Source organism: Puma concolor, chromosome E1 (assembly GCF_028749965.1).
Source record: "Puma concolor isolate L17-30 chromosome E1, mPumCon1.1.hap2, whole genome shotgun sequence".
NCBI lineage: Eukaryota > Metazoa > Chordata > Mammalia > Carnivora > Felidae > Puma > Puma concolor.
This window is the reverse complement of record NC_141680.1, coordinates 2,412,373-2,513,987: the sequence shown is the minus strand read 5'-3', so window position 1 is coordinate 2,513,987 and position 101,615 is coordinate 2,412,373. Positions and strand designations below refer to the sequence as shown.

The following is a 101,615-nucleotide window of genomic DNA, read 5'->3' as shown; positions in this document are numbered from 1 at the left end:
CTGCACCAGCTGGCATTCCCGCAAACATTTCTAATTTATGTAAATAGCATCTTGTTATATATTTCATTCCGATCCTACTTACTGACCAGAAGCACTATGTTTTTTTTTTAGTTTATTTATTTTGAGAGAGAGAGAGAGAGAGAGAGAGAGAGTGTGTGTCTGTGTGTGTGTGTGTGAGAGAGAGAGAGAGAGAGAGAGAGAGAGAGAGAGAGAGAGAGAGAGAATCCCAAGCAGGCTCCCTGCGGTCAGTGCAGAGCCCCACTTGGGACTCGATGACCTGAGCCAAAATGACAAGTCCCATGCTTAACCGACTGAGCCCCCCAGGTGCCCTTGTAAGCACCATGGTTTCCATCCTCCTTCATGCTCTGTCTGATGCGTGGGGCTCCACGGTGTCACTCACGCCACGTGTAGTTGCTCGAGGTCCCGCTGATGAACACCCGTGTCACCTGCGGTTCCCAAACGCAACAAAAGAATGTGTCAATGCACATTTCCTACCCGGCTTGTTACCGCTTCCTGTGAGAACTTCTCTGGGAGAGACATCGCTGCCTATCCGTATGTCTATTATTAATTATATCTGTCTACACAAGTGGAATTTCTGAGTCATAGGGCATACTTACACCTACTTTGACCAAGTACTACCAGCTTGCTCTGAAGACTGACTGTCCCGGGCTCCGCGTCCATCAGCAGTGCGAGAGTGCGAGAGGCTTCTGTTACCGCCCCAGCCTCTCAGCAAACGGCTAGATGCAGCGCAGTTAGGAGTATGGACCCCGGGGAGCGCCTGGGGGGCTCAGTTGGTTGAGCGCCTGACCTCGGCTCAGGTCTTGATCTCACGGTCTGTGAGTTCGAGCCCCGCATCGGGCTCTGTGCCGACAGCTCAGGGCCTGGAGCCTGCTTCGGATCCTGTGTCCCCCTTTCTCTCTGCCCCTCCCGGGCTCATGCTCTGTCTCTCTCTCAAAAACAAATAAACATGAAAAAAAAAAAAAAGTATGGACTCTGGGCTCACACTCCCTGAGTTTGAGTGTCCTTACCAACTTGCTAACTTTGCCCTTGGGAAAGTTACCTAAGCTCTTTGTGTCTTATATACCTCATCTGTAAAACGAGAAGGGAGATAATAATAGCATCTACATCTTAGGGTTTTAATGAAGGGGAACAATGGAACACTCATATGGTGCTTACAGTGGATCGAACCCAGTTATGTTTTTGTTTTGTTTTGTTTTGTTTTAACGGCTTTATTGAGGTATAATTCACAAACAATAAACTGCACATATTTCAAATGTACAATTTGGTAAGTTTTGACCGATGTCCACACCCATGAAACCATCCCCGTCATCAAGATAGTGGACATATCCATCATCCCCCGGGGTTTCCTTTACCTCTTTGTAATCCGTCCCTACAGCCCTTTCCACCCACCCCTGTAGGCAGCCAGTGCCAGTCTTTCTGGAACACTTTGCATTTTCTGGAATTTTATGCAAACGGAGACATACAGGATGTATGGGGGGGGGGTCTGGCTTCTTTCACTACGTAATTATTTTGAGATTCATCCATGCTGTTGTGTATCTCAAGAGTTCATTCCTTTTTGGGGCGCCTGGGTGGCTCAGTCGGCTAAGTGTCCGATTCTTGGTTTCGGCTCAGGTCATCAGTTCCCCGTTTGAGAGTTTGAGCTCTGAATCAGACTCTGTGCTGACAGTGAGGAGCCTGCTTGGGATTCTTGCTATCTTCCTCGCTGTCTGCCCCTCCTCCGTTCACGCTCACGCGCTCTCTGAATATTTTTTTAATTGGATTTTACTGGTAATATATACAATTATTTATTCTGGAGACAACTGATGTCTTTATAATGTGAAGTCACCGCATTTATAAGCGCAGGGGCTGTTTCTCTATTCTTCCAAGTTATCTATGTGCTTTATTTGAATTAAACTGTTTTTTCCTCCCACTGAGGTCTTGTCAATACTTGGTTAATTCCTAGGCGCTTTATAATTTTGATGCAAATCGAATGTTATTTTACATTGTATTTTCCAGTTGGTTATTACTGGTGTAGTAAAATGCTAGCAATTTGTTTTGTTTTGTTTTGTTTTTTGTAGCTGCATCTCGCATACAGCAACCTTGCTGAAACTAATTACTAATAGTGTCTCTCGATTCTATTCCCTTTTTTTTTTTTTTAAGGGAGAGAGATAAGGAGCAGGGAGGAGGGGAGGAGAGAGAGGGAGACAGAATCCCAAGCAGAACGTGCTGTCAGCGCAGAACCTGACGCGGGGGCTCGAACCCACAGACCGTGAGGTCACGACCTGAGCGGAAATCAAGAGTTGCATGCTCAACCAGCCGAGCCCCCCGGGCGCCCCTCCATTCGCTTTTCTAAGGATACAGTTATAACATCTGCAAATCAGTTTCATTTTGTCCCTTTAATCATTGCACGACCTCCTTCTTTTATTTCTTTGTAGTAGCAATCAAGACCTCCAGAACTTGGTCCAAACAAAAGCGGTAACAGTGACTTTCTTTATCCTTTTCCCGAAAATAAAAGAGGTGAGCCTGACACTTTTTCACGAGGTATAAGAATGTCCTTTCTAATCTTTGTTTGCTAGAAGTTCTTGTCATCAGTAGGTGTTGAACCTTATCTTTCTCTTCCGGCGGTCCCAGGCCCCTCCCAGTCGGCCAGCTCATTTTCCCAGGTATCTCGCTCCCTTCTCTTCGTGGGGAGAGACCTCCACACCATCCACCCCCCGGTTTTCCACTAACGCCCAAGCCTTTTGCGTTTACTCTTCTTAGGACCCAAGTTACATCCGGGCTCGAACACCTGAAGCGCTCTCGTGCAAACACCTCAAACTCCTTCGTCTCCTTAGCAAAATCCCAACCGTGGTCAAGTGCAATCATCCGTCTACTCCCTCCTTGTACCCAACTGTTTACTGGAGGCTACCGGAGCAAAGCAGCCACAGTGATGCTGCCTGGCCACGCTTTAAATCGGTGGCTCTTCGCCGGGACCCATTTTGCCCCTCTCGTCACCCCGACATCCGGCAACGTCTGGAGCCATTTTGGATTGTCACCTTGGGGCTCAGCGGAGGGCTCTCCTGGCATCTAATCAATAGAAGTCAAAGATGTTATGCTAAATATCCTATAATGAACGGGACAGTCACCTGCAACAAAGAGTTATCTGGCCCCAAATGTCAATGGTGCTGAGGTTGAGAGCTCCTGCTTTAAAATTAGTACCATAGGAGCACGTGGGTGGCTCAGTTGGTTAAGTGCCTGATTTGGGCTCAGGTCACGATCTCACGGTTTGTGGGGTCGAGCCCCACGTCGGGCTCTGGGCCGACAGCTCAGAGCCTTCATCCTGTTTTGGATTCTCTGTCTCCCTCTCTCTCCGCCCAACTCCGTCTTTCCGAAAAATAATTAAACGTTAAAGACAATTAAAAAAAAAGAAATGAATACTACAAAATCGCAAAGGGGCAACCCACACAGGGTCGCTCGGCCCTTTCCACTTTCTTCACCCAACATGGTTTTCTCTTGGCTGGTTCCTTGCTAGTCACTTCCTAGAAAGGTCTCCCTCCGGTGGACCCAACCTCATCACATTGCCCTGTTTTATTGCCTTGAAAACATGTGGCATCTTGTTTATGCCTTTACTGTCTGCTTCCTCCCTCTAGCATCCGAGTGACCCGAGGAGGGCAGTGTCCTCATCTGGGTCGTTCCAGCTGTACGTCCGGAGCAACGTCTGGAGCCATTTATACCGGCCCTCGGGAAACATTTGTTGAACCAGTGGATGAAAACATCGTTAATTTGTAGTTTATTTTTTCATTCATTCATCAAATATTTATTGGTGATAAACCCGGAGGCATCGACAGGGGAAGACTGACACTGAGTAAATAGGCACACGAGTAAATAGTTTCTGTGATAAGAAGTCGTGCAGTTAAAGCACCAAGTAGCGGTGAGTGAGCACATCCACCGAGGGATATGACTCAGTCTCGGGCGGGGTGGTCAGGTGGGGCTTCCCAGGAGAAGCGAGGCTCCAGCTGATTGCTGAAGGATGAGTCGGATGCGTCGGTCAGCAGGGTAGAGGAAGGAGGGGAGGGGACAGGGACAAGAGCATCCAGGCGTAGAGAACAGAGTGTGTGAAGGAAAGTAGTAAAAGAGATACACATCGGGAGCAGAGAGAGGGCTCGTGTGGCCGAGGCGCAGTCCGGCGAGCCACACGCGGCATTTATTTTGCCAAGCCCAGTGTAGCAACACTGGAGCGAGGAGAGACTTTGGAGGCTTTTAAGGATTTTGTTTCATTTTTATTTTTTTAAGTGTATTTATTGAGAGAGAGAGAGCGAGAGACAGAGAGAGCGCGCGTGCGCGCACATGCACGGGCGCCCGGGAACGAATAGGGGAGGGGCCGAGAGAGACAGGATCAGGCTCCGCGCCGTCAGCTCAGAGCCCGACACGGGGCTCGAGCTCACGAACCGTGAGATCAGGCCCTGAGCCAAAATCAGACACTTAACCAACTGAGCCACCCAGGTGCCCCCTGCTTTAAGGATTTTAAACAGAAAGTAACGGGACCCAAGTCTGAAACAAACAAACCAGTTCACTTCCGGAGAATAGATTTCAAAAGGACAAGCGGGGAAACGGGGCTGTCGGTTTGGAGGCAGCTGGGGTGGGCAGGCAAGAGGCAGACGTGGCGGGTCGGACTGAGGTGTGGCAGTGAGCTTGCACACAAGCTGGATATACTTCCGTAATGAGAAACATAACATTTTGGAGCTGGAAAGCACCTTAAAAAAAAAAAACAAACAAAAAAAACCAACTCGGGGCACCTGGGTGGCTCAGTTGTTTGGGCTTCTGACTCCTGATTTTGGCTTAAGTCACGATCTCACTCTTGTGGGTTCGGGCCACATCGGGCTCTGGGCTGACAGTGTGGAGCCTGCTTGGGATTCTCTCTCTCTCTCTCTCTCTCTCTCTCTCTCTCTCTCAAAATAAATTATAAGAAAAAAAGATAGGTTAAAAAAAAAAAAAACACCTCACCATGAATCAAAAAAGGAGAGCCTTACAGAGAAATGTTTGAGAGGAGGAAGAAAAATGGGAAATGTGGGAGAGTGGAGGGAAAAAATAGACATGGAGAGGGGGCTGGAAACATGTGGGTCTGGGAGCGGAGAGATGGGTGGGGAGGACTCCGGGCAAGGAGGCAGCAGAGTGGCGCCGCGGTGCGCGGGGGCAGGGAAGGGGCTGGGAGGTAGACTCCTGAGGGAGGAAGCCCTGCATGACGCGGAGAGGGTGCACAGAGTCAGGTCCAGGCTCAGAAAGAAGGAAAGGGAAATGTGTGTAAGACGGGAGGGAAGGAGAAAGTGGAGACCAGGTTTGGAAAGTCTCCAAGGGAAGGGAGCGACAGGTGTGGCCAAGAATGTCACCTAGGCCTGACCCCGCTCCCCACCCTCTGCTGACTTCTGGCCTCAGTGCTTTCTTCCTTTTGCTAGGAAGGACCCTCGTCGCAGGTGGGGGATAGTGACCCCCTAGAGGTGGGGTGCCAAGGGTCCAGGCAGGTCAGGGATAGGGATTGGAATGGACAGCCAAGAAGACGGGGCTGTGGAGGCCGGGGCCTGGGAGCCAGGTGTCAGCTGGAGGGCGGGACAGGAGGGTGGCGGCCAGGGGGCACGGGGCGTCGGGGTGCTGCTGGGCCGGTGGTTCTGGGAATGCAGACTCCAAGGAGGCTGCTGAAGGGGGGCAGTTCTGAGGGACTGGAGCTAGGGTTCCCCAAGGTGGGGACGCTTAGGAGAGCCGACTGAAGAAAAGGAAGAGCAGAGGGGTGGGGACGAAAGTAGGGCAGGACAAAGAGCGCCTAGAGTAGAAACCAAGAGTCCCAGCGGAGGGGAGGGGGGGGAGGAACCGAGGGGCCCAGGGCGTCCCCCCCGCTCCGGGGCGGCAGTATCCCAGGCGCACCTGCCGGGGAGAGGAGACGGGGCATCCCGCTGCCCAGGGAAGTCCAGTCTGGAGGGGCTGACTCCAAGCTGGGAACTCCGGAGAAGCCGCCGCCTCCTCCCTACCCGCAATCCAAGCCCGGCAGGAGAAGGGGCGTGACCCTGGGGCTCAGGTTTCTTCCTCTTCACCTGGGCAAGGAGGGGTGGGGGCCAGGACTTCCGGCTCAGGTGAGTGTCCCTTCGGTGACGTCAGGTCACCCTCGGCCGCCCTCCGGTCCCGCCTCCCCCCCCCCCCCCCCGCGCTCCCGGTGCCCGCGGGGGCGCGCCCCTGACGCCCTACATATACTCAGGTGCGCCGCACCTGTCCGCCCGCACCTGCCCGCTCACCGCCGAGCCACCGGGCACTGCAGCCTCAGGCCGACAGCCCAGGGCACTTTGGGGGCTTCCAGTACCCAGGACCGCGCGCACACCGCCCCTCCGCCTTTCGTCTGGGTAGGGTCGCGGAGAACGCCGGAGGGGACCGCCTGGCCTTCGCGGGATCGCTTTTTCGACCACCAGTCCCCGGGAGTGGCCTGATCCTTCCGTGAGACCCTTGCCCCGCCTGAAGGATCGATTTGTGTGTGTGTGTGGTTTTTTTGTTTTTTGGTGTTTTTCTCGAGTGACAAAAAGATCTGCAGTCACTTGACCCCAAGCTTCTCTTCGGGTGACTCGTCTCTTTCTGTGGGGCTGCCCCCCCCCCCGCCCCGAGGTGGGTTTGCTTTACCGCAGGGTCGCCCGCCCGGCGTCCCCAGGCTCTTCCGAGGGCGAAGATGGCCAATTCGGGCCTGCAGCTGCTGGGCTTTGCCTTGGCCCTGCTGGGCTGGGTGGGCCTGGTGGCGGCCACCGCCATCCCGCAGTGGCAGATGAGCTCGTACGCGGGCGACAACATCATCACGGCCCAGGCCATGTACAAGGGGCTGTGGATGGACTGCGTCACGCAGAGCACCGGCATGATGAGCTGCAAGATGTACGACTCGGTGCTCGCCCTGCCGGGTAAGGCCGCGGGGCCGACGGGGCGGACGCGCCCGGGGAACGAGGGCGCCGGGCGGGGTGCGGGGCAAGGGCGCGAGGCCCGACGCCCGGGGTTGCCGGGGAGTAGGACGCGGAAGCGGCCGGACCGGGCCGGGGGCGGGGTGGTGGGGGCTGCACGTCGGCTGCGCGCCCCACCTCCCCCCCCCCCCCCCCACACAGCCGAGCCTCCCCGGGTCTCGGCGCCCGGCGGCCCAGCCCCCTCTAGGCCTCTCCTACCCCCGCCGCCCTGCGTGGCTGGCGGCCTCCGTCTCCCGCCCTTTTGTCTCGGACAAAAGGCGGCGCGGGGCGGAGGGCGCTGCGTCCGCGGAGGAGCCTTGCGCGCCGTCAGACGAGGGCCGCCGCCTGCGGCCTGTAATCTTATCGGCCGATTAGCCGAAGCCACAGAGCCGGTGGCCGCGATAGTGGGGGTCAGGGCTGGGCCGCGGGCCGAGATCTGCGGCCCGTGCGGGGGCTCCGGCCGCCGCCGTCGCCGCCCCTCTCCGCGGGCCCCTTCCTCCCTGCCCCCCCTCTCCCCAGCCGGGGCGGTTTCGCCGAAACCCTCGCGCCCCGGGCGGGTCCTAGGGCAGAAGGAGGGCGGGGCGGAGCGGCAAGGCCGCGGAGCCGGGAGAGGGCGGGATCCACCCGGCGCTGCTCGGGGCTTGGACGCCCAAGGGGCCCCAGCCCAGCGACCCGCGTTTCCAGGAATGAGGGCGTCCTTCCCCCTTCCCCGCAGCGGCCATACAGGCCACCCGAGCCCTCATGGTGGTGTCCCTGGTGCTGGGCTTCCTGGCCATGTTCGTGGCCACGATGGGCATGAAGTGTACAAGCTGCGGGGGAGACGACAAAGTGAAGAAGGCCCGGATAGCCATGACCGGAGGCATCGTTTTCATCGTGGCAGGTGAGCAGCAGGCCCAAGGAGGGCCCAGCGCCTCTCTTCTCCGGTCGCAGCGTGGAGGCGTGCAAGGTGCCGGCCCGGGGCCTCCTGACATGCCGCTCTCTCTCCCCCCCAGGTCTTGCTGCCTTGGTAGCTTGTTCCTGGTATGGCCACCAGATTGTCACAGACTTTTATAACCCATTGGTCCCCATGAATCTGAAGTAAGTATGGGAGCCCGGCCTCCTAAAGGGGCGACAGTTCCGGATCCCCCTCCAGGAAAGGCAGCGTTTCTGACCCGAACCCCCTCTCTCCATAGGTACGAGTTCGGTCCTGCCATCTTCATTGGCTGGGCGGGGTCGGCTCTGGTCATCCTGGGAGGCGCCCTGCTCTCTTGCTCCTGTCCCGGGAGTGACAGCAAAGCTGGGTACCGTGCACCCCGCTCCTACCCCAAGCCCAACTCTGCCAAGGAGTATGTGTGAGCCGGGGGCCCCCTGGCCCGGCCTGGCAGCCTATGGTGTGCCCGGGGGGCCTGAACCGGCCTGGGGCAGAGCTCGGCCTGTGGGCGGGGTGCGGAGACAGACAAGCCCCGCCACCCCGCTCGCGCACCTTGGACAGTTCCCCCGAGGGGGTTGGGTGAGGGACGCAAAAAGAGGAGGGTGTGCTTTTTGTACAGGAATAAAACCGTATGTTTTGGAAAGGAGGCTTTTTTTCCCTCCCCCTTCAGGGTCTCTGCTTTCTTTCAACCCAGATCCTTGCAGGGAACCCGGAACCTTTAAGTGTGTCTGCTTCAGTTTAAAACAACACACCCTGAGCGCTATCGGTGTGCAAGGCCCTCCCTGTGGCACCGTTGTCACTTGGGCCCCAATGCTAGTGACTCTCCAAGACTCAGGTGCCTGGCTTCCCTGCCTCTTCCCACGCAGTCCCTCCCACTGCCAACTCCCGCTTACACAGCTAGCAAAGTTTCTTTTTTCGTAAAAAAAGAGATTTTATTAGGCTGGGAAGGGAGGCGTCTCTGTTCCCTCACCTTCCCCTCTGCCCCTTCCCATGTCTTGTCCCGCCTGGAAGCTACTCCCTGACTCGGGGGTCACGAGGCAGGACCTCCGCACACAGGGAACACAGGTGGGGCAGGGTAAGGCCGCCGCAAACAACGAAAGGATGGTTACACGTCCAAGGTCTCTCTCCCCCCTCCCCAGTACAGGCTAGTCAAGGCTCCCCGTCAAACATCCAGGTCACCATCTGGGTCTTCTGGGTCCAGGTCATCGAACGCGTCTGGCTCATAGAAGATGCGGCTGGTAGCAGGGCCGGGCCCAGGGCGCAGCAGAGCCTGCTGTCTGGGGAGAGGAGGGGGGAGCGGGTGCTGGTGAGGGTGGGTAACGGGGTCCTGTCTGGACACGCTTCCTGGTGACTGACTCCCTCCTCTTTCTCGTTGGCTTTCGTGTTTTCTGGGTTCAAGTCCCTTTCTCTGACCTCCTCGTTTAGTCAGCGTGGGAGCCGCATCCGGCACCGGGATAGACTGATGCCGCTCTCCTAACGATCCCCTACGTTCTTGGCAGCTCGAGGGCACGGATCCTGCCACGGTGTGGCTTCGCCCGCCCACACACTGAGCACAGAACGACAGGCATACAGAGGCCATTATGAACCTGTCTCTACCACACCCAACCGGCTTCCCGTCCGTCCTCCCTGCCTAGAGAGGGGCAGGGCCACTTCCCCAGGGTCTGGTCCGGCTCAGCCCAGACCCGATTGCTCTGTGACCTAAGGCTCTAATGGCGAGAAAGGAGACATAGAGGCCCTTTAGCCTCGTTGGGGCAGGAGCGGGTAGAGAACCACTCCCCAGACTTGTCTTTGGAGGTGGACTTCAGCCCCTGTAAAGTCTGAGGTTAATCAATAACCTGCCATCACCCCACCTCTCAGGCCCGGACGCGGGGCTCTACTCAGGAACCCAGGCGCCTGGCCCCCAACCTTACTTTTCGGAGCTGAACTGGAAAGGCAGTGTCAGGCTATCCTTGGCTTCTCGCTCTCTCTTGGACAGGTGGAGGTTAAAGGTCAAGTGGGAGGCAGGGTCCACCTGCAGGCACGAGGGATACTGCCACTGCCTCATGGCTGCACCCCTGACCCCACCCCCACCCCCTGCAGTTTCCAGTCTCTCCTTTCACCAGACCCACAAGCTCTGTTCCCTCGTTTCCGCCCCTGGCCTGCGAGATACCTGCGGTGTGTGAGGATCTGGGTGGGGCTGGGACTCTAGCGGGGGTCCCCCTTGGAGATCCAGGCTCAAGTCAGGCAGGACGGAGAACCACAGAGTCTGGGGGAGAAGAGCGAGCATGAACAGAAAGGTTGTTTCCACCTGACGGAACAAACCAGAGAGAAGAACTTGGACCCCCCCCCCCCCCCGCCGGCCCTGCCCCTGCCCGCCCCCGCCCGCCCCACCATCAGCGTAACAGCTTCCAGCCCCTGCTCTCCCCCTCGCCCTCCTTCAAAGCTCTCCGAAGGGACTCGCTCCTTCTCCCCCAACAAGCGCTCCCAGTCTTTTCTCCTTTGCCGTTTCTTGGAGGTCAAGATCTCCTCTTGGTTAAGCCCACGGGATCCGAATCAGGCAATCCTGCGTTCAAATCCTGGCTCTACCACTCACTGTCTGTGACTTGGGTGAGGGGACAACAAAACAAGCCACCTCCCAGGGCCGTGGTGAGGATCGGGAGGGAAATGACAAAACAAGGAGACGGAGGGAAGCGCTCGGCCACACCGGCTTTCTTACTCTTCTTTCCGCCAAGACTCCCCTTCCGTCTGACCCTGACCTTAGTGCTTCCCCGGGGTTCTCCTGACCTCGAGGGTTGGGCGCTGTCGGGGCCTCCGACAGAGGATGTGGGCCGAGGCCTGGCCTGCTGTACCACTCAGGGTCACCTCGGTCTGGGCAAGGCTGCTCAATGCTCCCATGGGGCCCGGGCCGTGGAGCTCTCGGTGCAGCAGGCCTAGCACGCACAGCTGCCCCGCTGCGGGGCCGCCACCTGGAAGGACAACAAGAGTGGGGCGCAAAGGGCGGTGGGGAACACTCAGAGCGGAGGCCAGGGATGGGACAGTAAAGGAGGAGGAAGGAGGGGGTGCCCCGCGTTCCGTTGCTGCTCCGCCACAATCCTGACTTCCCTTGGTGAGGCTGGGACTGCGGAGCTGCAGCCCTCACCTCCTCAGAGTGAATGTGAGCCAGGCCTACTCTGACTTGGTCCTCGGTCTCCTCGGAGCTCCTCCCTCAGGGCCTTTGGGACGGAGTTAACCCCTTCCTCTTCCAGTCTGCTTACTTTCCAGCCTCATCTCTTACACGATGAACTACTTGAGGCTTTTGGAACTTGACCCCATCCCAGTCAGTGCCTTTGACTCCCTCCCGTTGTCTCTCTCTTTTGCGGAGCGTGTGCACACACACGCTTAAAGAGCATCAGCACTGTGCTAGAAGATGCCTTTGTGTTTTGACGCTTACAAACGTCGGCATGTTTGGGCTGGAGCATATGACGTCGCTATCACTTGACCTAACAGCAATTCTAAATGGTTCCTCCTAGGCGCGCCTGGGGGGCTCAGTTGATTAAGTGTCTAACTTCAGCTCAGGTCACGATCTCACGGTCTGTAAGTTCGAGCCCCGCGTCGGGCTCTGTGCTGACAGCTCAGAGCCTGGAGCCTGCTTCGGATTCTGTGTCTCCCTCTCTGCCTCTACCCCACTTACACTCTCTCTCAAAAATAAACATTAAAAAAAATTAAATAGTTCATGCTAATACTGTAATTTCACCCCTTCCCCCCACTCTTACAGAGTAAACTGAAACACTGAGAGACTCAAGCACCTTAACACAAAGTTGGGTAGCTGACTGCATGGTCAGTTCTAGAATCCACGGTATACTTCAGGGCTACTCCCAGGGCCCCTGGTCTGGCCAAATTTGCCTGGCTAACCCCTTCCTCTTCGAGACAGTTCTTTCCTTAGGACACCCTGTGTATGTTCCTTTATCATCACGGCTGCTATCAGACTGTCTTGTAACTGCTAACTTGTCTGTATCCTTTTTGGCACTTTGAGCTCCTGGAACACAAGAACCTGAGCACAGTTAGTCTTTACTCTCCTGGTATCTAGATTTGTGCCTGACACATAGCACGTAATTTGTACTCATTGAGTGAACGAATGAAACAAATGAGTAAAAATGAACCCGGAAGAGGAACAAAAGCCTGGTTACGAAGAAGTCCAGAACTAGAATAAACGTGAAAGAGATGGAATAAGGCCCGACTGGCAATCCCTAATCATGTTCTTGCTCAGAATGGAAGAGGGCTTACTCCTTGGCAGGGGAAGGTACATGACGAGTAGTAATGAAGGGGGTCTCACCACGGCAGGCGTGCTGACGGCTCATGGCACAGAGGGCCTGGCAGAGGGCGGCACAGGGAAGACGCAGCAGCAGCCAGCTCAGTGAATCGAGAGCCACAGTGACAGGACCAGGGTCCGTCCTCTCGCACATGGCCTGCAAGGCTCCCAGGGGTCCCCCCGGAAGGGCTTCCCCAGTCTGTGCCCAGTTGAGCGGGTCTCTGAAGAGGTCATAATAAACCAGCCTGCAAAGGGAAAACAGGAGACAACTTATTAACCCTGCCCCTTCCCCTCAATCTTTAACTTCACCCTGTGATCTCTGTGGCTCTCTGTGACTTAGAGCTAAAACTGAGACAGAGACTACCATGTGGGCAGCACAGGCTTTGGTGTCAGAAAGCCCTGAGCTCTAAGCGTGGCTTTACTACTTACCCAAGGTCACCTAACTGATAAACTACTTATCCTAAAACTGTTTCTTCATTTGTAGAACAAATGCACAGATACCAACTGTTTGATCTTTAGAACGATCCTTAACACGTATTAAATGCTTGACAAACGTTAGTTATCATCACCATCAAACATTTCCCGAGCGGAGCCTAACTCGTGTCATTCCCTGGAGGAACAGGGAGAGGACAGGATGTGAGACATGGTTCCTGCCTGTAGGACAGTTTAGAGAAGATCAAGAATTAGATCCTGTCTTACTAACTATAGATAAAATAGCACCACAGAAAAAAGGAGTCTGACGTGGGTTAGAAATCCTGGGATCGGATTCACGGTGGCCCAACTTGTTCCTGGACACCACCGTCCTATCTGTTGCTTCTCTTGTTAAGTGCCACCTTAACATGAAACATCACTTCCATCACATGGTTGAAAAACCAGAGCTGAACACAGATGTAAGCTACTGAGCTGTCTAGACCGGGAAGTAATCTTTTTTATCCAGGCACACAGGTGGGTTCAGGAGTCTCCTAAGGTCTATTCCACATCAGTCTATAACTCCTGGAAATTCTACCTGTTAGAGTCCTTTGACTTTCCTCTTAAACTCTCTATGCTTACTTACTGCTACTGTCTTAAGCCAGATCTGTCATCCCCTATCATCTTTCCCTAAGATGCATTAGAGACCACACCCGTCTCATTCACCACGCCTACCACAGCGCCCGGTTCGTAACTGGTGCTCAGTACACATACACCCCTGAGCGAACCTGGACTACCACAGCAGCCTTCCCTCCCGGTCTGTCTGAGGCTGCCCCCTTCTAATCCATTCTCCACACTGGTCACTGGAGTAGTCTACCAGTATGAGATTATCACTCGCCTCTTACACGTTGAAAGGGCCGTCACTGCCTTTGGGATAACAACTGAACTCATTTTCACGCTGAGACCTTTTGCTATCGGTCTGGTCTCAGGAAGCTCTTCCACCTCCCATGAACAGCTATGCCTTCCCATACGTCCCTAATTTTGCACAGTCTGTTACTTTCGCCTCTAGAACAAATCGCTCAGTAGCTGGCAGCTAGTGTTGGTGCAAATCTGGAATCCACGTCTGGAATAACCATCCCCGGATTCTGAATACCTCAAAAGACAGAATATGTTCATTTTTATCCACCAGTACAGCTTCTGGTGCGAAACTACAGCGTCGGCCTCTTATTACGCTCCCTTTCCGTCTGCGCTTCTATGGCCCATGCTCTGGGTTCTCCATTAACTCGCCACTCCTCATTTCTCTTACGAATCTTGGCCTCCCGAAAGACACATATCCATTCCTTCAATGAATATGCCGTAGAGCAATTTCCTTACAGGGATCCCACACCCAACAAACTCTCTCCCAATCTGTGCTTACCGGCTGTTGATACTGGAGTCAAAACCTGCACGAAACTCTTCCTCGCTCACTTCACAGCCCAGGATGTGGACCTGCTCCCCACTAAGGCAGAGATGAAGGAGAGTGTCACAGAGCTGGGCCCAGCCTTCCTTCGCGGGGACTTTGGGGGGAAGGCTGCGGGATACTCACCCCAGCGCAGCTTTCTTGATAAGCGCCTTCAAGAGACTGCGCCCCTCCCACTCCACGGAGTCTGGGGAGAGCGAGGGACGGATAACCAGCGTGAGAACGCTGACGTTTCCGTCCTCACCGACCCCGGGGGACCACCCCTCGCCGGTGACACGCGGCTCTTCCTCTCCGCTGCCGCCCCTCGAGCCCAGCTCGCAACCCCCGGCGCCTCTGGCCCTCACCCCGCAGCAGCACCAGGCCGCGCAGAGCCAGCACCGACTCCATCTCCAACCGGCGGCCCGTCCCTCCTCGGGCGCCCTCTGATGGCGTCACGGCCCGCCGCCCCGCCCCCTCCAGGGAAAAGGGGCGGGGCACCCATGAGTCCTCCCACAACCGAGACCCGGCCCGGTCCGGAATGAGAGGTGATTATGTCCAATATCCCAGGGGGCGCTCACGCGGAGGGGCCCCTCCCGAGCTCCGGCGCACAGACGCAGGACATTTTTACCACGACTGGGGCCGGAAGAGCCGTTGGGGGCAGTTGTCGGCGGGAGGGGTAGGAGGCCGCACGAGCCCGTCCGACGGCCCGACACCCGGGGACGAGAGACGTCACCCGCCCCGCCCACGCCGCTCCAGGCGGGGCCCGCCTCGCCCCCGGGGTCCGCCCCGCTGCCACCTTCCGCGCTTGCGCGATACTGCGGCCTTGTTGGGAGCGCTCTCGGCTTTCCTCTACCCGCCCCCATAGACCGAGGAGGGGGAACTTTAGTCCCGGTGAAGCGAATACACGTCACCACCGGAAGCAGTGTCAGAGGGGAAGAGGAGGGGGGAAGAAGGGAGGAGGGAGCCCTTAGGGCGGTAAAATGGCGCCTGTCAGAGTGGGAAATCCAGCTGCAGAGGCTGCAGAGGCTGCAGCCCCGCTCCCCAGCGGCTAAGGCACCCCCGACTTCGGGGAGGGGGAGGCCGCTCCGGTCTAGCCATCCGCGCCCTTCGGCTCCCCCTCCCCCTCCTTCCCCGTTCCTTCGCCCAGCCGGCCCGTCCGCCGCCGCCGCCGCCGCCGCGGCCCTTCGCGCGCCGCGGCCCCCGCCCGCCCTTTCCCGCGGGCAGCCCCCTAACGCGCCTGCGCAGCGGGCCACCCTCCGCTTCCCCCTTCCCCTCCCCCTCCCTTCTCCCTCCCTCCCTTCTCCCTGGCCCCCTCCCCCACTGCCCCCTCCCCCAATTCTCCATCCCCTTCCCTCCCGGTCTCTGAGGACCCCGTCCTAGCCCGACCCGTCTCGGCCCGCAACCTCCGCGAAGCCGTCGGTGCCACTCCCCGCCCATGTGGGCCCCCGCGGGCTGCCCACGCCTGTCCCCCAGCTCCCGGTTCCGCTGGGCTTTCCCCTCGCCGGGGGTGGCTTTCTGAGCCGCCCGCTCCGTGCCCCTCTCTGCAGCCTTTCCTGCCACTCGGGGCCCCCGTTCCCCCTCCCGGAGGCGGGGGGCTGCCCCCGGGGGGCTGGCGGAGCTGGGCCGCGGGGGCCCCGGGGCCGGCGGTGCCGGGGTCATCGGGATGATGCGGACGCAGTGTCTGCTGGGGCTGCGCACGTTCGTGGCCTTCGCCGCCAAGCTCTGGAGCTTCTTCATTTACCTTTTGCGGAGGCAGATCCGCACGGTGAGCCTGGGTGGGCGCTGGTGGTGGTGGGAACCCGTGTCAGCGGTGCTCACGGGTTTTCGGAAAGTGTCGGGCCTCTGTTTGGGCTTCGGAACGGAGTCCTGGCGGCGGCTTTTCCCGTTCGAGGGTTGGGGCACCCTTGGCTGGGCATGGGGTGGCATGGGGAGGGGGGAGACCCCCGTAGGACAACGGAGATCGGGGCGGGGGGGGGGCAAGACGGAGACTGGATGTGGCAACTCTTGGGGGCCAGGGTGGTGGGTGGGGCGCCGTTTAGGAAAGCTGGAGTTGTTGTTAGAGACCAAGAGGAGGAGAACACCTGTTTGATGGCACCGGCTCTGTCGGCTGTGGGCTTGTGACAGACCCTTCCGTTACTAGGAGCCTCCCTGTGTGTTAGGGCTCAGAACAAGGGACAGACGGGCTTATGTGGCAAGGGTAGGGGTGTGGGTGGGAGACCATACGTGACAAACAGGGGAACAGCCTTGGGTGTGAAGGAGAAACCCCGGCCGTTGGCTTTACGGGGACTCGTCCAATAAGGGCCCCGGAAACCTATTTCCTGGTGTGGGCATCTGGGGTCACCTAGTCCCTGGGACTAAGGAGGATGGTTTTTATGTTGGGCTTTAGGGAAAGGAGCACATTGGTGTTGGGGTGTCTCTCTGGGAAGACAGTGCTTGGCAGTTGTAGGCTTGAGCCTGCGGGCAGGCTTGCCTCTCCAGGAGACCCCAGCTTTGAGAGGGGTCCTGTGGGCAGCAAAGACTGCACGTCCCCAAGTATCTGTGGGTTCCCTCCCCCAGAGAGCTTCTCTCCAAGGTCAGTGCTCCCGCAGGCTAACATCCTTTAGCGAATGTGCTGTGTTCTTACTGCTGGGGAGAATTCAGTAAGCCGACATGCAGAAGTTCCCTGGCCCGTGCTCTTCGGTGTACCTCAGTAATACCTGGAAGGTCCGAGAGTCTCCAGAGAGCCCTGGGTGGTGGTGGTCGTTGTTGACCGACTTGGGGGAGTGGGCCTGCTTCAGATTCAGTGTCTCCTTTACCAGTCTATGCCTTCCGCTTCCTGATTTAGGGTGAGGGTTGTTTCTGGGTGATCACGGTGGTAGGCAAGGCTATTTCCCCGAAACACATGTGAGGAGCCCGGAAGAATTTGGGGTCAGAGATGCTGAGGTGTGTGTGGGGCTGGCTCCTGGGGTTTTCTCCACATGTCAGCTGCTGTTCTATCTGCCTGGCTTTGCTCCGAGCACGCCCCGTGTGCCCCTGAAATTTCTGTCCTGGAGGCAGGGAGTAGAGCTCCAGCCCCTCTAGAGGCTAGCTTTTGGCAAAACTGCACCGCTCCGGGCAAGCGCTGACCCCACGGCCTTTTGTCTTCCCTTCCTTCCCTTCCAATCTGGTTTCTCCCCCCACCCCCTTGCTGGCAGATGCTTGGAGCATTCCCTACATGCCCAGCATGTGCAACCCGAGATAGCAGGCCAGGACACCCGAGCTGTTGCGGCCTTCATCCTGCTGCAGGGAGAAAAGGGCAGGTGCCTTGGCATTCGGAGGAGAGGGCCCTGTGGCTTGCAAGGGGCGAGACTGGTTCTGGCGAGGCTGGGGCCTAGGGATGGGGCCTAGGGATGGACAGAAGCCTAGAAGAAGAGAGCAGAGGAAGGGACTGCCAGGCTCGCGGGGAAGAGAACTGAGTGCTAGAAACAGGAGCTTCTAGAGAAGACTCGGAGGAGCTGGAAGGTTGACGTCCTTGTCCCCTGTTGACGTCCCTCACAGCCCTTCATTCACCCTGGCCTTCTCGCCACCCTATCAGTCAGCCTGGTGGGTGGGGCTTCCCAGTGTGCCTTGTCCTGGGTACCGGAATAAGGAGGCAGCACGGAGGGCTGAGGTTCTCTGCCACTTGTGACTTGGCTGGTAGAGACAGAAATGGACAGGTGGCTGGTTAAAATAGGCCTGGCGGCCACCAGCCAGGGGAACTTAGCTGACCTGAGAACCCCTGGATTCCCTCCTTGCCCTTCATTCCCCTTAGGTACCCAAGGACCTCCTGTCCTGACTCTGCTCAGTCCCCCGAGTGACGAGAGTTGTCACGAAGGATCCATGGGGCGGAAATGTGGGGAGCCGTGCGTGTCTCTGTTCCTTGCAGAGCACAGGGAAGAGGGCAGGTTTTGGGTCGGCCTGCCTTAGGGCGGTCCTGGCGCCACCACTGCATCCGCTCTGATATTAACCACCCACCCTGTGACAGTGTCCCGGGAACGCAGCTGGGACCGGGTGCTCTCGCCAGGTTTTCATTCTAACTAGGGGGACAAATGACCAAATAAGATAATTCCTAGCAGTGTGGTCTTACACAAGGCATCTAACCTGGCTAAGCCTCGGTCTCTCCGTTGTTAAAATAGACACGATGATGTTGCCGTCATTGTCGTTATTATAGCGTCGTTACCGCGTTCTTGAGGATTAAATGAGGTGATCGTCAGTCACTGCCACGATGCCCCGTATATAGTAAACGTTCCTTTGTCAAGATCTCCCGCTCAAGGGGTCTAATCCTCTCTCTTGCTGTTTTTAGATAATTCAGTACCAAACTGTTCGCTATGATATCCTTCCCTTATCTCCCGTGTCCCGGAATCGGCTAGGTGAGTGTGCTGGCTGGGAAGGCTCCTGTAAGGTGAGGTGGGGCTCAAGGTGTGGGCTGGAGGTTGGTGGGTATCATTCCTGGCTGTTGTGGTCCAGGCCAGGTGAAGAGGAAGATCCTGGTGCTGGATCTGGATGAGACACTTATCCACTCCCATCACGATGGGGTCCTGAGGCCTACCGTCCGGCCTGGAACGCCTCCCGACTTCATCCTTAAGGTGTGTTGGGGTGGGAAGTGATGGGATGGTCATGCCTGTGATTCTGCTCACAACTAGACTTCCTTTCCCAGTCCCAGAGCATATCGTCCTTGTCCCCATCCTCTGGCACCAGCGGCAGCCAGGAGGGAAGCAGGCAGTGGGGGGGTGGGGGGGGTGGGTGGGGGGTGGCAGGGAGGGGTGTGTGTCCTTCAGGCCTGTGCTCAGGACCCCCCCCCCAGCTCTTCCCTGTTCCTCTACAGGTGGTAATAGACAAACATCCCGTCCGGTTTTTTGTACATAAGAGGCCCCATGTGGATTTCTTCTTAGAAGTGGTGAGTTTGGGGGCACCTGGGGGGCTCAGTCGGTCGAGTATCTGACTTCGGCTCAGGTCATGATGATCTCGTGGTTCGTGGGTCCGAGCCCCATGTCGGGCTCTGTGCTCACAGCTCAGAGCCTGGAGCCTGCTTTGGATTCTGTGTCTCCGTCTCTCTCTCTGCCCCTCCCCGGCTCACACACTCACTCTTTCTCAAAAAAAAAAAAAAAAAAAAAAAAGGGTGAATTTGTAGAAGCTGTGGGGAGCCCTGTGATGAAGGAATGGCGTTAAGGCTCTGGGAATTCAGAGCGGTTGGAGGAAGTACAGGGTGAGGAGAAAAGAGGTATGGGCAGTTTTGGACGAGGGCAGTTGTGGGCCGGTCAGAGGGCGGCTGTCCGTAGCTTGGGTTCATTTGTGGTGCTGATGCAATTCTGTTCTTCCACAGGCTTCCTGATCTTCTGTTCTTGCACCTCTGAATCTTTAAGGGTGTACGGGGCCTAAGACTCTTGAGTTTGGGGGCCTTCAGAATTTTGTGCTCTCAGAGACATCTGATGCTCTTGAAAGGCCTGAAGGACCGGGCTGGAGTCTAGTGAAGGAGAGTTGTGGGTTCAGAGGAAGGATCGCTTCTTCTGACCCCACCCTCCCCCTGATCAATTTCAGGTGAGCCAGTGGTACGAGCTGGTGGTGTTCACAGCAAGCATGGAGATTTACGGCTCTGCTGTGGCAGATAAACTGGACAATAGCAGAAGCATTCTCAAGAGGAGATACTACAGACAGGTAAGAGGAGGCTCGGGAGGCAGGCTGGCAGGGAGGGGTCTGGGTTTGAGCAGTTTCCCCAGAAAGGGACCTTCTGGGGGGTGAGCGGAGGGGTACTGCATGACCCCCTCTGTGGGAGGTGGCTGCCCGTGGGCATTGTTGGGACTGGGCAGCCGTCACAGGGGCCGAGTCTCCTTTTGATGCCCAGCGTGGCCCTACCCTCCAGCACTGCACTTTGGAACTGGGCAGCTACATCAAGGACCTCTCCGTGGTCCACAGCGACCTCTCCAGCATCGTGATCCTGGATAACTCCCCAGGGGCCTACCGGAGCCACCCAGGTACGGGGGGGTGGGGGTGAGTCTGGCAGGACCAGGAAGTGGTTCTGAGAAGGTTATTTTGAATGCCTGGAGCTGGGGTTCCTGGCTTACTGTGGGGCAGGATGCCAGGTGTTTCTGGGAGACACTCTCCTTTCCCCACTTGTCCACTTCATAGGTCACGTTGCTCGTATCAGTTTGCTTCAGGTGAGACACAGTAGCAATAAATTTCATTAGAAGCCTCACGTTAATGTGAGATACGGTGATTATAGGTTAATTTTACCTTGGGGGAGGGGCCTGGGTGGCTCAGTCATTTGAGCGTCTGACTCTGATGTAGGCTCAGGTCACGATCCCAGGGTCATGGGATCGAGCCCCGTGTCGGGCTTTGCACTGAGCGTGGAGCCTGCGTGCGAGTCTCTCCCTCTGCTCCTTTCTCCCACTCACGCATCCACCCCCATCTCTCAAATAGACATGAATATGAATGCCTCTTTTAAAAAGTTTGTTTTGGAGAATAAAATAGGAAGGTTTACCTAGGTGGTTAGGTTTGGGTGGGTCAGGGAGAGGGTACGGATTTTAAAGTAATGATCCCCATTTTCCCAAAGGAAAGAAAAACCGGCCTGAGTCTTGAATTGTGTGGTTTTTTTCACGTGCACTTATTTTCACCCACCCTAGACAACGCCATCCCCATCAAATCGTGGTTCAGTGACCCCAGCGACACCGCCCTCCTCAACCTGCTTCCCATGCTGGACGCCCTCAGGTAACGGAAGCCAGACACATTGCTGAGGAAAGGAGGTGGGGGATCCCGAGAGGGAATAAAAACGCGTCCTGTTTGACTTAACTCTTTTCCTTTAAGAACTTAGCCTTTGAACCCAGGTGTTCTTACAGTAAAGCTCATCACCTGTAGCCAGTGGGTTTTGGGCAAACTGGACCTCAGTGTCATGTGAGAATGGTGATTATTTCCTCCCCCCCCCCATCTCCAACGAGGCTTCATCTTGTCATCCCAGGTTCACCGCCGACGTTCGTTCTGTGCTGAGCCGAAACCTTCACCAACACAGGCTCTGGTGACGGCTGCTCCCCCTCCACCTGCGCTGGGGTGGGGGGGAGAGGGAGGGTGAGCTCTCGGGATGCCGTCTGATGCCCTGTCCGATGGTGAGGACTGCCTGGGCAGGACCTGCCCCTCCCGCCCCTCTCTGCCCTGGGAGCCCTGCGCTCCGTGTGGAGTCTGGACAGACACACGGGCCACACTCGCAAGCAGCCTCACTCTGACTTCGAGTTCGCGCTCCCTGGAAACCCCAGACTGGGACAGAAGCGGAGGCCTGGGAGAGCCCGAACTGTTTGGTGGAGAGACCAGACCGGCCAGAATGAGAGACAGACATTCGGTAATCCGGGAGGCTCAAAGAAAAGCCAAGCCAGCTTTGTTGTGATTTGATTTTTTAAAAACTCTTATACAAAACTGATCTAATTCTTCACTCCAAGGGCTGGGCTGTGGGTGGGAAACTGGGATTTTGGGCCACTGGATTTTCCCCAAACTTGTCCTGCCCTCCCCCCTTTCTTTTCCTTCTATTTTCCCTTCTTCCTAGACTCCCTCAGACCTGTAACCAGCTTTCTTTTTTTTTTTTTTTTTTTTCTCCTTTCTCTCTTTTAAACCATGCATTATAACTTTGAAACCAAAGCTGCCCCAGGTCCTTCTCTGGGGGTTGGGAGATGAAGGGAGGCGTCTTTGTTCACGTCCCCCGTCGGGGCGAGGTGCTGTTGGCTTTGGGGGAGCAGTGGGGAGCCTCGACATCAGGTGCTCTGGCGGAAAGGGTCTTGGAGACGGGATGGGCGCCCCGGTGGGGACCGGGAGGGCGGCCGTGTGTCCTGAAGGAACCTGGCCTGCGGGCTTGGACGACGCGGCAGTGTGGCGGCAGGAGATACTGGACCAGAAGCCAGACAGGCGGGACCTCGCCGGGGGCCGACGCGGACACGCCCGACGGCGGGGGGCCTAGCGCCAGGCCCGGCCCCGCTCCGGCCGCCCCGGCCCCGCCCCCCAGCGCCCCTCCCCCCACCTCCCCGCGGCCGGCTCTACTTCCCGCGGCCGCCACGTGACGCTCCGCCCTTCTCTGAGATCACATGATTTTCTCTCGCGACCGCCGAGTGTGTTCCTCCGCGATGACGTAGTCCCTACCTTTCGGACCTCCTCTCAGGTCCCTATTGGTCCACTCTTCCCTGGAACCTAGGCGTCCGGTGCGTTTCCCCGAACGTGTGTTTCGTTTCTGTCCCCCTTCATTTCCGGAGACCAGCTCCCCGACTTGGGTACTACTTTGTTTTGGTGTCAGCTGCCGCCGTCGGCGTACCAACGCGTTTCGTGAATAGCTATCCTTGTAATTATCTCTGCCTTTTTTTTTTTTCGCCTCTTTACGTTATTCCTGAAAAGAACTTTCGGAGAACCGAGTCTCAAATTACAGTTACGGACTCGCAGCCCTTTTCATCCCCAGCCTCGTGGGGGAAGGTCAGAATGTGGGTTTTCGGTTATTTTCGACCATAGCACAAGCCAACCACCTTTGCTACGTCGTCTGCGTAGCCCACAAGTTGATTCCAAAGCGATTACGCAGACGGCGTGAGGGGGGGCGGTCAGGGGGTGGTGCTACGCTGGCGGCGTTATGGCCGCTGCGCTGGTGGCGTAACGTAGCAGGCGGGGCGGCCCCGGATCGTCGTGGGTGGGGTTGGTGAATAGGGAAGTGGCGCAAGTCCCGGGATCGCTCCGCTGAATCCGCCCGCGCGTCGCCGCCGTCGCCGCCGCCCCCCGTCCCGGCCCCCCCCGGGTTCCCTCAGCCCAGCCCGGTCCAGCCCGGTTCCCGGGAGGATGAAGTTCGTGTATAAAGAGGAGCATCCGTTCGAGAAGCGCCGCTCTGAGGGCGAGAAGATCCGAAAGAAATACCCGGACCGGGTTCCGGTGAGGACGGTAGTCAGGGCCGAGGGCGCGGGGCGCTGGCTCTGACGCCACAGCCTGGGCTTGGGTCCGGCCAGGCGGCGCGGGCACTGGGCTGCCGGCTGTGGCGGGCGCGACCCTGCTGTCCCCGGGCTCGGAGGTTGAAAGCGGGGTGGCGGGAGAGCTGGGGGTGGGGGGACACGGATGGGAGAGGGAGACCTGGGGATTGGTGTGCGAGGCTGCAGGGAGTTTGACAGCCTGAGCTGCTCATGGTCTTTACCCCGAGCTAGCCAGGTTTCTGAGCCTGAAGCTCTAGGCGGCCCACTCGAGTCGTCCGTGCTCTATTAGGATAGTTGTTTATTATGACGCCCTACTGAGGGATCCTGAATGTTTGGGTGAGTTCAGCACAGAGGGGTCAGGATCTCTGCTCAAGGCTGCGCCGCGTGTTCAGAGACAAAGAAAACGGAGTCGGACAGATTTGGGTGCTGGGAATTGTGTTACTCGAGTTCTTGGCAGGGGTAACTCTGGGACCGTACACCTAATATTTCCTAATTTTCATCTACCCTTCATCAGGTGATTGTAGAAAAGGCTCCCAAAGCTCGGATAGGAGACCTGGACAAGAAGAAATATCTGGTGCCTTCTGATCTCACAGGTGGGGACCTGACCCAGGCCCCGGGTTAGCTTCCTATGGGTGGCCGGGCATTCTTGTGGGAGAAGGTTCCACATTGTAACTGCTCTCTCTCTCGGGGGCACTTGTGATCTCTGGCTTCATCCTGCCTTGTCTTTTTGGCAGTTGGTCAGTTCTACTTCTTGATTCGGAAGCGAATTCATCTCCGAGCTGAGGATGCCTTGTTTTTCTTTGTCAACAATGTCATTCCACCCACCAGTGCCACAATGGGTCAGCTGTACCAGGTATGTCCCTGGGGAAGCCGGGAGGCTTCGGAGAGGTGTGGGGAGAGCTTGAGGGGAAGAAAGTGCTAAGTCAGCAGTTCCTGGACCAGCTGCCTTGCTCCGCTCTCCACTTTATCTTCGGCCTCAGAATTTCAGCATAGTCCTGGGTTGGAGGTTTGGACGAGGCCGTGGGAATGGCCAGAAGGGAGAGAAAGGTGAGGTGGACCGCAGTCCCCATCCTTCACCTGCCCCAGCGTCCTCACCGTTCCAAGGCAGAGAACAGTCAGAGGGAGAGCTTTTTGCCCAGGACTGCTGCTAGGGGTGATGCTGCCTGGCTGCTACGGTCTGAAGTGAGGGAGTGAGTCAGGACGCTAGTTTTTTTTTGGGGGGGGGGGTTCTGCCTCGAGAACGGGTCTTTGGAGAAGGGGGGGGGGCAGTGGGTGGTTCAAGTGACTATAGCCCGGGTGCGTGAGTACCGGTGTTCTCTGCTTCTGCCCCAGGAACATCACGAAGAAGACTTCTTTCTATACATCGCCTACAGTGATGAAAGCGTCTACGGTCTGTGAAGCTGCTGCCCCTGAGGTGGGGGGTCCCAGCCTACAAAGAGAGAGGTGGCCCCCCTTCCTTGACCTAGTCCTCCTTCAGGCTCGACCACCACCTCCCTCCCTCAGGACCTGCACTTCCTAACGTTCGAGGCTCTCCTCCAGCCCCTCTTAGCAGGAGGGCTCATGGGGGAGGTGGCTTCTAGGACCTCTCCTTTGTCCCCTTTCTCTTTCCACCTTCCCCACTGTGCTTTAGACTTCTCGATTGTCAATCTCTGTCACATCTAGGATTGTTTTGGTTCCTGTTCCCTTTCTAACTGCCCAAGGGGCTCAGAACCCCGACATTCCCTTCCTTTCACTACCTTCTTTTTGGGGGGTAGAGGGGAGGGACTGTAATTGTGGGGGGAAGGTAGGAGGCACATCAATAAAGAGGAAACCACCGAGACGAACTGGATCTTGCTTTGTGTTGCTTCCCTCCTTCTTTTCTTTTTAGTTGTCCCGAGGTGGGGATAGTTATCCGGAGGTGGGCAAAGTGGCGGTTGGAGGGACAGTAGTATATTTTGGTTTCCTCTGTTCGTGTTGGTTTTTTTCCTTGGGGGGGGGGGGGAGGGAGGGGCAGTGTTTTTGCTGTGATGAAAGGAATACGGAGTATCGTTTCATGAAACTTCTGTTTTATATACCTGTCTTTTGGGTCTTGATCTAAAGAATCGTTTTTGTTTTTTACACCGTGGGTTCCGGTGGACAAAGTTGGAAAGTACCTGCTTTAAATAAATACCTCCCAAGTTTGTTACGGCCTTTGGGTTAGGGAAGAGCTGGTCGCGTGTGGGAGCTGGTGAATGGACTCCGTCCTCGCTTGGCATCTCGCTTGGCCAGACTAATGCCGGTGTGTGGAATTCAAGGGAGGCAGAAGACGGGGAGGAGGGAGCCATTATCATCAGGAGGACTTCATCCCCCAGCAACCCTTTCTCTCTCTGGCCGGAAGTGGGGCGGTCCCACGGGGGAGAAAGAAGCCGCAGAAAGAGGCAGTATGGTGGCCGAGAGTTCTAATCCCTTCTTTTCCTTCTTTCTTAGTCCCGCCCAGCCTACATTTCCCAGGATCCTGCGCGCGCTCTTCCGCCCTACCCTCTGCTCCCAATCTCCCCGCCACTCCCCGGGGGAGGGGAGCGGACTAATGCGCCTGCGCCCATCCTTGGCTTGCTGGGAACTGAAGTTCCAGAGGCCTATGGGGTCCCCTTTCCGCTGCCCCCAGACGGACTACAGGCCCCTTGATGCATTGCGCGTCGGCGCCCGCGGAGGGAGGAGGGAGAGAGGAGGAGGGAGGGAGGAGGGAGGGAGGAGAGAGGAGGAGGAGGGAGCAGGCGGCCGGCGGCGCGGGGGGAGGGGGCCCGGTCCGGGAGTGCGGGAGGCAGGGGTAGAGGGAGGTGGCGGCAGCGGCTAGCGGACTCGAGTCATTACCAGGCCGAGGCAGACACCTCTGTGGAGCGAGGCAGTAGGAGCACCGAGCACCGGAGGCGGCACCGGGATCCCCGGCTCAGGGGAGGGGGGCGCCGGACCGGGAGGAGGGGAGGGGGCGATGCTGGAAGCCATGGCGGAGCCCAGTCCCGAAGGTGAGCTCTCGACCGGCACGGAGCGCTGAGCCGGTGGGGGGCGGGCGAGGAATCAATTGGCAAACTTGGAGGTCGAGCCCGGAGCCCGGCGGGGGAGCGCGGGGAGGGGGTCGGGGGCCTGCCCCTGGAGGTAGGAGAGCGGCGAGTTGGGAGACCTTGGTGAAAGAGGAGTGGGAGCTCGGGCTGGGGGTAGCTGGAGATCAGACACCGCGAATGTGTGTGTGTAGGGGTGGGGGGTGGGGAGCGGGAGCTTGAACCCCGGAGCTCCGGGGGTTAGGGGCCGAGAGGGCCTCCAGCACGTTGGGGCCCTGAGGCCGGGAGGCTGGGGGAATCTGGGGGCCGGAGAGTTGTTGAGGAGGGAGGATGTGGAAGGGGACTGAGTGAGGAGCCCGGTAGTTGGCCGAGGTGGGGGACTTTGTGGCGGTGGTGCCGGAGCTCCGGGTAGTTGCCGCCGGAGAGAGCCCGGGGATCGTTGGAGGGGTGGGCAGATAGTTGTGGGGAGAAGAGGGGGTCTGGGTATTGTCTGCGGTAGAGGGACCTGTACAGGGCGGGTAGTTGTGGGGAGAGAGCGCCGGGAAGCGAGGAGAGCCGGGTAGTTGTAGGGGCGGTGGGGCGGGGTGTGTGGGGGGGTTGAGACCGGCGAGTTGCGGGGGGGGGGGTGCTGTTGGTCGGCGAGGGCTAGAGCCCGGGAGTTGCGGAGGGCGAGCGGGGCAGCGGCGGCAGCAGCGGGGGTCGCTGTAGAGGGAGAGTAGCTGGCGGGGGGGGGGGGGGGCTAGAGTTTAGGGGTCCGCAGCCTAGTCACTTGGCGGTGAGTACGGGGGCGGAGGGGGGGCGGCGGCCGGAGGGCTCGGAACTGGGCCCGGGGGCCCGGCGGGGAGCCCGAGGAGCTCGAGACGGGGAGGGGCCAAAGCCCCGGATGGGGGCGGAGGGACGGCGAAATTGTGGGGAGCGCGGTATGGGGGGGCAGGTGGGGCCGCGTCCGGGTTAGTGCTCGCTCGTCTGTCCCGGCCGCGAAGTGGCGTTGGATGTGTGAGCCTGTGTGTGTTTAGGGTGGGGGTGAGGGGCGCGCCGGGCCTCGTGCTCGAGTAGAAGGGGCCCGGAGGGCGGGGAGCGGTTCGGCGTGGTCATCCTGGACCCTGGGGGCGGGCGGGTTGCGTGTGCGGTCGCGGAGGGCCCCGGGCGGCAGATCGCGACCGGGTAGGAACTCGGGGCTCTGGGCGCGTGTGAAGGACAGGGGCAGGCGGCCGCCCGGGCTCGGTCCGGGGAGCGGTATGGCGGGGTGGGGCGCCGAGTGATCGAGTAGACTGGAGTCTAGAGAAACCGTGAGTTGGGGGGGCGGGGCGCCAGGCCTCCGGTGGGGGGAAGGGGAGCGCTATAGCGAGGCCTGAGAGGGCGCCGCGCCCTGGCTCCGCCCCTCGCAGGGCGGAAGGGGGAGCAGGGGCGGGTCCAGCACAGCTGGGGACCTGCCGGCCTGGCCGGGGGAACCGGAGAGAAGAGGGGGTCTGCCTGGATCCTCCGAGATTTAGAGGTGGGGTTTCATGCGGACTCTTCGCTAGTGCCTTGACTCAGCTTTTATTGCTTCCACAGATCCACCTCCGACCCTTAAGCCAGAAACTCAGGTGAGGTTTCTCTTCCTTTTGCTGCCGGGGGCCCTCCCCCTCCTCTCTCTCTCTCTCTCTCTCTCCCCTCCCTTCTCCCTCTCCCCCTTCCTCCTGCCTCTTCTAGATCCCTTGCTCCGGGGTTTCTGCCTTTGGGAATGCCCCTCTTAAATTCCTTGTGATACCTGTTTCCTTCAGCCACCAGAGAAACGTCGGAGAACAATTGAGGACTTCAACAAATTCTGCAGTTTCGTGTTGGCCTATGCCGGTTACATTCCCTCTAGCAAAGAGGTAGGGACTGGAGGGCCAGTAGCCTGAGGGTGGGTGTCCTAGGACTGGAGAGGGCAGTCTGTGTCACTGTGTAAGGGAAACCTCTACCCGATGATGGGACCCAGAAGACCAGGGAAATGGGAAACGTGGGAAAACCAGTACCTGGGGGCAGTTGGGTGACTCAGAGACTCGGCGGGGCCGAGCAGCAGTGAATGGTCGGTCTTGGGGTATTAATGGGAGGGCGCTGCTGGATAAGTATTAGGAAGCTGAAAATGGTAACAAACGTGGCTATACGGAAACAGGTAAAAGAAATCGCGCTCTGGTCTGCGGGTGACAATGCCGCAAGGCTGTGGGGACTGCAGAGGTGACCTGCAGGTGTTCAAGGGGAGATGCTGAGGGGAATTGGGGAGGGGACAAAGTTTCTGAGTACAGTGGTTTTGTTTTTTGTTTTAGTGGTTTGGGCCAGGGTATCTCGGGGTAGATCTTGTCCTTGGTTTTTAGGCTGGGTTTGTACAGGGGCCGAGGTGCCCCTGGGCCCCTGCTGACCCTGGTCTCTTCCCCCCATTTAAGGAAAGCGATTGGCCAGCCTCAGGCTCCAGCTCTCCTTTGCGAGGTGAGAGTGCGGCAGACAGTGATGGCTGGGACTCGGCCCCCTCAGATCTCCGAACCATCCAGACCTTTGTTAAGAAAGCAAAGTCATCCAAGAGAAGGGCGGCTCAAGCAGGCCCCACTCAACCAGGACCCCCAAGGTCCACTTTTTCTCGTCTGCAGGCCCCTGACAGCGCGACCCTGCTTGAGAAGATGAAGCTCAAGGACTCGCTCTTTGATCTAGATGGGCCCAAAATGGCGTCTCCACTGTCCCCCACATCCCTGACACATGCCTCCCGGCCCCCTGCTGCTCTCACCCCGGTACCCCTTTCCCAGGGGGACCTCTCCCAACCTCCTCGAAAGAAGGACCGAAAGAACCGAAAGTTGGGGCCGGGAGGGGGGGCTGGCTTTGGGGTGCTCCGGAGGCCTCGGCCGGCTCCCGGGGATGGGGAAAAGAGGTCTCGAATTAAGAAGAGCAAGAAACGGAAGTTGAAAAAGGCAGAGCGGGGGGATAGACTCCCACCTCCTGGGCCTCCCCGGGCACCCCCCAGTGACACAGACTCTGAAGAGGAGGAGGAAGAAGAGGAAGAGGAGGAGGAAGAAGAGATGGCGGCAATGGTGGGGGGTGAAGCCCCCGCCCCCGTGCTGCCGACACCCCCAGAGGCTCCTAGGCCTGCTGCCACGGTGCACCCCGAAGGAGCCCCTCCCACTGACAGCGAAAGCAAGGACGTGGGGAGCACGGAAACCAGCCAAGACGGAGACGCCAGCTCCAGCGAAGGCGAGATGCGCGTCATGGACGAGGACATCATGGTGGAATCAGGTGCGAGGTTTGGGGCTGGCCCGGGTTAGCTAGGAGGACGGGCTCGGGGCTGCTGGGGACCCAAGAGCTCGGGCAGAGCACCAAACAAACCTTCTTTCCCCAGGTGATGACTCATGGGACCTGATCACGTGTTACTGCCGAAAGCCCTTTGCAGGACGGCCCATGATCGAGTGCAGCCTGTGTGGGACATGGATCCACCTGTCCTGTGCGAAGATTAAGAAGACCAATGTCCCCGACTTCTTTTACTGCCAGAAATGCAAGGAACTGCGGCCAGAGGCCCGGCGGTTAGCGGGGCCTCCCAAATCGGGAGAGCCGTGACGTCGCCATCTCTAGGCTGGGACTTCCAAATGACAACAGGACTTGGGAACTGAGCCTCGGGGTCCTCAGGATGTCCCCTGGAGCTTGGATATTGTCCCACTTCAAAGGCAGGAATACCCGAGGGAGGCTGGTTTGGAAATGAGTGTCTCGGCTCCAACCTTACCTTTCCTTCCCACCTTGTGGACTTGAACGTGGACCCATTACCGTTGGGGGTGGGAGGCCGTCTGGGTCCCTCGACACTTCATTTCTGCCCCTTAGACCTGCCACCCCTCACCTTGTGGGCCAGCGTTGGAATTGGGGTGGAATGGGACAGTTGTCTGTAAAACTCGAGTGTAAATACAGCACCCCCCTCCCCTTCCTCGTCTTTTCTCTCACTCCCCGTTTATTCTACACCGGTTGTAGTTTTAATTTCGGCCTTCCCCTTTCGGGCAGGGCAGCTCGGAGGTGGAGGGCCAACCAGAGCCTGGCCGAGGGGAGGAAGGAAAACAGAAAGGTGACGGGACTCACTCACCTCTTTTGTTTTTAATACCGTCGGCCAGCTGTTTGTACAGACAGCCTGCGTGTTGTAAATAAAGCGGAGTGGGCTCTTTTGTGTTTATAGCCCTCACTGACTGTCCTGCTTGGGAGGGAGGCTTGGGAAAAGCTGACCGAAGACTGGCTGGGAGTGGGGCCGAAACCCACCTCGACGACCTGGCGACGCGCCTTCCCCCCTCCCCCCAGTCCGGGACCCCCACACCCCCCAACCGCTCCCCCGACACGCACGCTCCAGGGGATCAGACTTGCTCTGAGCACCCCGCCTGAGCGGAGCAGAGCAGGGTGGGTGCTGGGGGGGGCGGGGGGGGGGGACACATTCGGGGGCGGGGCCGTTGAGGGTTGGGAGACCGTTGCTGAAAGCAACGATCACGTGTCGGGGGCCCTGGGAGGAGCCGGGAGGTCACGTGACCGGGAGGGGGTCACGTGGCGGAGGGCGGGCCGACGCGGACCACGTGACATGGGGAGAGGTGGGCGGGGTGCTGAAGGGCGCCCGCGACGTCGGCGGCGGTGGCGCGCGGCGGCGGAGGAGGAGGAGGCGGCGGCGGCGTCTACGGCCTCGGGTCGAGCCCTACGGCCCGTCCCCCCTTCCCTCGGCCGCCACCCCGCTGCCCCCCGCCCTCCGCCCCGCTGCCCCTCTTCGGCGCCGGGCCGGTCCTGGTCGCCTCGCGCGTCGGGTGGCGGGTGTGCGCAGGCGCGGCGGGGGCGCTTCGCCCCTTTGGGTGGGCGGCGGAGCCCGGGAGCGCGCGGGCGAGACCATGGCGGGCAGCGGCGCGGGGGGCGGTGGTGTCGGGGAGACGAAGGTGATTTACCACCTGGATGAAGAAGAGACCCCGTACCTGGTGAAGATTCCCGTCCCCGCGGAGCGCATCACCCTGGGCGATTTCAAGAGCGTCCTGCAGCGGCCCGCGGGCGCTAAGTACTTTTTCAAGTCAATGGATCAGGATTTCGGGTGAGCGCGAGGCCTAGATTGCAGCCGATGGGGGGCCGTGCTGGCGTGGATTGGGCAATATCGAGGGGCACAGGTCTGCTCTGGGCCGTACTGGGTTTTCTGGGTTCTAGTGGAGCAGATTGTGTTATGCTGGGGTTAGATTGCCTATCCCAGGACGGGCAAGGTTATGCTTGGACAGATTGGGGCGCTCGGCGCTGTAGGACGACAGACTGGGCTGTGCTAAACCAGATTAGGGGAGATTAGGCTATCCTGGAATAGAGTGGGACACAGTGCTTTATTTGGGGAGGTGCTGAATTCACCCGTCCTGTATTCCGAGCAGTCCTGTAGCACACAGGCTATGAGGGATGTCGTGGAATCTTCGGGTATAGATTGATTTGTGTTGGGGCAATTTGGGACATCCTGGACTGCATTAGAGCAGACAGGATTGTTTGGGGACGTTCTGGTATGTACTAATGCAAAGAATGCTGTATTGGGATGTTCTAGGCTGCCAAGGGGTAGATGAGACTGCCTGGGAAAAACTTGGGCCACCCTGGTCTCTACTGGGTTGTATTGGTTGATGTTAGTTTTTGCTGGGGTTTGGTTTTTATTGAGCCTCAGTTCAGGGGCAGACAAGCAGGGCTTTGGGGGGGTCTATGCCAGTACGGACAACTGTATAGGGATAATCCGCTCTATATTGGTACAGACAGCTGCATGTGAGGACGTTCTCGGCTGTTTCTAAAATATATTGGGCTATTCTGGAGTAATTTGGGTCATTCTGGACTCGACTAGGATTTTTAATACACAGTGAGCCCTTTTGGGTTTATAGCTCTTGAGACGGAGCCCTCCACCTTCAGCTCTTGAAGGCAGGCTGGTTTAGACTGGGGCAGTCTGGCTTCTATGGATAGCTGAACAGACTGGCTTCTACCGAGAAAGACTGTTGGATGTTGGGAAGGCGGTATTATCTTGGGAGTTACCTGGGGTTGACTGATTGATTGGTTGATTTTGAGAGAGAGAGACGGAAAGAGAAAGAGGGGGAGGGGGAAAGAGATGGGGGGAGCAGAGGATCTGAAGCAGGCTCTGCACTGACAGCAGTGAGCCCGATGTGGAGCTCGAACCCAGGAACCGTGAGATCATGACCTGAGGCGAAGTTGGATGCTCAACCAACCGAGCCACCCAGGCGCCCCCTGGGACTTGGCTGGGATTTAAATCAAGGTTCTACTGTTTGTTAGCAGTATGTTGACATAGTTAGTATAGAAAATCTCACATAGGTGCGTGGCACACAGCAGCTTTTCAGTAAGTTGGTACCGTCGTTAATAATGTCGGGTCTGACCTGTCCATAAGTGAGATTATGGTGTGACATAAGACGGAGTGATTTGCCAGACTAGGTTATGCAGAGACTGAATTACGTTACGAAACATCCTGTGTTGTATCGAGATTGATTGACAGTGATTGGGCTGAGTTGTCCCATTGGTAACAAATGGGACTAAGATGTCACATATCCAGGCTTCTAGAACCATGTTAAGCCAGAGGGTTAATGAGACAGGCTGTTCGAATTTGGAGGTGAGAATGTGTGCGTGTGAGAGAGAGAACCCGTTGAGGGCAGAGATTCTCGTAGTTCGTGTATTTATTCGACCAACGTTTGTTGATGCTTAACAAGTGTCCGGTCTGTCGCTGTGTGGCCAGGACAGGGTGCCGAACAGAACAGGCGGCCGTGATATCACGTGGTGGGTGAGAAGAAGGAGCGAGTCGTGTCCATCCTGACGCTGGGCTTTGGGGTCTGTCAGGCAAGACAGGTTGCTTGGTGCAGAGACCTGTGGGAAGCACGGGGGGGGGGGGGGCGGGTCATGGCTGGGGTTTGTCTGTCCCTGGGAGGGCCCCGCCTAGTGAGGAGGTACCATTTTTGGTCTAGCGGGTGTTTTCACGTGGGGAAAAGTAGCCCATTTGGAGAGCTCTCTGGGAGGGAGAGAGAGCGAGAAAAGCAAGGAAAACGTGAGACTAGAGGCTTCGGGGCCGAAGGTTTTGGGGACAGGGTGTGAGGAGTGGGGTGGGGGTTGGGGGAGGTGCCGGCAAGGCTCCCAAGGTGAGACAGACCTACCTGTAGGGTCACCCAAGGGGACAGGACGGTCTTTGAGATCCGAGTGAGAAGTTGGAAGCGGACCCCAGGAAATCTTTGGAGCAGCATTGAGTCCAGAGGATGAGTTGGGGAGAGAAGGAAGGAAAGGGAGCGAATGGGGAGACCCCGTAGGTGTGCAAGCGAAGGGTTTCAGTGTCAGGGAAGAGGACTGGGTCAGGGCTGGAGAAAGTCGGGGCGCCCCCGAGCTCCATGGATGCAGGTCAGGAGGTTTGAATTGGGGGTGTGTTGGGGGTGTGGTGAGGCCAGTCTCACCGGCCTTTGTGCCCTCTCTCGGCAGGGTGGTGAAGGAGGAGATTTCAGATGACAGCGCCCGCCTCCCCTGCTTCAACGGAAGGGTGGTGTCCTGGGTGAGCGGCCATCCCTCTCACGCCGCCAGGCGCTCTGAGCCTCAGTGCCCCCGGCCCACTCGTTGGAGGCCTTGGCTCTTTGCTTCCTCGGCGGCTTGGAGAGCCAGCCGCGGCCCATCAGCCTTCTCTGGGGCCTGTACTGCCAGCTCCTGCTCTCTCTGTGCTCATCCCAAGTCCCGTCCTCGCTCAGACCCACCCCCTGCCCCTCTCCCCGTCCTGGGACGCCTCACTTCCTGGTCGAGCCAGTTTCTGTCTTTGTACGTTTCAGCTGGTGTCATCGGATAACCCCCAACCCGAGGTGGCTCCCCCAGCCCATGAGCCTCGGACCGAGCTGGCGCCACCGCCGCCACCGTTACCCCCTTTGCCGCCGGAGAGGACCAGTGGCATTGGTGACTCCAGACCTCCATCCTTCCAGTGAGATTGGGGATCCTTGAGTCCAGGGGAGGGAGTCGAGGATGTGGAGCCCCAGCCCACTGATGCGGGCTGCGAACCGTCTCTGCCCGTCCAGCCCTAACGTGTCCAGCAGCCGGGAAAACCTGGAGCCCGAGACAGAAACGGAGTCGGTGGTGTCTCTGCGGCGGGAACGGCCTCGCAGGAGAGACAGCAGTGAGCATGGCGGTGAGGGGGGGCGGGCCCGAGGCCGGGTCCTCCGGGAGCCCGGGGAGGGCGGTGGTGGGAGTGAGGAGGGGGGACAGCTTCCTGAGGTTCCTGTTCATGCTCAGCGGGGGGCCACAGGCCTGGCGGCCCCTCGAGGCTGGAGCGCCACCTGGCCGGGTACGAGAGCTCCTCGACGCTCATGACCAGCGAGCTGGAGAGCACCAGCCTGGGCGACTCTGATGACGACGACACCATGAGCAGGTAGGGCACCGCCCATCCTCCTGTCCTCCTCCTCCTCCTCCTCCTCCTCCTCCTGTCCCTCCTCTGCCCATCCTCCCTTCCTCCCCTTTCCCCCACCCCCCCACCCCGTGACCGCCTCCGCCTCCTGACAGGTTCAGCAGCTCCACGGAGCAGAGCAGTGCCTCCCGCCTCCTGAAGCGCCACCGGCGGCGGAGGAAGCAGCGGCCGCCCCGCCTGGAGAGGGTGAGGGGGCTCTCACGGGACAGCTGGCCCTTGGAGAAGTCGGGGGCCTTGGTTCAGGGGGTACGAGGGCACAGGAAGCGAGCACCCCAGGGCCCGTCCCTGGGTCGTCGGAGGCAGTGCGGCTCCTTCCCCGTTTCCCCGACAGGCCTCGTCGTTCAGCAGCGTCACCGACTCCACCATGTCCCTCAACATCATCACGGTCACGCTCAACATGGGTATGGGGGAGCCCGGGCGGGGGCCGGGTCTGCGGGGGCCCAGGGGGTGCGCGGCGGGCTGCCTCCGGTCACCCGTGCCCCCTCCGCAGAGAAGTATAACTTCCTGGGCATCTCCATCGTGGGCCAGAGCAACGAGCGGGGCGACGGCGGCATCTACATCGGCTCCATCATGAAGGGGGGCGCCGTGGCGGCCGACGGGCGCATCGAGCCGGGCGACATGTTGCTGCAGGTGCGCTGGTCCTGGGCCCCGGGGCGGGGGGTAGGGTTGGGGGCCCCGGCGGCCTCTGACCCGCTGGCCTGGCTTCCAGGTGAACGACGTGAACTTCGAGAACATGAGCAATGACGACGCGGTGCGGGTGCTGCGGGACATCGTGCACAAGCCGGGGTGAGCCGCTGGCCCGGCCTGGGTCTGCTCTCCTAGTGGTGGCGGCGTCTCGGTTAGCGGGGGCGTGACATCACGCGTGTCCCGAGAGCACGAGGTGGGACCGTGTGACGTGACAAGTAACCGTGGCTTGGGGGTGCCTGTGTGAGCCCGGCTCAGATCGTGACCTAGAAGGTGGCCGGCGCCTCCGACGCCCCGTCCTCAGTCTCCCCGGAGGGCATTGTTCTCCTGCCTTGCTGTCACTGCTCCATTCGGTCCCCCCACCTCGTGTGCGTGCGCACGCATGTGTGCGGGTTCGTGAACCGCATCGGTTAGCTCTCTGGTTCCCGGACTTACACTCAGCGACATTTCTAGACTGGTCTGTGTTGGTGGGTCCCTCTGTCTCTGGTGTCTTCTCCGTCCTGTCCCTCAGCCCGTTAGTTCCAGGCCTGCACACTCCCGAGCCCTTGCCAGCCACCCCCGCCTGACCGCTTCTCCCCTCCCACAGCCCCATCGTGCTGACGGTGGCCAAGTGCTGGGATCCCTCTCCCCAGGCCTACTTCACCCTTCCTCGGAGTGAGTGGCGCCAGGGAGGGCCTGTGGCTGCCTGGGCAAGAGAGCAGGGGTCGGGGTTGGGCCTCCACGTGGCGGGAGGCGGTGGGGGAGGGTCGGGAGGGAGGCGGGGTGGGAGTCTGAGTCGGGGAGGGCCGGGGAAGCATCCGTCTCGGGGGCCTCCTCTGTCCCAGACGAGCCCATCCAGCCCATTGACCCCGCTGCCTGGGTGTCCCACTCCGCCGCACTGACGGGCACCTTCCCAGCCTATCCGGGCTCCTCGTCCATGAGCACCATGACATCGGGGTCCTCTCTGCCTGACGGTGAGCCCCCAGCCCCGCCTCTTTCCCCTCCCTGGGAGGCCTCTCCGTGGTGCTGGGGCCCTACCCTGCCGCCTCCTTTCTCTGACAGGTTGTGAGGGGCGGGGTCTTTCCATCCACACAGACATGGCGTCTGTGACCAAGGCCATGGCAGCTCCCGAATCTGGACTGGAAGTTCGGGACCGCATGTGGCTCAAGATCACCATCCCTAACGCCTTCCTGGGTAGCTCTGGTCTCTGGGCAGGTGGTGCTGGGGAGGGGGCGGGGGGGGGCGGGGCAGGAGGCCCAGGCTGGGAAGGGCCCAGGCAGGGGTGAGGCAGCAGTCGGGGAGGAAAACCTGAGCACTTTTTCTGCTCCGTGCGCCCCCAGGCTCGGACGTAGTTGACTGGCTTTACCATCACGTGGAAGGCTTTCCTGAGCGCCGGGAGGCCCGCAAATACGCCAGCGGGCTGCTCAAGGCTGGCCTCATCCGACACACGGTGAACAAAATCACCTTCTCTGAGCAGTGCTATTATGTGTTCGGGGACCTCAGTGGCGGCTGTGAGAGCTGTAAGTGCCCCCGCCCCCATCCCCGCCCCTTCCTGTCTCCGGCCCACAGTCCGCCAGGGTGCCCGTGGTCACTTGAGCAGTGTGTGTCCTGAGTCAGGCCCCGCCCTGGCCAACATCCACTTGCGTCCTGTCAAGCTGTGCGCCACGCGCAGGGCTGTGTGCTGGGGGGGAGCGGAGTCTCCTGAGTCTCAGGAGAGCGTGGGACTCGGGGCCCTGGGTGAGCTCTGCCCTGACCGCGGCAGAGGGGTGGGTGTTTCCTGTCAGAGGCCCTCATCTCCGCCCCCCGTCGTGGATGGTTCTGGGGAAGCAGTGCCCGGTTTCCCTCCGTTCACCATCTTTGCGTCCTGGCCACTGGAAGCAGTGACTCCCGGTCTCCCTCTCGCTCTCCAGACCTGGTCAACCTGTCCCTGAACGATGACGGTTCCAGCGGGGCTTCGGACCAGGACACCTTGGCCCCGCTGCCTGGGGCGACCCCGTGGCCCCTCCTGCCCACCTTCTCCTACCAGTACCCGGCCCCGCACCCATACAGCCCCCAGCCGCCACCCTACCATGAGCTCTCATCCTACACCTACGGCGGGGGCAGTGCCAGCAGCCAGCACAGCGAGGGTAAGTCGCGGCTAGACACCAGCGGTGGGGGGGGGGGGGGGGAGAGGATGCAGGCAGGAGAGGCTGGTGCAGGGGCGGAGCGGGGGGTGACCCGGGGCCGCTGGGCTAGGGCTCAGTTCGCCTCCTCTCCTCCACGCCACAGGGAGCCGGAGCAGTGGGTCAACACGGAGCGATGGGGGGGCGGGGCGTACGGGGAGGCCTGAGGAACGGGCCCCCGAGTCCAAGTCCGGCAGCGGCAGTGAGTCCGAGCCCTCCACCCGGGGGGGCAGCCTTCGGCGGGGCGGGGACCCTGGTGGGGCTGGTGATGGGGGCCCACCCCCTTCCAGAGGCTCTTCGGGGGGCGCGCCCAATCTCCGAGCCCACCCCGGGCTGCATCCCTACGGACCACCCCCTGGCATGGCCCTCCCCTACAATCCCATGATGGTGGTCATGGTGCCCCCGCCCCCGCCCCCCGTGCCTCCAGCAGTGCAGCCCCCGGGGGCCCCTCCGGTCAGAGACCTGGGCTCTGTGCCCCCGGAGCTGACCGCCAGCCGCCAGAGCTTCCACATGGCCATGGGCAACCCCAGTGAGTTCTTTGTGGATGTCATGTAGAGCACGTGGCGGGCCTGTCCAGTCAGCGCTTGGTGCTTCTGTCCTGTGCCGGGGGTCTCGTCCGTCACGTGCCTGGCACTCCTCTGGCCCAGCTCAGCCCGGCCTGTGGGCTGCTGGGAGGCGGCCGCCCCTAGGACTCTCACCAGCAGTGCCTGGTTCCTCCCCTTTCCCTCCGGGGGTGCGCAAGGGACCTTGGGTTATTTTTAGCTTTACTGTTTTTGTACGCCTTTTGGGGGGGGGGGTTGAAGTAGACTTTCGTACATTTTTCGGACTATTTTTTTAGTAGACGTTTCTCTTTTTATACGAAGAACCTCTATCTCCTGGGCCCTTCCCAACCCTGAAATGTGACCTCCTCCTCTGTCCGTCCAACTCTGTCCTGTGCAGGGTAGCGGTGGTCAGCGGTACCCTGGGAGGAGGAAGGGCTGGGCACCCTAGACAGCAAACGAAGGTGGGGTGTTCGGTCTCGGGGGCCCGTGTAGCTGCTTTTGTTACTCTATTTATTTAGTCACCTGTATAAGACACCAAATAAAGCAATAGAGGCCAACTGCGCACGCCTCTGGCTCCTTTCTTTGGGAGGGAGGCAGGCAGTGAGGGAGAGAACTGAGGCAGCAGCGAGGCACGGCTGGTGAGAACCTTTACTTGTGAGGCAGGCAGTGGGCCTCCGAGAGCAGCCGCCGCCCGGGGGCCAGGCCCTCCTTAAGGCAGAACGAGGGGGCTGGGCTTTGGCTTGGGAGAAGGCACAGGGGGGGCCGGCGGGCAGGTGGCGGGGAGTCCTCAGAAGCCGAGGGGGTTGCTGGTGACCACACCGCCTCGCTCCACCAAGGCCGTGGAGATGCTTTTGAAGTTCCGGAAGAGCTCCTGTTGCTGCGGGTCAGACTGCAGAGCGGTCATGGTCTCCCGGACCCGCGCGGCCGCCTGGGGAGAGGGCAGGAGAGGTCCAGGCCTGCGCCTCCGGCCCCCCCGCGCGCCCTCGGTAACCCCGAGCCTCACCTCGATACACCAGCTGTCGCAGAGCATCTTCTCGTGCTGGGCTGTAGGGTGGCCCTCGCTCAGGGATCTCGAGGCCCTGGTGCACGGCAAGAAGAGACCACACAGCTGGGCCGGGAGCCCCGACCCGGGACCCCTGCGGCTCAGGCCTCCCACGCCACCCCCTCACCTGGACAGCACTACCACCATGGTGTAGAGGTCAATGGCACTGTCTGCCAGACGCTGCAGCACAAACTGTTCATCTGTCGGGTACGTGGGACGGCGGGGGGGGAGGTGTCAGCCGGAGGGAGAGGGAGCGGGGGGAGTGTGGGGGGGGGCGGGGTAGATCTCACTCACTGACAATCCCCTTCTTGTGTTTTATCAGCTTGGCCTCCACCACGGCGGCGAACTGCTCCAAGGCCTGCACCACCTGCCCGGAGAGGAGAGGGGCTGGGGGAGGGAGCCCAGCCGCACAGGCCCTCCGCCGCCTCCTTCAGGCCCGCCCGACTACTCACCAGCTCCCCGCTGCGGCTCAGCTCCTGGTGGATGACGCCGCTGAGACTCAGGCCACTGCCTAGCCCTGCCCGCCTGAGAGGACGGGGAGAGTGACGGGTTAGTGGCCGCCCCGTGCCCCTACCAGCCCCACCCCGGCTCTGAGCTGACCTCCTCAGCTGCTTGCCCGCCTCGCCTAAGAGAAGGCCGGCGTTCCCAAAAGGATTCTTCAGGGCATTGCCGAGTCCAGAGAGTTCCTTTCCTTTGTCCTGTGTGGGGAGAGGGCCTAGTGCTCAGGACGTGCTCTTCTCCCCACTCCCACCCCTCCACCCCCACCCCGTTCCCTCTTACCATACAGCCCTGCAGAGCCACAAACAGTCGGAGAATGTCGTTCGTCCCTTCGAAGATCCGGAAGATGCGAAGATCTCGGAGAACGCGCTCCACCCCAGGCTCCTGCCACAGGAAGGCAGAACGTACGCCCCTGCCGAGGTGCACCCACCTGCCCCTCCCCCCGTCCCAGCCGTGGCCAACCGGGGCACGGAGCCAGCCTGTACCGTCATGAAGCCCATGCCGCCCATGATCTGGATGCACTCGTCGGTCACCTTCCAGGCTGCCTCCTGGGAACAGAGAGCCCTGTAAGACTGGTCTCGGAGCCAAGCTCCCACGCTGGGTTCTCCCGCCCTGTGGGCCTGGGACCTCACCGAGCCAAAGATCTTACTGATGGCGGCTTCTATCTGGAAGTCCGTGGATCCCTGGTCCATGTTGGCACTCACCATGTAAGCCATGGACTGAGGTTGCGGGGTGGGGACACGGAAAGGAAAAGCAGCGCGTCAGACTCGACCCGACCACCTGCGTCTGCCCTAGCTCCTCGTGGCCCTGGCCTTCACCTTCTAGCTCCACCCATCAGGCACGGTGAAACACTGGGTCCCCCGAGTCAGTTCATTGGGGGCTTCTGGGCATCTGACTTCTTTGAAGGGGGTGAAGAGGTAGGGGCGGGGGTGCAGGCGGAATAAACTTCAGCTACTTCCGGAAGCATCTCCGAACGGCACGGCTCTCCCCCTCGTGCAGCGACTGAGCTGACTACGCCTCCCCGCATCCCCTAGGGCATTGGTGTGAAGCTGGAGACCCACTGCCCCAGGTGCTGCTGGGGGTCGTGGTCCGGCCGACGACGGGGAAGAAGGCCCCGGGGCGCGCGGCGCGGGAAGACTCTCACCTCAGTCACGTAGTGCAGTATAGCCATCCGGGCCAGCTTCTCCTGGATCAGCCCAAAGTTGTGAATTTTATCCCCAAACTGGGTACGATTCGTAGCATGATCCACCTGGAAGAAGGCACACGGGCCCCACTGTGGTTAACCCAGTGCCCCCGCTCCCCAGCCCCCCCCCCCCCCCCCCCCCCGCCGGCAGAGGGGCTGGGCTGGACACAGACCTGAGCCATCAGGCCTGGGAGCTGCCGGCATGGGAGGGGTTTCTGGGGGGACGGGATACCCTCAAGGGGACAGGGCCACATGGGAAGGGGGACCGTGTGACTTCTGTCCAGGCATGGTACTCACCGCCTTAGCGATGATGCCCTTCATGGTGCCTGCAAGGGCCGCGGCCATGCCGAACCTTCCGTTGTTGAGAATGTGCATGGCGACCTTGAAGCCACCCCCTACCTCGCCCAGCACGTTTTCTGCCGGCACCCGTACTCCATCAAAGTACACCTCTGCCGTGTTCGAGGCCTTGATGCCCATCTTCTTCTCCGGGGGCCCGCTGTGACAGGGTGGGGTGGAGAGGCAGAGGTGTGCTCAACAGGTCGCGGGGATGGGGGTAGGGGGGGCATTTGTTGCCAACCAAGGAGGAATCACATCGGCCAGGAAAGGGCGTGGGAGGGTGCGGGCAACTGTCCCTGCCTGCCCGGAGGGGAAGGATGCCTGGCTACGTAGCCCACCGGATGCTGGGCTCGCTGGTTGCGGGAGCCGGACCTTTATGTTGGTTCTGTGCAGATTGGTCCCAAAGAGAACATGCCATCTAGCTCTTTGGGTTTTGCACACGTCCCCGGGGTGACCTGTGATGCCGTCTGCTCTGTGCTGCCCCCAAACCTGGCCTGACCTTTTCCTTCCTCCCCAAACCCACTCACTGGGTAACACCTCCAAAGCTCCTTTCCACCACAAAAGCTGTGATCTTCTCTTTCACGGCCCCCGTGGCTGCATCTGTAACTGGTGTCTTGGCAAAGACCGTGAAGATATCTGCCAGGCCCCCGTTACTGTGGACAAAGGAGGGCCAGTCAGGGTGCGGAGGACAGGACGGAACAGTGGGGGCCGGGAGTTGGGTGGAGGTGGACAGGAGGAAAGAAACGGGAAGATTGCCTGATCCAAATCTTGCTTCCATTGAGGGTGTAATATTTTCCACAGGGGCTGGGCACAGCCGAACTTCGGATGGAGGCTGCATCCGACCCACTGGAGGGCTCGGTTAGACAGAAAGCAGCTATGGTCTCCCCTGGAAGTAGACAGTGCCTTTAAACGGGGTCCTGATGGGCATCAGAGGCCCCTCACTGCACCTTTCCCTCCCCAACACACACACACACACACACACACACACACACACACACACACACACACAGGCAACTCCTTAACATCTCTGGCATCCCGTTCACCTTCTTCACATTTCCCGACCAGCACACCGATCCCTTCCCAGAATCTTGCCCAACTGACCCACCCAGCTGTGTGGTGACCTTAGTACCACTGGCCTAGGATGCCCCCAGTCCCTGGGTCTCTCGGGGCTGCCTCACCAGATGCCAGTTTGGGGAGGTACTTTTCTTTCTGAGCCTTTGTGCCAAAGAGCAGGATGCCTTTGAATCCGATGCTCTGATGAGCCCCCAGGGTGATGCCCACGCCAAGGTCATGAGTGCCCACGATCTCCACTAAGCGGGCGTACTGCGGGGAAAAGCAGGCATCCGGGGCTATTACTGGCTGCATGGGGCCGTAGCAGGGAAGTGTGGGCCACAGGCAGGGCCTGACCTGGGCAGCCCACACTGTGACTAGAGAGCCAAAATGTCACCGTGATAGAGAGGGACACGGGTGTCTCCCCAGCTCTTGGGAGAGAGGCTTCCTAACCTATTGTCAGTCTCTGCCATTAGGACTTGTGAGCCTGGGAGAAGTCCACAGCCCTAAGGGACTGTGTCCAGTTTGGTGATTTGTTTGGGACAGGTATGTGCATCCTGGGAGGGTCAACACGGGCAGGTATTTGGTGGACCTGAGCCTTGGGACAGGTGAGCAAGGAACTTAATCACGGCAAAGCTGGGGTAGACTGGGATGCTGGGAGTGACCGAGGGGATCCCCCTCACCTGGGTGTTACAGAGGCCCACGCCGCCCAGTTCGCTGGGCACTTGCAGACCAAAGGCCCCCAGCTCCTTGAGACCCTGCATAGTGGTCTCCTCCACCTTCTCCATCATGTCGTTCTTGGCAGGATCGTTGACCTCCTGGGGAGGGCGGGCACAGGATGCATCCAAGCTCCTTTTTTTTTCTTTTCCAAATTTTTCTTAAGTTTATTTATGTTGAGAGAGAGCAAGTGGGGGGAGGGACAGAGACCGGGAAAGAGAATCCCAAGCAGGGTCTACCCGGTAGCTCAGAGCCTGAGGCAGGGCCAGGACCCACGAACTGAGACATCACGACCAGTGCTGAGACCAAGAGCTGGAGGCCCAATTGACTGAGTCACCAGACGCCACCAAGCTCCTTTTAAACTGCTGAGCACCTCTGCCACCCCATCAGGAACCAAGCTATCAATTCCCCCGCCCCAGTCACTCCTCACCTCAAAGAAACGGGACACAGGCCCCACCAGCTCTTTGAGAAACTGTGTCTGCTCCTCGTTGAGCACTGTGGGGGTGGGGAAGGACAGGCTGGTCAGGCCGCCCAGGCGGTCAAGGGAAGCTGCCTTGCCCCACCCAGCTGTGACTACCCCTTACCAGAGGGGTAAGGGAACACCTGGTCGGTGGTGAGCTGGCCCCGGAACATCCCGGCTGCAAAGGACTTCGATTCCTGCGCAGGGAGAAGGGGGTTTCAGGGAGCTGTCCGCGGTGGGTGAGCCCCTGGCTTAGCAACTCCCCGCCTGGGGGCCACCTACCGCCTTGGCCTGCTTCTCCTGGGTCGAAGCCTCAGGGGAAAGGGGATCTGACTTCTCCAGAACCGCCTGGGGAGACGTTTAGTTAGCGAGGCCGGGAAGGGGCTTCCGAGATGCCAAGAAGAGTCCAGGGGGACAGCTGGGTGGCGGCGTCGGGCGGGTGAGGCGACCTTTCCCCCAATTCCATCACCAGGGCACCCTGGCCTGACCTTTCCCCTACTTTCGGCGGCAGGTGACCAGGGTGGAGAGGGAGACCCCTGCCGGCGGCGGGGACGGGGACGCCGAGGCGGACCCTCACTCCCACACGCCGCGCCCCAGGCCGCCGTCACTCACCTGAGTCGCCCCACTGGCATAGGGTCGCCGGGCCAGGCCGAGCGGGGTCTGCCCCAGGAGCGCACGGGGCCACGAGCTGTGGGGGAGCGGGGGTTTCAGTCCCGGCTCGGTCCCCAGGTCCAAGGCCACCCCCGCTCCGTCCCTTCTGTCGAACACACACCTTCCGACCCCCAACCTCCGCAGCTGCTGCCCCACGATCGGGGCCGTCCGTACCGCCTGCATCTTCGAACCGCTCGAGCCGCCGCCGCCTCGAGCGCGGAACCAGCGCCGCGGTCCCGTCTGCCCGAGTCTGGGCGCCCCCACCTAGTCTTGACTCTTGCTCCACAATGCACCGCGAGGTGGGCGGGCGGGGCTTCCGGCCTCGGGGCATGCCGGGAGCTGTAGTTCCGGCGCGCCCTCGGCCTCTGTATTCTGGTTGACCTAGGGCGGTCTCCGAACGTCCCCGCCTCCCCCAAACGCCTCGTCCCGCCTGTCCCACCTAGAGTGTGGGAGGGGTGATGGGACCGGCTGGCACGGAAGAGGGAGAGGCTTAGGCGACCGCAGCCAGAGGGATGGAGGGTAGACGGAAAGGAGGACTTCCCAGGTGGAGTTGGAAGGGAGAGGTGGGAAGGAAGAAGCTTACGATAGATGCCAGAGGCAGAGGCACGGAAAGACGACCTATTGGGGTCCCTTGTGAAATCCGTCTCCACCCACACGAAAGGCAGGGACATGGTGGGGTGGGGGGCTCCAGCTGCAGGGCGAGTGTCCCAAGCACATTTCTCCTGAGACCTAGGAGGTGTCACTAACTTTGGAAACACCTGAATTTTCAGCGTAGGACCGTCCCCTCCCCTCTGCCAATTCGTTGCCTCCCCTTGAGGGCCTCTGAGACCTTCCTGAATGCCTGTCTCTGTCTGCCCTTGTTCCTGAGACCATGTGCCCAGGCTAGACGGCTGGCATTCTGGTTGCTTCCCAGCCTGTGAGGAGCTGTAGGGGTGCTCACGTCCCCCAGCCCCCACTTCTCTAGCTCTGGGCCGAGGAGTCCTCGGTAACTCATACCCCCTCTCTGCCATCCTTACTGGGAACACCCCACCCCACCCCACCCCCAAGGAAAGATCTGGGCTCAGCTTCCTCTCCTTTGGGGTGGCTGGAGCCTCCTTGGGGGGGGGGTCCCCTTCCCTCGAAAAGTGTAGCAAACTCTCATCCATGGCTCCGTGGCTCTGGGGAGAGAGGCCAGGGTGCGAAGTTCCAGGAGGAGATAAGACTGCCTCCTTAGGCTAAAGCTGGAACTGGGTGGGGAGAAGGCAGCTCAGCTCCAACCCTGCGGATTAGGGAGATTAAAGTGACAGAGGAGAGAGATGTCCGAGGGACCCAGAGGTGAAAAACTAAAGGCCTGGGGGCTTGAGCTGGTGGGGGCGGGGACTGGGATTTGGGGACCCTTCTCCTGAACCTTCCCATAGAATCTGGGGTGAAAAGGCACAGGCTGGGGAAGGTGAATGTCTTGGTCCCTCTGTGTCTTCCCTGTCCCAACCCCACCCCCATTATTCTCCAGCTCCCCGGTCAGCCCTCTGGCTCCTGGCCCCCCCACTACTGCGGTGGGCACCCCCTCTCCTCACCGTGCTGCACAGTGACCTCTTCCAGGCCTTGCTGGGTGAGTAGCCCCAATCATCTGAGGGGCAGTGTTTGGAAAGGGCTGGCCTGGGCCTGTGAGGGCAATGCCCAAACTTGGGGGCTGGTTGGGGGCGTGGAGGTCCCCTTGGTCCAAGCAGGGGTCGGTCGTCCTGACTGTCCCCCATCAAAGTCCAGCAGCCCTGGCTGGAGGAGCTCCTCCCTCACCGGACAGAAGGAGGCCAGAGATGGTGGCAGGGGTGGCCCGGGAGGCAGGGGTGGGGGAGGGTAACTCAGCTCTGTTCTGGTGACAGACATCCTCGACTATTATGAGGCTTGTATCTCAGAGAGCCAGGTAAGGGGGTGAGGTGGGGCCGCTGCCTCAGGGGAGCGGGCAGGGCTGGAGCGAAGACAGCCAATGTTGAAGACTTGGGGGCCCTGGGGACAAAATCCCGAGTCAGGGGTGCAGAGAATGTTCTCTCTCCTACCCTGCAGCCCTTCCTCCTCCCGCTCCCCCCCTTTCCTTTGCCCCAGTTTCAGGCACCAAAGAGTCCAGGACAAAATTACTTTTCAGGCTCCCTCCTGTGAATCCTGAGGGGGAAATAGCCCCCCAGGGATTCCCTCCTGCCAGCCCCTCCCTCACACCCTGCCCCCGGCCAGGGCCTGGCTCCAGTATTTAAACCAGCATGGGTGCTCCCTCCTCATCATCTCTGCTGTCGGCGCTGGTGCCCGGCCAGGCCTCCATCTTTGCCACAGGGCCTCTCTGCATCTGCTGTTATCTCCTTTCCCATTATCCGGGTTCCTGCCAGCACCGAAGCAGTTAACTCTGCCAAGGCACCCCCCCCATTCTCGCTCCTCGCTCCCTCCCTCCCTCCCCCTGCTTCCTCTCTCCTCCTCTCTCCCCTTCCCTCCTCGGCTCCACGGCTCCCTCGGCCGCTGCCGCCTCCGACCCCCCCCACCCCACTCCCCCGCCACGGCCCCTAGCCCCTGGCCGTTAGGCAAGACCCCCCCCTACCCCGGGGCTCCCCGAAATCCAGTTCCCCTCCCCCACCCCAGCTCATGCCCCAGCCCCCGAACTCCGGGGCTGCCAGCCCCCGGTGCCCCCGCCCCTCCTGAGAATCGGGGTGTGCTCCCCAAGCCCCCTCCCCTCCATTGGGGACCCCCTTTTAGGGCCCCCTTCCCCTCCCTCCCACGCTCCCTCCCCTTCCCTTCTCCAACCCCCTCTTTCCCCTCTCACCCCTCCCCCCATCCTGGCCCCCCCTGCAAAAGTGGGGTGCGGAGGGGGGAGGGGTGAGAACCCACGGAGGGGAGGAACGAAACTCCGATGAAGTCAGAGCCCCTTACCCGCCGCCGCGGCCAGCCCCCCCAACATGGACTGTCTCTGTATAGTGACAACCAAGGTAAGCATGATGGGGGGGGGCTATAAGCTGGGGGGGGAGGGTATGAGTTTGTGGGGAGGGGTTAGGCAGGCCTAACCTGGGGCTGGGGGCCCAGGAGTGACAGCATCAGAACATGTATTTGGGGGTCATGATTTAGTTTTGGGGTTCACATCTGAGATAATGCTGGGTTTGGCCACAGGTGCCCCCTGGGGTGATCCCTTTGTACCTGTAGAGAAATGGAAAATTTGGGCTGTCTTGTGGTTTGGGGGGGGCTAGTGGGTTTTGGGGTTCGCCAACGAGGCTTGAGGGAGACTTATTTAAGGAGAAGCCTGGCTCACATGGAAGTCCTGCTCTTGTGCATTGGAAGGTGGACTACATGAGGGGGGGGTCCTCTTCCCTCCTGGGGGACAGACTGGCTTGTAGGTGTCTTGTGCAATTTCAGGGGGCTCTTGGCATGGGGGTAGAAGGTTCTTGGTTGTGAGTGCCTGACTGGTCTGGGGGTGTCAGCTGGCGGAGAAGGGGTGGGCCTTCAAGCTATGGAACGAGCATTATGTGGTGGATGCATTCGGGGGTACTCTCGATTTGAGGGAACTGTCGATGTAGGGCCTGCCACAGGGCCACCTGAGGGAATGGACCAGGTGAGGTGAGGGTTTGGGGTACTCCCCTGGGAGGGAGAAGAGGTTGCCAGACCCTGAGGAGGATGAGAGCTTTGGGGAGACAGGGGATTTGAGGAGGGGGACCAGGTGGGTGGTGCAGAATTTGGGGGTGGCCCCGGGCAGGTGCTCAATATCCCTGCCTCCTCCCACACCGTATCCTCCCCGTGTTGGGAAAGAGAGAGAAGAGCAGATTAAGGGGAATGTTCCTCTTACCCCTGACACTTGGGATCGAGGTGGGGGAGGACACCTGGATTTCAGGTTCCCCTGGTGAAAAGGAGTTGGAGCAGGGCAGGCCTGGCAGCCGTGAGGAGCGGAGCGGACGAGGGCGTCCCTGTGGTCCGAGCCTGGAAGGGGCAGATCTTGGATGGGGAGCATGGGGCAAGCTCCTGGTGGGTGCTGCAATATACCTAGGTCTTGGCTGGGAGACTCTGGGACTGGCAAGCTGGGTGCCTGGTGTGTGGAGGGAGGCTTGGGCGGGTGGCAGGCAGCTGGGGGTTGGGGGGTGGGACAGGAAGTGGGGGCCGGGGAGGCGGGGTCCGGGTGAGTCACAGGCTGGGGAGGGGGTTATATTTAGTGGGAACTGCAGCTTCTCAGGGGAGGGAGCTGAGGACACACATGTTCCCTGCCACAAACTCACACATGTGTGTACACATGCAGTGTGCACGTGTGAGCATGGATGGAAGAGACTGGAGGCTGAGGACCTTTAGGTCCAGAGCCCCCACCCCCTCTCCAGAGCTACTTGCTTGTCTGCGTCCCCCCCGCCGCCCCTTCTGTGGGCTCCAGGCTTTCTCCCATGCTGCTGCTTCCCCCGTTCCCTGTGGTTTCGGTGGATTTTTGTGCCTCACTTTCTCTGGCCTGGTCTCCTTTAATGTCTGTCTGATCCTTAGCTTCTCCTGTCTCCTGCCTTCAGCCTGCCCCTCAGCCTTAGGCTCCCTGGCTGTGGTCCTCCGGGTGACAGGTGTACCCAGAAAGCCAGTTGGAATGTGTGGGCCCTGCTTCCAACATGTGAACACACACACATGTGCGAGCGAGGGTGAGGGGCTTGCCTGCACTGGCAGCTATTCTGGGAGGGGGAGTTTATTCATCTCCCTTCCAGACTCCTACTTCTTCGATGGAGCCCAGAGTGAGCATCCCTGAAGGAAGGAGCCTTGCGCAGAGAGGATCAATCATGCATTTGGGGTTTTACAGAGGCGTGGAGGAGACCCAGAGCTTGCCACATTCCTTGGCCGGAAAACTTGTCAGTCTCGGGATGACGAGGACTCCAACTCCCATAAGGCCTTGAGGCACAGGAGCCCTCCTGTTAGAGGGCTGCTGTCCGTGGGGCTGTTGGGAGTTGTGGTACATCTCTATCCAGGGCAGCGGAGGGGTAGCCGAGAGGAGCCAGCAGGGGGCACCAGGCGCTTGTTTCCCACCCCACCCCCCAGCCCCACCCCCATCGTCCCCCGCTCCCAACATGCTGGGTGAGGTAGGGGGTGCCCAGGCTTTGCGGTGGTTGAGCTTCCCAGCTCCGTTTGAGAGCCCTCCATCTTTCATTGCCTATATTTAGATTCCTGCCGCAGTAATTGAAGGAACACTTACTGAATGCCTACCATGCGCCAGGCCCTGTGCTTTGTGCTCACTCCGCCTTTAGAGCTATCACTTAGTCTTACTCGGTGCCGGGGTCTCTGCCGGTGTCTGCCTCTGAGAATCTCATTCTCCCACTCCGCCCCCGTCCCTCCCCCTTCTCCCCGCGCTGCTGCCGCCGTTGCCATGGCAACCGGCGACGACTGAAGTTGCGTGGCCGACTTGAGGGCCGGGCGAGGGTGTCGGAGGGCGGAGCAGAACAAGTGGGGGAGGGGGGAGAGTGGGAAAAGACCGGGGGTATCGGGCCGGACCCCGGAGGCGAAGCGGTTAAACCCTCCGGGTGGTCCTTATTGGGCAAAGCTGAGATGCCGGGGGCGGGGCACTGTGGCCAAAGGCCTCATTCATTGGCGGACAGGGGCGTGGCGGAGGGACAGTGTGGGCGAGGCCGGGGGAGCGAATGGGCGGGAAGTGGACGGGGGCGTGGTCTCTTGGAGGCAGGTGGGTGGGGTCTGGCTTACTCTATCGAGGGAGGCGGTGGCAGCCCTCGGAATGGGGCGGGGCCTGATGGCTGGGTAACCTGACCGAAATGAGGGCGGGGCTGACCCGGCAGGGGCGTGGCGTGGTCCCATGCGCCGGAGGGAGACGGGGTTTTGAGGGGCCTGTTGTCTGAGGAACTGCGGGGTGCGGGGGTCTTTGGAAAGGAGAATCCGAAGGCTGGGCGATTGACGTCTCAGTTTTCCTAAGATGGAGGCCTGTTCAGATTTCATCAGAGCACAACCTCCTACCTCAGCTCTCTGTTCCAGGGAGACGGTTGCTAGGCGACAGCAAAGTCCTTGATTGCTGCGTTGCCAGGCAACAGGGAAACGGAAAATGGAGGGAAAAAGGAAATGGGGGATGGGGGAGGGTCTTAAGGGGCCACAGCGCCCACTGGTGGAGAAGTAGGACCTGTGCGTTTTCTATTCTAGAAGGAATTTCGAGCTCAGCTCTTCCGTAAGGGCTCCCTCTGAGGATCCAAGCATTCTACCCAGATGCGAAACTAGGGCATTGGGGGTCATCTTGGGGGCGCATCTAACAGATTCCGATAACGGGGAGGGAGGGACATGGGCGAGATTCTAGGGCAGTGTGTCCTCTCTGCCCTGTGTGGGCATTATAGAGAAGCCAGAGAAGCCGATTTGAGGCCACTGCTCAGTGGGCTTTAAGAGTTGGGAAGGTGGGCGTTCAATGGGATAATATTTGTAAAGAGAGGCTTTCAGGTTCAGTTGTTTGGGAGAAAATGGAAACCTCTGAGGCAGTCGTTTTGGGGTGTTGTGGAAGATTTGTGGGTCACTGCAAATTGCAGGCCAGATCTTACTTTGGTGAATATTTTTTGAGGCTTGGGTGTGGGGGGTAGATCTGTTCGGGAGCACTCCTGTAGCAATGTTGGAATTCAGAATCATGGAGGTGATGTGAAGACTAGGAAGGGCAGCCAGAGAGAGGAGTGATGTGTGAACTTGAGGGGTGAAGAAAAGGGATAGGGAAAGATCTATTAATTTAAAGGTTTGGGAAAAAATTGAAGAGATTACAATGCAATTTGGAGGGCCAGCTTTAAGATACATTAAATACTCCCAGAAATTGGAGTCGGGTGTTTGTTTTTTGTGTTTTTTTTTAAGTGTTTCTTTTTTAAAGCTTATTTATTAAGTGATCTCCACACTTGAAGGGGAGATCACTTGAACTCAAGACTCTGAGATCAAGAGTTGTGTGCTCTTCCCATGGAGCCAGCAGGGCACCCCACTGGTGGTACTGGGGCTGTGCATATTGGAAAATCATGAGTATCTCATTAGATGCAGGGATTTGGACAGGGGACCCCAAAGGAATTTGAGGACTGCTTATTTGGATGTTGACGTTATAGAAAGGGTAATATTTGCACTAATGTCAAGGTCTCCGTTGGTGGGTTGGGGGATATGATTTTAAAAGGGAGGATTTAAACGGTGGTTTAATTTGAGGAGACAGCCGGTGTCGTGTCTGTGGTCCTTAAACTCCTGAAAAGCATTGTCTGGCTATCAAGTTAGGGGGCTGGACTGCTGGTTAGAATAGGAGATATCTTGGCATCTGAGGGGATGCGGTCCCTATTAATAATCCTTGGGGAGGGAGGGGGGTGGGGCTTGTGGGAGGCATTTTAGATCCTGGGGGGTGTGGGGGGGGGTCCCTCTACGGTGAGAGTGGAGTGCTTCCTCCTTCCTGCACCTTAGGAGTCCAGTAGAGATGAGTGGTCCATGGAGCTTTGGGAGTTTTTAAGGACCTGGTGAATTTAGGGGCAGGAAATTAGATGAGAATTAAAGCCGGTAAATTTCAGGAGTGTTTCTGTTGGGGTTCTGAATAGGAGTATACTGTGGAAGGTGAAGTCCACAGAGAAACAGCTGGAACCTGGGAAGTTGATGGCTAAGAGGGTCTCCCCTCACCCCCTCTCTCCCATCGTGACGCTCTCCCGCACTGCGCAGGCGCCTTCCCCCCCCCCCTCCGGCCGCAGCCTCCAGTCGCCGCGTCCGCCGCAGCCCCCGCCCCTCTGCCCCTCCCCCTCCCCCGACCCTGGGACCCTTGCTCTCCCACCCGTCCCCTCCCCTCAGTCCCCCTCCCCTTCTCCATGTCGGCTCGGAACAGATTCGCCTCCATGTGTCTCTGCGTGGTACGTGCCGCGGTACGGGCTCCGGCCCCGCTCCCCTCTTCCCGGACCCCCCAAATCTCAGGGTGCAAGCTTCAAGTGCTGTCGCTCTTACTTCTGCTTGGCGCGGGGTCTCTGGGTTGCAGTGTCTCGCGGACAGGCGCAGTGGGTCGCCCCTCTTATCAACATCCCCCTTTCACTCACACCCCTCTATTTTGGGGGTGCAAGCCTCGGTTCCAGGTCATTCTATGCAACTGGGGCTCCAGTGACGCGAGGGCCAAGGGGAAAGGAACAACAGCGACCCCCAGGCCTTTTCCTTGCCTCTGCCCTAATGTATTGGGGGTTCAGACCTGGTTGCAATACCATCGGAACTGTCGCGGTTGGGGCCCAGAGTTCCAGTGGGGTAAAACAGGGGATCCTCCTGTCCTTCCTGTCCTGCTTTAGTTGTCCTGTAATCTGGGCTTGAGGGGTGCTGCCCCCGACCCCCACCTGCCAGTCTGCAGTTTTGGAATTACTCCCCCCCCCACACACCCCTCCAGACGTTTTTTTTCTTCCCCCCAACCCCTTACTACATGTACAGTACTCTGAAATTTTCCAGGGACCAAACATAGGCCCTAACCTCCTTCAGCCACATTCTGGGGACTTTTGTACCCTTCCCTTGTGCCCAATGTGGGTCCCTCACATTGTCTCCTAATGCAGGGGAGTCTTTCCCTCAATCCTAGACAGCCCCCACCCCATGGGGGTAGGGCAGGGAGACGTGTCTGCAGTCTCACTGTGATAAAAACTTCTCTTTGTTTCCTCTCTAGAATAAATGACGAGTTTCTGTGATTCCGTTTTCTTTCTGTGCACCCTGACAGTTCTTCACCAGATTCAGGGATCCCCTCTGCGAGGTGGGCTGAAGATGGAGAGGCGGTGGACTCAGACCCTCCCCTGACTCAGGGAGACTAGAAGCTGCGCCCCTGGGCCCTGCCTCATGACCACGCAGGGGATGGGACTCTGGGGAAGTGGACAGGGGAGCTGTTTCCGCCCGTCCCCCCGGACCCCCAGTTCTGGGGCACTGTCCAGGCTGCAGACCACCTTTTCAGGGTGTGGAATGGACAGCCTCTTGCAGGTCGTGGAATTCTGTTATCCAGGATGGCCTAGCCTTTGAGGGGGGCTGTGTAGCTTATACTGACCCCCCTCCTTACTTCTCCTTCTCTACACTTTGTGCCCATGGTCTTGAACCCTGGGGGCCAGGATTCTCTCTCCAGGTCTGCGGGCCAGAAACCCGGGTGTATCTTGACGAGCCCCTATTTTCCTTCTCAGAGGTGCTTCATCTCTGGCCTGGGTGGGAGAGGCTTCGTGTTGCCAGCACCGTTTTCCTTCTCCTAGTCTCTTGCTGCGCCCTTAGCCGCGGCCAAACTTGGGTTACATCCCCAGAGTTTTCAGAATCCTACTAACAGGCATTGACTTTGATAAGCTGCCTCCAGTTGGATCGTGCAAACGTTGCCCTCCAAATGTTGGGGTACTCAGCTCTCAGATGCTTTTTTTGAGAGGGGAGTTCTGCCTTCTCTTTTCACCTAGGTGTGCTTGGGGGCGGGGTCTTCTGTCTTGTCCCCAGGGAACCCTGCTCTTTCCCCTGAGCTTGGGGCTTGGGGGGGGGGCGCTCTGCCTCTCTGGGGGGCTGGCTCCTGAGGAGTGCGGCGGTGGCAGAGGTGGGTGGACCCAGGCGGGGTCGCTGCCCTTCAGTGCTGTCTCCAGCTGCCCCTTTCCTCTCTCTCTGGCCCCCAGTTAATCTCATTTACTGATGTCCTTGTTAAGCTAGCAGAGGAGGCCGGTGAGATGGCTGGTGGTTGGTTGGGAAGGGACTCGGGGTCATGTTGAGTCTTCCACTCCTAAAGGCCAGAGGGAGACCAGGAATGGACTGAGACCCAGCTCCCCGCCTCCTTCCCCGGCCAGCCAGCCTGGAAGACACCCATTCCTGTCCCCCTCCTGAGCGCTACTGTGTCTGTTCCTCCCCCTTCTGCTCCCAGTATATCCGATTAACTGGCTGGGCTACGGGCGTTTGTAGGGATGGGGCCAGACTCGTGGGGGCCCCTGTGCAGACTACTTGGGGAACCAGCTGGGCCAGTGGAGGGGGAGCTGGACGGGGAGCTGGACCAGTTCAGCTTTGTCCTGCCTGGGGGCCTGATGCCAACTACCTGCTAGTTGAAGGGCCTGACTGCGGTCCCTGCCTCTGTCTGGCATGCCAGTGCTGGACAGCCAGTGGCTCTTGGGGTAGAGGCTGCGGTGGGGAGACTGAGGCAGTGAGGGTGGGGTGGGAGTGAGGTGAGACGCCAGGGGCGCGGCAGCTGGAAGATGGACGAGGGAGCTCACAAACCGGGGGAGTGGGGTGAGGATGATGAGGGAGGCAGAGAAGTTGGGGATGGACGTCGAGAATGGGGGTTCAGCGTGTCAGAGGGCTGGCGCAGTGACAGGGACTAGTATCTGAAGGCCTGGGCCAGGCGGGAGAAACGGCGGCCGGAGGAGGGGGTGTGCCGGGTGGAAGGCTCGGGGGACGGGGGGGGGGGGGGGGGGGGTAGGATTTGGGGTGGGGGGGAGCAGGGGGAGGGGCTGGGATTTGGGCCGAGCCGAGAGGTGGCGGTCCGGGGCGGGAGAGGGGCTGTGGGAGGGTGGAGAGAGGGGAGCCAATGGGCTGGAGGACCGGGAGGGGGAGGAACTGGTCAGGCCCCAGGGCCTTCCGCACCGCACTGGCGTGGGGGGGGGGGGGCGGGAGAGGAGGCGGCCGGGCGGGCGGCCTGGAGCCCGAGGCGCTGGGCCGGCCCCGGTGACGCCTCGGTCCCCATCCCCAGAAATACCGCTACCAAGATGAAGACACGCCCCCTCTGGAGCACAGCCCGGCCCACCTCCCCAACCAGGTAAACGCCCCCGAGCTGGTGCACGTGGCGGAGAGGAACTTGTCCCACCTCGAGGCCGGCCACGGGGTCGTGGGCCACGCCCACCTCTCCCCCCTCAAGGTAGGAGACTCGGGCGGCCCCCTCCCCAGTGCGGCGCTCGGAGCCTCGGAGCCACAAGCACCCCCAAGGGCCGGTAGGGCGAGAGCCGTAGGCGGGAGGAGGCTGGGGCGGGGCGGCTGGGGCCCGGGGAGGGGGCGCTTGGGGGGGGGCCGGAAACACCTCGTCCCCACCGAGGAGAAACAGAGGCCGGACGAGGGGCGGGGGGTGGGCGTAGAGCTTAAGGCCGGCGAGTGCGTGTGTGCGCGTGCCTGCGCGCACGTGTGTTGAGAGGTGTGCGCCCCCAGGACGTCCCCCACCCCGGGCCCTCTTCATTCCTTCACACCCCCCACCTCCGTTTCCGTTTTCTGTGTCCTGAGCTCCGTGCGGAGCTCCAGCTGCCCGCATTTGCTCCTGTCCCTTCTCCGCCTCCTCCCCCCACTTCCGGCCTCTGGGCCTGGTTCTGCCTGCGCCCCAGTCTCCAGCCCTTTCCATGTGTCTGGTCGGAGACTCCCAGTCGTGGGGCCTTTCTGCCTCGGTCCCCTGCCCCGGCCTCTGCTCCCCTCCTGGGCTCCCTCCCCTCCTCCCCGCCTCTCCCTCCCGCTGGCTGGCTGGCTGCTTCTCCAGGATGCTGTCTCTCTCTTCCTCCCACGCACTCTCCTGCTCCCTCCCTGATCCCCAGCTCAGGCCCTCCGCGGGCTGCGTGCTCCTCCTCGGCGGGGCCCGCTCTCCCTCTGGCAGTGACCGTCCCCTAGTCGTCCCTTCTCCCCTTTCCGGCCACCACCCTTTTCTTCTTCGAGCGCCTCCCGCCGCCGCCCCCCTCCCCTCCATTATATTATCCACGCCCTGTCTTCCCTTCTCCAGTCCCGGGGAGGCCTTGTCTCTGGGACCTTCCCTCCTCCAGGCCAACTATATATCTTCTTCCCCTTCACACCTCTTTTCTGGGGGCACAGGATGGGGAGGGCCGGAGGCCCCAGGCAAGCTGTGACATTGAGGGGAACACCGTGGGGGCAGGGGTGGCCTTCCAGAATCTTGCAGGATGCCCTGGGGAGGGCGAGGCTGGAGACATTTCACCACGAAGTCAGGGAGGAGTTTTCTGAACCTGGAGATGGGGAGGCAAGGAGGGGGCCGCGGTAGGTTCTGGGGTGAGGAAGAGGAGGAAAAGAAAGAGGGTTCTCTGGCCTGTAGCAAAATGGAGAGACCCCAAAAGGGGGAGAGGCCCTGGGGCTGACTGGGTGAGGCTGTGAAATCAGGGCCAAGGTTGAGTCGATGGAGAGGAACAGAAGTCTGGCCCTGGAGGTGAGGAGACAGCACAGAGTATTCCTGTGAAGCGGTGACAGCTGCAAGAAGTGGAGGAAGGCAGACTCCAGTCGCTCTTCGTGGGGAGGGGCCAGGAAGCTCCCTGGGGAGGGGATATGGGGGAGAGGGAGGCGTGCAGGGTGGTAGTGGGCTCAGGTTATCAAGTGTGGGGATCAGGGTGCAGGAAGACAGGGAAGCAGAGGAGAGAGTGCTGGTGGCCCTGAGCCAGCCAGCAGGGGGGGGTGGTGGGGGGATCTGGGGACCAGGCCCGAGCGGGGGGGGGGGGGGGGGGGGGGAGGGGGGGACAAGGAAAAGTCTCAATTTGCAGAGATCGAGATCGGGGATCGACTGAGAACAATGGACTGTGGTTTGGACAGAATGTCCAGGGTTTGAAGCTTGGATAAGGGAGAGTGGATATCTCTGGGGTGTCAGAAGTTAGGGTGGAGGATGAGGGCTGGACACTGAGCAGGAGGGCTGGTGGGGGTTGGGGGGGGAGCGGTGATGCTGGATAAGGACTGAAAGCCGGTGGAGGGCCGAGGCTGGGTTGGAAGATGGAAACGGAAGGTGGGGCAGGGATACGGGTGCAGGGTGTGGGCTGCTGTAGAGGGAGGGGTGGGAAGCAGAGCCAGGTGGCCAAGGAGGAGGGATGGGGCCTGGGGAAGGAGGTTTTAGGACAAGGATGGGGTGGGGACGGAGGACAGCCTTGTGGAGGGGATTTTGGCCGTGGCTATTGGTTGGATAACAGCATTTGCTGGGATTTGAAGGGTCGGAGGTTGGCGGTGTTAATGGATTTGCGGGTTTGAAATCTAATTGCAGAGCTTGCGAGGAAGCCTGTAGTGTTGAGAAATAGCAGGAGAGAGCAGGGGCCCTTTGGGGGGGGGATCGAGGAGTTTGGGGAATCCGTGATGACTGCCTCGCGCTTCGTAGGCTCCAAATAAATATTTGTTTAAGGAGGAGATAGGTTGGGGACCCCGGAAGGAAGCTCTTGGCCTCCTCTCCCATTGCCATGGAGACGGGTTTTCGGTTGCCCTGGCAATTGGGGAAGCCCCTAGGACCGGCCTAAAGCTGGCCCCGCCCCAGAGTCTAGAGACCCTGCCGCGTCGAGGCGACTGACGTCAGGACTTGGGTACGCCCACTTTAACCCTTTCCGGAATGGAGGTTGGGGTGGGGGGAGTAGATGAGAAGATAGGACCCGGATGTCTTTCACCACTCCCCCTTCCTGACGTCTTTTGCACTGCGTAGGGTGAGGGGCGTACAAGAGGGAGAACGGGGCCCTTCAGGACGCGCTGCACCCACAAACCTCTTCAGCCTGGACTTCTCTCCCCTGGCTGCCGGGGGGCGGGGCCCCGGGTAGGAGAGGCGGGGCTAGCGGATCCCCTCTGCCTTTGGGAGTCTGATCGCTCCTAGGCCACGCCCATCTCCCGCCCCCCACTCCACCCCCACCCCCGTTGTCCTGGCGACAGGGCCTTCTGGAGGTGGGTCTCCCCAGGCCTTGGCTGGGCTTGGATACCATCGCTAGGCAACAGAGTCCTTAGAGGAAGGGGTGGATTGGATGGCGGGTGGGTGAGGAGGGAGGGGCTTGCAGCTGGGGGAACCCCGGATTCCCGGGACCCGGGGTTTAGGGCAAATGTGTGGGAAGGTGAGGGGCAGATCCGAGGGAGGGTTCTCAAGGCTCCCGGGTGCATATGGGCCGACAGGGACAGGGATGGGGGGCAGGCCCCGGGGGACGCGTAAGCACTGGGGTGTATGTGTAGCGCATAAGGCAGTAGCATCCCGTGGTGTTACATCCGGTGAGAAGCTCCCCCTTTCGCCTGCCCCCCCCCCCACTCTTTACCACCTGCTGCTCCCCCATCTGGTTGTCTCTCCCTCCCTTCCCGCTTCTCAGACACCTCCTTCCACATTCAGGGGGCCCGGGCCCAGGCAGCGTTAGGGCCGTGCACGTGTGCGTGTGTGTGTGCGCGCAGTACGGGTTGAGCTGGGGCCTCGAGGGGTTCAAGAGCAGGCTTGGTTCAGGAGGGGACCCCGAACGGGTAGCCAGGCTGGTGGGACCCTCGATGACAGGCTTCCTCTTGAGCTAAGGCTCAGACAGCTTTTCATCTCCTTTTCCCCTCACAGGCCAATTCTCCTCCTGTGATTGTCAACACAGACACCCTAGAAGCCCCGGGATATGTGAGTTGTTTAGATTTTGGGGCCACTGCAGAAGGCTGGAGGGAGAGTGGGAGGGCCTGGGCCCCAGCAGCAGGGGAGGGGCCGGTGCTCAGGTCGGAATGTCCGGCTCACGGGTGTTGTGTTTCTGGTCCGTGCTGGAGTTGCAGGTGAACGGGACGGAGGGGGAAATGGAATACGAGGAGATCACATTGGAAAGGGTGAGCAGGCTCCCCCGCCCCCCGCCCTGAGGTCCCCCCAGCTCCCTGTCACGCTTCTCTCTGTGCCTGTGTGTACTAGGTGGCCGGTCCCTTAGTCTTGTCCCTTCCTGCTCCCGTCACGGCCCCTTGGCCCATGCCCCCGCCCGAGTCCGAGCCGCCTTGCCCGGAGCGGGCCGCCAGGAGGGCTGACGCTCCTCCCCTCCTTCTGCCCAGGGCAACTCAGGTCTGGGCTTCAGCATCGCAGGCGGCACCGACAACCCACACGTTGGTGACGACCCGTCCATCTTCATCACCAAGATCATTCCTGGCGGGGCCGCGGCCCAGGACGGCCGCCTCAGGTGGGGAGGGGACACAGGGCTTAGGGTGCCGGTTTCCTCAAGAGGGAGGGCCAGGGCAGCAGGAAGCTCCTGGCTCAGGCCAACCTCGCTGCCTCCAGGGTCAACGATAGCATCTTGTTTGTGAATGAGGTGGACGTGCGGGAGGTGACCCACTCAGCCGCGGTGGAGGCCCTCAAGGAGGCGGGCTCCATCGTCCGCCTCTACGTCATGCGGCGGAAGCCTCCAGCTGAGAAGCTTATGGAGATCAAACTCATCAAGGGGCCTAAAGGTAGTGACCCGTCGTGTCTCCACCCCCATCCCGACCGTCCCCCGCCCCAACGCCGGCTCCCCAGCCAACCTGGACGTCCACCTCTGTCCTCCCCTCCATCCAGGTCTTGGCTTCAGCATCGCGGGGGGCGTAGGGAACCAACACATCCCCGGAGATAACAGCATCTATGTGACAAAGATCATCGAAGGGGGTGCCGCCCACAAGGACGGGAGGCTGCAGATTGGGGACAAGATTCTAGCGGTGAGGACCCCTGTCACTCTTCCAGCCCACACTTGGGTCTCGCCTCCTGGCCCTCCGGGAAGGCCCCGTCCTCCTTGGCACCTCTCCCACGGTGTTGTCTGTCTTGGGGCTGTTTCTGGCTCTGTCTGAGCTCCCCTTCCTTGGCCCCAGGTCAACAGTGTGGGGCTGGAGGACGTCATGCATGAGGACGCCGTGGCAGCCCTGAAGAACACATATGACGTTGTCTACCTGAAGGTGGCCAAGCCCAGCAATGCCTACCTGAGTGACAGCTATGCTCCCCCAGACATCACAACCTGTGAGAACCCTCCAAACCTCAAAGCCTCCCATGACCCATCCCAGTTACCCCCATGACATCCCAGTGAGTGTCTCTTCTTCTGCGGTTGGAGAGTAGGTGAAAAAATCAGTTACCGTACAAGACCTAGAAAAGCTTGTCGACAGTCTCTCCCCCAGAAGGCACAAGGTCCAGATGGTTTTGTAGCTAATTTCTCTCAAATCTTCAAGGAATAGATCATTCTTCTCCTTCCGAGCATGAGGACAGATAAAAAGGTTCACGTTTCATTTTATGAGGGCGTTTCAAAGGGTCCCAAAGATAACATAAAAGAGGGAAACTCAACCCCAATTTTGCTTCTGAATAGAGAGGTAAAACTTTGTAGGAACATAGTTGCAGACCAAATACAGCAGCCAATGAAAGGAATAACATCGTCACAAAGTAGGGTTTTTTTTTCCTTCGGGAAACTAAAAGCACTTCTGTATTGGGAGACCTCTTAATATGATTCATCGTGTTAAACAACGGACAGAAATTGGAAGGTCATTTGAAATTGATGCGGGAAAAGACGTTGAGGAAATTCAACATCCGTTTTCACACGAAAACTTAGTAAACTAAGGACACAGGAGTTTTCTTTCACGTGATGAAGAGTAGTTCTCCTCCCAAGAGGAACCTTGGCTCCTTGGGGAAAGGGCCTGTTCCAGATCCTGTGCCGGAAATGCACAAGACGAGTTTGTAACATCTTACAGGCTAGAAAAACAGTAAAGCTACCCAGGACTCTAGGGCGTGTTATCGACGCAGGAGGGGCTCCCACTGGTTATTCAATCACAACTCCTCAAATAGGTGGAGGTCCATGAGATCATAATGATGCTTAAGAATAATTGGGCACCTTTGGAGGATGCTAAGGGCCCATTCGTAAAGAAAACTGGCAAATGCGGGGACAGAGTCAGGTGCTGTACAAACTGTACCTCAGAATCACCAAATGGTTGATATGGGAGAGTTCTTTTTTATTTTTTTATTTTTATTTATTTTTTAATTTTATTCCAGTGTTTATTTTTGTTTTTGAGAGAGAGACAGAGAGAGCATGAGCAGGGGAGGGGCAGAGAGAGAGGGAGACACAGAATCTGAAGCGGGCCCCAGGGTCTGAGCTGTCAGCATAGAGCCCGATGCGGGGCTCGAGCCCACAAACTGTGAGAAAGTTCTTTTCTATCGAATCATTCCCACCGATAAGTGCTTTTTCTTCCAAAAAAAAAAAAAAAAAAAGAGTAGAATATTCTATTTTGCAATCCCCAGTGAAATATCACTGGGTTCTGAACTATCAGAAGGAGGCAGCGGTCCTCAGTGGCCACTAAAGCTCTTAGGTGAGAGCATAGAAATGGGTGGGTCAGCCCACGACAGCTGAACCTGCCAGTCAGTCTTACCTAAGGCGACCAGACATTCTTGCATCCTGTTGTGACCTGGTGGAAAGTACGTAGTGTCACCCATGCAGTGTTTGTGACACAAAATTGAACTTGAGTCTGACAAAGCCTCTAGATCGAATGATAGGAGGAACAGGGCAGAAGCACACGGTAACAGCCCAAAGATGGAAGTGGTGATTTCCCCCTTAGAATTTCCCCGGTAGGGGGTGCGCCCGGGTGGCTCCGTCGGTTAAGCGTCCGACTGTCTGTCCGACTTCGGCTCAGGTCATGATCTCACGGTTCGTGGGTTCCAGCCCCACGTCGGGCTCTGTGCTGACGGCTCGGAGCCTGGGGCCCGTTTTGGATTCCGTGTCTCCCTCTCCCTCTCTGCCCTGGCCCTGCGCACGCTCTCTGTCTTTCTCTCTCAAAAATAAATAAAAATACAGCACTAAAAAAAAATTTAAAAAACTGAAAAAGAATTTCTCCCGTAGAAAGTGGGAAATTCTATCAGACAAATGACCTAGTTTTCCCGACCAATGGATAGCCAAGAGCAGGAAAAACCGGAGAGGGGCAGGGGGGGACTTTTATAGACTGAGAGATCTGAGGAAACCCAGCACCCACAAGGAAGCCCCCAAAAGCCTGGTGCTAATATTCCCCTCCACTTGGCCACCCCTGGCGTACGGAGGACATATAACCTTCAAATCGATGACCCCCCCCCCCCCCGTCCCTCGGGAGAACCAGCCCTTCATGTGGCCTGTGCACTCCTGCCCCCCAACACTGCTGGGATCTGACGCCCCCCTCACACCGCCCTACTATCTGGCGGAGAAATGCCTCCGTCACCCGAATCTGGCTCTCCTGGTTCCCTGGGGAGGAGGTGGGGCGGCCGTGGGTCCTGCCCGCAGCGCCCTCACCCCTTCTCCCACATCTTTCAGCTTATTCCCAGCACCTGGACAACGAGATTAGTCACAGCAGCTACCTGGGTACCGACTACCCCACAGCCATGACCCCCACCTCCCCTCGGCGTTACTCCCCGGTGGCCAAGGACCTGCTGGGGGAGGAAGACGTTCCCCGGGAACCGAGGCGCATAGTGATCCACCGGGGCTCCACGGGCCTGGGCTTCAACATTGTGGGTGGCGAGGACGGTGAGGGCATCTTTATCTCCTTCATCCTGGCCGGTGGCCCTGCGGACCTCAGCGGGGAGCTGCGGAAGGGGGACCAGATCCTCTCGGTGAGGGAAGGCCGGGCCCTGCCCACACCCCTCCTCTACTCCGGGGCTGGGGCCTGGTCCCCGTCCCCGGCGACTCACCCTCCCCGCTGTCTCTAGGTGAACGGTGTTGACCTCCGCAGTGCCAGTCACGAGCAGGCTGCCATCGCCTTGAAGAACGCGGGCCAGACGGTCACCATCATCGCTCAGTATAAACCAGAAGGTACCGGGCCCGACGCTCCCCGCGTCGTGAGCTGAGAGGGTCCTCAGAGCCCGGTCTCAGCTGGAGGCTCCAGTGGGGGCAAGGGAGGGCGGCGGAAGCGCTCCGGTGGGGCCAGAGCTCGGGAACCTTCTCGTCCTTTTCTCAGAGTACAGCCGATTTGAGGCCAAGATCCACGACCTTCGGGAACAGCTCATGAACAGCAGCCTGGGCTCAGGGACCGCCTCCCTGCGGAGCAACCCCAAAAGGGGTTTCTACATCAGGTCGGATGCACCTCTCTGTCCTGTGTCTCCCCCTGCCCCAGCTCTTGGCCCTGAACCCTGCCTGGCTCCCCCCCCACCCCTTCCCGGGCCTGATGCCCAGCCGCCGTTCATGGGCCCCGCTGCTCAGGTCAGCACTGGGGAATGATATCAACTGGAAAATAGCGTCTGCCTCCAGTGTCCCTACTGCCTTCTGGCCCCCGGTCGGCCTGGCACTTCCCTTAGGACCTCCACAGTTGGGTGACTCAGGTTACTGCCCAGCAGAGTGGGGAGGGGGATGCCTCTCGGCTGTTTGGAATGTTGCCCCCGCCTGCAGGGGAGGGGGTCACAGGTCTCCTGCTCCCTGGGCATCAGCTCTGTGGCCCCTGCCTCTCTCTCCCCACCCTCTCTCTCCCTCGGGGCTCCCGTCCGCTCTGGCCCCACCTCTTCCTGGAGGTCCAGATCCGCGTTTCTGGCCATCTGCTTTCTGGACGCGTCCACTGGGGTGTCCCACAGGCATCTCACACTCGACACATCCCACACTGAGCTCATTGCTTTCCCTCGTGTCCTTGAGCCCTTTATCTTGCTGAACCAGTGTTTCCGCCCTCGCTAACTGGCACCCGCTCAGACTTTGCTCGGCCCTTCCCTCCCCGCTGGGCTCCAGTGGGCTCCCGGGGGCGGTCTGCTGTGGCTCCCAGGTGCCTCCAGGTGGTCCCAGAGTCTCTTCCATTTGGTCCCCTTCGGTCCCGTTCTCGTGCTCTGTCTTTGCTGCCTCCACGGTCCGGCCCTCCCTGGCTGGACCCCGGGGTCATGACGTAACTGACGGGAATTTGGTACTGATGGGGATAGGCAGGGTTAGCAAAGAGTGGCCCTGTTCCTTCTTCTGAATTTGAGCACATTCTGGGGTACCTCCCTGACTGTCCCGTGCATGCGTCCTGCAGACTGTGTTCTTGGGAGGGCGGCGTTCTAGATCTTGTTCTAGAAGTTGCACGGGATCCAGAACCTGTCTGATCTCTGGCACAGTGCAGACCAAGTGGCGTTTAGTGGTTGTGATTGTGCGTCACAGTGGAGCATTTGCTCCCCACACAGTGGTGCGGGGGCTCCTTGGGGTCCGTGGCCCCTGCGGGAGGGCTGTGAGTGGCCACACTTTGCCAGAAGGCCTGGCTGGGTGTCGGGGCGCCAGAGAGCTCAGGCGGTGTCTGACCGACGGCCACCCACGCTGCAGGGCCCTGTTTGATTACGACAAGACCAAGGACTGTGGCTTCCTGAGCCAGGCCCTGAGCTTCCGTTTTGGGGACGTGCTGCACGTGCTCGACGCCAGTGACGAGGAGTGGTGGCAGGCACGGCGGGTCCACCCCGACAGCGAGGCCGATGACATCGGCTTCATCCCCAGCAAACGGCGGTGAGGCTCCCGGGGCCTGCAGCCTTCCTGCCACAGGGGCTCCAGTCCCAGGGGTCCCCGGGCGGACAGCAGAGGCCATGGGCCTGCCCTCTGACCCCTCGGAGGCCTGTCTGCTGGGCAGCCTCCCTCCCGTGAGCCTCTGGAGCAGACATGTCATTGAGGAGTACTGGGGCCCAGGGGCCGCCGGGAGGTGGTGTTATCAGCTGGTCCGGAGGAGGGGAGGGCTCTAGGGCCCCTCAGTGGCCATTCCCCTACCCTCCCATCCCCCCATGTCCCCCACAGGGTCGAACGACGGGAGTGGTCAAGGTTAAAGGCCAAGGTAGGTGGGGGAGCGAGCTCGGGTGGAGGAGCGGGGGACTCGGGGCTGAAGCCCACCAAGCACGTGGCCCACTCCTTCTGTTCTTCCTCTGTAGGATTGGGGCTCCAGCTCTGGATCACAGGGTAGGTAGGGTCAGCTTGCGAAGCGGGGGTGAGGGAGCCCTGAGCTTCTCTTGACATCTCAGGAAGGCCACATGGGGCCCCAAGATCCCTGTCTCCCAGCCCCTCGCAGACGCCCTGCCTCCCACTAGGTCGAGAAGACTCCGTTCTGAGCTATGAGACGGTGACGCAGATGGAAGGTGAGTCCTGGCCCGACCCCGGTCCCCAGGCCCAGCTGCTCCCCAGCTGCTCCCCAGCTGCTCCCTTGCCCAGCTGCTCCCTTGCCCAGCTGCTCCCCGGCCCAGCTGCTCCCCGGCCCAACTGCTCCCTGGCCCAGTTGCTCCCCAGCCCGGCTGCTCCCCAGCTGCTCCCCGGCCCAGCTGCTCTACAGCCCGGCTGCTCCCCAGCTGCTCCCCAGCTGTTCCCCGGCCCAGCTGCTCCCCAGCCTGGCTGCTCCCCAGCTGCTCCCCAGCTGCAACCCCGCCTGGCTGCTCCCTGGCCCAGTTGCTCCCCAGCTGCTCCCTGGCCCAGCTGCTCCCCAGCCCGGCTGCTCCCCAGCTGCTTCCCAGCTGCTCCCCAGCTGCTCCCTTGCCCAGCTGCTCCCTTGCCCAGCTGCTCCCCGGCCCAGCTGCTCCCCGGCCCAACTGCTCCCTGGCCCAGTTGCTCCCCAGCCCGGCTGCTCCCCAGCTGCTCCCCGGCCCAGCTGCTCTACAGCCCGGCTGCTCCCCAGCTGCTCCCCAGCTGTTCCCCGGCCCAGCTGCTCCCCAGCCCGGCTGCTCCCCAGCTGCAACCCCGCCTGGCTGCTCCCTGGCCCAGTTGCTCCCCAGCTGCTCCCCAGCCCGGCTGCTCCCCAGCTGCTTCCCAGCTGCTCCCCAGCTGCTCCCTGGCCCAGCTGCTCCCCAGCCCGGCTGCTCCCCAGCTGCTCCCCAGCTGCAACCCCGCCTGGCTGCTCCCTGGCCCAGTTGCTCCCCAGCTGCTCCCTGGCTCTGCCCCCCAGCCCCGGCTGCTCCCCACTCTGCCCCCAGCCTGAGCTGGCTCTCTGTCCTCAGTGCACTATGCTCGCCCCATCATCATCCTTGGGCCCACCAAGGACCGAGCCAATGATGACCTTCTGTCCGAGTTCCCCGACAAGTTCGGATCCTGTGTTCCCCGTGAGCGCCCGGGCCCTGGGGTGGGGAAGGGAGATGGGGGCGGGGCCCATGGCATTGGGGTGCAGGAGGACACAGGGATTCTCAGAGAAGGGGTGCTTCTCATCCGCTCTGCTGCCCCATTTGGAGACCTGGGGGCCCTGGAAGGGGTGTGGGGGGAGGTGGCCCGGCCCCTCTGAGTCTCGGTCTCACCAGCAGCCCCCTTGCGCGGTTTGATGTAGGCAGGCTTTAAGCTAGAGGGACGGTGGTTAGATCTTCGGGGGGCGGGGTGACTTCCTGGCAGATACGACGCGGCCCAAGCGGGAATATGAGATAGATGGCCGGGATTACCACTTCGTGTCCTCCCGGGAAAAAATGGAGAAGGACATCCAGGCGCACAAGTTCATCGAGGCCGGCCAGTACAACAGCCACCTGTATGGAACGAGCGTCCAGTCCGTGCGGGAGGTGGCCGAGCAGGTAGGACCCGCGGGCACCCGGCCTCCTCCTCCTCCCCCGCCCACCCCATGGCCTCCCCCCAGCTCTCTCTAACTCTCTCTCTCTCTCTCTGTCTCTTTCCCTGCTGGGTCTCCACTCCCTCCTCCGCCTCCTCCTCCTCTCGGGCAACTCTGTCTGACTGCCTGCTCCCCCTGCCTCCCTCCCTCCCTGCCTGACCCCAAACTCTTCTCCGCCATCTGTCCCCTCTCCCCCCCTTCCCTCGTCCCTGCCCCACTTCTCCTCTCTTCCTGTGGCCTTGCCCTTGGTGGCTTGGCCTTCCCACCTTGGTGCCCTCCCTCTGTCTGGCTCCCCTGTGGCCCTCTGGCCTTGCCTGTTCCTGGGGTCTCCACCCCCCTCTCCCACTCCCTGCCACCTCCTTTTCCCTCCTGCCCCCCACTCTGCCCTCTCTCCCTCCACGGCTCCTTTCTCCATCTGCCTCTTCTCCCTCCCACCTGTCTCTCCTTGTTTCTTCCATCTGTCCGCCCCCCCCATCCTACTTCCCTTCTCCCCCTTCCTCTCTCCTGCTCCTGCCCTCATCCCCTCCACCCTGTTCACTGTTGCCCCTCTGGCCTTGCTCTGCCCCGTCTTTTGGGTCCCCTTCCTGCCCATGCCTCACCCCTCCCTCATTACCTGCAATCCTCTCCTCCTGTGCTGGCTTCTTCCCTTGCTCTCCATCTGCCCCTTTCTCTTTCTCTCTGTCTTTAACTCTGTCTGTTCTCACCTCCTTCCCACCTTGACTCTCTGGCCACGTGTCTTTTGACATCCATGTCACCTCCTTTTGGCCAATCTCCCATCCCCCACCTTTCCACTTACCGCGTCCTGTCCTGGCACCTCTGTCCGTCCTTTCCTGCCACCTGCTGGTCCCCCTCCGCCCCCCCTGCCTGCCCCCAGGGGAAGCACTGCATCCTCGATGTCTCGGCCAATGCCGTGCGGCGGCTGCAGGCGGCCCACCTGCACCCCATCGCCATCTTCATTCGCCCCCGCTCCCTGGAGAATGTGCTGTGAGTATGGTCTCGGGGGGGTGTGGCCTCCCCTCAGCGCCCCCCGCATCTGTGGCCCTGGGCCTGTGTCCAACTCTCCCCTCAGAACCTTGGACAGCAGCCCCAGCCGCCCTCCAAGGGGACCAGGCCTGTCCCTTCCTCTCCAGCCTCGTCGGGCTGGGCCAGACTGCAACTCCCAGCAGCCCCTGGGGCATGCACCTGCTGGCCGAGCAGGGCCCCTGGGGCTGTCGGGAGTTAGAGTCTGAGCCCCTTCACTGGGGCTGAAGGGCCGGAAGGATGAGGCTCTGGAGAGGTTCCCGGAGTGGCCGCACCCGGCCGGGGTGGGTCGCGCGGTGGGGTGGGGGTTCATTGGTGGCCCCGGAGACGACACGGGGAGTTGTGTCTTTCGCTGCTGTGTCTTTCACAATCAGAAAACACTGGTTGCGACTGAACTTGCCGGGACGGAGGAGGTACGAGGTGGGGCGGGACCCGTGCTCAGATCTGCGTCTCCCTCGCTCTCCACAGAGAGATTAATAAGCGGATCACAGAGGAACAAGCTCGCAAAGCCTTCGACAGAGCCACCAAGCTGGAGCAGGAATTCACAGAGTGCTTCTCAGGTGAGGCTGTGGCCCTTGCTCAGATCCCAGGCCGGTGCCGCGCCCGGCGGACGGTTGAGAAAGGCGGCCTCCCTGGGTGGGGGGCAGCCCCACCGCTTGGGGTTTGGAGAGTTAGAGAAAGGGGCCCCTCCCTCGCTCTGGCCTCATTCCCCGTCCCCCCCGTCCCCCCAGCCATCGTGGAGGGCGACAGCTTTGAGGAGATCTACCACAAGGTGAAGCGTGTCATCGAGGACCTCTCAGGCCCCTACATCTGGGTCCCGGCCCGAGAGAGACTCTGACTGCTGCCCTGGTGTGGCCTGAACTCGCCCTGTCTCCGGCCCCCGGGCCCTTGGTCTGGACTGAATTGCCCAAGCCCTGCGCACCCCCTGGCCTCCCTCCCGTCCCTTCTTATTTATTTCCTTTCTAACCGGATCCAGCCCTGGAGGGGGGACACTCCCCTGCATGTAACCCCGCACCCCAGAACTGGGCTCCTGAACCCCAGGAACCTGGGGTCTGGGGAGGAGCCGGGCTCCTGGTCCCGAGCCCGTGCTCCGTAGGACCCTAGCCCCTGCCCGCCCCCGACGCACACACACACCCACCGGGGGCCGCCTGCCCTCCCCCATCTTCTCCCACACACATTCCAGAAGTCAGGGCCCCCTCAAGGAGCACCCCGCTGCAGGGATGCAGGGCCACAGGCCTCCTCTCTCTCCTGAGGCCAGGTCTGGGGTCACCCCTGCCCCCATCATAACTCCCCATGTCCCTTGGTTTCGCATTTAGTTTTTCCCATTTTTTTTTTCTTCTCAAAGGTGGTTTTTTGGGGGGATAAGTGGGGGGACTCTACTGTGGGCCCCCTGCCTTCCACATGCCCCCCACCTTTTTTTCTTTGCCGGTTTGCATGAGTGGAAGGTCTAACTGTGGCTTTTTTTTTTTTTTTTCCTGGATTTTTTTTTTTTTTTTTCTGGGGGGGAAAGGGGAGGGATGGGTTTAGGGAGTGGGAATGTGGGGGGTGGGGCCGGGGTTGGGGGTCGGGAGCCAGGGGAAGACTGGAAATGCTGCCGCCTTCTGCAATTTATTTATTTTTTTCTTTTGAGAGAGTGAACGGAAGAGACAGATACTTGAAACCTGGTGTGTGGCCTGCTTATTTGGGAACCGGGTGAGGAGGGAGACAGGGTGGGAGCATATGGAAGGGCCTGGTAGTCAGAGCTATCTTCGTGTCAACCCAGAGAGGGGACAGTGGCCTGGAGGGGGCCTTGGAGGGAAGCTGAAATCAGGGACGGTGGGTCAGCAGTGAAGTAGGAGCCTGGGAGGGGCTGGAGGCATGGTGCAGTCACCGAAAGGCCCAGAACGAGGAAGCCAGACCGGCGTAGGTCCCTGCCGACTTAGCCCAGCCCTGACCACTCTCCTGGTCCTGCTGGACAGCAAGACACTCCCTAAAGGAAAACACGGAGGCAAGTTTCTTGGTTCGTGTTCAGAGCATTCTGGACAGAGCTGGGCTCTGGCCATGATGTTTACAGAGGTTTGCTAGTAAGAAATACTGTGTAAATATTCATTTATTGGATTTCTTTATGCCCCACCTCTAGGAAAATGGGACCTTGATACCAAAGATTTAATTAAAAAAAAAAAAAAGAGAAACAGATGCAGTAGCTATGTAGCTATGAGAGTAAATATGACCTCTGAGCTTCCTGGTAGCCAGGGCAAAAAGGGAAATGGTCCATTACTGAGTTCTTTATTCTAAAGGAGAAAAAAATTGTGGTTCTTTTAGGGAGTCAGATTTTCCCGACCCTGTCTTGCTGCAGCTTCTCAGATGCTGCTGTGCACAGTGTCACATCTCAGCTTTTCTTCTGCCCACCGTTCATGGGCCTGACAGGTTCCCACCACGAGGGCTGCAGCATAGATGAGCCGTCGCTGGCACCAGCTGTGATCCTGCCCCTTTCCCCCTCTGACTCAGGGGCCCCACGGGGGAAGGCTGAGGTGGAGGGTGCTAAGAGTTGAGATGGTTAAGCCCTAAACGGTGCAGAGGGCAGTTCTGGTCGCCCCTGCTGACAGAAGTTAAGCGTTGGATGCAAAAGATCCCCCGAGGCTCAGCAGCTCTGGGGAGGATGGGATTGCCCCCACCTGAGCTGATCCAAGGAGCAAGGTAGAGATCTCTAGTAGTGTGTCCCTGAAACCGGTGGTCCTCTCTGTGGCTTGCCCTGCACAAGACTTAAAACCCAACCCACCGATCCTGGGGGTGGGGCCCCAGGGCTGTGCGTTTCAGGAAAACCTCCCAGGTGACTCTGACGCCTCCCGCCTCCCACCTCCCCGGGTGGAGCCTCGCAGCTTCCAAGGACGTTTTTCAAATAATCCTTCTTTTAGCTTGGTTCTGCGTAGGAGCAGATGGTTTGAAGCTGTGCTGATGTTCTCCACCATTGGCCGAGGGGAGGAATCTGTGAGCTGAGGAACGTGTGTGCAGGTGATGCCTCTGGGTCTAAGGGGTTAAGGAGAGTTCACCGAGAAGGGGGGAGAATCACCTAATCCTGCATGCATCACTTTCTAGATTATGAAAGTAATACATGGGCCTTAGAAAAATTGAAATAAATATAGAAATACATACGGTTCGGAAAAAAAAAAAAAAAGCTCCCTCCCCATCTCCTTCCACATACTCCTCAGAGGGAGGCACTTTGGCAGTTTGTGGTATATTCTCCCAAATCTATAAAGAGCTCATCCTTGGCCGTTTAAGGAGACCGTATGCTTGAGTGGATAGGCGCACTGGATTCCCAAACAGACTGCGGTTCAGATCCTGACTCCTCTCCACCCCCCTCTAGTTCCTTCAACAAATAACGTAGTTGGCTCTTGCTTGGTTTCAAGCTGTGTTTGAAATGCGGGGGTTGCGACCTCGGGGCCCTCAGGGACCTTGGGGTCCTTGCAGTGGGGACCTCCGACCGCAGGGGGTGAAGGGGTGCAGATCATCAAAATGACGATGGTGCTGTTAAACAAAGTGACGACGACGAGGTGCGCGTCTTTGCTAGTTTAGACGGGGTGGTCAGGGAGGCGTCTCCTCCGAGCTGCGCTGGAGCCGAGGCCTGGACGCTGATGGAGCCTGGGGCGGGGAGTGTGCAGGGGGACCGAGGAAGGGCGAGGCGGGAACAAGGTGGGAACGCTGGAGGACAGAAGGTCAGTGGGGTGGAGCGGGAGGGAGACACAGAGGAGGGGGTCTGAGAAACTAGCGCTTCTGGGCTTGAAAAGTGTCCTACGAAGCGCTCGGGCGCGGCGGGAGGGGGCGCGCGGCAGGTGGGCGTGGCGGAAGGCGAGGTGGCGGTGGGGGCGTGGCGACGGGGGGGCGTGGCGGCAGGGGGCGTGGTGGAAGGCGAGGTGGCGGGGGAGTGGGCGTGGCGGCAGGTGGGCGCCCGGCGGGTCGGCCGGGGGCGGGGCGAGGGGCGGGTGGGGAAAAGGGAGAAAGCGCGGCAGGGGGCGCTGGAGAACCAGCCCTGCGGAGGCGGTGAGGTGAGGACGGGAGGTGGCCAGGCGCTGTGGCTGGGCTGAGAGCGTACCTTCTGTGAGCCTCAGCTTCCCTAGCTCGCAAACGGGGACGATAACTCCCGACCTCGCTGGATGGCCATGAGGAATGTGCAGCAGGACCCTCGGCCCGCAGCCCTGCACCTGCTAGAGAGCGGTTACCGATCATTGCTATTGGTCTGTTCTGTTACTGGTAAACGTAAGTTAAATAAAATCTGGAAACGTGGAGTTTTATCTTTTTCCTCATTCCTTTCTTTTTTAATGTAGATTAATTTTGAGGGCAAGAGAGAGAGAGAAAGCACAAGTCGGGGAAGAGGGGCAGAGAGAGGGAGAGAGAGAGTCCCAAGCAGGCTCTTGCACACTCAGCGCAGAGCCCCACGCGGGGCTCGATCCCGCGAACCTCGAGATCATGACCTGAGCCGACACCAGGAGCGGGAGGTCTAACTGACTGAGCCACCCAGGTGTGGTGAGTTTTACCTTTTTCTAAACGTTCACCTGTCAATAAAAGTGGGGGAAAGAGGTGTTGACCGGTCCCGGGGCACAGGATCCTGCCTGTCCCAACGCCGAGGAGTTGGAGCGTGTCTGGGTGCAGAGAACCAGGGTACAGAAAGTTCTCGCCCTGCTGCAGGGCGTATGGAGGCCCTTGAGTGGGTTCTGTCGGTTCTCACTCACAACTGTGAGTGAGCAACCTCCTTCTTGAGGCCTCGCGAGACCCCCTTCCCTTGTGGCTGCTTCTAGCACTGAGCTCCCAGCCCGGGTGCCTCGCCTTACCTCTCCTGCTTCCTCTCCACTCAGGCCCTGCTCAGCCTCTCCTGGATTCCGGGAGCCGTCGGTCACCCTCTTTGGAAAGTCAGCCTTGAGCCTTTGGTTACCTACCCGCTCTGCCCATTTGTTCAGTCACCTCCTGGCAAGGCCTTCCGGGTGCCTGACTTTGCAGCCGGAGGGCCTGAGTGGCAGTCCTAACCCTGGGGGCGGGGGAGAGAGCCAGGCAGGCACATCCCAGACCTGAGCTTCAGAGCGCTCTGCGAGGGGGTGGGCGAGGGCCGAGGGGGCTCAGTGCCCAGGTCTCATCCACAGAAGATGAGGGGCTGTCTTAACTCCACCGACACGCCAGGCCCCCAGTTCCCCCAGTTCCTTCCCAGGTAAGTCGCTAACCACCCTCTGGGAGACAGAGAGAGATGTGCCTCCCCCGCTCCCCACATTCAGAAGCCCTGGGGGGCTGGCTGAACTCGAACTAGTGATAATAATCCGAATGCAGACGGCTAGCCTGTGCTGGGCACTTAGTACGAGCCAGGCCCTGTGCAAGGCAATGCCAGCTCTCTGACATGAGCATTCAACCCACTCTCCAGACAAGGGCAAGGTGAACTCACAACTGTCTGATAGCCGCCCTTGTCCCGCTGTTCGTCTTCCCCGCCCTAACATGCTGAGAACCCCCAGCCTCCCGTGTCCTTCTTGCTCTGCGTCCACACGCCCTCCTTACCAGCTTCTTCTCTGTTCCACTGCTCGGCTCCCCCCTTGCCCCAAAACACGTCCTTCTCTTGACTCATCCAGTGGGAGGCTCACTGTCCTCTTTCCTTGGCAGTCTTGACCGGGTATTTGGGGTGCCCAGAGCTGGCCCTAAGGGTCAACCCCACTCCTGCACTTGTGTGGTTGGCAGTCCTGGGGATCTTTCTTCCCCTTCCTTCGTGGGGGCGGGGACTCTGTTCCGGCTGCTTCCTTCCCAATGGGCCCCTCACTGGGCGGGTGTCATGGACGAATGTATGGCCTTGGGCAACATTCAAGACTCTACATCAATGTCTCCAGCCCAGAACCCTTGCGGACTCCAGACCTGCCTCTGGCAACCTTCTGGACCCTGCTTGGGCGCGCCAATTCCCTCCCTCACTGTGCTGCCCGTCTCCGACCCATGACCTGCCTCCAGGCCACGCCATTGTTTAATTACAGTCCTGCCTTTCGCCTGCAAGTCTTCATGAACCTTGTAGTCTGTAGTCCTCGTCTGTAACTTTGCTGGTCAGGTGCCCCATCTGTGAAAGGTTTCTGAGCGTGTGTCCCCCAGTTTGTCATCACTCGTTCATTAGTTCTAAACACGTGGCCACCCTTCAAGATGGCCCCCAGGAAGTCTCACCTCCCAGTATTCACACCCTGAAGCGTCCGACTTCAGCTCAGGTCATGATCTCACGGTCCGTGAGTTCGAGCCCCACGTCGGGCTCTGGGCTGACGGCTCGGGGCCTGGAGCCTGCTGCGGATTCCGTGTGTCCCTCTCTCTCTCTGTCCCGCCCATGCTCGTGCTCTGTCTCTCTCTTTCAAAAATAAACACACATTAAAAATATATGTATTAAAAATATATAAATAAATAAACCTTAAAAATATTTTATAAATATATAAATATTATGCAAATATTTTCCTGCCACACTCCGGTGGATGACCTTGTGACTTCCCTGGGGTGCATGTTCCCCATTTTTTAAAAACAATTTTAATGTTTATTTATTTTTGAGACAATGCGAGAGACAGAGTACAAGCAGCAGAGGGGCAGACAGAGGGAGACACAGAATCTGAAGCGGGCTCCAGGCTCTGAGCCGTCAGCCCAGAGCCCGACACGGGGCTCGAACTCACGAACCGTGAGATCATGACCTGAGCTGAAGTCGGACGCTCCACCGACTGAGCCATGAGCCACTCGGGCGCCCCGCATTCCCCATTTTGGAGACTACCGTGCTTCTGAGTGACCTTCAAAAATCCGCACCCTGACGTTCAAGGCTCCCAGAGTGGTCCACACTACCTCTCAGTCCATTTCCCTTGTGCTACTGTTTCCTCTCCGCAGGGTCACTTGCTCATTAATTACCAGTGATAAAATCCTACCTGTTTTTATTGGCCAACATTAGAGATCTCCTTTCAGGAGCTTGCCTGCCTGCCTTCCTTCCTTCCTTCCTTCCTTCCTTCCTTCCTTCCTTCCTTTTTAATGTTTTTAAGTTTATTTATTTTGAGAGAGAGAGTGAGCCGGGGAGGGACAGAAAGAGAGGGAGAGAGCGAATCCCAGGCCGACTCTGCACTGTCGGTGTAGACCCCGCCTGGGGGCTCGAACCGTGAGATCACCACTGGAGCCCAAATCAAGAGTCTGACGCTTAACCACTTAACCGACTGAGCCCCTCACCAGGTGCCCCCCAGGAGGAGCCTTTCGCGATCATCCCGGAGGTGAGAGTGCCAGGTTCCGAGCCCAGCCTCCTGCGTTGCTCTGGTCATGAGTTCCTCAACCGGCAGGCAAGTGTACCCAGAGGGGACAGGGTCGCTTTGTGTTGAGGCAGAGCTCTAATGGTGGCCCCCAAGATTCCATGCCGTCATCCCTGGAACCTGAGTGTGTTAAGATACATCACTCTCGTGATTATGTTATGTTATGTTTGGTTGACCTTATATAGTGCCATGTATACACAACTGACCTTAAGAAGATTCTTCCAAGTGGACCTAATCTTTTTAATTGATTAATTAATTAGTTAATTAATCAATTAAAAAATTTTTTTTAACATTTATTTATTTTTGAGAGACAGAGAGAGGCAGAGCATGAGCAGGGGAGGGGGAGAGAGAGAGAGAGAGAGAGAGAGCGAGAATCCGAAGCAGGCTCCAGGCTCCGAGCTTCAGGGCAGAGCCCGAGGCGGGGCTCGAACTCACCAACCATGAGACCGTGACCTGAGCCCAAGTCAGGCGCTTAACCCCCTGAGCCCCCCAGGCGCCCCTGTTGCGGACTCTGGGGGTGGAGGGCTCCCGTGACAAGGAACACGGTGTTCTGCAGGAGAGGGTGGCCCCCGGCTGACAGCCAGCAAGGAAAGGGGGACCTGAGTCCTGCAGCTGTGAGGAACTGGATTCCGTTGACCCCCTGAACGTGCTCGCAAGCTCGTTCTCTTTCTCCTTCGCCTCCAGAAATGAGACAAGGTCCTCCAGTACCTGGATCTCAGCTCTGTGAGACCCTGAGCAGACAGTCCAGTTGGACGTCTGCCCTACAGAACTGTGAGCTGACAAATAGGTGTTGTTTTAAGCCACTAAGTTGGGGGTACCTAGTTACTCAGCAAGAGAGAATTAACACAAGAGGCCCCTTGTCCCCGAAGGCCTCACATAATTTAAGATCTCTCTCTCTCTCTATATATATATATATATCTTTTTTTTTCTTTTAAGTAGGCTCCATGCCCAACATGGGGCTTGAACTCACAACCCCGAGATCAAGAGTCGCACACTAGACCGACTGAGCCAGCCAGGTGCCCTTAAGATATATATTCATTTTTAAAAATTTTATTTTACGTTTATTTATTTATGTTCAGAGAGAGGGAGAGGGAGAGGGAGAGGGAGGGCACGAACAGAAGAGGGGCAGAGAGAGGGAGAGGGAATCCCAAGCAGGCTCCGAAGTATCAGCCAACAACCCGACGTGGGGCTTGCAAACTCACAAACCGTGAGATCACAACCTGAGCCAAAATCAAGAGTCAGATGCTTAACCGACTGAGGCACCCAGGCGCCCCGAAGATACATATTAAAGGAATAAATGCACAGGGTGGATGGGCTCTCGGCCTAAAGCGTCACCATTGTGGCCTGGTGTTCTTTCTAGCTACTTTTTAGTTTCTTAGGACCATCTCTGGTATTTTGCAGGAGGCTCGCCCGTAAATGAGCGGCCCCAGCACATGTATCATGTTGTTTGTCTGGCTTTCTTCACAGTGTTTTTTCTGAAACCGGATTTCAGGAACATCTTACTCCAGTAGAACGTCCAGTACAAATCATAAGTGGGCAGCTTTTCTGCAGTTTTATGAAGGGGACATAGCCACGCAACCCGTGTCCAGATCAAGAAGCTGAACATTTCCATGGGGCGCCCGGGTGGCTCCGTCGGTTAAGCGTCCGACTTCGGCTCAGGTCACGATCTCACGGTTCTTGAGTTCAAGGCCCGCGTCGGGCTCTGTGCTGACAGCTCGGAGCCTGGAGCTGCTTCGGATTCTGTGTCTCCCTCTCTCTCTCTCTCTGCCCCTCCCCCGCTCATGCTCTGTCTCTCTCTCTCTCTCTCTGTCAAAAATAAATAAACATTAAAAAAAAAAAAAAAGAGCATAACGTTTCCATTACCCAGAAGCCTCTATGTGCTTCCTGCCGGTCACAGCTTCCGCAGTGAAGTGCTTTCGGTCACTCTTCTGACCAAAGCAGCATGGGTATGTTTGCCCGAATAAACCGGATTGTGAGCGATGATATCAGAGAATGCGAACAGCCCAATAGTCCCCGAATTACTGGCCGCAGCCCCAGCGCATGCCAACAACAGGGGGCTTTTCAGGACACAGGAATGAGGGTGTACCCAAGGGTTTCTTTTTTTGTGTGTTTGTTTATTTTTTTTAATATTTATTTATTTATTTATTTTTTAAATTTTTTTTTCAACGTTTATTTATTTTTGGGACAGAGAGAGACAGAGCATGAACGGGGGAGGGGCAGAGAGAGAGGGAGACACAGAATCGGAAACAGGCTCCAGGCTCCGAGCCATCAGCCCAGAGCCTGACGCGGGGCTTGAACTCCCGGACCGCGAGATCGTGACCTGGCTGAAGTCGGACGCTCAACCGACTGTGCCACCCAGGCGCCCCAATATTTATTTTTGAGAGAGAGAGAGAGACAGAGTGCAAGCAGAGGAGGGGCAAAGAGAAGGGAGACACAAAATCCAAAGCAGGCTCCAGGCTCTGAGCTGTCAGCACAGAGCCTGACACGGGGCTCGAACCCACGAACCGAGAGATCATGACCTGAGCCGAAGTCAGACTCTCAACCGACTGAGCCACCCAGGTGCCCCTGGGGCTTTCTTATTGAATGTGAGGACTGTGTTCCTGAGATCTCATATAATGTAAAACTCTTGTAATAAAGTCTAGTTCTGTCCTTGACACATAGTGTTTGCACCCTTTCCCATTTGGGGCCTAAAGTGAGACCCATGAACATCTTTAATATTGCCTAATTTCTTATCTTTAAATTTTTATTATTATTTATTTTAGAGAGAGAGAGTGTGTCAGTGCGAGCAGGGGAGGGGCAGAGAGAGAGGGAGACACAGAATCTGAAACAGGCTCCAGGCTCTGAGCGGTCAGCACAGAGCCCGATGTGGGGCTCGAACTCATGGACCGTGAGGTCATGACCTGAGCCGAAGTGGATGCTTAACCGGCTGAGCCCCCGAGGTGCCCCAGTATTGTTCAGTTTCTAAGTTTGCATAATCTGAATTCATACATGCCTCCCTGAATCCCCTGTGGGGCTGGGAGGGTCTGTGCTTTAAGGGTCTGAGACCCCAGGGCCCAGCCTCGGGGATGGTTCAGGATCCAGGGTCTAGGTAGGCTTCCCGGGGACAAAACACGGGTCCTGGAATCAGGCGGCTTACATTCCAGGCCTGCCTCTGCTGCTTCCTTGCAGTGTAACCCTGGGTAAGCTCTTAACTGTCGGGGCCTCAGTCTTCTCATCTGCAAATCGGGCTGGGCTCTGGGCTTTAAGAGAGGAGTTAAGGGGTGAAAAGCCTGGGTGCCCAGTAGGAGCCAATGGGAGCTTGTTAGCACCAGTCCCAGGTGGGGTGGGGAAAGCCTGCTCTCTCTCCCGCCTCTCTCCCCACCACCCCCAGGCTGCTGGGGGGGAAGGGGGGGGGACTTTGCTCCCAGGGAGAGTAAAGCAGCAGGCCCCAAGGCTGCAGGGCCTGGCCTCTGAGCTTCACAGGAGGGCCGGGGCCCTGGGCTCAGATGCCAGGGTCAGAGCCCGGATTGGGCAAGAGCGGAGCTCGGGGGCCCCTGGTCCCGGTCAGGGATATTTGGAAACACCACCGATTCTGAGAAATTTAGCGTCAGGAAGTGAAAGGAGGGGCGGAAGGAACCAACAATGAGCACCTCTGGCCCCTACTGACCTGACTCCCCATCCCAAACCGGGCAGTGATTAGTGGGGTGTTGGCTGGGGCCGGGGTGGGGGGGTGCAGAGCAGGAGACTCACCCTCCCCGGGGAGGAAAGCGGAGGCCTCCCATCCCCCACTCCCACCCCACACATGCCCTGAGTTCCAAATCCTTTCCCACCTCTGTTTACTGTCCAAAGTCCCAGGCGCTGGGGATGCCAGCTGCAGTGTTGGGACACACAGACCCAGAGACACACGGACCTAGACACGCAGGGCTCAGGGCCCTCGGAGGGACCCTGTTCCCTCCTCTCCCATCGTCCAGGGCTGTCCGCGCACCCCAAGTCTCTGGGCTCCAGCCCCCTTCTTAGCCTGGGATCTGCACAGCATTGGGGGATCCAGGAATCCACTTCAAGGCTGCCAGCAAGTAAAGGGGAAGAAAGGCCGGGGCCCCGACCCGGGTGGGGAGGGGGCTGGGCGGGAAAACCTCAGAGGGGTGAAGTGTGCATGTCAGGCCTGGGAAAGAACTGGAGAAAGAAGAGAGGTTTTCACGTAACCACCGATGACTTAGAAACGGACTGGACCCCGCACCGTCCGGCTCCATTCGGCCCCAGCCTCAGCCCTAACCCCAGCCTTGACCTAGGCCCAGGTCCAGCCAGCCCTATCATGACAAATGACTATCAAGACCTTCAGCATCTGGACAACGAGGACAATGGCCATCAGCTTAGACAAGGTAAGGGGACGCCTCCTTGCGTTTCGGACAGGTGACAGTGAGGTGGCTCTTGTTGTCTTGACTCGGCTCCTGCTTCCTCCTGTGAGCCCTGACCTGGCCTCTGGGTCGGCCCCACTCACAAGAACACGGTCCGCTCCACCTCCGCTAGCCTCCTGACCCTTGCCACGTCACCCCCTGGCCAGGACCTCGGGGAGGGTGTGGACCCAGGGGACCAGGGGACCAGGAGTACCTGGGAGCAGTTAGGGCCGCCTTCCTTGCCTCTAACACCTGGTGAGCCTCGGCCAGGTGTGAGAGTGTGTGTGCATGGGGTGTCCGGGACCAGGGGACAGGGACAAGGGGCCAGACTTCCATGGGGAGGCTGAGGCCCTCGTCAGACAACAGCCACCCCCCCTCCTTTGTTTCTCCAGCGAGCAGGGATGCTGTTTGGGCTGAGCAGGAGGGTTCTTGGGGATGGGAGTGGGGGGAAGGGGCTGCAGGGGAGCCCCCCCCCAGGTGGGAGCAGCTTGGGGGGCTGTGGCTCCTCTGTCTTCTCTCCTGGAGCCCAGCCAGAGGAGAAACCTCCTTCTCTTTCCCGGCCTTTCAGGGGGGTAACAGAACCCTCCCCCCAAAACTAATGTAGTTCATCAGCTTCAGTGACACAGTCCGGCCACTAGGTGTCAGCAAAGGCTGAGGGCTCCGGCCGGCTGGGGCAGGTCGGCGCTCTGCACCCGCTCCCAGCCCTCCTCCCGGCCTCTGGTCCCTCAGGGTGGCCTACCACCCGGATTGATTTCTTTCTTTCCTTTCTTTCTTTCTTTCTTTCTTTCTTTCTTTCTTTCTTTCTTTCTTTCTTTCTTTCTTTCTTTCTTTCTTTCTCTTTCCTTCTTTTTTATTTTTTAATCTTAATTTATTTTTGAGAGAGTGAGATAGAGACAGAGCATGAGCAGGGGAGGAACAGAGAGAGAGGGAGACACAGAATCCGAAGCAGGCTCCAGGCTCCGAGCTGTCAGCGCAGAGCCCGACGCGGGGTTCGAACCCACGAATCCTGAGATCATGCCCTGAGGCCGAAGTCGGACGCTTAACCGACTGAGCCACCCGGGCGCCCCAATAACGGATTTCTTCACCTGTAGGGCTCCCTGGAGAAGGAGCCTTCGCCCGCTCCGGGACCCGGTCCCTGACACCCGGACGCCCTGTTTTGTTGCAGCGCCACCTCCGCCCCAGCGGCTCTTCCGGAGACTCTGCTCCGGACCCTGCTTCCTCCTGCTCTCCCTGGGCCTCGGCCTCCTGCTGCTGGTGGTTGTCTGTGTGATCGGATCCCAGAGTGGGTGCCCTGGGGGTGGGCGGGGCAAGTGGTGAGAGAGCGCTGGCGTCTGTGACGGGGGTCACGGCCCCCTCATGTTGCCCCGTGCACACCCCCCCTCCAGACTCCAAGCTGCGGGACGAGCTGCAGGCCCTGAGGGTCACGTTCAGCAACTTCACAGCGAGCACGGAGGTCGAGGTCAAGGCCCTGAGCAGCCAGGGTGAGCGGGCCCTGGGGCTGCGGCTGGGGGGCTGAGGGGGGCCCGTGGACCGCTGGGGATGTCGGGACACTGAGCCAGCCTCTCCCCCAGGGGGAAGCGTGGGCAGGAAGGTGAAGTCACTGGAGTCCCAGCTGCAGAAACAGCAGCAGCAGCTCAGCGAAGGTCAGAGCGGGGAGCGTGCGCGCACGGGCGCGTCGGGCCCGGGGGTCCCTCCGGCCGAGCCCCGGGGGCCTGTGACTCCTCGGGCCCCAGCGCGCCGAGGCCGGGCCCTTCCCAGCCCCCAGTGTCCACACTGACCCGCCCCGCCCCCTGCCCGCCCTCGCCCCCCCACCCCCCCCCCGCCCCCCCCCAGATCACTCCAGCTTGCTGCTGCACGTGAAGCAGTTCGTGTCGGACCTGCGGAGCCTGAGCTGTCAGATCGCCGTCCTGCACGGCAACGGTGAGGGGGCGGGGCGCCCGCCGGCTCGCCCGCCCGCCGCCCCCTCCCCGGGCCCCCGCTTCAGCGCCTCCACCCTCCCCTGCCCCGCAGGCTCCGCGGCCTCCTGCTGCCCGGTCAACTGGCTGGAGTACGAGGGCAGCTGCTACTGGTTCTCCCGCTCCGGGAAGTCCTGGCCGGAGGCGGACAAGTACTGCCGGCTGGAGAACGCGCACCTGGTGGTGGTGGGCTCCTGGGAGGAGCAGGTGAGCTCCCGGGGCTGGGGTGGGGGTGGGGGGCTCCCGGGAGGAGCGGGTGGGCCCCTGGGGGGTCGGGAGGGGGGGGCCGGGCTCCGCGGAGCGCTCACCACCCCCTCCTGTCTCCCCAGAAGTTCATCCAGCACCACATGGGGCCTGTGAACACCTGGATGGGCCTCACCGACCAGAGTGGGCCCTGGAAGTGGGTGGACGGGACGGACTACGAGAAGGGCTTCAAGTGAGTGCGCGCGCCCCGGCCCCGCGGGTCCCCGCGGGTCCCCGGGGGTGGGGGGGCCCGGCTTGGCGGGGAGGGGGGGGGCCCGGCTCACATCCGCGCGTCTCCGCAGGAACTGGAGGCCGGAGCAGCCAGACGACTGGTACGGGCACGGGCTGGGCGGGGGCGAGGACTGCGCCCACTTCACGGACGACGGCCGCTGGAACGACGACGTGTGCCAGAGGCCCTACCGCTGGGTGTGCGAGACAGAGCGGGACGCGGCCGGCTAGGAGCACCCCCGCCCCCTGATTTATTTCCTTGGCGCCCCCACCTGCCGGACGATGCTGCTGTCCCGGGTGGGGGGCGGGGACGGGGGCTCCTCCACCTTCTCGGGGACGTTTGATCTGGGATTTTAAGGGAAGTTTCGGGGACGCTGTCTGAGGAATGCAGGAATCACGTTTGGAGGGGCGGGGAGACGGCAACCCGCTTTCCGCGCTTTACAGGTGGTTGTCAACGTGTTTCGGAGGAAACAATGAACGGAATATTCTAAAAGTGCCACGAGTTGTCTGCTTCTTGGGCGTTAGGAATCGGAGCGGGCTGGTTGGCAGGAAGCCAGGGGGACCCGGTGGGCTTTGTTAATCACAGGCGCGCGAGTTAGGGCTGTTCTGAGGCTCCCCCCGAGAAGGTGTGCTGTTTCTGGGGACCACAGCTCCTGCAGCCAACGCTCTCGGACCGGAATCCCCCGCATGGGTCCAGGGCTGCAGAAGCTTCGAGGGAAACTCCCTGATGTCTGTCGCGTGCATTACAGCGGACGGAGCAGTGTCCACGGGCCACAGACACAGCAAAGCTGAAGATAAGTCTGCTCTGGAGAACCACCAAACGTGCAAAGACAACCAGTGGAAGAGAGGCCCCCAAATAAATAGAATCCACAGCCCAGGATGGGGGTTCACAGGAACACTTTTTTTTTTTTTTTTTTGAGACAAAATCCCATGAGAGGCAGAAAAAGAAAGAGGGGCAGAGACAGAGAGAGAAGCAGGGCTCACCCCGGGCTGGGCTCGTGCTCACCCAGAGCAGGACTTGAAAATGAATAACAAAATAAACCCTTCAAAATAGAAGGCCGGGATGGATTTATCTATCTATCTATGTATTTATGTATTTATTTATTTATTCATTGAAAGTTTATTTTTGACGGGTGCCTGGGTGGCTCAGTCAGTTGAGCATCTGACTTCGGCTCAGGTCACAATCTCACAGTTTGTGGGTTCGAGCCCCACGTCGGGCTCTGTGCTGACAGCTTGGAGCCTGGGGCCTGCTTCGGATTCTGTGTCTCCCTCTGTCTCTCTGCCCCTGCCCTGCTCACACTCTGTCTCTCTCGGTCTCTCAACAATAAATAAACGTGAAAAAAAGTTAAAAATTAAAAAATTTTACATTTAAACGTCTAAATTTTAAAATGTTAAAAAATTTTTAACGTTTATTTATTTTTGAGAGAAAGAGCACACATGAGAGGGGGAGGGGAAGAGAGAGATGGAATCCCAAGTAGGCTCCACACTGACAGCGTAGAGCCCCACGTGGGGCTCAAACCCACAAAACGTGAGATCATGACCTGAGCTGAAACCAAGAGTCAGACGTTTAACAGACTGAACCACCCAGGTGTCCCAGAAGGCAGGCATTTATTAAACAATCATCAACCACAGCATATACATCCTATTCAACTATGCGAGGACATTAAAAAAAAAATCTGAGCAAATACTGGTCCATAAAGCAAGTTTTAACAAATTTGAAATAATGAATGGTCACTATAATGAGCAGAAGTATAAAATTCCCATATAAATCATTAGCAAACCCAATCAAATGATGCATTACAAAGATAACATGTGGGGCACCTGAGTGGCTCAGTAGGTTGGCTCAGGTCATGATCTCGCGGTTTGTGGGTTCGAGCCCCGCGTCGGGCTCTGTGCTGACAGCTCGGAGCCTGGAGCCTGCTTCGGATTCTGTGTCTCCTTCTCTCTCTGCCCCTTTCCTGCTCATGCCCTGTCTGTCTCTTTCGAAAAATAATAAAACATAAAAATAATTTAAAAAGATAACATGTTTGTCAGAGGCAGACCAATATCATATGTGGAATTTAGGAAACAAATGAGCAGAGGGGGAAAAAGAGAGACAAACCAAGAGCCAGACTCAACTAGAGAACAAACCGATGGTTACCAGAGGGGAGGCAGGAGGGGGGATGGGCTAAACTGGTGATGCGGATGGAGGAGGGCACTTGTCGGGATGAGCGCCCGGTGTGGGATGAATCACTAAATTCTACGCCTGAGACTAATAGTGCACTGTATGTTAGCTGGCTGAAAGTTAAACAAAAACTTGGGGGGAAAAAAAGAAAAGAATTCAAAGATGGCTTAACATCAGAGAAATCTATTAATAAAATAGACTTAGGGAGAGAGGGGCCCCAGGTGGCTCAGTCACTTGTGTCTGACTCTTGATTTCAGCTCAGGACATGATCCCAGAGTCATGGGATCGAGCCCCGCGTCGAACTCTGTGCTGAGTGTGGAGCCTGCTTGGGATTCTCTCTCTCCCTCTGCCCCTCCCACGCTGTCTCTCTCTCCCTCTCAAATAATAATAATAAGAATAAAAGGCTTAGGGAATACAGAGACTAGATTAATGGAGTACAAAAGAAAAAAATTACATAATGCAGAAAAAGCACTTGGCAAACTCTTTTAGGACCTTAGCTGCTTTTTTTTTAAACATATATATTTTTTGGGGCGCCTGGGTGGTGCAGTCGGTTAAGCGTCCGACTTCAGCCAGGTCACGATCTCGCGGTCCGTGAGTTCGAGCCCCGCGTCAGGCTCTGGGCTGATGGCTCAGAGCCCGGAGCCTGTTTCCGATTCTGTGTCTCCCTCTCTCTCTGCCCCTCCCCCGTTCATGCTCTGTCTCTCTCTGTCCCAAAAATAAATAAACGTTGAAAAAAAAAATTAAAAAAAAAAACATATATTTTTTAATGTTTATTCATTTTTGAGGGACAGAGAGAGAGCATGAGTGGGGGAGGGGCAGAAAGAGAGGGAGACACAAAATCCAAAGCAGGCTCCAGGTTCCCAGCTGTCAGCACAGAGCCCGACGCGGGGCTCGAACCCACGAACCATGAGATCATGACCTGAGCCGAAGTTGGACGCTGAAACGACGGAGCCACCCAGGCGCCCCAGGACCTCAGCTGCTTCTATTTGTGGATGTCCAACCTCAATATATAAATTCCATCAACGTTCCAAGATGTCTGCCTCGCTGCAGCCATGACCCATTTCTGGCACGAGAAAGAAGAAAAGAGGCAGAGAAAACTTCTAGAAGCCGTGTGCAGTTCAGGTACATCTCTTTGATCAGAACCGGTCCCAGGGCAGCAGCCCCAAATGCAGCTGAGAAGTGGACTCTGTATTTTGGGGGCGGGGGCAAATTTCAGCGAAAAGCCAGGGGGACTGAATTCATGTGGAACAGGGGTCAGAAAACCGCGGCCCTCACCCGTCTGTGTAAATAAAGTTTCATTGGAACACGCCAGGCTCATTCGTTTCTATATTGCTGGTGATTGCTTTCATGCTGTAAGCAGAATTGAGCGGCTGGGAGAAAGCCAGAAAAGCCAAAAATATTTGCTGTCTGTTTACAGAAAATGCTTGCCGACTCCTGGTGTACAGTAAGGGGAAGAAGGGATATTGGGGTCAGCTAGAAGTTTCTGCCATGCTACGGTTGGTGCTGCTGGCTTATTTCATGCGAGGCAGCCTGGGCAGACTGCAGAAAACAGGAAAAGGCATCCGAGTTGTAAGAATCGGGAAGGAAGAGACCATCTCCAAGGAAAGTCAATACCAATAACAAACCAGGAGACCTCCCTTGGGCTCAGGTCATGATCCCGCGGCTCGTGGGTTCGAGCCCCGCGTCGGGCTCTGTGCTGACAGCTCAGAGCTTGGAGCCTGCTTTGGATTCTGTGTCTCTCTCTTTCTCTCTCTTTCTGCCCCTCTCCCACTCATGCTCTGTCTCTCTCTGTCTCGAAAAGAAACATTAAACATTTTTTTTTGAAAGATTCTATTGTTTTTTTTTTCAAAAATTTTAAAGCTTATTTATTTGAGAGAGACAGAGACAGTGTGAGTGGGGGAGGGGCAGAGAGAGGGGGAGAGAGAACCCCAAGCAGGCTCCATCCACACTGTCAGCGCAGAGCCCGACGTGGGGCTCAAACCCACGAACTGTGAGATCATGACCTGAGCCGAAACCAAGAGTCGGACGCTCGACTGACTGAGCCGGCCAGGCGCCCCTGGAGGATGTTTTAATAAAGGAATGATTTAGGAAGGTCTGAGCAGGATTCGGGAAGCCACGTGAAATAGGACAGAGCCCCAAGCGTCCCAGCAGTGGGGAGCTGTGAGCACCTCCAGGAACCCAAGAAGAGGGAAAGCTGCGTGGAGAGCCCCCCTCCCCCAACAGGAGCTGTGACTGTCAGTCTGTTGTGACTTTCGGTTGCAGGAGGCAGCTAGCTCCCAGCTCGCAGGGAGGGAGGGAGCTGGAGGAGTCAATATCCTCACCTCCCTCCTCGTCCTCCCTCTGATTTCCTGCCGCGGCTGGAAGCCAGATGGCAAGGGAGCACTTGGATGCAGGTACACAGCTCAGCCTCCGAGGCCAAAGAACGACGACGCGGAGAAGGGTAGACGGTGGATGTGGAGGGGCACGTGGAAGGCGCGCACACACACACACACACACACACATAGGAAACCAATTTTAGAAGGAGCAAAGGATATAAAGAGGCGAGCCGCAGAGAAGGAACTTCTGAGTCTCATCTCATGTAATGTAGCTTCAAACCTCGACGAGCCATGTCAGGTGCTGGCAAGGATGTGGGGAAACAGGGAACCTGATGCCCTCCCGCCGGAGAGCAAGTAGGGTGCCACTCTGCAAGGTATTTAGCGGAATCAGGGACGCGTGGACGCCGTGATCCCCGCAACTCTACTTCCGGACAAACATCCCAGAGAGCCTCCCTCTCTCTGGCCCGTGACGGGACACCTCGAGGATGTTTCCAGCAGTGCTCTTGGGTACCAGGAGCCGGAGGCGACCTGTGTGCCTGGCATTTGTCAACAGCGACTATGGTGAGGCCGCTTGGGAAACAGCATCGGGGGTCCCCAAACGTGAAAAGTGCAACCCACTGCTGGGTACGTATCCAGAGGCAACGGAATCAGTGTCTCCAAGAGGTATGTGCACCAGCATGTTAATTACAGCGTTATTCACAACAGCCAAGATATGAAAACAACCTAAGCGTCTGTCGAGAGATGCGCTCATAAAGGGACTGCGGGATCTAATACCACAGGAACTATTACTTAGCCGTGAAAAAGGACATCCTGCCATTTGCAACAACGTGGATGAAAGGGGAGAACGTTTCTGTTAAGTGAACTAAGCTGGACAGAGAAAGGCAGACACTGCATGATCTCACTTAAATGTTCAATTTTATTTCTTTTTTTAATTATTTTATTTTATTTTTTTAAGGTTTATTTTTGAGACAGAGAGAGACAGAGCATGAACGGGGGAGAGGCAGAGAGAGGGGGAGACACAGAATCAGAAGCAGGCTCCAGGCTCTGAGCCGTCAGCCCAGAGCCCGACGCGGGGCTCGAACTCACGGACCGTGAGATCGTGACCTGAGCCGAAGTCGGACGCTCAACCGACTGAGCCACCCAGGCGCCCCAATTTTATTTCTTAAAAAAAAAAACTTTTTTAACGTTTATTTATTTTTGAGAGAGAGAGAGAGAGAGCACGAAAGGGAGAGGGAGACGCAGAATTCGAAGCAGACTCCAGACTCCGAGCTGTCAGCACAGAGCCCGACGCGGGGCTTGAGCTCTCAAATTGCAAGATCATGACCTGAGCCAGTTGTTCACTTAACCAGCTGAGCCACCCGGACACCCCAATTTTATTTCTTTAAAACTGTTTATTTTTGAGAGAGAGAGAGAGAGAGAGAGAGAGAGCATGTGAGTGCAGGAGGTGCAGAGAGAGAGGGAGACAGAGGATTTGAAGCAGGCTCTGCGATGACAGCAGTGAGCCTGATGTGGGACTTGAACCCACGAACCGTGAATCATGATCTGAGCCCAAGTCGGACACTCAACCGACTGAGCCACCCAGGGACCCCTTGAACTCAACTCATAGAACCAGAGGGTTAGAATCGTGGTGGCCAGGGGCTGGGGGAGGGGTGGGGAGTAGGGCACAGAGTTTTGGTTATAGGTGAGTACGTTCTGGGTCTCTGATGTAAGGCATGGTGATTATAGTTAATAACACTGTGCTGTAGATTTGAAATTTGCTGAGAGAGTAGATCTCAAGTGTTCTCGGCACACACACACAAATGGTAACTACATGAGGTGATGAAATGTGCTAATTAACTTGATTGTGGGGACCCTTTCTCAATTCGTGTATGGAAACGTGTATGGAAACATCACATCGTACGCTTAAAAGACACAGCGTGCGACCAAAATGTAGATAATTCTCACGCGTCACTCATACCTCAGTAAAGCTGGAAAGACAGTGCTTCCCACAGAAAACAGACATGTACACGCAGCACTGTGGAGACACCTAGAATCAGCCCTGGACGAAAAAATTAAAACACGGAACGCGGTCTAGGACACAATGACAGTGACAGAAAGCAACGGTCCACACCCGCAGCAGCACCACATGATTTCCCAGGATCCACCTGTCTTCAAGGCCACATCAAACCCCTTCAAGCGTTTGCTTAAGGAAGGGAGGAGAAGACGAGGCCCAAACAGGACTCAGGGAGACATCCACAAGGTGGACAGACTCGCACAGAGCGTGGCCGAGGGCTGGGAGGCTCCGATCTCACCGCTGGTCCAGAAGGAAAAGTGTCCAGGTGAAGCCCCTCCCCCACACCGCCAGGATCCTTCATGGGGACAGGCGAGAACTGGTGGCTAGAGACAGGGCCCAGGCCATCGGGAGTACTTCCGGAGGTGGATCCAGAGCGAGTACTAAGAATAAAAATATTAGAAAGGAGAAGGTCAAGTTTTTAAAAACATTTGCAGACACGAGGCCTCTCTTAATGTGAGGCAGCAGGAGCCACACAGCATCACCTGTGAAACGTTCTTCTCAGAGGATCTTGGACCCGAATGCGGTTAAACTTCTGGCACCACTACCAGGTTAGAGGAAATTCAGGGGGTTGGGGAACACGCACACGGGCGTGCATTCCGTCAAATCCGGAAGGTGGAAGGTCTTATGAAGCCGATGCCTGGTTTATTCAACAAATAAGTGAGGAGAAGGAGAAGGAAAAAAAAAAAGAGCGGGGGGAGTTTTCCTAGTTGAAAAGAGCCTTAAGAGACATGCCCAGTTCACACCATGCGGGGGGACTTTGGACTGTGATTTGAACAAACCAGCTGTAAAAAGACGTCAGGTTAACTGGAATACTAACTGGGTAAGGCAACCTTGTCAATGACTTTGGTATGATAACAGTATGCGGGTAAGAATGTGAGCCTCTATTTTAGAAATGCGTGCTGAAATACCTCCAGGTGAAATGGGGTGTCTGAGATTTGCTCTGAACGAGGTGAGCAGGGCCGGGTGGGGTGGGGGGATAACGCAGAGGCTACAAAAGTGGCCACACGCTGGTAATTGTTGAAGCGAGTGACAGATACCTGGGTGTCCGTCCGATGGGTCTCTCAACTTTGGTACACATTTTGTTCACCGAGCGGAAGCAGAGAACGGGCAGGGGCCAAAGATACGACGTAGCCCAAACATAGGACACGATAGATTTGTTACAAGCGCGCTCCGGGCAAATCAGATTTTGCTTCTGCAGAAAACAGGGACAGATTTGACTCCGCTAAAGTTAGAAACAAGCGGCAGACTTGGATGCAATATTTGCAACATTTATAACAAGTAATAAATGTCCAGAGTATAAAGAACTCCTACAAAATGGGGGGGGGGGGGGAGAAAGCAGAGGATAGTGTAGTAAATACTTGTCATCTCCGTTTCCGGGAAGACTTCATTGTGTGCAAAGTGGGGGCCCAAGTAGCGGAAAGGGGCCGCATGGGTCCTCTCACCTCCCCGGTGTAGCTGGGGGTCTGCCGGCACCTGCTTGTGCCCCCGGCTCCTCTCTCCCAGAACGTTGTCTTGAGTGGACGCTTGGAGACGGGTGCTAACAGCTCCAGTGCAGAGGGAAGGGTCCTCCTTAAGGTCTTAAAGAAATTCGGTTGAAAGCATTCAGTCTGCAACATAATATGTACAATGTATTCTCGTCTATGGAGCTTCCCCGCCCCCCAAACGCCCACGATTGCTAAATATTTCCATATATATATATGAAATTGTGATTATGACTTTTCTCTTGGGTATTCATCCTCTCCTCTCCGCCTCCATGGAGCCCTTCCATGTTCAAAGACTTTCCCATGGGGGGGGGGGTGGGGAATAAATCCCGGCTTAACCCCCTGGCCCCTCTCCAGCCACTGTTCAAGGCTCCTCTACTGCCTCCAGCGAGCCGTGTTTTCGGGAATAAGGGCGGGGCTGTGACTGGATCCCGCGGGAGGCAGGCCGGGGAGGGCTGCGGTTTTGCGGGGGAGTCACAAGCTTGTCGCAGCACTTCCGCGCGCGGCAGGGCGCCCAAGGCTGGAGGGGCGCGGGGCGTTCGGGTTACAGGCGGAGACGCGCGCGCGCGCACCCGCACACATGCGCGCGCGCACGGGCGCGCGCGCTTGCACCTACCCGCGCGCGCGCACCCACACAGGCGCACACATGCACGCACCCCCCTGCGCGCGCGCGCACACACATGCACGCGCGCGCACCCGCTCCACGGTCGCCGGGAGTTTTGATTCGCCGGCGAGGCTCTCGGGCCCGCGGTATCCAGCCCTGCCGCCGCGCGGTCCCGGGAAGGGCTCCCCCAGGGTGTCCGCAGGGACTCCCCGCGGTGACCCGCGCAGTGTGCGGACCGCACGCCCGGCTGGGCCCCGCCCCCGGGTCCCCCCCCCCCCCCCCGGGTGGAGGTGGAGGCGGGGGAGGCCTGTGGGCAGCAGGGAGGCCAACAGACCGGCTCCAGCGGTTCTCCCCCAAGACTCGAGTGTCTCGCAATGAGTCAGAATCCCACGGGAGGGCCCGTCTTGGCTTGAGTGTCCCCAAAGCAGAGGCTGGGGGAAAGGCTCGAGGGAGGGAGTTTTCTGGCAGCGGATTCCAGAAAGCAGTGAAGGAGCCCGGGGCGCTAGACGGGAGGGGAAGACGGGGCTGGCCCGGTCTCCGAGCGCACGGAGCGGTGGAGGGCAGCAGAGAGCAGTCCTCCCCCAGCCCGGGTCCCGCGGCAAACTCCGGGGCAGCTCTGGGCTCTGTCTGTGACGGTCCCGGGCTCCTGGTGGCGCTCGACAGGCGGCTGGGGTGGGTCGCTGCCGCGAGAGGAGCGGCGTGAGCTGGCAGGGAGGGACGCGACGTGGGGTTCCGGAGGAGAGTCCCCGGGGCCCCGCACCCGAACTCCAGAAAGAAAGTTGAGGACACCCAGCAGCAGGAACAGTAATGGTTGGAAAGGACTTAGGAGACACTCAATGTGTGTATGAAAATAGCTGTGAAACTCACGAAAAGCCACAAAGAGCCTTGGATACATACAGACAACTTCTTCCTGGCCAGCGAGGCCCCAGAGTGCAGCGATGTCCCTGCTTCCTAAGCTAATCTAGAAATTCAGGGTTATCTGAATCCGAATTCCTCTGCGTTTTTTTTTTGGGGGGGGGGCGGGGGGGAGGGAATTTGACAACATGATTCTAAGTGTCTCTGGAAGGATAAAAAAAACCGTGCACAAACGGCCTGCAGGAAATTTTAAAAAGAACGATAATCAGGGGGCTTGTCCCATCATGTATTAAAATGTAAAGTGAGGGGCGCCTGGGTGGCGCAGTCGGTTGGGCGTCCGACTTCAGCCAGGTCACGATCTCGCGGTCCGTGAGTTCTAGCCCGGCGTCGGGCTCTGGGCTGATGGCTCAGAGCCTGGAGCCTGTTTCCGATTCTGTGTCTCCCTCTCTCTCTGCCCCTCCCCCGTTCATGCTCTGTCTCTCTCTGTCCCAAAAATAAAAAAAAATAAAAAATAAAAAAAAAATAAAATGTAAAGTGAGTCATCAAAGTCTCCTTGCGGGGGGGGGGGGCGTACAGGAACGAACAGATGGGGTCACACAGAAGAGACCCCAGAAGTGGATCCAGAGCATGAACTGGGGCTGTTTTGTGGGTGACAGAAATCCAGTGGGAACCAGCTGAAGCAGAGAGGGGAGTTTCTCCGGCTGGTGGAGTAGCTCACGGGATCCCTGGGCGGGGGGGGGGGGGGGGGGGGGGGGGGGGGGGGGGGGTCGTGCAGCTGGGCCTCAGGAATCAAAACGGAGGCTGATCCGGGAAGTTCTCTGTGTGGATCAGTTCTTTCAGAGCTTCAAGCCTCCTTATTTTTGCTTATCGCAGACCTGCTTGTCCGTCCCTCCCTCTCCCTCTGTCTCCAAACACCCACGGAAGACACTCATGGCGGGGGGCTGCAGTGACCACGTGGAAAGGAGGGGAAGAGACCACAGAAATCCGGTGGGGGGGGGAGACGAGGTTGGAGGTGGGGGTGGGCAAACCAAAGAATAGGCATCTATTTGCGTCAAAACATATCCAAGAATTTAGTAGCTACTTGGGACATGATAAGAAATATATGTTTGCTCTCTGTCCCCAGTTGCTGACACAGAGCTCCTAAACCCTTTGGAATTTCCGGGGGTGAGAGGAACGTCTTTGGTTCCAATGAGGTGACCTTGGTGGTGTCCTGGAGAGCTTCAACTTGGGGGCTGGTCACCACAAAAACCAAGCCATATTTAGAAGCTGGGGACGTGGGGTGCCTGAGTGGCTCAGTCAGTTAAGCATCTGTCTGACATGGGCTCAGGTCATGATCTCATGGCTCGTGAGTTCAAGCCCCACATCGGGCTCTCCGCTCTCAGCCCGGCGCTGGCTTCGAATCCTGCGCCTCCCTCTCTTTCTGCCCCTGCCCCGCGTGTATGCGCGCACGCGCTCTGTCTTTCTCTCAAAAATAAATTAAAAAGAAAAAAAAGAAGCTTGAGACTTTCAGCTCACCCCATCCTCCATGGAAGAGAGAGGCACTGGAGATTGAGTTAATGATCATGCCAACATCATGAAGCCCCATGAGAATCCCTACATTATGGGGTTCTGGGTCCCAGAGCTTCTGGGTCGGTGAGCACATCCGTGGGACTGGAGGCTGGTGCCGCTCCAAACTCCTGGGCTTGCAACCTTTCCAGACTCCTCCTTATGTACCCCTTCATCTGGCCGTTCATCCGTATCCTTAATCGTATCCTTTATGGCAAACCGGTTCCTGTAAGCCTTTCCCTGAATGTTGGGAGCCATTATAACAAAGTATCCGTTCTGAGCAGGGGAGAGGGGCACACCCCACTTATCCGGTTGGTCAGAAGTGCAGGTGACAGTCTGGGCCTGTAGATGGCATCTGAGGTGGAGGGGAAGCAGCCTTGTGGGACTGAGCCCTCAACCTTGCGGGGGGGGGGGGGGGGGAGGGCGGTCTACACTGATTCTGGGTAGTTAGGGTCAGAACTGAATTAGAGGACACTCGGTTGGTGTCCCACTCACTGACCCCATCAAATTAAAACAATATTTGATGATGCAAATAATTCACTTCTTACGTGCTAGCTCTTTCTCGACGCTGAACGGCGGGAATGATACTTCTCAAAAAGTCTGGTGCAAATGGTAACATTTCATATTAAAGGGATAAGAAATGGTAGCATTGGTCCAGAGGTGCCCTGGTACTCCTCATGTTGTTTGTTTTTGTTTTTACGTTTACTTATTTTTGAGAGTGAGAGAGACAGAGCACGAACGGAGGGGGAGGGGGTAGAGAGAGAGACAGAATCCGAAGCAGGCTCCAGGCTCTGAGCTGTCAGCACAGAGCCCGACGCGGGGCTCGAACTCATGGACCGTGAGATCATGACCTGAGCCAAAGTCGGGCGCTTAACCGACGGAGCCACCCAGGTGCCCCTACCCCTAACGTTTTAATAAGAGGTGAAGAACGCTGCAAATTTCTTTTTTTTGTTTTTTTTAAAGATTAGGTTTTTAAAAATGTTTATTTTCAAGAGAGAGACGGCGCAAGCCGGGGAGGGGCAGAGAAAGAGAGAAGGGAGGGACGGAGGATCCTAAGCAGGCTCTGTGAGGACAGCAGAGACCCCGAGGCGGGGCTCGAACTCACGAACTGTGAGACCGTGACCTGAGCTGAAGTCAGATCCAACCAATTGAGCCACCCGGGCGCCCCAGGACACAGCAAATTTCAAAGCTGAAAACCTTTTCTGGGACATAAAAGCCAGACAGCTTCTTCTCACCCCTGAAGTCACGTGTTTGGCCATAAATAAACTCTTTCAAAATAGCCGCGACAGGCACTGCACCTGTGTGGTGGAAACTATCCATGGATTGTGTCTTCGTGCCTCTACGTGATGCAGTAAGTCTGATTGTTCAGGAAAGTGTCGCTACCAGTTGGCTTTCCCTAACGACCTGCCCCCAGACGCGGTGGATGCAGCACGGCGCATACCTGTAGCGAACTTTATTCTATATTCAGATTTTTCTATTGTGGAGCTTCTGTTGCCATTTTCAGCAGGATAATAATAACAGGTACACACAGCTCTCTCCGTAATCTCAAACCCACTGAAAGAGACACTGGAGTATGTCTTACTTAAAGGCAAATGCATTCAGTTCATTTCCACGCAGCAGGGGATGACGGCGCGCCTACGCACTTGTTCCTTCCTTTCCAAATCGGCAGTTTGGGACAGCGTCTGAGGGTTGATCAGCCTCCCTGGGGAGACGTCCCGCAACCGTTCCGGCGCCTGTCTCACGTCGGGGAGAAGACATGAGCCAGGTGAGGGGTGTGCTGGCCGAGGCACAGAAGGTCTATGGCACGTCTGTCGTCTCCTCTGTCACTTTCAAGTGCACGTTGGGGCCACATCAGCTAACCGGTGCCAACAAACGCCTGCAGGAAGCCATTCCACTGGCCACGGCAGGGGGGAAGGCAGGGGCAGAGAGGGAGAGGCTCCGTGTCTCGTGATGCAGCGGGCTGCTGCTGGGAGGGAGAAGTGACCCGTCCTGGAAAAAGATGGAAGGGAGAAACGCACCCGGCCAAAAGCCTCTGAAAAATCCCCTGGTCACTGGGACTTTTGTCTTCACACGTGATGCCACTTTCTCAGCTTTGCTTTTGATTTCATTAACTAACTGGTGGCTTTTAGGGATTTTCGGTATGTCCTTCTCAACTCACTGCCGGTGATCTTGGCCGTATCCAGTATGAACCGCAAACTGAAGAGGAAAAAAATCTCCCCCCCGCAGCTCTTGTAGCCAACTCTCCGCCCTTCGAAAATTAAACCCGCGTGCATCCAGGGACACGTCCAAACAACGCGAGGCGGTCACACTTATGCAGAAGGCCCGGATTCCTGCCCCGTGTGGCTGCTTCTTAGCAAATCCTGCCAGGCGCAGCCGGTCAATACTTCCCCCAGAGTTTCCTTGACCCGTCATGGCCACGTGGGGGAGCTCTTCTCTCAAGGACATCAAAGGGGTCCACAGGACTGTCGCACTGTCCTTCCCTTGTCACAGTCACTGCCCTCTCAGCGAGCTTGAAGCAATGATAATGCATCATGACAAGCCCTTCCGACTGCATTCCCGTGTTCTCCCTTCGTCTGTCTGTCTGGCCAGACCCTGGGGAAATGCTTCGGCCCGCTTTCTCTCTTCCTGCGCTGAGCGGCTGCCGGATGCAACCCCCAAACGGCAAGACAGGCTGACCTTACGGTGGCGACCAATTTCCAGGGAGTTTCAGCCGCCCCCCCCCCCCCCCCCCCCCGCCAGGCTCTGCCCGGGGTTCTGTGCCTCAGCCGGCTCTCCAACTCTTCACCCCTGCTTTGCGCCCTCTCCCTTTCACCCTCCGTCACTTTCACCTGGCCACCTGGCTCCCTGCCTCCCTGCCTCCCTGCCTCCTTCTCCCCCACGCTCCATGGCGCCCCCGCCTGGATGTGCACCCATCCTGGGTCCTCCAAGGACGCGTGGGGGGTCTGATGGCCGGGTGGCCTCACAGGCGATTAGGGAATCTGCCTGTGCTAGTTCTGAAGCCGCGTGCTCCCGCCCTGGCCTGTCCCCACCGCCCCCGGGCGGTCTCCGGGGAGACCCTCTCGGGGAGCAGGGCCGTAAGGTCCCTGAGTCACTCCAGCAAGGAAGCTTGTCACCCCTGGATGGGAAGTCATGGAGAAACACTCCCTGTGAGGTTAGACGGCCGGGGTGCGTGGTGGCAGCTTAGCCGGACCCACTCACCTTCCCACGTTCAAGTGCACGGTCTGCGGAGCTGCGCGTGTGTCCACGCCTGCCTGCGCTCTGGGCGTCCTCGCTGCCCCTTGGCCGCCCACCTGCCCGCCCCGGGGCTGCTCTCCTCTGCACACCTGGCGTGTCCTCTCCCTCCCGAGTCACCCCTACGTCAGACACCCGCCCTGCTGACCACAATTACTGCGGGGGCCCCTTTCCAATGTCATGACTCGACCTCGTGGTTCTTGATACGCCTGCAAGACGCCCCCTCGGCCACAACCGGGAGGAAACTTTGAGAAAATAAAGGTTTGTTCCTTACAGGAGACCTGGAAACGACACAGCCACTCAGCGAGGTGAGGGGCACGGTGGAGAGCGCATGCGCAGTGCGGGGGCTTTTTACTGGGCTCGTGGGTGGGGGCCTAGGGCTTCTCGGGCTCCCCCTATTGGCGAATTTAAAACATCAGAGTGGGAATTTAGAGCCCAGGGAAAGACAAAAGACAAATGGCCTTAATGGTCACTTACTGAAATCGACCAAGGGCTCCGGAACAAGAGCCTCAGTGCAGGGGTGTGGCTCTTCATCTAGTGTGTTTGTCGGGGAAAGCCTGCTTTGGACGGGATGCTGCTTTTTTGTATGAACTAATTAATCAATCAATTAATTGATTAATTAATTTGTTTTCGACAAAGAGAAACACAGAGGGCGAGTGGGGGAAGGGCAGAGAGGGAGAGGGAGACACAGAGTCCGAAGCAGGCTCCAGGCTCCGAGCTGTCGGCACAGAGCCCGTCGCGGGGTTTGAACCCACGAACCGTGAGATCATGACCCGAGCCGCAGTGGGACACTGAACCGCCGGAGCCCCAGGAGCCCCGAGGAGTGGCTGCTTCTGTGAAGGGGGTTACTTGCAGGCAAGACCTGAGTCAGGGTTCACCACACCCTTCCAGCCCTAAAATGCCTTATCCGCTGGTCCAGCACCACTGGCCAATGAATCACTCTGGAAATGGTGTCGCAGGTGGGAAGGGGTGCGGGGCAGAGAGGACATGGCGGAGAGGATGGGAACACGGCGGGCAGGAGGGACAGGACAAGCCGGACAAGGTGACAGGACGTGAGGATCCAGAGTTGGCCATTCCTGGCCACCTGCCCGTGTGATGGCAGGGGGGCCTCTTTTCTGCTCCTGTCCCGGGACAAGAGCCACTTGGTGTTAGGTGTCGGGCTGGGGCAGTGGGACCTGGAGAAACCAGGCACACAAGGACAGGTCACCAGGGAGTGTGGCTACCTCCTGCATTACTCAGAGCTCGCTGCGGAGGGACTGACAGAAGCAGCAGGAATTTATTGACTCCTAAAACCAGGCCCTGGCAGGGCAGGGGTGGAGCTGATCTTTGACACTTCTGGAGGGAATCCCAGGCTGCCTGGACAGCCGCCCACCCCACCCCTGCTGGCTGCATGTGTGCATCACCCCTCCCCTGCACCTGCAGCCACAGCACGGGCGATTCTGTGGGAACGTTTTCACATCTCCGATGGGAACGTGTCTCCGTAAGTCGGCTTTAAACTCTTTGCCTGAAAATCATATAAAAGGAGTAAAAAGAGTGAAAAAAAAAGAAAAAGAAAATTCCGTCTTCAGTGCCACTGGAAACTAGACACGCAGCGTGCCAAGTCAGACAAGGCAGAGCCTGGGATTGGGAGGGAGGGAAGTGGGGACCTGGCAGGAGGGGGAAGGGTCTGCGGCCTTCGGGGCGCCGGCAACACTTTCTGGCGTCTCCCTGGGGGACAGCAAGAAGCAGGAACTTCAGGGAGCAAGGCTGGAGGCCTCACCGAGCCCCCCACAGTTGTCTTATCCGGAGGAAGCACCCCGGGAGAGCGCCTCTGGGCTGTGACGCTGGGGAGGCCGCTGTGCGATTGCCCGGGACAATCTAACCTGTTTCGTGACAGTTTAAGCAGGTCGCCGGCCCAGAGACACGTATGCGGAAAACATTAGTAAAATTCACGACTAGAGGAGGAATGCCCACCAGGAGAAATGTTGCCATGGAGCAGTTGAAGACGGTGACTAAACATGTTGTTCTGAATCCGGAACATTCGCTAAGCAGGCAGCATACATAATACGTAATAAATCTCTCCATTCTATACAGACACGCCATACATCCTGGACATGACCTGCAAAGGCGTCTAACATACACATGGTTGGAAGGTCCGAAGAAGGAAATATAATTGGTAGAACAGACGTACATTTCAATACATAACTCACGCAAGCCTTCCTCAGATGAGTCTATATTTTGGAAGAGAAACCTGGATGCCAGGGAAAAACTGGTCAAGGATATTGAATTTTATTTATTTATTTAAAGTTTATTTATTTAGAGAGAGCGAGAAAGATTGCATGCGTGGGGGAGGGGCAGAGAGAGAGAGAGAGAGAGAGGGAGGGAGAGAATCCCAAGCAGGCTGCTCGCTGTCCACGCAGAGCCCGACATGGCGCTCGATCTCCCCAACTGTGAGATCATGACCTGAGCCGAAATCAAGAGTCAGAGGCTTAACTGACCGAGCCCCCCGGGCGCCTCCAAAAATAAAGAATTTTTTGAGCATCGAGGAGAAAAAGGGCCAAGCCACTTACAAGGGGATAAAGACCCAGCCGGCCTTGGATGTCCACAGACCCACAGTGAGCGCCAGCAGCGATGGGACAAGATTCTCAAGGAGAGCAAACATGAGTCAGGGTTTTATAAAAAGGCCACAGTTTTCCGTCCTACTTCCCGCCTCCCCCTCCTCCCCTGGCAACCACTGATCTTTTTACTGTCTCAATATAGTTTTTCTTTTTCCAGAATATATCGTTGGAACCCTATAGTGTGCAGCCTTTTCAAGGCGGCTTCTTTTCACTTAGCAATAGCTATTAACATTTCCTCCATGTCCTTTCGTTGCTTAATAGCTCATTTCTTTTTTGAATAGTCCATTGAATGGGAGCACCACAGTTTGCTTCTCCAGTCACCCCTTGAAGGACATTTTGGTTGCTTCCAATTTGGGGCAATTATGAATAAAGCTGTTATAGACATTCATGTGCAGGTTTTTGTGTAGACATAAGTTTTCAACTCATTTGGGTAAATACCTAGGACTGTGATCGCTGGATTGTATGGTGAGTGTACATTTAGCTCTGTGAGAAATGGCCAAACTGTCTTCCAAAGAGGTGAGACCATGTTGCATTTCCAGCAGCAGTGGATGAGGGCTCCTGTTGCTTGACCGTCGCCAGCCTCTGGTGTCAGTGTTCTGGGTTTTAGCCATTCTGTGTGCGGTGGTATCCCACTGGTGTTTTAATTTTGAGTGCCCTCACGATATACGATGTCGAGCATCTTTTCATACACTTACCTACCATCCGTAGGTCTTTGGTGAGAGGTGACTGTTCAGACGTTTCGCCCATTTTTCAATTGGGTGATTTGTTTTCTTATTGTTGAGTTTTGAGGGCTCTTTGTAAATTTTGAATAGGAATCGTTTATCAGATGTATGTTTTGCAAATATTTTTTCCCCAGTCTGTGGCTTGTCTTTTCAATATTGTCAATAGACAATTTTGGACATACACGATTTGAGGAAATATTGTTCTCATGAACACTTCTTGGAGAGATTACTAGAGGATCAACTCGGGTCAACCAAGGAATCACTGGGTGCATTTTAGTAAATGGAGGGTAGTGAGTATCGAATATATTTACCACGAACTAACACAAAAGTTTGGTGGTAGGGTTGGGAGAAGGAAGGAGGGAAGTTGAGGATATAAGCTAATTTATTCATCATTCATAAAAATAAAAAACAAATTCGAAAAGCTGGATCATTTCCACAGAAATGTTATTTGTCAGGAGAGAGAGAATATAAACAGGTTTTTTTCCAAAGTTTACTTATTTTGAAAGAGAGAGAAAACATGAGTGGCAAAGGGGCAGAGAGAGAGGGAGAGAGAGAGAATCCCGGAGCTTGATCTCACGAACCTGGAGACCATGACCTGAGCTGAAATCAAGAGTCGGACGCTTAACTGACTGAGCCAACCAGATACCCCCAAAGAGGGGTTTTTATAAAAGAAATACAAAAAGTTTTCAAAGAATCACTAGCTTCCCCCAAAGGATTAGACTCAGATGATTTCACAGAAAATCCTAATGGAGGAGATTTTTGGACACTATTCCAGGACACAGAAAGAGAGGGGAAAATCTCCAAATTATTTTCATTAAGGCAGTACAATGCCAAAGATTGATAAAAATTACACAAATATATTACTTGCCAGCCGCTCACCTGGCTAACCTGTGGCATGGTGGGGGACATTTGGATACAGATACGTAAGAGGGAAGATGATGTAAAGACCTACGGGGAAGACAGCACCCGCAAGCCAGAGAGAGAGGCCTGGAACAGATTCTTCCTCGCGGCCCTCAGAAGGAGCCAACCCCGCCATGACACCTTGATCTAGGACATCCAGCCCCCAGGACTGTGAGAAAACATATTTCTGCTGTTCAAGCCCCCCAGTGCATGGTGCTGTGTCCCAGCAGCCTAGCAAACGAAGATCGCGTCCTTTGTGGGTGGAGAGCGTACAATACACAATACGTGGTCACCTCGGAAAATCTGGAATGCCACAAGAGAACCAAATCCACCAGTAAAAATTCCCGTCCGTACAAATTAGGATTAGGTAATGAAACCCCAGGAGCGAGGACTATGCTCACGAACTCCGGGTTGGGGACTCCCTGTGGGTTAAATTCCTCCTTTGCAAGATGTCAGCATCGGCAGAGAAGGCCAGGACGCGATGAGATCGCTGCTTTGACCAGTGACATCCAGGCAGAGCGTTGACCGTGAAGCTCGCCCCTGCCCTCTCAGGACCCCCCGGCCCACTCCTGCCGTTTCTAGGCCAGAGGAAATTCCTTCTCATGGGGACCGACCCATGCTGCCTTAGCCAGAAGGTGGTGGAGGGCCTTCACCATCAAACAAGCTTTTGTTGTATTTTTAGTTGAAAAAAAACATTGTTTAATATTTATTTTTGAGATTTTTGAGAGAGAGAGAGAGAGAGAGAGAGAGAGAAATGTGTAGAGTACGAGTGGGGGAAGAGACAGAGAGAGACAGACAGACACAGAATCCGAAGCAGGATCCAGGCTCCGAGCTGTCAGCACAGAGCCTGACGTGGGGCTCGAACCCACAAACCGCGAGATCATGACCTGAGCCGAGGTGGGACGCTCAACCGACTGAGCCACCCAGGCGCCCCGGTGTGGTTTGTTCTTTTGTGCGGAAATGCTTGGGTGAGAGAAACAAAACTCCAGCAGGGAGCTTTTAACTTTGATTTGGATTCTGTCGCCCTCTTTCTTTTCTAGCCCTTTCCCTCCGGCTTGGGGCTGAGGGCTTTAGTGCCAGGGGTGACCCCCGGCCACTCTCACCAGCTTCCACAGCTGCTTTGCGCTGTTGTGCAGGGAGAGAACAATTCACAAATGTAAAGTACACAATTCGTTCTTTAAAAATCAATCCAACTGACAATAGCTTGTTTTTGACCTCACAACTGGTGTTCTTTGTTTTGGATGCTGTTTAGAAACGAAATAAACATATTCCAATGTTCTTTAACAAGAGGACGGTTCTCAGTTGAACAATATGGTTTGTTGTTCCAGGGAGGTGCTCAAACCTTAAACAAACAGGTCGTTTCGGTACACTGATTAATTGTATTTTTACTGCAAACATTTAAGGATCTCAGAAAACAGAGGGTCATGTTCCACCGGTGGGGAGTCAAAACTTGGGTTTGTTTTAGGAACAAATGAAACAGTACTGATGTCCTGTATTTGTGGAATCTAAAAAACAAACAAAATGGAACTCATGAGTTCATGGGTCCAGAGAACAGATGGGTGGCTGTCGCGGGTGGGGGGTTTGGGGGGGAAGTGAAATGCTTGTGGGGACTCAAAAGGTACAGACTTTCAGTTACCAAGTAAGTCACAGAGATGTGATGTAGAGCATGACGCTTATGTTTGTTACTACTGTAGGCCAGGGGCACCTGGGGGGCTCAGTCAGTTGAGCGTCTGACTCTTGATTTCGGCTCAGGTCATGATCCCAGGGTCATGGGTTCGAGCCCCGCGTCGGGCTCTGTGCTGACAGCTCGGAGCCTGGAGCCTGCTTCGGAATCTGTGACTCCCCCTCTCTCTCTGTCCCCTTCCCAGCTCATGCCCTGTCTCTGTCTCTCAAAAAATAAACGTTAAAAGAAAAGAGTCTGCTTAAAACAATACCGTATGGCATATTTGAAAGTGGTGAATAGAGTGGAGCTTCCGAGTTCTCGTCATAAGAAATACGTCTTTGATGCTACGTGTAGTGACAGATGTTAATTAGATTTATTGTGAGCGTTTTGCAAGATACACAGCTACGCTTATGATGCGGACGTTGTACACGCTGACAGTGCAGAGCCTGCTTGGGATTCTCTCTCTCTCTCCCCCTTTCTCTCTGTTCCAGCCTCTCTCCTCCCCAGCCCTGTTCGTGCTCTCTCTCTCAAAACAAACAAACAAACAAACAAACAAACTTAGAAGTTTATCACATCCTGCCTTGGATTAGTGGTTTGTGCATTTGTCTTAACCCTTATTTTTATTGAGGCATCTACACGGATGGAACAAGTCCACTGCTACCCCCCATGGAGCTCTCCCAGGGCAGGGCAGTCCCCCTGGCTCCCACTCTGGGGAGACAGCCCCTCCCACGGGGTAGGACCACCCGCCCCATCCATGTGGGACCACCT

At 58.0% G+C, this 101,615-nt stretch overlaps 9 protein-coding genes across 27 annotated transcripts; 7 read left to right on the top strand and 2 right to left on the bottom strand.

Moving 5' to 3' along the window:
- The first annotated feature begins 6,157 nt into the window (after window positions 1-6,157).
- CLDN7 (claudin 7) lies at window positions 6,158-8,494 on the top strand. The gene is made up of 4 exons (XM_025920404.2): window positions 6,158-6,905; window positions 7,657-7,821; window positions 7,934-8,018; window positions 8,114-8,494. Exons 1-4 carry the CDS (start codon window positions 6,683-6,685, stop codon window positions 8,274-8,276), a joined length of 636 nt encoding a protein of 211 aa, XP_025776189.2. The 5' UTR covers window positions 6,158-6,682; the 3' UTR covers window positions 8,277-8,494.
- A 263-nt stretch (window positions 8,495-8,757) lies between these two features.
- ELP5 (elongator acetyltransferase complex subunit 5) lies at window positions 8,758-14,952 on the bottom strand. 2 transcript variants are annotated; one of them, XM_086685803.1, is made up of 8 exons: window positions 14,593-14,952; window positions 14,112-14,172; window positions 13,944-14,024; window positions 12,143-12,363; window positions 10,615-10,796; window positions 10,001-10,096; window positions 9,762-9,862; window positions 8,758-9,128 (listed from the first exon to the last, which is right to left on the bottom strand). In XM_086685803.1, exons 1-8 carry the CDS (start codon window positions 14,825-14,827, stop codon window positions 9,014-9,016), a joined length of 1,092 nt encoding a protein of 363 aa, XP_086541929.1. In that variant the 5' UTR covers window positions 14,828-14,952; the 3' UTR covers window positions 8,758-9,013. The 2 variants fall into 2 exon arrangements, with proteins under 2 accessions (XP_086541929.1, XP_025776179.1); XM_025920394.2 differs by lacking the exon at window positions 14,593-14,952 and adding an exon at window positions 14,330-14,517.
- Window positions 14,953-15,140: 188 nt separating this feature from the next.
- CTDNEP1 (CTD nuclear envelope phosphatase 1) lies at window positions 15,141-21,366 on the top strand. 2 transcript variants are annotated; one of them, XM_086685808.1, is made up of 8 exons: window positions 15,141-15,729; window positions 18,265-18,331; window positions 18,429-18,547; window positions 18,787-18,858; window positions 19,500-19,616; window positions 19,822-19,933; window positions 20,582-20,666; window positions 20,914-21,366. In XM_086685808.1, exons 1-8 carry the CDS (start codon window positions 15,628-15,630, stop codon window positions 20,972-20,974), a joined length of 735 nt encoding a protein of 244 aa, XP_086541934.1. In that variant the 5' UTR covers window positions 15,141-15,627; the 3' UTR covers window positions 20,975-21,366. The 2 variants fall into 2 exon arrangements, with proteins under 2 accessions (XP_086541934.1, XP_086541933.1); XM_086685807.1 differs by having other exon boundaries at window positions 19,804-19,933.
- Window positions 21,367-22,617: 1,251 nt separating this feature from the next.
- GABARAP (GABA type A receptor-associated protein) lies at window positions 22,618-24,694 on the top strand. The gene is made up of 4 exons (XM_025920466.2): window positions 22,618-22,844; window positions 23,394-23,472; window positions 23,614-23,732; window positions 24,212-24,694. Exons 1-4 carry the CDS (start codon window positions 22,755-22,757, stop codon window positions 24,275-24,277), a joined length of 354 nt encoding a protein of 117 aa, XP_025776251.1. The 5' UTR covers window positions 22,618-22,754; the 3' UTR covers window positions 24,278-24,694.
- A 936-nt stretch (window positions 24,695-25,630) lies between these two features.
- Window positions 25,631-30,054, top strand: PHF23 (PHD finger protein 23). 2 transcript variants are annotated; one of them, XM_086685795.1, is made up of 5 exons: window positions 25,631-25,860; window positions 27,448-27,479; window positions 27,657-27,749; window positions 28,299-29,136; window positions 29,240-30,054. In XM_086685795.1, exons 1-5 carry the CDS (start codon window positions 25,827-25,829, stop codon window positions 29,452-29,454), a joined length of 1,212 nt encoding a protein of 403 aa, XP_086541921.1. In that variant the 5' UTR covers window positions 25,631-25,826; the 3' UTR covers window positions 29,455-30,054. The 2 variants fall into 2 exon arrangements, with proteins under 2 accessions (XP_086541921.1, XP_086541922.1); XM_086685796.1 differs by lacking the exon at window positions 25,631-25,860 and adding an exon at window positions 26,871-26,889.
- A 449-nt stretch (window positions 30,055-30,503) lies between these two features.
- On the top strand, window positions 30,504-38,218 carry DVL2 (dishevelled segment polarity protein 2). 2 transcript variants are annotated; one of them, XM_086685792.1, is made up of 15 exons: window positions 30,504-30,937; window positions 33,328-33,397; window positions 33,666-33,811; window positions 33,906-34,015; window positions 34,120-34,255; window positions 34,387-34,477; window positions 34,623-34,692; window positions 34,782-34,921; window positions 35,001-35,077; window positions 35,562-35,629; window positions 35,800-35,928; window positions 36,017-36,148; window positions 36,295-36,474; window positions 36,865-37,080; window positions 37,223-38,218. In XM_086685792.1, the coding sequence occupies exons 1-15, from the start codon at window positions 30,744-30,746 to the stop codon at window positions 37,669-37,671; spliced, it is 2,208 nt and encodes a 735-aa protein (XP_086541918.1). In that variant the 5' UTR covers window positions 30,504-30,743; the 3' UTR covers window positions 37,672-38,218. The 2 variants fall into 2 exon arrangements, with proteins under 2 accessions (XP_086541918.1, XP_086541919.1); XM_086685793.1 differs by having other exon boundaries at window positions 30,505-30,937; window positions 33,906-34,003.
- A 70-nt stretch (window positions 38,219-38,288) lies between these two features.
- Window positions 38,289-43,886, bottom strand: ACADVL (acyl-CoA dehydrogenase very long chain). Of its 2 annotated transcripts, XM_086685794.1 has the most exons (20): window positions 43,717-43,885; window positions 43,557-43,632; window positions 43,227-43,292; window positions 43,069-43,141; window positions 42,915-42,979; window positions 42,451-42,585; window positions 41,896-42,040; window positions 41,474-41,603; window positions 41,245-41,370; window positions 40,679-40,877; window positions 40,343-40,447; window positions 39,831-39,917; window positions 39,684-39,746; window positions 39,481-39,582; window positions 39,301-39,398; window positions 39,153-39,225; window positions 38,995-39,067; window positions 38,828-38,900; window positions 38,662-38,737; window positions 38,289-38,586 (listed from the first exon to the last, which is right to left on the bottom strand). In XM_086685794.1, the coding sequence occupies exons 1-20, from the start codon at window positions 43,776-43,778 to the stop codon at window positions 38,446-38,448; spliced, it is 1,968 nt and encodes a 655-aa protein (XP_086541920.1). In that variant the 5' UTR covers window positions 43,779-43,885; the 3' UTR covers window positions 38,289-38,445. The 2 variants fall into 2 exon arrangements, 1 of the variants encoding a protein (XP_086541920.1); XR_015243809.1 differs by lacking the exon at window positions 38,828-38,900 and having other exon boundaries at window positions 38,447-38,586; window positions 43,717-43,886.
- A 931-nt stretch (window positions 43,887-44,817) lies between these two features.
- On the top strand, window positions 44,818-68,152 carry DLG4 (discs large MAGUK scaffold protein 4). Of its 14 annotated transcripts, none has more exons than XM_086685777.1 (22): window positions 44,819-44,909; window positions 45,085-45,183; window positions 45,455-45,495; window positions 54,208-54,372; window positions 57,763-57,816; window positions 57,963-58,013; window positions 58,227-58,351; window positions 58,450-58,619; window positions 58,723-58,859; window positions 59,010-59,154; window positions 61,454-61,749; window positions 61,846-61,948; window positions 62,094-62,208; window positions 63,410-63,586; window positions 63,869-63,905; window positions 64,000-64,027; window positions 64,156-64,203; window positions 65,053-65,154; window positions 65,435-65,607; window positions 66,517-66,626; window positions 67,131-67,222; window positions 67,394-68,152. In XM_086685777.1, the coding sequence occupies exons 1-22, from the start codon at window positions 44,891-44,893 to the stop codon at window positions 67,498-67,500; spliced, it is 2,394 nt and encodes a 797-aa protein (XP_086541903.1). In that variant the 5' UTR covers window positions 44,819-44,890; the 3' UTR covers window positions 67,501-68,152. The 14 variants fall into 14 exon arrangements, with proteins under 14 accessions (XP_086541914.1, XP_086541903.1, XP_086541902.1 ...); XM_086685776.1 differs by having other exon boundaries at window positions 57,957-58,013; XM_086685778.1 differs by having other exon boundaries at window positions 44,820-44,909; window positions 54,208-54,273; window positions 57,957-58,013.
- A 9,826-nt stretch (window positions 68,153-77,978) lies between these two features.
- Window positions 77,979-81,213, top strand: ASGR1 (asialoglycoprotein receptor 1). The gene is made up of 8 exons (XM_086685775.1): window positions 77,979-78,276; window positions 79,457-79,573; window positions 79,677-79,772; window positions 79,863-79,934; window positions 80,125-80,211; window positions 80,302-80,453; window positions 80,576-80,682; window positions 80,792-81,213. Exons 1-8 carry the CDS (start codon window positions 78,051-78,053, stop codon window positions 80,946-80,948), a joined length of 1,014 nt encoding a protein of 337 aa, XP_086541901.1. The 5' UTR covers window positions 77,979-78,050; the 3' UTR covers window positions 80,949-81,213.
- The last annotated feature ends 20,402 nt before the right edge of the window (window positions 81,214-101,615 follow it).

Excerpts from the sequence above, each read along its gene's own strand:
- CLDN7 (XM_025920404.2), top strand. The coding sequence starts at position 6,683 with ATGGCCAATTCGGGCCTGCAGCTGCTGGGCTTTGCCTTGGCCCTGCTG. Across the intron at positions 6,906-7,656 it reads CTCGGTGCTCGCCCTGCCGG|CGGCCATACAGGCCACCCGA; the intron begins GTAAGGCCGCGG and ends CCTTCCCCGCAG. Across the intron at positions 8,019-8,113 it reads TTGGTCCCCATGAATCTGAA|GTACGAGTTCGGTCCTGCCA; the intron begins GTAAGTATGGGA and ends CTCTCTCCATAG.
- ELP5 (XM_086685803.1), bottom strand. The coding sequence starts at position 14,827 with ATGGGGGCGGGTAGAGGAAAGCCGAGAGCGCTCCCAACAAGGCCGCAG. Across the intron at positions 14,173-14,592 it reads CTCTTCCGGCCCCAGTCGTG|ACTCCGTGGAGTGGGAGGGG; the intron begins GTAAAAATGTCC and ends CGCTCTCCCCAG. Across the intron at positions 9,129-9,761 it reads TTCCAGTTCAGCTCCGAAAA|ACAGCAGGCTCTGCTGCGCC; the intron begins GTAAGGTTGGGG and ends TCCTCTCCCCAG.
- CTDNEP1 (XM_086685807.1), top strand. The coding sequence starts at position 15,628 with ATGATGCGGACGCAGTGTCTGCTGGGGCTGCGCACGTTCGTGGCCTTC. Across the intron at positions 19,617-19,803 it reads AGAGGAGATACTACAGACAG|CGTGGCCCTACCCTCCAGCA; the intron begins GTAAGAGGAGGC and ends TTTGATGCCCAG. Across the intron at positions 20,667-20,913 it reads CCCATGCTGGACGCCCTCAG|GTTCACCGCCGACGTTCGTT; the intron begins GTAACGGAAGCC and ends TTGTCATCCCAG.
- GABARAP (XM_025920466.2), top strand. The coding sequence starts at position 22,755 with ATGAAGTTCGTGTATAAAGAGGAGCATCCGTTCGAGAAGCGCCGCTCT. Across the intron at positions 22,845-23,393 it reads AATACCCGGACCGGGTTCCG|GTGATTGTAGAAAAGGCTCC; the intron begins GTGAGGACGGTA and ends ACCCTTCATCAG. Across the intron at positions 23,733-24,211 it reads CAATGGGTCAGCTGTACCAG|GAACATCACGAAGAAGACTT; the intron begins GTATGTCCCTGG and ends CTTCTGCCCCAG.
- PHF23 (XM_086685795.1), top strand. The coding sequence starts at position 25,827 with ATGCTGGAAGCCATGGCGGAGCCCAGTCCCGAAG. Across the intron at positions 25,861-27,447 it reads GGCGGAGCCCAGTCCCGAAG|ATCCACCTCCGACCCTTAAG; the intron begins GTGAGCTCTCGA and ends TTGCTTCCACAG. Across the intron at positions 27,750-28,298 it reads ACATTCCCTCTAGCAAAGAG|GAAAGCGATTGGCCAGCCTC; the intron begins GTAGGGACTGGA and ends CCCCCATTTAAG.
- DVL2 (XM_086685792.1), top strand. The coding sequence starts at position 30,744 with ATGGCGGGCAGCGGCGCGGGGGGCGGTGGTGTCGGGGAGACGAAGGTG. Across the intron at positions 34,693-34,781 it reads CACGGTCACGCTCAACATGG|AGAAGTATAACTTCCTGGGC; the intron begins GTATGGGGGAGC and ends CCCCCTCCGCAG. Across the intron at positions 37,081-37,222 it reads CAGCAGCCAGCACAGCGAGG|GGAGCCGGAGCAGTGGGTCA; the intron begins GTAAGTCGCGGC and ends TCCACGCCACAG.
- ACADVL (XM_086685794.1), bottom strand. The coding sequence starts at position 43,778 with ATGCAGGCGGTACGGACGGCCCCGATCGTGGGGCAGCAGCTGCGGAGG. Across the intron at positions 42,980-43,068 it reads GGTGTTCCCTTACCCCTCTG|TGCTCAACGAGGAGCAGACA; the intron begins GTAAGGGGTAGT and ends CCACCCCCACAG. Across the intron at positions 38,738-38,827 it reads ATGGTGGTAGTGCTGTCCAG|GGCCTCGAGATCCCTGAGCG; the intron begins GTGAGGGGGTGG and ends GCCGTGCACCAG.
- DLG4 (XM_086685776.1), top strand. Across the intron at positions 54,373-57,762 it reads CCCACCTCTCCCCCCTCAAG|GCCAATTCTCCTCCTGTGAT; the intron begins GTAGGAGACTCG and ends TTCCCCTCACAG. Across the intron at positions 61,750-61,845 it reads AGGGGGACCAGATCCTCTCG|GTGAACGGTGTTGACCTCCG; the intron begins GTGAGGGAAGGC and ends CGCTGTCTCTAG.
- ASGR1 (XM_086685775.1), top strand. The coding sequence starts at position 78,051 with ATGTCAGGCCTGGGAAAGAACTGGAGAAAGAAGAGAGGTTTTCACGTA. Across the intron at positions 79,935-80,124 it reads GCAGCAGCAGCTCAGCGAAG|ATCACTCCAGCTTGCTGCTG; the intron begins GTCAGAGCGGGG and ends GCCCCCCCCCAG. Across the intron at positions 80,683-80,791 it reads GACTACGAGAAGGGCTTCAA|GAACTGGAGGCCGGAGCAGC; the intron begins GTGAGTGCGCGC and ends GCGTCTCCGCAG.